This window comes from Arvicola amphibius, chromosome 6 (assembly GCF_903992535.2).
Source record: "Arvicola amphibius chromosome 6, mArvAmp1.2, whole genome shotgun sequence".
Taxonomy (NCBI): domain Eukaryota; kingdom Metazoa; phylum Chordata; class Mammalia; order Rodentia; family Cricetidae; genus Arvicola; species Arvicola amphibius.
Genome location: NC_052052.2, coordinates 46046334 through 46190512, shown reverse-complemented (window position 1 = coordinate 46190512; position 144179 = coordinate 46046334). Strand labels below are relative to the sequence as shown.

The 144179-nt window shown below is 44.8% G+C and overlaps 2 protein-coding genes across 4 annotated transcripts; both read left to right on the top strand.

Moving 5' to 3' along the window:
• The first annotated feature begins 28071 nt into the window (after positions 1–28071).
• Dnajc6 (DnaJ heat shock protein family (Hsp40) member C6) lies at positions 28072–125199 on the top strand. The gene is made up of 19 exons (XM_038334728.1): positions 28072–28258; positions 79358–79508; positions 80534–80583; positions 80678–80826; positions 90718–90840; positions 94991–95124; positions 96916–97110; positions 98193–98310; positions 99768–99847; positions 100822–101015; positions 101124–101204; positions 103599–104030; positions 108739–108873; positions 111363–111431; positions 113713–113832; positions 117648–117911; positions 119955–120097; positions 123839–124015; positions 125098–125199. The coding sequence occupies exons 1-19, from the start codon at positions 28072–28074 to the stop codon at positions 125197–125199; spliced, it is 2904 nt and encodes a 967-aa protein (XP_038190656.1).
• A 6634-nt stretch (positions 125200–131833) lies between these two features.
• On the top strand, positions 131834–143951 carry Leprot. 3 transcript variants are annotated; one of them, XM_038335148.1, is made up of 5 exons: positions 131834–131953; positions 136760–136835; positions 140417–140603; positions 142189–142350; positions 143556–143951. In XM_038335148.1, the coding sequence occupies exons 1-4, from the start codon at positions 131938–131940 to the stop codon at positions 142303–142305; spliced, it is 396 nt and encodes a 131-aa protein (XP_038191076.1). In that variant the 5' UTR covers positions 131834–131937; the 3' UTR covers positions 142306–142350; positions 143556–143951. The 3 variants fall into 3 exon arrangements, with proteins under 3 accessions (XP_038191076.1, XP_038191075.1, XP_038191074.1); XM_038335147.1 differs by having other exon boundaries at positions 143507–143951; XM_038335146.1 differs by having other exon boundaries at positions 142189–143951.
• The last annotated feature ends 228 nt before the right edge of the window (positions 143952–144179 follow it).

Genomic DNA, 144179 nt, shown 5'->3' with positions numbered 1-144179 from the left:
GAACTCAGCTTTCTGGCATCCAGGAAGCCTCTTCTGTGGTTTCCAAACTGTTTCCTAACTCTGCTTCCTGCCTTAGGTGTCTTCCCTTGGAACCTGAGTCCCAGGGTCCATTACAAGCCCTCCACCTTCCTATTTCCTGAGGAAAGTCACAAAGCCAAGTTCTTGCCAAGACTTGAGCACCCTGTACACCCCTCTCTGCTACCTCGCTGTCTCCCGTTCATTTCTGGGAGGTCCTGCTCCAAATGTGCCTCCCCCAACATCAAGCCCTCTTCTTTCAGGTGCCCGCTCCATCCATGAGCAAGGTCAAGACCATTCAACGTGAAGCACCTCAGTGTCTTTACACCACAGCCTTCCACAGCTTCCATCTTGTCCCACACCCTTCTCTTTTGTGGAAGGGCCAAATGATTATATGGGTGTTGGGGCCACTGGACTAGCAGAATTCTCAGTTACTGAGAATGGGGATAATTTTGGTTTGCTCCTTTGATCATTTATAGTATCCATCACTTCTTAGGACTAAAAAGCCCATGGACTGCCTCATCTTGCTTGATAAATGCAAGGCACCACAAGAGAAATGACTGGAAGTATGTGTGGTTTTCGTGTAACTCCTTTGAGGATGTATTAATTTAAAAATGTTACAGAGTAGGTTAGCACTTTGAAACAAAGTTGATGCTTGCTCCGGGTTTACATTCTGAGTTCTCAGCCTATTGGGATGGTTACCCATCTGTGTGAGCTTGGGTGCATTTAGAATCCCTGTGGAGACACACCACAGGTACGTCTGTGAGGGCATTTCAAGAAAGGTATAAGGCCACAAGTAACACAAGCAGTTCTGTCCTATAGATGGGGTCCCAGACTGAATAAAAAAGAGAGAACAAGTTGAGCATAAATGTTCATTCTCCTTCTGCTTGGTGACTGTGAATTCGACATGACGGCTGCCCCAAGCTCCTGCCACCATGCTTTCCATGCCTAATGGACTATATTCCCAACCTATGAAGCAAGATAAACCTTTCTCCCTTACATTGCTTTGGTCAGATATTTTGTCACATTAATGAGAACAGAAACTAATACATATGTGATTTCACATTTAAACCTAGTGGTAATCCCCAGAGGTGTGTTGGTTTAAACACATTAGTAATAACCTCAGAGTACCCAAAGTGTGTCTATGTTCCATTCCAGAAAAGAAATGAAAAAATTTCCCCTTGAATAATTCAACCAAGAGTGAGCCCATATTTGAATTCTCTACTCATTGCTCCTTGTGTTGTCCATCAACTCCTGCCTCTTGTTTGAGGTCTGGATCTATGCCTGCCTGAATGCTGTCTTGTCTCTCCCCTGTGTCTGTGTCTATCTGTGTCTGTGTCTGTATCTGTGTGTCTGTGTCTGTCTTTGTATCTGTGTGTTTGTGTCTGTCTGTGTCTGTATCTGTGTGTCTGTGTCTGTCTTTGTATCTGTGTGTCTGTGGTCTTTGTATCTGTGTGTTTGTGTCTGTGTCTGTATTTGTGTGTCTGTGTCTGTCTTTGTATCTGTGTGTTTGTGTCTGTCTATGTCTGTGTCTGTATCTGTGTGTCTGTGGTCTTTGTATCTCTGTGTTTGTGTCTGTCTATGTCTGTGTGCCTGTGTCTGTCTCTAACAAAGATTTTTCTTTGTGTTTGCTAAGCAGCACAGCAATAGTCACATGGGAGAGGGAATGAGGGATACTTTACAGAATTCTTCAGCAGAGTTTTACAGAGGATGAAACCTTTCTGACTCCAACCACCCCAAACTGCCCCTGGCTGTATTGCAAACACCATCGCACAGATGTATCAACCTGCATCCGTGTCTCTTCCAATATTTATGGTGGATATTGGCTTTATAAGGATGTTTTCAATCTATTTGCTGTTTTCAGTGTTTATTATCATAACACACATACACACACACACACACGCACACACACATGCATGCACACATTACCCATGGGTCAGAATGTGGAAGAGTATATAATTTAAGATTAAAGCTATGCATTAGCTTAGGTTGTAAAAGTTGATTACTTGCCCCAAGGCAAGTAAGGTTGGCTGTCACATTGAAAAGCAGGTTAAACAAACAGGCAGAATACACACCAGGATAGCAATCTTAAGTCATAAGTGACCTCAAGGTGTATTATTAACTGTGGCTGTGAGGTCCAGTAAAATTTCCAGCCTCTTAGAATGTAAGAGATAGTTTTATAACAATGTTTTGCCACATAGAAGTAGGTATTAGTATATCTATTCTGTCGACGGAGGCATTGAAGATTAGCACTGAGACCTAACCTGCCCAAAGTCAGACAGGTCGTAGGTAGGTCATACCAACTGTCCCCCAAAGGCTCATGCCTTGAAGACTTGGTCCCCAGCAGATGGTGTTATTGCAGATGGTGGAAGCATTAGGAGGGGAAGCCTAGTGGAAGAGAGGTGGTCATTGGAAGTATGCTCCTAAAGGGAGTTTGGGAGCCCTGGCTCATCTTTTCTTTCTGTTTCCAAGTTGGTACAACATAACAACTTTGCTTGACCAATGCCCTTCACCATGACTGCACTGCAGGCCCCAAAGCAATAGAGCGACTGCACAAGGATGGAAACTTCTGAACCTGTGGGCCCCAAATCAGCTTTTTCTCTTCTCTTTTCCTTTCCTTTCATTTCCTTTCCTTTCCTTTCCTTTCCTTTCCTTTCCTTTCCTTTCCTTCTTTTCTTTCTTTTCTTTTCCTTCCCCCTCCCCACCCTTTCTCTCTCCTTCTCTCTGCTCAATCTTTCTTTCTTTCTTTCTTTCTTTCTTTCTTTCTTTCTTTCTTTCTTCCTTCCTTTCTTCCTTCCTTCCTTCCTTCCTTTCCCCCAGATCTCACCATTTCTTAAGTAGACTTCCAGCCAACCTTAACTCACTCCTCACACAGAGCAGTGTTTTTCAGCCTTCTTAATGCTGCTACCCTTTAATACAGTTCTTCATGGTGTGGTGACCCCCAACCATAAAATTATTTTTGTGGCTACTTCATAACTGTAATTTTTCTACTATTATGTATCATATAATATAATTATCTGTAGTTTTTCATGGTCTTGGGTAACCCCTGTGAAAGTGTTGTTCAACGCCCCCAAAGGGGTCATGACCCACAGGTTAACCACTGACAGCAAGGCACTGTGCTGTCAAATTCTGAGTCTTTAGAGGATTCCAGGCCAGGAATTAGCTTCCTTTAGTCTGGTTTTCTCCTCTAAAACTTATTGCTGGTTACCTTTGCAGATACAGTAGAAGGAAAGGCAGAACCAAGAGGTTCATTTCCAGAGTGAGATTCTGTCTTAGTCAGGGTACCGTTGCTGCGATGAAACACCGTGACCAAAAGCAGTTTGGGGAGGAGAGGGTTTATTTGGCTTACATATCCTGGATCACAGTCCAGAGAGGGAAACCAAGGCAGGAACCCAAACTGGGTTGGAACCTGGAGGCCGGAGCGGATGCAGAAACCATCGGGAAGTGCTGTTTACCCACATGGCTTGCTAAGCCTGTTTTCTTCTAGAACCCAGGAACACCAGCACAGGGGCAGCTCCACCCATAATTGGCTGGGCCTTCTTCCCCTGTGGGTCACTAATTAAGAAAATACCCTGCAGACTTGTCTGCTTAGAGCCCAATCTTCTGGAGGCATCTTCTAAACTGAGGCGCCCTCCTCCGAGATGACTATAGCTTGTGTCGAGTTGGCGAAAAAGTAGCCCTCACAGATCCATGCCTCCTGACAGCATCTGGAGACAGTACAGGTGGCAGGCACCAGTGAATAGGAGCACCATGGAAATGGGCCCAGCCAGAGTCTTCCTGGGAGGTGAACTGCCAAACTTTGGTTTTGGAAACTTTTTTTTATAATGATTTTTGAGTGTGTTGATGCCAAAGGAAAATTGGCTTTTTAAGCTAACTTTATAATTCAGCGTTGAAAAGTACATATACCTTCTAAGCACGCAGAAGATGAATTGTTTTATTCTTATGTAACTTGACTCTAAGCCAAGTGACAATGAGACCCCTTTGAGTCCTCACTGTCTCCCACATGCACAGCCTAACTCCAGATCTGGGGGATCCCACTGTAAATTAGTGCCATGGTTTTGAGTGTTGTGTGGAGGCAATGATCCAGTGTGTCATTTGCTCTGGTTTCTTTCACTCAGCTCTGCTTGTGAAATCTGTCAGCAGTGTGTGGAACACCCATTCTCATTCCCACACAGCTCTCTGGGAAGTGAACACACGACTGCAGTATTTGGACAAGTGCTCTGGTGATGTGCTACTTTGATCTGCTCTGAGAACTGCTTGGGAACATACAGACATGTATCGTTGGTCCCGCCCATGGATGCATCTCTGTGGGTTAAATACTTAAGAGTGTAATTGCTATTCATAGAGTATGTTAGCTTTTGTCACTGTGAGGAACAACTCGAAGGAAAATGTATTTATTTTGGCTCATGGTTTCAGAGGTTTTATTCTGTGTTCTTGGATCTATGGGAAGAAGCAAACACCATGGCAACAGGAGCCAGTGGCAGAGGTGCCCACCTTCTGTGAGACAGGGAATAGCGGGAGAGAGAGAATGCCTGGTCTTCTCTCTTTGCCTATTTTATTTTCTTTAGTTATTTTTGAGACAGAGTCTTATGTAGCCCAGGCTGGCTTTTGATTTCCTATACAGCCAAAGTAATATTCCACTTTTGATCCTTATGCCTCCACCTCTTGGGGGTTGGACTTATAGGCTATACCACCATGCCTGGATCTATACACTGATGGGCATCAAACTCAGGGCATTCTACATGTGATGAAAGAACTGTACCATTTTATGCATATCCCTGGCTCTTATATTTCCTTTCTGTTCTGTTAAGATCCCTAACCTATGGGATGGTTGCTGCCCACATTTCAGGACATTTTCTCCCCTTTGTTGATACTCTCTGGAAACACCTTTGCAGACACACACAGACGTACCCTTTATTATTCTAGGCATTCTTCAACCCAGTGAAGGTAATAATCAAGAGTAACTATTAAACTTGTGGGATGACTCAGTTGGTAAAAGAACTCCCCAGCATGTCTGGTGACTTGATCCCTCAAGGTGACAAATGAAGAATGACTCTTGAAAGTTGTCCTTTGCTCTCCACATGCATACTCTAACATGTGGAGCATGTGTACACACATACAAACACAAAATAAATAAAAGTAATGATTATTTATAAAACCAACCTGTTACTCCTAGAAAACTCAGCAGGTGGTGCAAGCCTGGCCGTCTGAGTTTGATGCTGGAACCCACATAGAGGTAGAAGGAAAGAACCAACTCTATAAATTTGTTCTTTGACTTGAACTTGTGCCTTGTGCCATTTATGTCCACACATCCATCATGCATACACACACACACACACACACACACACACACACATTAAACCACAACATTTTATCCTTGGCCCCCAAAAGCTCCTGTCTATTTCATAATGCAAAGTGCATTCAGTCCATCTCCAAGAATTCCCATAGTAACATCTGCAACATTGTTCCAAAGTTCCAATCCGAAGTTTCCCAAGACTCAAGACAAACTCTTAGCAATGAGAACCATCTAAAATGGAAAAGGAAATCACATACTTTCAATATCCAGTGGCACAGGATACACATTCCATCCCTAACGGGGTAGATAGTGGTACAAAAAGAAGGGATGGGGCCAAAGCAAGACCCAAACGCATCAGGGCCAACATAAACCCTGCAGCACCTTCTGGTATTTGGTGCCTGAGCGCACCATGTGGTAACGTAAGCTCTCAGTGGCTTAGGGAGCATCATCCCTATAACCTTGCTGGCCAGAGCCCACATGGTTTCTTTCTTGTGTTACCTCTGCTTGCTGCCTGAGCTTTTCCTCGGGAGGTATTCCAAGTTCCTGGCATCGGCATTGCTAACCTCTTGTGTTCACCATTGTGCCCTTGCCTTTCTGTGCCCCCAGTTTCACACATTGCCCCTACCCCCACCCAGGGGCTGCCTACAGTGGTCTTGATGCTCTCGCACATTACTTGGCCTCCTAGGTCTTCCTTTGAAGTCTATGAGGAAGTACTCATAATCCTGTCATTTTTATATTGTGCATGCCTGCAAATGTGGCATCAGGCGGCAGATGCCAAGTTGTGCTGCAGCTTGAGGTCCGTGGGCCTGGACTGCAGAGCCGTAGAGTCCCGAGGAAACGATTTCTAGGTGGGCTTGTGTGAGCTGCGTGACTCAGAGGTGCTCTGTACTCGGAAGTATTTCACATTCTCGAGTCTGCCACGAGTGAGTTCTAGCTAGTTCTTGGAAGCATACAAAGACACATTTTCTCTGATGCAACTGACCTGACTTCTTTTAAACAACCCTAGTTCCTTTAGAAACCAAACCTTTCCTGGCTCTGATTTGCACTGGCATTTATGACCAGATTGTGAATTCTCCCAGGTCCTTCCTACTCTGCACTTTGCTTCCTCGTCTCACTGTACACTTGGCTAGAAGAAACCAGCAATAATCATGCCACAGACTAAATTCTGGATTGCCTTGAAATTTCTTCACTCAGATCGGTTAGTCTATCACCTTTATACCTAGCCTTCTGGCAAGACACAGATCCTGGATAAAATGTGATCCAAGTTCTTTGCCAAAATGGGAATAGGAATGGCTTTTAGCCCAATTCCCAATAGAGTCCTTATTCTCATCTGAGACTACGTGAAAATAATCTCTATCGCTGTATCAGTTACTTTCATGTTGCAATAAAAATTTCATGATCAAAAACAAATTAAAGAAGCTTATTTTGCCTTACAGTTCTAGAGGAAGAGTCCATAATGGTGAGGGAGGCATGGTGACAGGCAGCCAGAGCTGAGAGATCCGATCACAACCAGACAGGAAGCAGAGAGAGTGAGCAGGAAGTGGAATAAGCCCATCCATCCTCAAAGTCTGGCCCTAGAGACATGCTTTCTCCATCATGGCTATATGTCCCAAAAGTTCCATATTGTTCCCAAATAGCACCACTAACTAGGGACCAGCTGTTTAAATGCACGAGCCTATGGGTGGCGTTTCTCATGAAAACGACAGCAATTATCCACACTTCTGTTGTTATTCTGGTCCTTTCCACTCCCCACCTTAACTGCTCGATAAGCTCTGATTGTGACAGCCAAGACTTTCTTTAGCGCACTTCTAATTTTTTCCAAATTTCTTTTCTAAACTAGTGTCAAAGTATAGAACTACTCAGTCCGGTGTAGTCACAGAAACCAGCCACTTCTAAGGGAACACTTTTGTGTCTTATTCTTTTTTGTTACTGTTGCTGTGACCAAATACTCGAGAGAGTGCATTGAAAGCAGGCATTATTTGTTTTGGTTCACAGTTTCTGAGGTTTTACCCCATATTCTTAGGCTCCATGGATTTGGGGCCCTGTGATGTGGCAGTAACCGATGGCAACGGCAGCACATGGCAGAGATTGCTCAACTCGGGGCACACATTAAGTAGAGATAGGGATACAGGCAGAGAGATAATAGATGGATAGATAGATAGATGATAGATAGATAGATAGATAATAGATGATAGATAGATGGATAGATAACAGATAGATGATAAGTAATACCTGCATTATCTGGATTTTTTTCCTTTGTTTTTAATTCTATGCAGCCCATGGTGTGATCCCACCCCCATTCAGGGTAGGTCATCCTTTCTGGAAATATTCCCACCGACACACCAGAGGTGTGATTTTTCTGGTCTTGTAAACCGTTTTCAGTGCAGTCATGTTGGCAAAGAGGACTCTCCATCAAAGAGGGCAAAACTTTTTCAGTACCCAGGGCCATTTGTTTTCTTACTCCTTTCTCACTGTGTGTTCTTGGTACTCTGGTTGAAAGTCAGGAGGGTCTGACTGTACAGGTTTATGTCTGGGCTCTCCAGTCTGTCCTGTTGGTCTTCCTGTCAGTTTCATGTGGTTTGTCACTGTAGCTCTGTGGTGTGTTTTGAAATGAAGTAGTGTGACGCCTCTGACTTTGTTCCGTTTGCTTACAATTGCTTTGTCTATTTGGAGGTCTTTCGTGATTTCACATGAATTTTAGGATTATTTCATATGACCCAGAAGTGAAGCACCTTGTTAAAAATGTATTGGCCACTTGGATATAGTCTTTTGTAAAAGATCTGATTTAATAACTTTTATCAATGTTTTTCCTTCAAGATAAGGTTTCTCTGTGTAACAGTCCTGGCTGGCCTGGAACTCGCTCTGTAGACCAGGTTGGCCTTGAGCTCAAAGATCTGCCTGCCTCTGGAATGCTGGGATTAAAGGCATGTGCCACCATGGTCTGTGTCTGCCAAATTTCTTATCAGGCTTTCTTTGTTCTTATTGACTTACAGATTTAAAAAATTAATTAATTATTAGTGTATGTGCATGATATGTGTGTATGGGCCATGTATGCTATATCATATGTGTAGGGGTAAGAGCCCGGCTTAGAGGAATTGGTTTTCTCCTTCCACTGTGGGGTTCAGGGATTGAGCTCAGGTTGCTAAACTCTACTGTTAAGGGATTTTACCTGCTAGGCCATCTCACCAGCCCTGACTTGTAGATTTTATATATATATATATATATATATATATATATATATATATAAAATCATTCTTTGGATAAAGGTATTGTGAATATTTCTTTACAATATGATTTGTTTTTTTTTCTTTTTTCTTTTTTTGGTTTTTCGAGACAGGGTTTCTCTGCAGCTTTTTTAGAGCCTGTCCTGGAACTAGCTCTTGTAGACCAGGCTGGCCTCGAACTCACAGAGTACAATATGATTTGTACTTATATTTTTATTCTCTTAAGGATTTTTTTTCCATCTTAAGGATTTTTTTCCAAACAGATTTTCACCTGGGCTAGGCTAAATTTGTGATCCTCCTGCCTCAGCCTCATGAATATTAGATTATAGGAATGTACAATGATATCCAGCTTCTTAATGATGCCTTTTGTGGAAGAACAAAAGCAATTTTCTGTGGGCCAGGGTTTCTGGGGATTGGACCTAAGGTCTCGTGCCTGCTGTGTATGTATGGGCTCTACTGCCCAGCAACCTCAGGTTCATAAGTCTTGAATGCTGTCGGCTAATTTTGCACTTTGATTCCTGCTTTCTGAATTCTGTTTGACAAATTCTATTTTCCTCAATGTCCTAAAGATATTATTTTATACTTTCTTCTTAAAGCTTTGTTTTAGAATATGTTGATTTTTAATTTTTTTTTGGTTGTTTTTTCGAGACAGGGTTCCTCAGTGCAGCCTTGGTTCTCCTGGAACTTGTGCTGTAGACCAGGCTGGCCTCCAACTCGATTTTTAAAATTTTTAGTGAATTTGATCTGCTGAAAATAAACACTTAGGAAGACTTGAATAATGACTTTGCTACACATGCATGGAAAGTGGTTTTGGTGCCAGTGACTGAACCCAGGAACTCACATGTGCTAAACAAATGCGTTGCCATTTAGATACATCTCTATGTCCTTTTATTACTTTTTAAATTTACAGATATGTGATATATATATATATATATATGCACAGTGTGCCATTTTGAGATATATGTTTACATTTATTTGTTTATTTACATATTTATACTATATTAAAAATACACATCTACACACATGTGTGTTTGTGCTGTGGACAGTCAGATCTAGCTAACTAACAGGTGAATGCCTCACATGGTTATTACTTTGTGACAAGAGCACAAACTGACTGTTTCTATAGTTTTCAAGCATATAGCATAATAAGCCGCCATTGACTATGGTGATGGTGTCATTTGGTTGGACTTCTTCAACTTATCCCTACAGTTGTGCCCCTTTGACTAACGCTTCTCCATCCCCTTCACCCCACACCATGCCCGTCCACGGTGGTTACCATTTGGCTCTCTGTTTGCATCAGCTGTTTAAATGCCAGCTTGTGAGGTCATGTGACATTTGTATTTCTTTTTTTTTTTTTTTTTTTTTTTTTTTTTTTTTTTTTTTTTTTTTGGTTTTTCAAGACAGGGTTTCTCTGCAGCTTTTTTTTAGAGCCTGTCCTGGACCTAGCTCTTGTAGACCAGGCTGGCCTCGAACTCACAGAGATCCGCCTGCCTCTGCCTCCCGAGTGCTGGGATTAAAGGCGTGCGCCACCACCGCCCGGCTGACATTTGTATTTCTATGCCTGGCTTGGCTCACTTAGCATCACCCAGGTTCATCAGTGTTGTCCCAAACTGTGGGCTTTCCTCCTTCCACAGCTAAGTCGTATTCTGTTGTGTATGCATACCGCATTTTCTTCAAGTTTTATAATGACGGATACTTCATTCGATTCAGTGTCTTAGCTATTGTAATTGATCCTTCTGTAAGTATGGGCGCGACAGTATTTATTCGACATTGATCCCATTTCTTTTGAGTACATACCACCAAGTCACCTGTTTTCTGGGTCATGCCGTTGTTGTAATTTTAATATCAAGGAACTTCTAAAAGTTTTCCACAATAGCTGTATTAACTTTTATTCCCACCCACAGGGTGGTGTGTGTGTGGTGTGTGTGTGTGTGTGTGTGTCCTTTCTTTACACTCGTGTCAACAAGTACCCTTTGTGTTGTTTTGGTAGACACTATCCTCAGGGTGAGGTGAGCCCACTGTGGATTTGATTTGGCCTACCCTGGTGATGAGCGATATTGAGCACCTTTTCATATATCTGTTGGTCATTTGTATGTCTTCTTTTGGGAAATGTCTCATTTTTAATTGGCCATTTGTTTTCTTACTCCTCCCTCACTGTGTGTTCTTGGTACTCTGGTTGAAAGTCAGGAGGGTCTGACTGTACAGGTTTATGTCTGGGCTCTCCAGTCTGTCCTGTTGGTCTTCCTGTCAGTTTCGTGTGGTTTGTCACTGTAGCTCTGCGGTGTGTTTTGAAATGAAATAGTGTGACGCCTCTGACTTTGTTCCGTTTGCTTATAATTGCTTTGTCTATTTGGAGGTCTTTCGTGATTTCACATGAATTTTAGGATTGGATTATTTTTCTCTTTTTTATGGTTAATGTTACTGGGTTTTTTTTTTTTGATAGTGATTACACTGAGCTTGTGGTTTGCTTTGATTGGTGGACACTTTAACAGCATTAAAGCACAGGATTTATTTCCATTTATTTGTGTCTTCTCCAATTTCCTTTCAGTGTAAAGATCTTTCATCTCTGAGATGGTGTCAACTTGGCTGGAGTGAGGATTGCCCGGAGATCTGGTAAAGAAAGCTCTCTTGTGGGGGTATGTCTGTGTCCCGAGGAGCCTGGCATTTGACTCACTGACTGAGCACGGGAGCTCTGCCCTCAATGTAGGCAGGTGCCATCCGTTCAGCCAAGGGCAAGCAGACAATACAGAATGACTGGAGGATTTTAGGTCTTTGCCTCTTGGATCCGGGGTGTACAACTCTTCCTTCCTGGGCATCAACACTCCAAGTTTTGACTTCAGGACTTAACGCCAGAAGCCTACTGCCCTCAGGACCTTGGTCTCCCATTGAGAGCGGTACCGTTGCTTCCCTTGTTCTGAGGCCTTAGGGCTTGGACTGAGCCACAGCGCAGTCTTCACAAGGTATTTAATAACGTCATCAAGTGGATAATTTTCAGTCACTTGACTTGTTCAGGATGGGAAAGGAACTGTGAACAAATTAAGAATAATGCGTAGCGATGGTGCTGTATATAATATGACGAAAGCTTGCTAGGTAGAAGAGAAGGAGAAGAAGGGATCTGAGACGCACTGAGTGCCCACTAAAGGGCGGTTGCTCTGCTGAGTAATGTAAACATTTTTAAGAGCGTTTTTTTGGGAGAAGGTGTAAGTTTAATCAGCTTTGGGTGATCTAACTAACACAGCTACTGGGTTGTGCAGTTAGGATTTGAACTCAGATCTCTATTGTTTCTTCCCCCACTCCCCTCCGCTTCTTTTCCAGCCACTTCCCTTCTCTTTCTCTGCATTTTCCAGCTATATTTTCATTCCTTCCGTGGATTCCTCAAGTTCGTTCTTACTTTCTATGAAACAGAATGTGTCTTTTCTTTCTCTCTTTGAGACAGGATCTCACTATGTAGTCTTGGCTGGCCTGCAGCTCACTATATAGTCTAGGCAGGCACAGATCCCGGACTCACAGATCCTGCCGCCTCTGCCGTCTGAGTGCTGGGATTAAAAGTGCGAGCCACCCATCCTTACCGAGTCCTAGGGAGGCAGCGTTCAGCCCACGTTTTCGCCCTAAGTATTACACTTTTTATCGCCTTGATCCTGAAGCATGTTCATGTGTCTGTCACTCAGGTTTTGCTGTATAAAGAACCATCTGAACGGGGTGGCTCGAGACAGCATACGCGTAGTTCACACTTCTACTGGCAGGAATTAAGTGCATCAGCTCGGCGGTGTTGAGTTGGGCCACACTCAGCCATTCTCATGCCTGGGGCATCAGCAGAGATGCTGGGATCAGCTTCTCCAAGGGGCTGCCACCTTACAGCTGGCTAGCCTGGGCTCATGCTTCTGGAGGAGAAGAGGAGCCAAGGAAGCCGATGGGAGTCCATGGAGCTCTGGGGTTCAGACACAGAGGCAGTCCAGTACACTTTCAGTGTTTTAGCTCAAGCCGCTGAAACAAAGTATCCCAGACTGGGCGGCACAAACAATGGTGTCTATTTCTGGTAGTTTTAAGCGTCTGGAGGCCAAGGTCAAGACGCTGACTGACTTAATACCTGGTATGGACCCTCTTGTGGCTTGAAGGAAGCTACCTTCTCTTTCTGTCCTCACGTGCAAAGCTCTAATCTCTTTGCTCTTTTACAGTTACTAACTCTTTCACAAGGCTCCTGCCCTCATGACCTCGCCATTATAAAATAATACTTTAAAAATGGACTGATTTTTAATTATAATTTTATACACACTTAGAATGTATTCTGACTATTCTCTCTCCACATCCTCTTATCTCCTTCCCATTCCCGTCCACTCTGCCTCCTCCCTTGCAGTTCCCTTCCTGAATATTTGACTTTTGGTTTTATCTTGGCATCTGCTTAGAGGTCATCTATTTGACCATTGGATCAACAGTATCCACTGGAACTTGGTGGGGCTATCAGTGGGCACAAAATTGAAGGAAATGGTTCCCGCTCCTCCTGAACCTTACTAGTTAGCAAGCAGTACAGTAGTGGGTGGTTGAGGCCCCTGAGTCCTCCTGCATCCCTGCCTGATGGCTAACAGGGTGATTCTGCTGGTTCAATGCAGGCAACGGCAGCTGCTCTGAGTGCATGACTGCAGTGGTTAATTTAAAGCTCCTCTTCCTATCTTCTGGCTCTTACACCACACCGCCCCCCCCACCTCCCCGCTGCATTTTCCCTTAAGCATTAGGTGGGATGGTATAAATGTCTTGCTTGGGCTAAGCTTTCCTCCTACGTGACCTCATCTTAACCCAAGGACTTCCTGTAGGTCCCATCTTTAATATATACATATTAAAGGGTTAGGGCTTTAACCTGAGCACTTCGAGAGGTCCCATGACTGAGGCAAGGCAAACCCCATTTCTGTGACTGTACTGTGTGCGTTCCTACTGCAGCATGCATCACTTTCGAGCTCTCAAAGTGCATGGGTATGTCTTGCCATCAGTTAGCAAGCAATCAGTTCTAGAGCAGAATTCCATTCTGTCCTTGCCTGCTTGTGGACAGCATCGGTTCTTAAATGCTAAGGGCTCAGTTGCACAGAACTATTTAGGCATCAGTTGGGAGTCCAGGCATCAGGACTTCTTACCAGCTGACTACAAGCAGCTCCCTAAAGCTCCCCCGTTTGTCTTAGTTTTCAGGGCACTTGTTGGCCTAGCTTCATTTTAGATAATGTTCTGAGCAGGACTGGGGCAGCTCCAACTCCAGCCACAGAAGAGTGCTTTTGATTGCTTAAAGAAAATGTGGGATTCTCTCTATCCTAGCTCTGGGATCGTAAGGATTCCCTGGGGAAGGGCTGTCCACACAGAAACTTGAAGAATAGGCTGGACTTGGGCAGGTGGGAGATCTAGGGATGTCAAATATCTGGACTTAAGGACCGAGGTAGAGATACTTGCGAGGTGACTTAGGGTAAAGGCACTTGGCTGCCAAGTTTGCCGACTTGGGTTCGATGGTAGTTTTCTACCTTGGGCCCACATGGTAGAAGGAAAAAAACAACTTCCTTAAGTTTTATGTACTCTGACCTCCACATGCATGCTGTGGCACACACACACACACACACACACACAAACACACACACACACACAAGCAATAAAATGTAATAACAATAATAAAAGATGGCGGCAAGGGGAAGCAAGAAGTCCGAGTTCAGAGGGGGAAGCCGCAGGTCCTGGAGTGTAAGGTGTGCCCTGTGTTAAATACCTAGAATAGTGGTTCTCAGTCTTCCTAACGCTGTGACCCTTTATCAGTTCCTCATGGTGCGGTGACCCCAACCATAAAATTATTCTCATTGCTGATTCTTAACTGTAATTTTGATACTGTTATGAATCATAATATGACTATCAGTGTTTTCCAGTGGTCTTAGGTGACCCCTGTGAAAGGGTCATTGGGCCCCCAAAGGGGTTACAGTCCCATAGGCTGAAAACTGCTGATCTAGATAGAGGGCTGAGTCCTTGTCTTTTTTTTTCCCCTGTGATGGAACCATCACACTGTGGCAAAGAGACACCAAGGCCAGGCAACTTATAAAAGAAAACAATTTTATCGGGGTTTGCTTACAGTTTCAGAGGATTAGCCCATGATCGCCATGGCAGGGAGCCTGGTGTCAGGCAGTCAGGAATGGTACTGGAGAAGTTGCTAAGAGGTTATATCCTGATTTGTAGTCAGTAGGCACAGAGAGAGAGAGAGAGAGAGAGAGAGAGAGAGAGAGAGAGAGAGAGAGGGAGAGAGAGAGGTTTGAGCCTGATGTGGACTTTTGAAACTTCAAAGCCCAACCCCAGCGACTCACCTCCTCCAACAAGGCCACACCTCCTAATCCTTCCTAAACAGGTCTACCAACTGGGGACTAAGCATTCAAATATATGAGCCTATAGGGGCCATTATCATTCAAATCACCACAGGGCAGAAAGGGTTTATTTCATTTTGGGGAAGTGTTGCTTACTGGCTTGTTCCCCCTGGCTTGCTCAGCTTGTTTCCTTATACCATGGAGGACCACCACCCAGAGGTAGCAGCCTCCACAGTGAGCTAGGCCCTCCCACATCAATCCCTAATCAAGAAAATGCCCTGTGGACTTGTTCACAGGTCATTCATATGGAGGTATTTTCTCAATGAAGATTCCTTCTTTTCAAATGACCCTAGCTTGTGTCAAGTTGACACAGAAACCAGCCAGCACAGTATTATAATTGGATTTGCATTTTAGATGTGAACCAATTTGTTCACTCTTCTGACTCATTTCTCTTATCTCTAGATTGAAAGGGATCTCCTGCCCTCGGCAGCTCCTTCCTCCTTTAGCATTCTGCACAAGTCTCTGGCTGTAGAAACCTTAAACTCATGCTAGCTTCCAGATCTCCTGGGCAGTAAGGCCCAAGATTCTAACCAGGGCGGGAATGGGCGCATGTGGTGTGGGGATGGGGATGGACAGGGACAAGAAGCTGAATGGATGCTGTATCTTTCTAACTAGAAGTTAGCCAATGGGAAGGTGGCAGGTGTCTCCGTGAGTCACCGGACAAGGAGCCGGTGGGTAGCTTTAGCCTCTTGAGAAGCAGGTGGAGTACATTGAGCTCCACTTCTGGGTTAGGTGTAAAGTACTTCATGCTGAAGTATTTAATGATAAATAATATGAAGCTTAAAATGTACTTTAAATTATTGGGGAGGGGTGGAGTGGGGCTACAGCTTAGTGGCCTAGCGTGCATGAGGCTGGAGATTGAGTCCCAGCCTTGCAAGCAGAAGACAAAGTATGAATGAATGTGATGGATAAAGTTGGGTTACACAGATGAGCGAAGATTATGTCTTGGTACTGGCAGTGTTGAGTTGTGGGTACAAAGGAATCAGCTACATAACTTAATCAACCTTTATGTGTGCTTGATAACTTCTATAATAAAATGTGAAAAATAAAATAGTAAAATAGAAATGCGTCCCTCTCAATCACCTAAATTTCTCATTTATTTATCTATTTTTTTTTGTACAAATAGAGAATGAATCAGACTTTGACTTGGCCAGATAAAACCGTCTTTGAACTATTCTGCTGTAAACAGCAGCAAACTATTTTAAGTTATGTTACCCACTTGCACGGCTTCAGGTGTTCTAGGCTACATTGAAATTATATAGGTAGATCAAAGAAATACAAGTCTGTACAAAGGAAGGGCACCGCCTAGGGAAGTCGCAGGTGACATGAACCAGGCCTGCAGTTCTGTGCTGAAGGAGTCTTTGGGTAACACGTGAATCGCTGGCCTTGGAGTCAGGTGCAGTAGACACAGCTGCGTACTTGCTGAAGTGCAGCAGATAAGGCCACAGCCAGGCACCAACTATGGTGTCCTTTCTTTATGTCCTTGATGTCACACAATTTGAATAGCTGCTTTATTACTTAGATGAAACGATTTTATGAGCGAGCTAACAGAGTCTTAAGTTATAAAACTTGTCTCTGGCCATATGGATTTGAAGTTCCCAGAAACTGTTGTGGTGAACGAAGCCTTGAGAGCCAGAGGTTTGGTGGAACATTACATCCCTCTGGGGACTAGAACGGCTGCATGTAGCAGGACGAAGCAAACAAGTGGTTCACTGCCGGGTGATTTTTTTCTTTCTTTTCTTTAATTAATCTGGAGATAATTATCACATGGCTGCCATGGATTTCTGGGGCTCAGGGTCCTTATGTCTTTTGTTTTGCAAAGCCTTTTATCTTGAAACCCACCTCATGGTTTAAGACGCCTGTGGAAGCTTCAGTGTCCAACCAGAAGGAAAAGCAAAAGATTGGAAGCAGGATGTTATGCCTGCATTGGTTTTTAACGACCAGTGCCAGAAACTCCTCACATGGCTTCTTTCTATATTACAGAGGCTACAACTTAGCTCTGTGCGTGCATCTAGCAGATTGTAGAGAGCTACATGAGGCAGGTCCAAATGTAGAGAGGCAAATGAAACGTATGTTTTCTATACTGGATGGTTGGCTAGACTCCCAGTGAGTGGGTTCTGTTAACCCTGAATATGGAATATGGAGAGGAATATAGGTGTATACCTACAATAACTGTTTAGCCCAAACAGCTCGATTTACAAGTCTTGTCTCTTTGAATGAAGTTATTGTTCTCAGACCTTTCAAAAGTTGAACAAGGAAAAACGCGAACAGCCCCAAGAATTCAGTTTAATGGTCTTCCCTCTGTGCCATCACCACACAGTAGCTGCCAGATGCTACAAGTGCTTTGGGCCCCAGCACTTTGTTAGGTGCCTCGGGGTTTTGGGGGGTAAGCTTCAGATTGTAAGGGTCTCAAACATAAAAGCCATACATAATGGGGCAGGGCAAATAGGAACATTCAAATGTAGTCCCATGCTGGCTTGCACCTGATTCGTGGGAACTCTGCCCAAAAAGAAAAAGTTTATCTGTTTCTCCCTGCTGGAGAGCAGCTGAGCACAGGGCTAGCCTGAGGTAGTCTATCAGCACCTGTCGATTTGGGTAGCTGAGGTCTCTCTGCTTGAAAGAGGACATGAAACCAGTTAGCGCTTTCACGAGTTACTCTTCTCTCTAACTGGATGCGCTCACTTATTCCCCACACTAGGTTATACGAAGAAAAGCACATGCAACTGCCTTCAAAGAATCTCATCCTCATAACCGAACGCACAGCAGTGGACAAAAGCGATGAATTGTGGGATGAACCCAGAGTTGCAGAAAACACCCGGTACAGGGTTTCAGGCTGCTAACTTCACTGAATCTAGAATTGAATGCGTTTCTTTCTATGCCTCAGCTTCTTCCGCGTCTTCACCACGTTCTAGTATCTACTGAAGATAGGTGTAGGCATAGCCTCCAACCTGCGCTGGCAAGCTGCGCTCATCGTCTGGGACTCTTTCAGGATTGCTTCCTGCTTTTTAATGGCATCATTTTCTCTATGGCTAGCTCTTGTGTTTCAATTACTCTTTTGCATACAACAACTTTCTTAGATCACTGGTTTTTACCACGTGGTTCTGAAGCTCGATCCCCGTGGATTACTACTGCAGTGGCAACACAGACATATTGTCATGCCACGAACATTTTCTCGGAAAGTCGAAGACATGCCAAATATTCAGGCCAGCCAGTGATATAGTGTCATAGCCACATGTTGGGGTGACAACTATCGGGGTCCAGCCTCGATAGGTTCATATGTTCCAGGGTAGGGGTGCGTGGATTAGAAAGGTTAGGCAAGGAGAACAGAGATATGAAAGAAATACAGAGACACAGGATAGTACCGGGAGGGCAGCCCAGCGAATCCTGAATCCTGAATCCTGAATCCACCTGTGTTTTATTTTCCATATACCTTATATACCCTAATCCAAAAAAGCGGGGGTGGGGGTAAGAAGGCAAAAGACTACTTTAACATGACCCAAAGGATAAATAGAACAATTACTTGCTTCAGTACCTGAGACATCAAGCCACTATTTCCAGAATAGCATTCTGGTATTTTAGGCAGGACAACACCTTAGACCAAATATCCTTTAAGTAGCCCCTCCCTGGGTCAAACCTCCTGTCTTATCCTTGAAGGAGCAGGAATAGGCTTGAATTCTGTGACCTTTGGTCAACGTGGGGTGGATTCACCTGTATGGGAACAACACCCTAGGTCAGACTTCTTGTCAATGACTTTGAAAGAGCAGGAGCAGGCTTAAGTTCTCTGACCTTCAGTCAAGTTGGAGCGGACCCACTTCTGTGGGCCCCCGCAATATAAAGCATGACCCTGTCAAAAACAAAACACAAAACAAAACCCAAACCAAAACAAAAGTAAATACTAGGAAGAGACGTTGGTAACTATGTCTTAAATAAGTGAGCCCATTAAGGAAATACAGGGTGGATTGTTCTGCAGGCTAAAGACAATCCCCAAATAATGGTTTGCCTTTTCATCCACTTAACATGTAGCAGGCACCATGCAGGGCCTGGTAAAATGTGATTGTCTATATGTAACTGTCAGAGTTGCATAAAATACTTGCTAATTGACAGTATCAGGCTAATACATAGTTAAGAATGTTATGAAAATTCTAAAGCATTTTAACATATAAACATGTATGAAATCTTGAAGCATCTTAAAACCGACGGGCCATATTTGCATCCGTAGCATGCTTTCCTTCTGGATGCTGGAACTTAACATGGGACCTTAGATTTGATAAAATACAACGTGTGGAAGGCTTCCTCTTAAATATGTGCTTTCATGCGTCTTTAAAAGTCTTTGAAGTGGCCGGGCGGTGGTGGCGCACGCCTTTAATCCCAGCACTCGGGAGGCAGAGGCAGGCGGATCTCTGTGAGTTCGAGACCAGCCTGGTCTACAAGAGCTAGTTCCAGGACAGGCTCCAAAGCCACAGAGAAACCCTGTCTCGAAAAACCAAAAAATAAAAAAAAATAAAAGTCTTTGAAGTTAAGTTTGTTTGTCTGTGCCTGTAGGGTAGGGGTGTGTGAGGTCAGAGAGTGACTCAAATGGGAGTCTGTTCTTTCCTTCTTCCATGTGGGTTCTGAGAATGGAACTCAGGTCGTCAGGCTTGGTGGCAGTGTTTACAATGCCTGATTTCTTGCATCTGAGTGCTTGTCTCATCCTGTGAGGGGAACAGGAGTGTGGCCGCGAGTCCATGCCAGGTCATAGGAAACTTGTATATATGCATGTTTGGACAGCCCTCAAGCACAGGTTCCTTCAAGTCAATGGCTTTTCTCCATGTCTCTTTAATCTCTGTGGTTTCAAACTTGTCCCCATCTTCCTGCATCTGTGTCCTATGTGCTGGAGAAACAGGCATGCACCACCAAGCCTATCTCAAGCTTTACTTTTTATTTATTTTATTTTATTTTTTTAAATATTTATTTATTATGTATACTACATTCTGTCTCCATATATGCCTGCAGGCCAGAAGAGGGCACCAGATCTCATTACAGATGGTTGTGAGCCACCATGTGGTTGCTGGGAATTGAACTCAGGACCTTTGGAAGAGCAGCCAGTGCTCTTAACCTCTGAGCCATCTCTCCAGCCCTACTTTTTAATTTTAAAGATTTATTTATCTGAAATAAAGTCGCCTAGCCCAGCTTTGACTTTTCTATCCTGTCCCAGTGTTTTAAGTGCTGGCATTCTGAGTGTGGGCCACCAAACCCCATTTAGGAGTTACTTTACAAAAAAAAAATCTTTATTTTAAGTAGTTTTAATTTACAATGGCCAAGAGAGTATGGGGTGGGCTAGGAGTTTGCTTTTGATGAGAATAAAAGCATTTCCCTTCTAGTCATCTCCTTCCCCATTTGGGTTTTTGAGAGAGTTCCTCTTTGTAGCCCAGACTGTCCTGGACCTGGCTTTGTAGAACACACCGGCCTCCAACTCAGATTTGCCTGCCTCTGTCTCTACAGCGCTGGGATCAAAGGCATGCACCACCACCATGTGGTTCTTCTAACGAGTTTTGAATTGAACTAAAGGGTAAACAAGCATCAGTTTTCAGGTGTATGAGCCAAAGCATTCTTTGAACCAGTTGTTTATAAAGCAAGCGTGCAGATGGGGAAGCCGTATCAATCAGAACATTTCAGGCTTCACTGAGCAGAGGCGGCCACATGGGCAGGAAAGCCAGGGCAATTCCTTTTTCACTGGTCACCCTGAGAAAGGAACATCAGATAAGTGTGGTGACTCCACTGGCTTGAAGTATCACACTTAGAGTGGAGTTGCCACTGTAGCCTTGTGCAGTGGCCAAATGTGACCAGAAAATTTGACATTTGAGTCTTGATATCTGTGTGAACTTAGGTGAGAGATATAGGTACTCCAAGTTTGCTTAAAAGTGAGCTGGCATTTGCAGGGTTGTCTGGTGTGTGAGAGTTGAGCAAGGAAGGGAACCTAAAAATGGGAAATAACTAATGAGTTGCCTTTATTCACACTAGATCTTGAAGGGAGCATAGGTTTCAGGATGAGTTTTCTTGGGAAAAAATACCCTACTTGAAAAATTGATCTTGTCTTCCAGGATACCCAGCACTTGGCTAGGCACCAAAACCAGACATCTTTACTCCCAAGTAATGTTGGGGGAGGTTGCTTGTTCATTTCCAGCTTGCTCAGCCCCCAGAAATAATCACACAGAAACTATTTTATTTGCCATACTGTTTGGCCAATAGCTTAAGCATATTTCTGGCTAACTCTTACATCTTAATTTAACCCATCTCCATTAATCTGGGCATCACCACAAGGTCATGGCCTACCAGCAAAGTTTCAGCATGTGTCTCTGGCGGGGCTACGTGGCTTCTCCTTGACTCCGCCTCCTTTCTCACAGCATTCAGTTTAGTTTTCCCCGCCTAGCTCTACTCTACACTATCAGGCCAAGCTAGTTTCTTTATTAACCCATGGTATTCATAGCATACAGAGGGGAATCCCACATCAAAGTAATGTTATGTAGGGATTTTCTTGGATTAGTGATGCTTTGGTGCCCTCACGGTTTTCCAGCACTCTGACTGCTTGCTCTTGTGTGTTGTCATATGTAACTCTTGGCAGCTGCTCTGAGTCACACCTGTGATTCTTTGCTGGAGCCTTGATCTTCTGGGACATAGCAAATGGGAACACTTGAATGATTGGAGTCCCCCCTCTGGGCGTTGCTTGGAGGAGAAGAAGGAAATGTCAAGTCAAGTTTTGAGAAGATAGGAAATTGGAGCACAAGTGTCCCCTGAAAATCTGAACCTTCGGTTTTACTGCCAGGGGGAGAATGAGTCGGGTCCACCTTGATGTCAAAGAACAGAGAGAAAAGATTCCCAGCCTGGTCCCTTTTCTTCTTGGCTGTGGTTCGCTCAAAGATGTAGATTTTGTCATTGGTTTTGGTCCTTCAGGTAAGATTTTGATACTACAGGTTTTAGGTCCAAATGCCAGTGAGGGCTGGCAGGAACTAGGACAGTAGGCTGGGAATGGTGGTGAGATGTGGCACTCAAACTAGATCCTGGGAGCCTTCTGAGAAGCCACATAAACTGCAGGGTTTTCTTTTCTAAAGTCCAGACAAACCAAATGCGTCTAGGGTACAGCTAGGACCTGCCCAGCTCGGTGCTTCAGTTGTGTATATTCACAGGTCAGATCCCATAAGGAGACAGCCTGAATATGACTCTGAGCTGTGTTGCCACGAAGTTTTAGTGCTGTTCATTGATTTACATTGGTCGCAGCAGAAAACCAAGGGTCCCGGAACGCGGCCCTCATTTACCCTCTATTTTCTAAGAATTCTTTGCTATCCAGTTGTTCAGAAGAACCCAGATGTCACAGTGTCACCATTGTCAGAGTAGGAACACTGGCACTGCTCAGCAGTAGAGGTTGTGGTCATCAGAGGGACAGGCAGACATTTGCCATTAGAGCCTATGGTGAGGAGTACATCTGTATCATTACTGAGTGCACACACACACACACACACACACACACACACACTACACATACCACCTTAAACAGTATTTTAAGAAACATCATCACTTCCCACATTCCAAGAACTAATTTTTTAAAACTGATTTCCTCTTGGTGAAAATAATAACCACGAACAACTGTTTACTTTACAATTCACTACTAGGCCACAATATGAATAGTTTAAAAAAAATTAAAGATATCATTGGACTCGGGCCAAGGATACAGCTCAGTGGTTAAAATACTTACCTGAATTTGTATCTCCAAAACCCACACAAAATGCCCAGTGGGAAAGGCAGCTCCCTTGTGATCCCTGCCTCCGTGGCAGAGTAAGAGGATCCCCAGAACAACGCGGCTAGCAAAACTAGCTGCATTTGTGAGCTCTGGGTTTGGTTGAGGGATCCTGCATCAACAAATAGCATGGAAGAGTGAGCTGGGCTGATTCCTGATATCAGCCTTGTATCTCTGCATGTACACCCCACACATTTGTACCCACGTGTATGCAAAAACACGCACGAGCACACCACACACACAGATGCAGAAAGGAAGGTGATGGTACAGTATTTTTGCTTGGTCAGTAATTGGTTAATTTAGTAAGCATTTTCCTGCTATTTTTTTTATTAGTTTGTTTGTTTCAGTGGTATTGGAGATTGAACCCAGGGCCTTATGCATTTATTAACTGTTTGGGTGCTCTCTGACTGTCGTGGAACACAAGGAAAATATGGACTTTCCTTCATAAATACTTCAAATATAATTGGAAAAAGAGGCATGCAGGCATGAAAAAACCCAAGGCCGAAAATCACTTTGCATTGTACAAAATGCTTTTTATATTATCATCTATCATAATAATAACAAATCTCTGAGGCACGGCAGGTTTTAGCTTAATCTTAAAGATAGGAAATTATTTGCGTCTTTGAAAAAGTGATTTAATGAGACATAAAATGCAGTAATAGTTGGAAATAATAGCTATAAGTCATAATATTATAGTAGTAGTAGAAATAATAGGTAATGATAATAGTATTTGTTAAGCATTTCTATGTGGAAATAATTTATTTAGGGGCTGGAGAAATGACTCATTGGATAAGGGAGCTTGCTGGTCTTCTAGGGGACCCGAGTTCTGTTTTCAGCTTCATACTGGGAAGCTCAAACACTATAACTCCAGCACCAAGGAACCTGTGGTTCTCTTCTGACCTCTGCACTCACATGGCATCTACACATATACCCACATTAAAAAAAATCTTTTAAAATCTATTTAACTCTCGCTTCAACCTAGTTATAATGGTAGTGTGTTTCTTTTCCATGGGAAAAGTAAGACGGATTAAGTGATTTGGCTAGAGCCTGGGTACCTCGAACTCATTGCTTCACCACCATTGTTCCCAGAAGTGAAAGGGTGTTATGGCCATAGCTTACTGTTGCTTGGTAACTTTACTGTCAAATGTGGGTGATTTTGCTGAGAAGAGAGCATTGGTTGGGGGTATGGAGGAAGAGAGAGGAGCATCTCTCAGTATGGACACTCGTCATGAGTTAGTAAGATCAACTGAAGAGTCACCCAAAGAGGGCAGCCAGTCCTTCGCATCTGTCCCCTATGTGCACCCTATATAAGATATTTTTTTTTTTTTTGGTTTTTCGAGACAGGGTTTCTCTGTAGCTTTGAAGCCTATCCTGGAACTAGCTCTTGTAGACCAGGCTGGTCTCGAACTCACAGAGATCCACCTGCCTCTGCCTCCCGAGTGTTGGGATTAAAGGCGTGCGCCACCACCGCCCGGCTTATATATTTTATTCTTGAGATAAAATAGGTTATGGAGCAAGCTGTTGTTTTTTATTAAATCTTTCTTTCTTTCTTTCTTTCTTTCTTTCTTTCTTTCTTTCTTTCTTTCTTTCTTTTATATCAAGGTATGTTATCACTGTGTAGCCCTAGTTGGCTTGAAACTCACTATGTAGACCAGGCTGGCCTTACACTAACAGAGATCCACTTGCCTCTGCCTCCCAAATGTTGGGATTAAAGGTGTGTGAGTGTGTGCCACCACGCTTAGCAATTGTCTGTCTGTCTGTCTATCTATCTATCATCTATCTATCTATCTATCTATCTATCTATCTATCTATCTATCTATATCAAGGTATGCTATTGCTGTGTAGCCCTAGTTGACTTGAAACTCACTATGTAGACCAGGCTGGCCTTACACTAACAGAGATCCACTTGCCTCTGCCTCCCAAATGTTGGGATTAAAGGTGTGTGCCACCACACTTGGCAATTGTATATCCATCCATCATCTATCCATCTATCTATCTATCTATCTATCTATCTATCTATCTATCTATCTATCTATCTCATGTGTGTGGTGTTTGTATAGGCCAGAAGTGGGCAGCATCTGATCCCCTGGAATTGGAGTTATAGACTGTTGCTTTCTTCCCAACAAGGATGCTGGGGACCAAACTCCAGTGCTCTGAAAGAGTACCAAGTTCCCTTGAGCATTAAGCTATATCTCTAGCCTCTATACATCAGCCTTGATCTTGGGAACCAGCAGAATAGGTGCGCATGTTCACCTTGGCTTTCATCAGTACTACCTCCCTCTATGAAGTTCAGGTTCTCATCGTTATTGTGTGTGTGTGTGTGTACGCACATGTGCATGTGTGCATGTGCGTGCGTGATTTCCGCTATGTTTTCTTAGGTGTGATCCACCCAATTTTTTGTTTTTGTTTAGACAGAGTCTCTCATTGGCATGGAGTCTCAGGGTTCCTCCTTTTTTCCACTTCTCTGGTTCTGGGGTTATAAATTTGAGTCACCACATCTGAATGCCTAACTCCCTCCCCACCCCACTCTGGAGCTAGGTCTCAAATGTAGGTGGTCACACTCAGGAGGAAGCCCTTTATCAGTGGAACCATCTCTCCACCCACCCGCCCCTCACCACGTTCTCACTAGCAGCACAGGTAACTTTCCAGCCAGTACTTCTGGGGAAAAGAATACTTAGCTTTCCTTTCAGCTGTGCTCATGGGAGGAACTCGGATCGCAAAAGCACAGGAGAGAACCATTCGTGAAGACAGAACTGCGTATGACAACAGGAAATGTTTGTGTGTTTAGTATAGATACGCTTGGTTTAGAAATGCTAGATGCTATTTAACTATTTCTTCAGCTACGTCATGCCAGTTGTATCCTTCACACTTGGTAGCGCAGAGAAGAAAGATGTCCATGGGGGAAGAAGTGAGCTCTTTAGGAATCTGTTAGGGTTAAGCTGGTGCCTATTCCAAGTTAGTCTCCAACGTTTAGACTTCAGGCTGTTGTCAATTAATCTAGATAGTGTGGTCCTACTGTGTTCATTGTGTCCCAGTTTTGTAAAAATATTAATAGTTATTCTGATTGATTTAGTCTGTGTTAATTACAAAGCTAAAAAAATAGCATGATATGGCTCAGAGTGTAGCTCAGTGGTGTATCCTTTGCTTACCATATTTGAGATTCTGGGTTCCATTCCAGAAAAGAACAAAAAAAAAGATACTGTCTAGCCCATTCATGTCTTTCTTTAAAATTTCAAACTTGGGAGATAGATACCCAAAAATACAAAGGCATATGTCTCAGTTTTCTTTCACCAGTGTGTTTGCGATTCTGAAGCGTGGCAAAAATAACCCAAAGTGCTCCTTTTGAAAATAATAGTTTTCACTCTCAGAAACGGCCGTCTCTGAGTTCCCTAAATTTAGTGACTATAAAGCCAGCATCTGCTAACACACAGGATGGACACGAGATTTCTCCACTCCCTGTGGATCAGTAATGAATGGAGAAAGTGCAGGGAGAGATTATTAAATGCCACTGAGAACTATGTTGTCACTAGAGTTTAAAAGTTATTGCTTCAGTGAAGTAACCAAAATAGCTCAAGCTTACAGACTCGCAAGTTTGAAAGTAAAGCATTTGTGTTGAAACCCATTTTTCAGCTTCTCCTGCCACCATTCAAAGTTGTTATAAGCAAGCATTAGCTATGGATACAGTTTCTGGTCACACTCCACCTCAACAGAAGGGACACACTGGACAGGGAGTGGAGAAAAAAAAATGAAGAGATCTAGCATTCAGCTTCCTGGACCTTCCCTGACTTCTCTACCCACAGAATATGTTGCTGTGTATCTTTAAACAAGAGTTGCCTGTCAAGCCAGTTAATTTGTAGTGTTTGGGCCTATGAGAAGTGGGCATGTCCAGGGACTTCAGGTATAAGAGGGTCTGGATGGAAGACTCTGAGTTGCTGTTGTTTGATTTTTTTTTGTGTACAGACGTGATCAAAATAGTAACAGCAAGAGAAACCTATGGAAACCAAGAAACGAGTCAAGCTGGCTTTGTGCCCATGCCACCACACACCGCATACACATGCACTTTTTTTTTTCTTGTATCACAGGAAACTGTCAGAGTGATTTTTAAAAGGATTTCATTTCACTTTATCCAAGTACCAGGAGAGAAAAATAATACTCTTAAGTCAACATTTTTATCTAGACTTTCACCTGAGCTGAGGCGGGAGTCCTCTGAAATACTATCAGGTGAAAACAAACAGTGGGAGATTGTATCTTGAGACTGAACAGAGTTCCTACCTAGATCGTGGAGATTCGAAACTCCCATGGTGCTGGGGGCCTCTTGAAGAATACAAAAATCACAAGTGGACATTTATATAGCCTTGCAGAGCCTTCCTCAAGAAGAGGGCCTTGGCCCTCCACCTTAATTAACTTTGTGTCAGATCCCTGATGACAATGCCATCCCTCCTCCCCCCCCCCCCACAACTATGAAAAAATATAAGGGGCGAGGCTTCGAGATGGAAAGGAAATCTGGTATAGTTTCCTTCCCAGAATCCCTCAAGTCAGCTGAGTCTTTTCTCTCCCTCCGTTCCAAGTTAAAGAGTAACAGACCTAGAAGTGCCCATGACTTAACACCCCCTTCCCGACTATCCCCTCAACAATAGTTGCTGGACGGATCTGGCCCTAGTTTCTTGCCCCATTCACAGCTAGCTCTCTCATGTCCTCCGCTCCTCCCGTGCCAGGAACGTGCAGAGAGGTCGCTCTGCTCTGAGTACACACATGGTCTGCCATCAACACGATTCTTTCCCCCGTCCTATTGGAGTTACCAGTCAGTCTACCAGGTTGATCACCATCCAGGCGGTTTTCCCTTGCCGAATCCTCCAACAAAGACAAGCTGAGTTACATGAAATGGGCGTGCCTGGCTCTCTCCAACAGTGCCCAGTCTCCAAGGCTCACCAGGCCTGAGACACCTTCCCCCCCCCCCTTTATTTTTCTGAAGCAAGCGCGCGCGCTGACACACCCCTCCCTCCGCGTTGTCGCGGTCCCCTCCCCATCCAGCCCCGCCCCGTTTTCCGCTTTCAGCCTCCCTCCCTTCGACTCTCCCCTCCTTTACTAGCTTCTGTTTATTCCCTCCCCCTCCAGCCACTCCGGGAGCTGCCCCGCCGCTGCCTGGCTACACCTACACTTCCTCGGGCGCTGTCCAGCCTACGGGTGGCCCAGCCGGCTACGCACGCTGTGCCCGGGGCGGCGGCTGCAGAGCCCTTCCCGGTGGCCGCTCCCTCCTTCCCCTCCTTTCGCGTCATGTCGGGCACTTGATTATTATTATTATTTTTGCATCCCACTCTGTCCCGCCTTCCCCTCCCCCTTCCTTTCCCAGGTTGATTTTTTTTTTCTTCCCCCTCTTCTCCGGACTTGCCCATGAGCCTCCTCGGGAGCTACCGGAAAAAGACCAGCAGCGATGGTTATGAATCTTTGCAGCTGGTGGACAGTCACGGGGACTCGAGTACGCGGGGCGCGGCGGCTGGCACGCAGAGGGTGACCGCGGGTGCGGCGCGCAGTCCCTCCCGGCATCCTCCACACCGCGCCAGCACCACGGACAGCTCAGGTAGCAGCGCCGGTGGCGCAGTCCTTCGGCCCCGCCTGGGTCTCTGGCCCAGGCTGGGAGAGGCTGGGTTGTAGGCCACGCCATCTAATACCACAGGGTGTAACGTCTCTAATTTCTTTGGTCCAGGGAGCTAAGAAACGTTAGATCCGTCTGGAGGCTCGGTGACATTAGCGAGCACCTCTTAATCTCCCTAGGCTGCTGAATACACCGGCTGGGGGCGGGGAGACCAGGGGAGGGGAGGGAGCCAGCGGAGGGTTGCTCCGCGGGGCAGGCAAGCAGACTGCTTTCTCCGCCCAGCTGCAGGGGCCGAGGTGAAGGAGAGGAGCCTGCCTGGTGCTTTCGCAGCTTGCAGACCACGTTTATTTCAGCTGTTCTCTGGATGCTGCTGTTATTTCCAATTATGTAAAGCTCTGCTACCTCTAAACGATCTGCTAGGGTTAATGGCTTCTTTCGCCCACGGAAGGCTTTACCTGGGGTCAAGAGTCCTGTTAAACAACACAGCTCTTATGCTTTGAAAATGCAATGTGTTTGCTCTGTTTGTTGGTTTTGATCTTATCCTCTGGCACGCTAATAGTTCCTAAGGCTTCTCAGACAGGGGGAAAGGAAAGGCTTCTAAACTTTGTTATATGTGTTTGCAAGTCTCAGAAAGTATTGTGATGAGTTAGAGACCCTTTAGACACGATGAGAGTTAGCCATGTGTGTATCAAAACATTCATTCAGGAATCCCTGCTGGCCGAAGACTTGTGGAAGAGCTGTTTGTTTATTTTTCCAGGGTGGGAACCACAGGGGGCTGGATCTCTGTGACTTTAGTACTGGGCATCTGAGGCTGGTGGGAGCCACGCTGGGATGAAACCAAGTTGGATTCTATTTCTTCACTTTCCAAAGAATTGCTTGTGGATTTTAATTGTGCAGTGTCTCTCCGTGGGCTGTCATCTCCCATTTCCCTCGTCCTGAAAGTGACATGAAATGCTCTCCACACACAGATGGTCAGCCATGCTGGAGGAAAGGGAGTTGACTATAAGCTTTGGTTTAAACTGAAGAGGTTGTTGTGGGAGGTCCTCTCAGACTTACACATGGCCGTCATTGTTCCTAGGGGACAGCCGGTTTCCCAGTTTGGGGAGTGAGGCTGTGTTTGGTGATTGGAGCTGCGCTTTTCTACATGGAAGCTATTCATCTTTTGACTGGACGCGGCCCTCCATCAACTCATTAACAGATTCTTGCACTCAGACCCATAGTCATTCTGGGAAATAATTGAAACGAGCACATTTCCAAACGAGTGCGGAGAAGCCTCACTTCAGGGACAGGAAAAACGAGTTCATGGGTTTTCGTTCTCTTTGTTTTCATAACAAGCATTGTAGGAGTGGGATTTTGCTTTTTAAAGTACATTACATTATAGGGGAAGCCACAGACTTTTTATAGAAAAATATATATTTCCTGGGTCCAGTGGTATCCAAACACAAGCTTAAACTTTGTGGGAGAATTCAGTTGAGAATGCAGTCTGTTGGGCCTCTGGTGGGGTGTCATTTTAGGTTCAGCCATTCTAACACAGAAGGCCTAGTTAGGTCCTGGACCCTTGAGGACTGGCGTTTTCTCCCCCATTAAGTCAGGTTTTTCAGTAGGTGGTAAGAACAATGAATTGCCTTGTTAAAGTGTGGAGGTGGGAAGGGAGGTACAGCCATCTCTAAAGTGCTGTTGCCAGGAGTTGATTCTTCAACTTCATCAAACTAGTGCTGTTTCAAGAGCCCCATCCTTCCTTGCAGCTCCCTGCCCCCAGGCCATCCCTGTCTGTTTTCCCTCCTGCATCTGCTTAGGGGAATGCTGTGGCTCTGCTGCAGCAGGCTGGTACAACTGATGACTTGATGCATATTTTCAATTGGGAACATAGTTTAGGGCGATAATGTTTGGTTTGGATGAGGGATTAGATTCTGAGAACTGTATTGGTTTCCTCGTGCAACCGTTTGTCTTGCCTAATTAGAGTCTTTCTTCTGGGAGATTCAAAGTATGGCCTGTGCTGTGTAAACATATCCACTTGTTAGGATATTTAATTAAACTCATAGATCATTTCTAATGTGATAGTCATCTGCCCATTTATCCAGCTGGCTGTGTATGATGTGGTGGGCTGGATAGGGGGTTCATGGGGCTTTGTTTGAGCAGGAATGGTTTTGAATTGGAAAATATGTGTCCATCGCTGTAGGAAATGGGAAACTTAAGTGCCCTACACATGCGTGACAGTTTAGATAGAGCTCTTGGACTTATCTCAGTCTCTAGAATGCTATGAAATAGAAAGGTAGCAGCCTGCACCTGCGTGCTCTGAGACTGGGGGACGGAGCCTCAGGACCCTTGTTACCAGTTGGAAACCCTAGGTTTTAAGCTCATTCCTCACTTGCAAAAGGAGCTTTAGCAGAGGCTCAAAGCAATGTGAGGCTGAAGTTGTAAATTTCCCTTACTCTGCTGTCTCTGTCCCCCCCCCCCCATTTTGGCCTGAGGAGGAGGATCATGTTGTTAAGAGACTTGTCTAGTGAAAAGGAGTGATAGCCAGACTCCAGTCTTCTTTTTTCTGTCCTGCAGTTATTGCATTTATTTAATTTTTTGTGTGTGAATGAATATGTGTGTGTATGTGTATGTGTGTGCATGCATGTGTGCGCGCATGTTTGTGTATGTGTGCGTGCACGTGTGTGCGCATGTGTGTGTGTGGTGTCCATGTGCTCCATATGTGGATGTCAGAAGACAGCTCTCAAGAGTCAATTCTTTCCTTCTACCGTGTGGATCCCAGGGATCAAACTCAGGTCCTGAGACTTTGTAGCAAGCATCTTTACCTCCTGCCCCGTCTCGCTGGTCCTGTTTAGTTTGGAGATAGGACCTCCACATATAGCCATGGCTGGTCTAGAAGTCACGATGTAGACCAGGCTGACCTTGGACTTGCAGTGATCTTCTGGCCTCGGCCTCAGTGTTGAGCTTCCAAGCGTGTGGCATCACACCTGCTCAGTCTTCCGTCCTCATGGGCTGAGTTTTCCTTCCTTGAACTAAAATGACTTTACGTGTAGGCACTGTGTCCGCTGATTGTTGAAATCAAACCATCTTATCAAAGTAGGTTTTTCGTTGGATTTCAAAGGAAAGAGGGACAGCTGTTCCGAGGATGGTAATAACTTTCTAACGGAACAGTTTTCGGAGTGTTGAGTCCAGAGCCGTTTCCTAGTCAGATGTGTCTTACAGAGCTCTCTGCTTTGGCTGGTGGGTGGGGGCTTTCACCTCATTCAGATTATTGCCTAGAAAGGGCTGATATTCAAGAGTCATCCCGTCATGTCCGAAGAACTGGAGCTATCCCAGCACACTTCTTATTTCTCTTGTGTATAGTCTGCCTTCCAGGGAGGGTAGAACTCATGAAGCACACAAAAGTTCAGACTCCTTAGATCTAAGGCTAACTTGCCAAGTTTATACGGACAGGCATTTGAAATCTGGGCCATCCTAATGAAACTGAAAGGAACAAGGATAATAAGTTTTATGACTTGAATATGAAATGTTTCTCACAGACTCATGTGTTTGACACTTGTGTGGGAGCGTGGGGGACAACTTCAGGAGGTACAGCCTGTCTGGGGGAAGTGGGTCACCAATGTTCCTTTCATGTTTCTGCCTTTGGTGTCTCACCTGGGCCAGCCGTCTCCCCCTCTCTGCTTCCTGATTGCCATTGGGGAAGGAGCTCTTCTCTACCACACCCTCCCTGCCAGGACAGGCTGAAACCTCTGAGCTCATGAGCCCAGATGAACTTTTTGTCCTTTGAAGTAGTTTCTATCAGACCTTTCGTCACGGTGACACAGAATGATTGCCCCAGGAAGAATGATAAAATCATTTTTAAATTGAGTATGAGAATGTGTTTGGAAATAAGAGCCATCTTTGGTAAATACGATGTTAAGAGTGTTTAGATGTATTATTCACATTTTGAACTGAGTTTTAGTGGCATGAGACGTTGATTTGGGTAACTTTATGCTTCACAAAAATAAATGTACATGGAACAGTCCTTTTCTGTTGAATTCCATTTAGGGATTTTATAATTTGGAGGCAAATTTCACCTCTGTAACTTATTTAATTTGTGGCTAAGTACACACTAGTTATAAGGTAGGTAATGACCAAAATACATTCAGATTTCTAATGCTGAGGACGGCAGACCTCGTGAACTTGGAAGGAGAATCCTAGGGACTAGACTGTGGGTGTGAGGGCGATCTGACTGTGACATCTTCCACCCAATTGATCGCTGTGGTTGATTGGTCCCATCTGACTGGCTAGACGGGCGCCCACATCCTCCTTCACCTCTCCAATGTACATCCTTCTCCAAGTGACATGCTCAGTCAAAGAGGATGGCTCTCCCTGATAGAGGAGGACCTGTCTTCCGTCAGGGTCAAGGATGTGTAAGTAAGAGCATGCTTCTGGTGGAACCCCCAAACAGGTTCTCAAGGAACTAGACTTTCTGACCATAGCCCTGTAGCCCCAGTGGAAAGCTCTCACTCGCCCTTCAGAGGCAGTGTCAAAAGAGTCCTTTCTGTGTTGGGGCAAAAGTAACCTTTCTGTTATTTAGCTCCAAACACATTCAATCCTTCTTTAACATGGCGACTCTGGACAGTTTGAGAGCAGAGACTTCTCTCGGCCCGGTCTCTTCTGGACCAAACTACTTTCTTCACCTTTATATTTTCCATTTGATTTCTGGTAATTTTCATGTTATTATTCTAGGATTGGAGAATAATTCACAGTTCTGATCTTCCACAACTGGGTTTTTTCCATCAATTTTTATTATAAAAGGTTCTGGTGTTCTTGGTCAAACAAAGAAAGAATACAGAGAGGAAGAAAATGAAATGGAAAATAGCCTTTCCTCTCTGATGCTTTCAGCTCTTATCTCAGAGATAACCCCTATGGAATGTTTCTGGAGGTGTATAGTAAGATAGCTCAGTGGGTGAGAGTTCTTGCCACACAAGCCTGATTGATGAGCTGAGTTTAATCCCCAGGGCCCATGAATAAAGACCAGATTTGGTAGCTCACATCTGTAAACACAGCATCTGGGATGCAGGCCAGGTAGCCTGGAGTATGCAATATGGCAGAATCAAGGTGGAAAGAGAGAACCAATTTCTCAAGGTTGTCTTATGACCTCTACATACATGCTATGGCACATGCATTCCTATACACACACACACACACACACACACACACACACACACACACACACACACACAGTTAAAATTAAAGGTTTCTGAAGGGACATTCAACATATAATGTATGTTTGCATGAAAACATATATTATGCACCCATTTATTCATAATATTAAAATTGTAATAAATGCAGTTTCACATTATATTCCAGTTATATATGTGTTTTACACTCTTTAATAAATGCTTAAATAATAAAATGGATATGATCCCTGGAAGCATCATGCTAAAGACTGTCCATGTGGTATTTCTTAATCTTCATAAGAATTATGTAAGGGAGAAAAGACAACAAACGCTGCCAAGAATGTGGAGAGAGAGGAAGCCTGTATGACCACCTGGCAGGGATGTAAACTGGAGTCGTTCCTATGGACATCAGTGTGGAGGTTCCTCTAAAACCTAACAGCAAACCACCACGTGACCCAGATATGCCACTCCTAGGTGTAGACTATAGTCAGCCGGTCACAGAGATGTTTGCACAGCCATGTCATTGCTGCACTCGTCTTGTGTGGCTGTGCATGGATGGGTGCACAAGTGTACATGTGTGCATGTTTATGTTGTGGCCACAGAACAACCTTGGATGTCATTCCTCCGATGTCTTCCACCTTTTGCAGCAAGGTCTCTCACTGCCCTGGGTCTTGACTAAGTTCCAGGGAACTATCTGGGGGCGGTAAGGGAACTAGTAAGACAGGAAGAGGAGTCTTGGGGGCAGGACGGTGGTGAGGGAAATAAGTAAAGGTATAATAAGTAGGTATGAAAAGGGCACAGTGAAATTTATTTCTGTGTTTGCTGATCAAACAACTAATAAGAACCTAGTCAAATTCCAGGACAGTGAGTGACATTAGCCACCTTGCCATTGCATGTGCCGCTCTGCCCAGCTTTTTTTAAAAAGGGTTTTTGGGGATTTGAATTCAAGTCCTTATGCTTGTAAAGCAAGCACTTTACTATATACATATATATATGTATATATGTTTTATATATTTATCTATGTATATATCTATGTTATATATCGATAACACATATCACACACAAATATATGCAAAATATAACATTTAGTTGTAAAGAAGAACAAAGTTGTCAATTTTACAGGGAGATTTTATTACCGTTTAATGGATGGAACTGAAGATGATTTTGTTAAGCAAAAAAGAATCCGATCCCGGCAAATCTTGCATGTTTTTCTTCTATAACCGCAGGACGTGGAAGGACAAGGTGGACTATGATGGGAAGGAGGGCGTCAGGAATGCCTGATGGGGTAAATAAGAACATGATAGCTACCACATCTGGGGAGCCAGTGGGGGAACTGTGTGGGGCAGGGGAACTAGCAAGACGGGGCGCTGGCGCAGGGGATAAGAACAAAGTGTAGGATGCACATATGGAAACGTCACAGAGAAAGCCATTTCTGTGTGTGCTGACAAAACAGCTAGTGAGAAAAAAAACTGCTGCCAGGCGGCGGTGGCGCACGCCTTTAATCCCAGCACTCGGGAGGCAGAGGCAGGCGGATCTCTGTGAGTTCGAGGCCAGCCTGGTCTACAAGAGCTAGTTCCAGGAGAGGCTCTAAAAAAGCTGCAGAGAAACCCTGTCTTGAAAAACCAAAACCACAACAACAACAACAACAGAATACAACAGTTACCTCCTTTTCCTGCATTTGAAGTAACGAGGTGCAGAGAGGTTAAACTACTTGTCTCTGGCTACACGGGCTTCACTTATTCTCTTAGAGAGCAGAACCCTGGAGAGGGAGGCCCTTCAAATTGCAAAGGAAGGCTTGCGGAGGATTCTCTTTGTCTGCCTCTTTCTCTGAGGCAGGGTGGAATGCAAGCGGCTGAAGGAACCGGAGTGAATGTAGCTGTTTCTCTTTCTGAGTCTCCTCCAACGTGACAGACAGGTCGTCGTTATTTATATATAACATAAAGAATTCTTAAAATGCAGCAGCAAGGGTGTCAGAGCCGGAGCACTGTGGAATAAGGCTGATTAAGCTTTGAGACGGTGCTTTGGGAACAGTGTAATTGGTGCGGGTTCCTAAAATTTATGGAATAACATCTTGCCAAGGAAAATGGATCCCTAGTGCTCCTAGGATGAAGGCCAGGATCTTCTGAATTGGACTCCAGCAGCTCGGTGTGAGGCCTCTGAACACCGGCCCAGCGACAGTTGCTGTTGTTCCAGACCAGAGGATGCCTCCCTCCTCTTCTGTGCTTTTGCAAACATTTTCCCCCTCAGCTTGGAGCATCTTAGTCCAGAGCCACCTGGATGCTCCTTTCCTGACACCACTGCTACTCATTGGCTGCTCCTTGTTCCGGAGCTGCCTGTGGTGGTAATGGTCGCTGCTCCTCATCAGCCTGGATCTTGTCTTACTGAGCTGGGGTACGCTGCCTGTTGGGCTGTAGATTAAAGTTCCGAGCGCGGCTTAGTCTTAGCCACCTTTGTGTTCTTTTTTACTGCTTGGTATTTATTAGCAGCCTGACAAATACTTGTTGAATAAAAGAAAGCATGAACAGATTCTGAATTTTTAAAAAAGGGCATTTATAATGGAAAGTGCCCAGCCAAACCTAAAAATAAGTATATGGCTAGATTTGATCAGAAATGAGGCCAGGCTTAAATGAAACTGTGGCAGAAAGCTCAATCAATTCAATAATGAACATTTTTTTTTTATGTGCAAGTGTTCCAGAGAGGGAAGGTAGCTAAGATGCACCCTGACTCTCAAGAGCCTCTTAACGCAGAAAGGGAAGTAAATAGTTTATCTGAATATAGTTGATATATTATTGTATTTTAATAAATAAAACTTGCCTGAAGATCGAGGGCAGAGCAGCCATACTAGTCAGCCATACAGGCCAGGGTGTGGTGGCACACATCTTTAATCCAGAATTTGGGAGGCAGAGTCAGATGGATCTCTGTTAGTTCAAGGCCACTCTGGGCTACACAGGATTGAATCTGACAGAAAGAGAAACAGAGTTCACATAAAGGTGATCCGAGCACTAGGGGATCCTTTAATCCCAGCACCAGAGAGATGGACGCAGGAGTGATATGGCTGGACCGAGAGAGGAACATAAGGGGGAAGAGACAGGAACTCGGTGCAGTGTGGGGTGTAGCGTCTTTAGGATTCATGGAGAAAGGATCTCACCCATTTGAGCTCTGAGGTAAAGGTAAGAGCCAGTGGCTGGCTGCTTTGCCGTTTCTGATATTCAGGTTGAACCCCAATATCTGTCTCTGTTTTTTTATTATTATTATTTTTTGCTACATCTGAAGACTGTTTTCTTGGTCAAAAAATTACAAATTGCAGCCTATTGCTTGACTTATCCTAAAGGTGGCATTTTGTTTTTTTTTTTTTTTTTTTTTTTTTTTTTTTTTTTTTTTTTTTTTTTTTTTTGAGACAGGATTTCTCTGTAGCTTTGGAGGCTGTCCTGGTACTCGCTCTGTAGACCAGGCTGGACTCACAGAGATCCACCTGTCTCTGTCTCCCCAGACCTGGGATTAAAGGCATGTGTCACCACCACCTGGCAAGTGACTTTCTTTTTAACAGAAAAATAGCAACTCAAAATACCCTCCCTCTCTCCCACCCTCTCTCCATCCCCTGTTCCTACTTCTTCCCTCCCTGCCTGCCCCCTCCCTTTTAACTTTCTTTCATAACTAGAGGACTTTTATCCACAGATTGGAATATGTCTTAGCCATTAGCACAGACTTTACGTCTTGGCCATTTTCATGTTTCCTGTTAGAAGTTCTGCATATCCTGTTGGCCATCAAAGTGAGATGCGACTTACTGTTTTACAGTCGGCATCACCTCTACAGCTGCTCTTCCTTCCTTCCTTCCTTCCTTCCTTCCTTCCTTCTTTTCTTTTTCTTGAGAAAAACTGTGACTTTGAAGTAAATGAAAGAATCCTGGAGATAAGATCATGTCTTTCTTTGCTGCGAGATTTTTAAGTTACGTAGAAACTGAATGCCCATTATTCTCTATGAAACCCCTCTTTCTGAGTCTTCCTGGAGAGTTTTCTGGGGAAACTCTGTCTCTGTGGAGTACAAACTTCTAAGGAATTAGGTGTCAAGGGATCTGGCACATTCGCCTGCCTCTAATTGCTCTTTATCACAGGCCGTAATCTAGATATAATTTTAAAAAGCATGAGCGATAGAAACCGAATGAAAATTCAACCGTTATGTAGTGTTAACCATACGAAGGCCACTGCCAAGGACACAACCAGACTGCTTATGGCCAGGGCAGAGTAGGGTTGCACATGCAGAGGCTGACTGTTGGTGCTTCACAGGGTAGAGCATCTGGGAGCTGACAGAAGTGCTTGGCGCAGATGGCGCCGCCTCCTGACTTTACATAAGAATTGGGAGGGGAATATGTGGTAGAGTCATAGACTTGCCTGAGAAATGCCAAAAAAAAAGATGCACTGTTTAATACAGGGGCTAGCCAGGGCCGCAGATGAAGGTGACAGCTGAAGCAGACATCAATGAGTGAAGAAGGCAAGGAACACCCAGACCAGAAGCTACCCTGTCTCCTGCCGCCAGGCCAGCTGGAATTGCTGCCTTCCCTGAGCCCTCACACTCCCCGTCAATCTGGTCACCAGTATCTGTTCTCCTGAGCTATGACTCTAGCTCCTGCCTCTTTTTCCTAGGCCAGCTGGCACTGCCCTGACTTGGGAGTTCAGCCCTCATCTAACCTGCCCCTTGACAGGTCTCTCACCTTCCAGTGCACCTCTGCTCACCCTACCAACTGAGAATGCCTGGGCCTGGGACTCATAGGCAGAGATGCCGGAGTTGAATTTTGTGGCACTGGCTGAAGCCGGGCAGGTGCAGGGTGGCTGGCTGGCCCTTGTTTGTTCTCACTAGGTGAGCACGGGGCTCTGCTTCCTTGCCTGGTGATGGAGTCACAGCAAGAAGGTCAAACACCAGAAAAACATGGAAGATGGTAATTGGGGAATAAGGATTCTTGGTATCCGTGGAAACAGACCCTGGCCCTCGAGATTGTCAAGGACTGCCTGTGCCAATCAGTATTTGGCTACTGAAGCTTTGTAGCAAAATCTTAGTCGGGCAGTTGTTCTTATTTCTCTTTCCTTGAATTCTTCTTTCTGTCTCTTCATATTCTACAGTACTCCACTCTTCGTTTTTTCCTTCCTCCTTCTCCATCCTCCCCTATCTTTGGCTTCTTCATCCCTCTCCCCTGCATCTCTACTCCTCTTCTGCTTCCTTCTCTCCTCCCCTCCTCTTCTATCTGTGTCTCCTCCCTTCTTCTGAGTGAGTCAGCATGTTTTGGGACTTACTGCATGGGATGGTATATGGATGGATGCAGTCATGGTGTGTGAGTGTGACACACACACACACACACAGAGAGAGAGAGAGAGAGAGAGAGAGAGAGAGAGAGAGAGAGAGAGAGAGAGAGAGAAAGAGAGAGAGAGAGAGAGAGAGAGAGAGAGAGAGAGAGAGAGAGAGAGAGAGAGAGAGACTTAGCTCCCAGCCTGCTGCTCATGGCCTGATATGTATGAACGTGAGCATTTCTTTCCAATTTGGGGAACTGCATCTAGCCTCCCTACCGTTTCCCTTGCTTCCATTAGTAAAATGTTCCACACTACGACCTGGGGAAGAACAATTTCATAAGTGTCCCAGAGGCTGGTGTGTTAAGCAGAGGAAGGGAAAAAATGTACTTACTCATTCCAAGAAGGCACAAAAGCACAGCTGCCCACTTTCCCTTCCTTTCCCTTTCCTCATCTCTGCAAGAAAACAAACCTTTGTCTTCCCTTCCCTCATGGCCGAGGCCTGGATTTTCTGGATTTACTGGATTTTCAAGTCTCTTAAAGTTCAGATTTGTGGATGCCATGAGTACGTGTGTGTGTGTGTGTGTGTGTGTGTGTGTGTGTGTGTGTGTTAGTGGTGTTTACACAGGGAGGGATACACCAGTGTGTTCTGAGTCAGAAACTCCGAATTTAAGTTCCGGCTTTGCCGTTTACAAGCAATCCCCTTGGGCTCTCATACTGACCCATGTGCCACTGGCGAGGTGAATGTGCGAATGTAAAATGTGCTCACGAGCTCATTTTATGGCGAGTGCTTCCTCATTTGCCCATCCCTAGGAATCCCCTGGCTTCCCATTTACCATGGAGAAGCTAAAGATGCAGAAGAGGCTGAGACAGATAGGACTGTGGCTTTACAGGCCTCCCTGGGGCTGGGTATATGGTGGGCTCAGGAAGAACTCAGTTTGGGGAGGAGGGAAGGTCCATTCTGAGGAGACAAATAAGCTTTGGATAAAGAGACCGGCGGGAAGAACAATAGCAGGAAGAGGGGACTCAGTGGCTGCCCTGTGCTTCATGTGTGCAATTGAGAGATGCATTGTTAGGCTGCGGAGTTAGTGGCTGCCCCATGCTTCATGTGTGCAATTGAGAGATGGATTGTTAGGCTGCGGAGTTAGTGGCTGCCCCATGCTTCATGTGTGCAATTGAGAGATGCATTTAGGGAGATTCCTGACTGTGAATATCGTAGTGTGCTTACCCAAGCTAAGATGGTCATGAGGTGTGTGATTTTTTGAGGCTACTGTCGTAGATCTGGCTTGTTGCTACCCAGAGCTCTAGTACGTGGCTCATGACTGTACTATATGACAGCGAATGCGTGATCTGGAGGACAGCACAGCTTTCAGGGAGGAGCATGTGGCAGGGTAGCTGACACTCGGTGAGCTAGGACGAGATACCAATACACGAGGCTCTGGGTGTGTTGGCTGATTGACTAAAACACTTGTGGGTTTGCAGACAGCCAGTAGCTTATACAAGTTCACATTTAGAAGTTGGACTTAAAAAGAAATAATAATTTAAAAAAAGTTGGACTGAGGTAATGTTTTTGAGTCAGGGTCTCGCTGTGTAGCTTAGGCTAGCGTCACGATCCTTCTGCCTTGCTCCCTTGAGTGCTGGGATTGGAGATATGCTCTGTAACAACAGCCTTTAGGGTTCGAATTGTTTAGTTTGGCTTATAAAGAAATGGGATTGTGGCATCTTCATCCATACATGTCATTATCCTTTGCCTTTATTTTATCTCCACCCATTGTTCTCCTTAGGCACAGATATAAACTTTAAGGCTGGCTTGTTCTAGGGCAGTATCATATTTACTACATAACTGAGAGGGTGATAGAGGGAGGTCCGACCCAGTTCCCGCCCCCACCGTGTGTGTAGCCACCCCCATTAGCAGGATCTCTGCTCTCATCGGCACCAGGTTTGTGCGCTGTCGTGTTTGACTCTTACCGTGGGGAAGTGGACGGAGTGGTGTGGGCATAATGTAAGAGGAGGAAGCCCGGGTCCTAGGACATAATGAGCTGTGGCAGAGGTCTGCCAAGGAGAGTCAAGATCCCGGGCACCCTGCAGCTATGATGTATCAGCTAGAGGCGTAGAAAATGGAGTTCTAACTGCCAGGGAAATTGGTAGGTTGTCCAGAAAGTATAGCTGAATAGTCACTGTATTTCCTGGTCTTGAAACGGAGCCACCAAACCCCCCAAGCACGACAGGAGCCTGGCTTTGTCTCTGAATGTGCCAGGAGACTGCTGTCTCCATTATGCCTGTCACAGGCACGCAGAGGCTGGGGACTTCACACACTGTCTTGTTCTGTGAGCACTTGTAAAAGACATGCGCTCTGTTTGATGTTTGGCTTTGTTTTTACACCATACGCCGGTGCACAGGAACCAAGCCTCTTGGCACACAGAGCCCTCCCACAACCCCCAACAAGCCTGGTTTGCTTTATTGTATGACACATGCATGTTCATGAAAGGGAAATTTAAAACAATCCAGAAAATTATGTGAAAGTGGAAATAAAAACCTATTTTCTTTCTCCCCAGCTCTGCTCCCAATATTACTAGTTTCTGCATTCAATTAGAAAATTTTCATTTACAAACACATGTAGATTCCCTCACGTCTATGTATGTGCATAAGTACATTCACTCGTGTGTGTCCTGGAATCTGTATGTGTTGCTATAAAAATTCATATTTTGCGTCATATAATGTTGTGGGAAATTTTCCACATTAGGACCTAAGGATATGCCCTGCTTTTTCTAGTAACTTCTCTGATCTCTATGGGTGAGCAGCAAGTATCTTTGCACAGAAATACTTTAAAAATGTTTTAAATTTATATACAATATATATATGTATTTATGTAGTATGACATTTGAATACTAATATGCATACAATTGATAATAGGATCCGTGGAGCTGACATATCTCTTGCCTCTGCATACTGTACCTGTGGCAATTCTTGAAAATGGAATTGCAAACCAGAAAAACACAGGCTTTCTATATTGCTGAGAACCCAGTGCCAACTCTAAAGAGGATGCTTGCCTTCCCACATCCCTCTCAGAGTTGAGTATCCCCAGACTTCTTAATTTCCACCAGTCTGTGGTGAGTCATAATGGTTAGCTTCAAACTCTCATCCGATGTTGGTACTTCCAGGAAATATTTTTGTTGTTCATGATTGCTAGTTACTGTGTTAGTAAGTCACACATGAGTGGATAGATGTACACGCATATGTGACATGAGGGAATCTGTGTGCATCTGTGTGGATTTTCACAAGTTTGCGTAGTCACCGAAGAGAGCTTAGAAAATGCGGACAAGCACGGTTGTGCTTTCCATGGTGACTGTGGCTGGCGTTTGTCCTGTGCTTTGGGGATTAATTTTTACATCTGAGTTGCTCCTTCCTACTCCATAAAGGAGATAATACCGCTGTTTGGATTGCCAGAAAGTTCGGGTGAAAAAAAAGACCCAGTGAATTCCTTGCCCTGTGCAAGACACTGGTAAATGCTAACTGAGCAAGAGGTGGAAGCGAACTTCCGCAGGGTGGAGAATATTTTGCTCTTCCATGGGTTTCCAGGGCTGCTTTACTCTCAAGGACCCGAGTCTTTTCTTTGTTATGGTCATCCTGGGGTTAGTTGTGAGCTTTGGGGAATTTTACAAACACCCTGGGTTGCTATATATTTGCAGCATACTTACCCTTGCCTGAAGAAGTCAATAGGTAGTCAAGGTAGACTTAGGCATTCAACCAGTAGTAATGCTTGCTATGTCATGGGTTGTTCAGCATAGAGTAGCTCAGGGGAAAATTTGAAGGTAGAAGTCAGAAACTTTCCAGAAGAAAGGGAAATTAGCCAAATGTGATAGTTCATGCCTTTAATCCCAGCATTTGGGAGGCAAAGGCCAGCCTGGTCTACAGAGTGAGTTCCAGAACAGCCAGAGCTATTACACAGGGAAATCCTGTCTTGAAAAAAAAAAAAAAACCAGTAACAACAACAAAAAAGGAAATTAGCATCTATTTTAAGTATGACTGGATATTACTCCCCTCTCCTTTTATTGCTGGGTACACCTGTAACCTAGCATGTGAGTGACCTGTAAGGACACATTTAAACCACCTTGGATTATATACTGAGCTTTTTGGGGAAGGGGGTTGCTATTTTTGCTCCCTCTGCCTGGGACAGTTGGAAATAGCTGAAAACACTTTTGGTCATTATAATAGTGGGGGCACTGTAGCCAGCACCTGCTAGCGGGAAGACTGGGATTTAGTAAACATTCTCTGGTAACTGATGAAGCTCCTCATAGAAGAGAGTCTGTTCAAACCGCCGACTCTGTCTGGAAACCCCCAGAAGAGAAAAGGGGTGATTATGAATTGAAGGTAAGGACCCTGGTGAAGGGTGTCCTTGGATGTGTCAAGTTGATGGGACCACCCCCCCCCATTAAAACTCACTCACAAAGAATTTCTTTGGGGCTTCAAGATGGCCTCTTGCTTTGTAGAGAGCTGATGTAGAAAAAGATTTAAGTCCTGTTGGCTTGGGCTCTCACTTGGAGGCAGCTTTGATTCTGGAGCTTCAAGCTCATGGCTTCTATGAGACCCAGGATGGACTCCCCCTCACAAATTCCACTTACAAATTCATTCTTTTAGAAAACGTAAGTATAAAAGCCCAAATGCTATGCAGTGATTAAACAAAAACAAACAAACAAACAAAAAACAAAGCAAAACCCAAACTGTCTGCCCCAAAGGGGCTTAAGAGTTCATAGGTGGCCGGGCGGTGGTGGCGCACGCCTTTAATCCCAGCACTTGGGAGGCAGAGGCAGGCGGATCTCTGTGAGTTCAAGACCAGCCTGGTCTACAAGAGCTAGTTCCAGGACAGGCTCCAAAGCCACAGAGAAACCCTGTCTCGAAAAACCAAAAAAAAAAAAAGAGTTCATAGGTGGATCCGTGTTCTCTGGAGTCAGGGCCTTTTGGTTAGTCTGTTTAGATCTGAGGGCAGAATGTAGCCCCTTAGTCATGCTAAACAAGGGGTCACCACTGAGGCATAGCCTCAGGTATACTTGCTTTTATGATAAAAAATAAATATATACAATTCCAGATTTCATATATCTATCTCTTTCTACCTACTTATTTATGCACCATCCGCGCATCCATCCATCTATCTATCTATCTATCTATCTATCTATCTATCTATCTATCTATCGTCTATCTATCTATCTATCTATCTATCTATCTATCTATCTATCTATCTCTCTATTGCATTGCTCTTGCTGCTCTGAGGTCTCATGAATTGTCTAGGGTCTTCAAATTTGATTGATTGCTAACCGATTCTTTTTCTCAGTGAAGCATTGCCCAGCCTTTGCATGTAAACAGTCTATGAAAATTGAGTGACTTTGGTTAACAAAATAGCCCCACAGGGCTAGACACTGCTCTTAGGGCATGGGCCTACTCTCCTCAACAGTATTTCAGGGTTTGGTTGGATCCAGTTCAACCACCACCCTTTTCAGGCCCACTGCCTTTGAAGCCAGGTCCTGTGCAGGAGAAAGGGAAAGTGACCTCTAGTGTAAGAATGCCAGGGTAGTGCTTGTTTTTCTTAAGCCAGCATGGACTGTGTACTGTGTCCCCGTCTCTGTTTATGTTTTTCATCCGTCGTTGCTTCTATAAGATCTAGGTCATGTAAGGTAGTGGATTTGTTTGAGTGGATTAGAGTGGGGAGCTGAGTCTGAGATGAAAAGGCAAGTCCAAGAATAGCCAGGGAGCAGTCGTTACGCACAGACACGGTGCTCTCGGAGGAACGTGACAGTCAGAGCCCATTCTGGCTAGGCTCTTACTGGGGTCAGTTGGAATACTGAGTGAGAATACTTCTGATAAAGTTGGAAAGGATGTTTTAAGAGGAAGGGATAGAATGGTAAGACAGAAGAAAAAAAGCCACAGAGTCTTTTCCATGTCTTAGGAAATCATTTTTCGGTGCAAGTAACAAGTGTTTGAGCCGTCTTAATGCTAAACCAAAGGAGGGGAGTTGTAATGAAATCCCAGAGGCGGAGAGAGCATGGAGCCTGGCGTCAGATGGATCTGATGGCCGGAGCAAAGAGCCTGCTGGCATGCCTCATGGCTCCTGTCTTCCCTCGCCTCACGTTTGCCACGTCCTCTGTTCTTTCTGTGGACTTTCTTTTCTTCTTTGTATATGTGGCTGCCCCAATGATCCTCATTTGTATGTTGCAGCCAGTCCTTCCTGATCACCTGTCTGTCCCAGGAGAAAGGGATCTGATGGGCTTTTGGGCAGTATTTGTATATTTATTACCCAGTAGCTGTAGCTGGAGTAGCAGGGGTATAGAACATCTCTTGGGCATCAGCGGTTGTCAGAGCACTCGTCAAAAGTGAAAATAGGACAAAAACTGACCCTCAAGTTGTTCCTTTGGAAAAAAAATGGTTGAGACAGATGCTTGTGTAGGTATGACTAAGAATGAGATGAATAATACGGGCAAGAAGTAATGCAGGGGTTGATGGAGGTGTCCCGAAGACAGCACGAGCATTCCCTTTGAAGTGCAGGCAGGAGATCCTAGTGGGAGAAGTAGATGGGGAGAATGGAAACTGGGAAGAACGCTGAGTGTTGAGGGACAGTGGCATTTGCACATGCCGGGCATTCGTGTACTCCTTTAGATGACAGGCACTTACTGAAGGCCTAGTAATGCATTCTATGTTTATAGATGAAACAGGATTGAAATAGTTAAATCACTTCTCCAATTTAGAAAGTGGGAATAGAAACCCTGTTTATCTGGCTCCAAAGTCTTAAACAGTTTTTCCTACTGTTTCCTTCATTTCTGTCTTCCTTGTTTGGTTTCACAAAGTCAACTAGAGCCCCAAGTAAGGTCGGCGCTCAGGCTTGAATCTGCTCTCCCAACAATGAGAACAGACACGCAATTTCTGTGACTACAGAATTATTTGTGTTTGGGCGCATGCTTGTTTTAGGGGAAACATTTGGTCAGACACTAAGCTGTGTTCTTACTCTTGTATCAAGGTTGGATTTGTTATCATTCATTCCGGTTATGTTGGGAAGCAGCTCTATGTAATTTGTTGCAGAATTATTTACAATAGGAACATCTTAGAGTAGTCTAACATTTCTACAAAAGGAAAGTGATTTGGAAAATTAAGATATGCTTATCGAGTCTTATTAAATAGTCATTACGATAATTACTTAAGGAAGTTGTAACTAATAAAATCTCCAAATATAATAAAGAAGAAACAAACTTTATATATTAAATTCAACCACACACCCATAAGTCATTGTAAAAAAATATCATTGTAAAAGTATATCTCCAATTTTGAAAAATGACGAAAGTAGTTCAAAATATTCCAAAAAGCATATTTGGGTTTTACCAGTAAGTGAAACTTTGTGTATGTGTCTTGCTTATTTCAACAGTGAAATTACATTTTATAGGACAAAATTGTAGGCAGTTGTGTTTTGGTATAGTTAGTTGTGTGCCTGAAGTTTTAATTGAACTGCTTATCCATTCACTTACAATTCCACAGAACAGTACAGAGACCCCTGTAAGCGCTGCCTCTTTCTCCCAGCTGTGCTAGTTTACAGATCTGCAATATGATTCCATATTAGGACATTGACACTGATTTGCTTGACACCAGATTCTCCTGGTTTTACTTGATTTGAGTGTACGTTAAGTCCTATGTTAAATCTCATCCGGGGATTCCAAAGCCTGCCACCACGATCAATATTAAACACTTTCCAAACCACAAGAAACCTTGGCTTGCTCTTTTCTAACCACATCCACACCCCCTACATTCTCTCTTCTATTATTTTTCATCCTCAATACTGATGCATCAGACACTTTATTTTAGCTGTTCATCTGAAGCCAAAAATTTCTAGAACCTTAGAGTAGGGAAAGGATTTGAAATCTCGTTGGTCACTTAGGATGGGAAAGTCTTAAAGTGGGAAGAACCCACCATTACCCAGAAACACACCAGCCTGAGTTTTGTACCCACACCTCCCCTGGAAGCCCTTCTCTGGTCCTCCCAGTCTAGGTCAGGAGCCCTGCTTATCCTCCCTATCTTCCTTATTGCGGTGCATCTTTCATTTAGAGATGGCTAATAGATAAAACACTAGACTGGGGATGGCTCCGTGGATAAAGTTCTTGAGGACTTCAGTTTAGCATCGCCGAACTCACAAGACTGTCTCAAACAAGGTGGAGGGTGAGGACCACAACCAAGTTTGTCCTCTTCCCACGGACACCATGGCCCTTGTGGCTCTTGCCCATCCATCCTTTCCACATGTGCCTGAAGCTGCTAGCTCTTCCTCTCCTTCCTAATGTGAGTAGTTTTTGATCTTCCTCGGTCTGTCTGTCTGTCTGTCTGTCTGTCTGTCTGTCTGTTTGTCTGTCTATCTGTCTGTCTCTGTCTCACTCTGTGTCTCACAGTGGGGATTGAACCTAGGGCCTCAAGCTTGCTAGGCAAACCTATTATCCCTGAACGACATCTCTCATCCTTTCTGCCTACTCCTTTACCAAGGCATGTTTCTCGTAGACTCTGACTTATTCTGGCTACAATTACTGACTTAGTCCAGAAATTCCAGCTCTGTACCTGCTCATACATCCAGCAGCATGCATGAATCTTATCTTTTGAGTCAATCACGTTTCTCCATTAGCAAAGGTAGTAAGACCATGATGAGTGCTTCGAGTAACCATGAGCCCTTCACTGTGCTGTGCGCTGGACATGTGTCATCTTTTTACTTCACGTTTTACTTTATTATCCCTAGTTTTAAAATGAGGAAATTCAGACTGGGGGTGGGGGAGGCGAGCCCTTGTTCAGGATCACGGAGCCAGGAAATTGACAGATCCAAGTTCAGGAATGCCATTCCCTAGTCACTACCCTGCCTTGTCTGCAGAAAGGAGCTGGTTCCCTGGAAATGTCTTAATTCCACTGAACTTTTAATATTCAACACTGGCTCAAGGGGCCCGAACCCACACTCAGCTCCTGACCCAGCCTGATTTTAGAAGGTGTTTAGTGGAAATCCACCCTACACACACTCAGTGTGGTATCCAGGCCAGTTGTTCAAGTCTTTGCTAAAACCAATTTCTCTGTGTTTATCTATCCTTCCTAGTATACCTAAAAGGGATTCCACCCCTCTTGCTTGTTTTACCTATTTATCTCAGATGAGGAAATTTGAGTGCAGAGAGGAGCCCTGTTCAACTTACCACCCCTGGGTGACTTGCAACCTTATCACGCCGTCCCAGCTTACCTCCAGTCCTCCTCTGCGACATGGTTTCTTTTGACCTTTTGTCATCCTAGTCATTCTGTCGTTACTTTCCAGCCTTTGGAACTGACCTCAATTGTCCAAATTTGGGCTGGTGGCCCGAAGTCCTATTGAACATCTGCACATATTACCAGCTCCTACTGCGAGCCAAGGCAGTGTCGTAACTGTCACCCACGCTTTGCCCTTTTCCACATTGTCCACTGTGTTGGCCATGCTGTAGGTATGACGGCATGTAGCAAAAGCCATCAGGATTGTAGCTGGAACAAAAGTAAGTTTGTTTCTTGCTTATGCAAATGTCTGGTCTGAATAGCTGCTCTACCAGCTATGGAGCAGGAAGGGTCCCAGATTCCTGTCTTGCCACTTTTTGACCCAGAAATTGTTACTTTTCTTATCTTTATCTAGGATGGGCAGCCAACGTATTTGTTATCCAGCCAGTGTGAGGACATAGGGGAGGGTACACCTCCTCTCACATAGAAACAGGTTGCAAATTGAAAGTCTACATTTCATTGGCTAAAACTTAATCACCATGGCCACAGCAAGCCAAAGGGAAGCCTGGGAAATGTAGTCCTTTATTGTAGGAAGGCACCTGACAAGAATGGATGTGGGTTGGTAGAGATGTCTCCTCTATGTCCTTTTTCTATCAGTTCTGGGAACACATGCCCTGGTTGATTGATAGAGGAACCCAATTTCAGTCTTACAGAGTTCTAGTAAAAGTACAAAGCAGGGCCTTCCAGAAACTTTCAGAATTCTACAAAAGATAAGAACTCAGAATAATTTGTGAGGGGGTTGCTGTGTTAAGAACACCTGTAATTTATTTAGGGCTTACTATTTATTTGCTGGGGTTTGTTTAATACTTAAGATGCATCATGTTAGGGGGGATCCTAAAGGGTAGTTGCCATTTTTAACCCTGAATTTACAGACCAAATTTCCCTGAGAGATGAAGTAACTTCCCAAGTTCACTGATCAGGGACATGAAGAAACTGCTCCGTATTTATTAAAGAAACCTGAAGTCCCTACTCACTTACTTTGATGCCAGATAACTCAGAATTGCTCCTCAACACTTCAAAAAGCCTTCTGTGTACCCACAATAATTAGATCCGTTCAATTATAACGTGAACAGGAGGTGTTGTTTAAATAGTTCATGAGCCCAAGTTGAAAGGTCATATCTCGTGTCCTGTTTGCGGGGTGTGAGTTTAGATCAAATGAAATAAGACCGGGTTGGCAAACGGTATATTATCCCTCTGTTCTACCTTGTGTACACTGTTCCTTGGGCTATTTCTTTGTAAAAATGTTTAAAATTATATTTTATTTATGTGGGTGATGTGTGTGTGTGTGTGTGTGTGTGTGTATGTGCGCACGCGCATGCCATGATATGTGGAGGTCAGAGGACAACTCTTTGGAGCTGGTTCTCTCCTCTAATCATGTGAGTTCTGGGAGTGGAACTCGGGTGGCCAGGCTTGGTGATCTGGGTAATCTTTACTCACTGAACCACCTTGACAGACTGAGATACTTCTTTTCGTGCACGTGAGGAAACTGGGGAGCAGGCATGTCATAGTTACATGACTCTAGTTAGGATCTGGCCACAAACGGTGTGATGCCATGTTGGAAGTCTTACTTTGATGCATTTATCTAATTATTCTTTAGCAATAAAAAATTAGGAGTCAGATATCGGAGTAAGAACCTGAATGAATGGTCAGAGAAGCAGCGGAGAAGCAACCAGTAACTTCCTATCTCTTCCGTGCCTCCATCTAAAAGGGCTAAGATCTTCTCTAAGCCCTGCCTTACTACTTCCTGTCTCTCTATCTGTCCTCAGTCTTCCAAAACCACTATAGTTAATTTTGGTCAGCTAGTGGGTAGCTCCACCCTCTGATTCAAAGCGAACTTTATTGTCAGAATGTGATCAGAATACCACACAGCATTCCTTTGCTTGATGCCTCACGTCCATAACGTCAGTGGGGATGGCCTTGTGAGCATGCCTCTCAGCGTGTCCTGGGACCAGGTATCAGATCTGTACTGGCCTTGCTGCGCTGGTTAGAGATCATAGACTCTGATTGTTCATGGACTTTTTTAGACTTTTATTTGATGACAGCTTTGCTTTTTAAATTTCGCGTTCTTTTCTTTACCTGCATGGTTGATGGGTTATGCATCCAAAATCAAGAATGGGGACACTCTATGAAGAAAATACTTCTCTATAGTAAACTGGATTTTCCAACCCAAATCAGGATTAGGTAGTCTCCAGGAGGGACAGTGGGAACCTAGATATTTCAGAGTAACAAAAGTCTGGGGTAACTAGTGTGTGTGTGTGTGTGTGTGTGTGTGTGTGAAGTGCTACCCTTTGGGAGTGGTGGCATTTACAGGGGATCGGCTGCTGGAGGTCAGGAAGGATTTGATCGCACAAAAAGTAAGAAAGAGGACCCTTAAAGGAATAGCAAACACAGATTCCTAGGAGATGGGAAAGAGACAAGTAATTTACTATGCATTTGAGACTTGGATCATAGAGCTCATCTGTGGCAGAGCAAGAGGTAAAGCACATTGCCGACTGTGCCGTCCATTTCCAAGCGTCGGCGGATGTTTAGGGCCTCGATGTAACTGGGAGTAAATGCTATCACACTTGTCCAGATCATCCCACTTTGGGCGTATTGGAAGAATTCCCATCAGCTGTCTTGATGAAGGGCTGGTCTCTTTCACTTAATTACATTCACCTTGGATATGACCGACTCAACATTGTTCCTTCAGGACTTCTTTAGGGACCATGAGGGTCTCTGATTATAAGAAAGCTGTGGTGTTTTAACTATTGGTGATGTTTTATAAAAATATTTGGATTCTTATTTCCACTTAAAAGCCATTTAAAGAGTTATTAGGTTGGAAATTAAAGGATCACATCTAGAATTTATAGAAAACCCCGAGTGTGCTGTTGATAAAGGAGCTGAGCTGTTTTGAAAACAATGGCAGATTCTTTCACTTTCAATGCTGCAGCCTCCCAGATGTGCCTGGCTGGCTGTTGGCCACCAATAACTAGCAGATTGGGACATTGTTTCAGTTTGGGCACTCGGGTTTTTAATCTAATGTTAATTCAGCTGTTCACATTAAGGATTTTTTAACAAATCAACAGGCTCTTTAAAAACAAGCAAAAAGAACACAAGCCTAAAATTAATGGTAGGAATTTGAAAGTACATTCTGGACTTGCTCCGTGCCAGGGGATCAGCAGAGAGCCTTTTGATGTGTTTCCCAGCACAATGAAAACACCAGCTGGGTAGGATGAACAGACTCTCAGGTAGAATGCTGAAGCCCGGGAGAGCGTTGCCTCCTGATTGCATTACTGTTTGGCAGTGACCACAATAAAAACACTACCCATGCCCTGATTTTGGTTTATAAAATGATGGACATCATTCCCCGCCAACTTTCTAGTTGGTTCGTGAGCAGTCTATGACTGTATTCATTTGATGGGTAGAGAGGCCAGGTTCCCTAGGGCTAAGTGACCTACCCAAGGTCATAGCAGAGTGGGATACTGAATCAGTGGTCCTATCCAGACGCCACTGTGCAGGTGGCTGGTACTACTGAGAAACAGCTGTTTAACATCTGCCGAGGCATCATAGTCATCATTAGAGTAATGGCTTAGGGTGATTTTCTCCACTGGTATTATTTTAAACATTCAAGGAAAAAAAAACTACAAAGTTTGTTCCACCCTCACCCTTTCCAGAATGTCCCACAAACCAGAACAACTTGGGATTATTTGATATTTTCCCGCAGGCTTTAATCTTCAATGTTATCTCGTGCTAGAGTATATCATGTTAAAGGCAGAGCCTAGAAAATCATTATGGATTGTTTGCTATGACCTTTTCAAATGAGAAGCATCCTTATGAAAAGAAATAACCAAAAGCATTATACAAATTACCAACTCATCCCATCAAGATAATTTTGAATTTCTCAGACAACATAATTGGGGAAAATGGGGCAATGTTGTTTGTTACTAGGGTACGCAACTGTCACGTCTTTGTAAGAGCACAATAGCAAAGCCATGTCAAAAGAAAAGGAAATTTCCAAGGCAATATTGTACTCACAAAATATTTAAGACAAACATGAAGACTGAAAATAGTAGATATAACCACATTTAACAGTGGAACCAGAACACAGACTGAAAATCCTTTAGGCTTGACAGCCTTTGGCAGGGTCAAGGAGCATTGAGTTCTTTCGTGCCCCTTCCTGGCAGAGCACGGAATGTGAGCCATGCTTCCTCGGAACTGCTGTTGCAGAGGATGCTGCAAATGCTCCTGTCACCGTGGAGAGCACCTGAGCAAGTGAAAGGTTCTAGAGCAGCGGTTCTCAATCTTCCTAACGCTGCAACAGTTTTAATACAGTTCCTCACGTTGTGGTGACTCCAACCATAACATTATTTCAATCCTACTTCATAGCTGTCATTTTGCTACTGTTATTAATCATAGTGTACATGTCCAATATTAGGATATCTGATATGCGACCTTGTGAAAGAATCGTTCGACCCCTCAAAGGGGTTGTGACCCCACAGTTGAGAACTGCTGTTCTTGAAAGGGAGAGCATGGGGACATCTCTGCATGGTTTCCTGGGGTTAAAGCAAAGGTCTGAAGGATGATAGGCTCTTGGAATTTTCTGGGAAGTGATTGGTGGAGGGGTACAGAGCAGGCCGCAGAGGCCGGTTAGCTGGCCAATCAGAGGCTCGGGATGGAAATGGCTGGAACTAAGGTTCTAATTGGGAGTGGGTGTGTATGGAATGGCACTGAAGTACTGGGTGTTTGGGTCTGTAGACATAGAGAGGGTTTAGAATGAGGTATTTATTAGTAGTAGGTGTAAAGAAAGGGCAGTGGCCTGGGCTGAGGTTCTAGTTAGTAGTGAGTGTGTAGCATACAAAAAAAAAGATGAGTTGGGTTTTAAATTTGGACAATGTAACTCTTGGGTCTCCTTATATCCTCCTTTTCTTGTCCTATAGCCTTATTGCTGTAGGATCACTGTCCTTGCAGGAATTAATTTAAAATGTATCAGCATATATGAACTATATGAAATAGACTCCATTAGGGTTTTCAAATATGTATATAACGTGCTTTAATCACATTCACACCCCCCTAGTCCCTTCCCTCTCCCCAGTTCCTGCTGGTCCCCTTCTACCCACTCTTTTTTCCGTTGCCAAGATTTCTCCTTTTATTTTTTTCCCTGCTGCTGGCTTTCTTGGACCACCAGCCCCCAAACCACGACCCAGAGACTTATTACTAATTATGAATGCTTGGTCTTAGCTTAGGTTTGTTTCTAGCTAGTTTTTTTCAAACTTAAATTAACTCATTTCTATGAATCTATGTGTTGCCCTGATGTTTTTCCCCCTCATCTATGTACTGTCCAGTCTGCTTTTCCGCTTTCTGTCTGTCTGTCTGTACACCTGCTGGCTGGCCCCTGGCTGGCTTCCCTTTTCTCTCTGCTCACCAGCCCTGCCTATCCCTCCTCTGTTGGACATTCAGCATTTTTATTGGACCAATCAGGTGCCCTAGGCAGGCAAAGAAACAGCAACATACTTCCACATAGTTAAACAAATGCAGCATAAACAAAAACAACACACTGTTACATACTTAAATGCAGCATAAACAAATGCAACACATCTTTGCATAAACAAATGCAGCAGAAACAGATGCAACACGTCTTTACGTCCTTACGTAGTTAAACAATTATTCTGCAACACGAACAAATGCAATACATCTTTACATAGTTTAAACAAATATTCTATTCTTCAACATCCCTGCCTCTCTCTTTCTCTCTCTCCTTCCTTCCCCTTTCCCTCCCTTCCAGGAGCATGGGTGAGGGGTATCTTTCAGGAGCACCTTATTAGCCACACAACTGAAGAAAATGTCTCTTCCTTGCCTAACTACCATTAACTGTATTATAGCCTCCGAGAGTGATGAGTCTGCATGACTCCCTCTCGCTCTGTGACTGTGTTGATAGGCCTGATCTTGTGTAGATTTTGTACCAATATCAGAGCTGCTGAGGTTTGAGGAATGCAGTGGCCATATCTTGCCCTGAAGAAAGCATTTCTCTGCAGCTCTTCCAACTCTTGCATTCTTTCCGTCTCCTCTTCATGATGCTATCTGAGCCGTGGGAGGGCTATACAGATTCATCTTAGGGACCAGCTTTCAACAATCAGTTATTCTCAGCCCTTTGATCCATCGAGTCTCTGCAGTAACTGCTGTCCACTGCAAAAACAAACCTCTGACCAAAGCTGGCAAGAACACCATGGATGTAAACAAAAATTTATAAGACCGTTTGACAGGCTCATTGTGTCTAGCAGACAAAGCAGCAGTAGCGGGTTCTCCCTCAGGTCTATGACTTCCCCAGCCAGAGGTTTTTTGACTGTGCTTACTGTACCAGATGTGTTTTCCTTCCTTTGGGGGCAGTTCTCACATCCAATCGGAAAGCATTTGGTTTCCCCCATAATACTCTTGCTATTATTGCACCAGCAGGCCTTCTGACCTAGCTGATTGACAAAGCAACTTGTGGGATCAACAAGGAAGAAGGTTGGTAAAACTTTTCCTCCAGTACCCTGTGTAGCAGCTTCTGGTGCTACGAAGACCAGTCAGCAGACAGGAAGCTTCTAGCCCAGTTTCTGCTGGATCTTTTTCTATGTTGTGCAACCAGTGTGCGGTGTCTTTAGCAATAATCTTAGCAGCCTACTTGGCAGCCACCAGCAGTGGCAATAGCTTGCTTTGTTGTGGGAGCTCCAGGAGCTGCTCTGCCCCATAGATCACAGGGAGGTGGCTCACTGCTACCCAAGAGCAAGTCTTTAGTTCTGAAACGGACTCTTTCCTAAGCATCTCTCCCACCATTGCCCTCACCTATGGCGTGTCTGTGGGAGATAAGATGATCACTATAGAAAGACCCATGCCACTGTGGGTGGCATTGTCCCCTAGGCAGGGGTAGGGATCCTGAACTGTGAGGTTGGAGAAATGATGCCGTGCAGTGAGCAGGCAGCAAGCAAGCATGGTTGCGTTCCTTTCTCTCTGCTCCCGACGGTGAATGTGAGCAGCACCTGCTGCCGCCTGTGACTTCCAGCAACAATGGGCACATGGTTGTGAGCTAAAATAAACCATGTCTCCCCGAAAGCTGTCCTTTGTTGGGGTAGTTTATCACAGCAACAGAAACAAAACTAGAAAAGACGGAATACTTCCATAAGGAGAATTTCCTCCTTATCAGATATTTGGAGCAATTTATTTAGCAAAGACAGGAGAAAGGCTTGATTTTTTTTCTCTTTACATTTTCAAAAATTAAAAACAGATTCCTTTGTCTTTTCTGATGGTGACTGAGAGTTTCTTTATCTTACGATTATTATGAGCCCATATTTTAATGGCAGTTAATACTTCATTGATACTCAAAAATACTCACCGTTGGCCAGTCAGAGCCCCTTCTGCTGGCTCTGAATTCCTTTGCAATGTTCCGGATTAACCATGTTTTCAAAGAGCCATCATTCCTTTTAGAGGGAGGTGGTGTTTTGTGTTCACAGTCTCCGTGGAGGGGTGCTCACTGCTCCTGGGCAGCAGTGTCTAGGTCTTCTTAGTGGACAGTACAACAGATAACTTTTTTAAAAGATAGAATGCCTCCTGGATCCTAATGACACAGCTCTCTTGTATGCCCTGTATCTCAAATATTTTTTAATTTATTTATTTTTATTCTATGTGCGTTGGTATTTTGCCACGGGTGTTGGGTCCCTTGGAACTGAAGTCACAGACAGCTGTGGCTGCCATGTGGGTGCTGGAAATTGAACTCAGGTCCTCTGGAAGAGCATTCAGTGCTCTTCACTACTGAGTCATTTCTCCAGCCCCCCGTCTTAATTATAGCTACAAAACTACTTATATTTTTATTCAGTAGTACACAGTCATAGAATATAGTAGCAGCTCAACTCAAGCTAGTTTAAGATGCTTCTTACTCTCTGGGAGGATCAGTGGATTTCACTTTAGCCGATTATTTAATCAAGTCATCTGAGATCATTTCTCTGCATGAGAAATGTTATATCATCCACTATGCACTTACTGAGTTCATTTGTTTCCTGTCTCTTTTACTTTGGGGTAGCTATTTTAAAACTTACATTTATAATGATGCAGAATGATTATATATCTCCAGATGTCTATTGTATAGCAATTGTATTAAAAAAAAAAAGAAACCTGACTTATAGCTTCATCTCCCTACCCTGGTCCCTGTCTTATGAGTGACTAATTTTAGTTAGAGTCTGTCTTTTTACTATGTGAACCTGTCAGTCTCCATCTCCTCTGCTTTCTTTAGACATGGAGACTTCTGTATAGAGTTGGATTGTGGCTAGAGCATTAGGGTCACACAGGCAGTATTTTCTGAAATGTTGGATACCAGACACGAGAATAAGATCAAGGTTGATACCTAGCTGTACATACTGGTTGAGAGAATGGAACAACCTGGTCCGCCTCTTCATCCTGACGTTTCCACTCGTCTGTCCTTGTCCTCCGTGCCCTCTGCTGAGCTCCTCTGATACGCTGTGCACAGCACTGTCCTCCCTACATGGCATTGTGCACCTTTTTTGTTTATGCTTCTCAGTTGCTAGATTACGCCAAGCTTGAAGGTGGCAGCCATGCATCCTGCAGCCATGCATCCTTCTTCTGTGTTTCCTACCGAAGGCCTCCCACACTGGAGGGGTTCAGTGACACAAACGAATAGTAGACAAATACAGCAGCAAGTTCCTTTTCTTTGCTTTGTATGTGTGTGTGCGCGCACATGCGTGCAGGTGCATGTGTACATGGATGTAGAGGCCAATGGTGACCCTGGGGTGTCATTCTTCAGGAAACATCATCTTGTTTTTTGAGGCAGAGTCTGTCTCAGCTAAGGTTTCTATTGCTGCGAAGGGACACCATGGCCGCCACAACTCTTACAGAGGAAAACTTCTCATTGTGGCTGGCTTACAGTTCAGAGGTCCATTGTCATCTTTGTGGGCAGCATCACAGCACACAGGCAGGCGCGATGCTGGAGAGGTACTCATGATTTCTGCATCTGAATCAGCAGGCAGCAGAAAGAGAGTGAGGTGCACTGAGCCTGGCTTGAACTCTGAAACCTCCAAGTCTTCCCCTGGTGACAACTTCACCAACAAGACCGCCTCTTCCAATGGGGTCACTCCCGATGGGCCTTTCAAGCCACCACAGGGTCTCTCATTAGCTTGTCCCTTTTCAGCAGGCCAGCCTCCTGTTTCTACCTCTCCAGAACTGTATTGTAGGACTGTGCCAGCACACGAGTCTTTTTCATACGGGCTCCAGGGATGGAGCTCAAGTCCTCATGATGCATAACGATTACATCACCCACTGAGCTCCCTTCCCAGCCCAACACTGGTTTCATTGACATGTGCTCATCTCAGATCCTCAGAATGGCCCATGAGGTAGGTAGTTAGTGTCATCCCATCTTTCAGGCCCTGGGATGAGCCCAAGGTTTATGCAGTTTATCTAAAGAAGCAGCTAACTGAAATGAGAAACAGAGACAGGCTCCCATCCCTAACTCAGAAGCAATCTCCAACTGATAACCACTTGCAAATGAAAATTTAGTGTCCTCCAAGGGAGCCTCAGCAAGGGTGGGCAGCACAGCCAGCAGTAGACGGCCAAGAGAAAACAGACTCAACGGTGTCTTTAGAGGCTCCCTGTATCATAATGTCACGTCACGGCTTTTCATTAAAAATTTATTTTTATTGTATATATTACATTAAATATATATTTTATATATACTATTCTTTCTTTTTAGCCTACAGGTCCTTTGCATGTATATTATACTTTCAGTTTGGTGTTCTTATGGGATTCCTGAGTGTAAGAGCTAGTGGTTCTTTGTTTCTCGTGCCTTCTTTTGGGCTCTTTTCCTTCTGTTTGTTTTGTCCAATTCCAGTGTGCATTCCTAGAAGCCTGTTTGTTTTCTTCTGAGAGAAAGGGGGGTCTGGATGGGAGAGGAGGTGGTAAGGAACTGGGAGGAGCAGAGAGAGGAGAGACTGAGAAGAAAAAAAAAACATTTTCAAAAAAGTGACGGGGAGGGGAAGAAACAGCTAGCAAGGTGCTGAACTGACGTTCAGGCACACGCTGCCTGATGCCAAGGCTGCTCAGCCCTGACTGCTTCCCAGATGCTCCCTTTCAAGGGGCTGGGTGGGGCAGTGCACACGTGCCTGTCCAACCACCGCACACACACCTTGCACCGTGTTCATCTTACCACTCTTCCAGGAGTTACAGGCCAGATGTCCATGGTTAAAGGTTACAAGCAGGGCCCTTGGGCAGAGGTCAGTCAGCAGGCAGTTAGCTGAGGTCAACGCCAAGTGCAGAGAAAGGACAGAAGGCATTTGCAGCTGGCCAATCCGTTATCTAATAGTCGTCGCCAGGGCTCCCAGAGCAGAGAGAACAACAATCCACCATGGAGCCATGAATGTTCTTGTTCCATAGACAATGCTGCCATTCGTGGTGATTCCAGCTAAGCCCCCACACACTTTGGTGATATTCTTACCCGTGCTTGCTGTGTAGTTGATTAAGTCACAACTTCCTTGGGCTACACAGTCTGAGAATCACAGAGTGACTAGGCCTCAAGGGGACATGGTAAGCAGATAATTCAATTCCCTTTTCCATCCAAGAAGTCATTTACTTCAGATATTCTGGCATTTGGTGTTCAGATCTATGCATTACCATCATGGGTCAGACCCCAGAGTCTGGACTCGGGCTTGGGAATGGCGGACATCGAATGGGAAGTGTTGGAAGGAAGGTTATGGCTGCACGGTTGTGCTGACCCTGGGCTACTTGGTGAGGCAGGCCTTCTATCAGAACAGCGACGCTGGCTGTTGGGTGACGGGAGAGATGGATGCCTCCAGCACGCAGCCATTTCCACGATGTGATTCACCGTGTGCAGTCTTCTTTGCAGCCATCCATAGATAGCTGATGGCTATAGAAAGCCTGTTCATGTCTCTCTCTGCCAAACAGAATGATAGCCAAAGGGCTTTAGAGCTGGGCAGACCTGGGTCTCTTCTGACCTTGTATTTCTTAGTTGTGCGACGTATTATCTAATTATTTAACCTTACAAAACCTAAATTTCCTCCTCATATATCAGATGCGAGAAGAGCTGCCTCAGCGGGGTGTTGTAAGGATTAAATGTGAGTTAACACACCTGGCTGACTGAAAGTGTATGGTAATTCCCCTGTAGCTCTCCCTTGCTCCCACTGGACCGGCACTGAGGGCTGGCTCTTCTTGGTATGATAAGATAACAGAGTTGAGACTGTGCAATCATGCTTCCCTGGTCAGCAGCAGCAGCAGACATTGTTCTAATTCAGAAACGCGCGCGCGCGCGCGCGCACACACACACACACACACACACACACATTTTATTTAGAAACAGAATTTCACTATGTAGGGAAACTTTGAACTAACCCTGTAGCCTCAACTGAACCCTTTTTGCCTCAGCCTCTTGAATGCTGGAATCACAGTGCACCTCCCTGCTCCCTCCGCCCCCCATGTTTAGCTGGAACTCTGGCTGCTTGGATATAGCGACCATCTGGAGTCAGGTGTGATCCTCGATCCTGACAACTTGCAGGCCTCTTAGCTTAGGCAGGCTCGACAAGGCCCTGAACTTCACACTTGTAAATTAGGACTGGCATAACCTCTGTCCCCAGGCCTTTGAAAGGATGGAGGAAGATGCTGGGCAAGCAGCTTCCTGTCCTACCTGAAACGTAGCAGGAGCCCAGGCGAGGTTAGCTTCCCCAGGGCCGCCATGCTTGACTGTGTATAGTTATATTCATACAGAGGCTTGGTCCGGGCATTGAGTGGAACTGATCCTGAATGTAAGGGCTGAGTCACCCTTTCCCAGTGTGCACAAAAGTTCTGTAGAAATCTCTCTTTCTCCTGTTGAAGGACTCCAAGCCTTACAAAGCGCTTGGCAACCCACGGTCACTGCTCTTTGCAGAGGACATTCTGTGCAAAATGGAAAAGCACAGGCTTTCAAACCGTGCCTGCTGTCCACCTTGTACCCAGACCCCTGTTGTGGTCATCAGTGTCGGCCTTTGAAACCTCAGAGCCTGTGAATCCTGGCCACTTCATCTGGGATCTAAGGGACACAGAGGGAGACCAGATTCCTCTAATGACTGAGGAATTTTTTCAGTCACAACCACCTTCCTTTGAGGTGACGTTGACCTTGGGTTTCCTGGTGAGAATGTGCTTTTCTGCCTCAAAGAAATGCGACAGTGAGCAATTTCCAGAGCCTGCTTGTGGGGTGAGCGAGTCGTGTGTTGCGGCTTGCTCTCTGGGTCCTCGCTCTTACCATCCTGAGCTCTGTTGCCACACTGGCATCGTGCATGCTTGCGTCTGGTGAACACAAGACTGAAAATGAATAGATGCAGACCCTAAAGACAATGTGGTGTGTGTGTGTGTGTGTGTGTGTGTGTGTGTGTGTATGTGCGAGCGTGTGCTGCATGCATATACGTGGGGTTAGCCTACACAGCTCAAGGAGATTCTTTAGGAAAAGCTTCCTGCCCTGCTCTCTATCCCTTTGTGAACCCGAAGAAGGGGGTATGATTAGACCCTCACCCCCACTGTCTTCTTCTATTAAAGGTCTAGCTGGTGGTTTTCGTTAATTTGTGTCTTCCTTTCCAGCCGCCGCTGCTCAACAGCTACCCTCTGCTGGGTGCCTGGTCTTGGAAATATTCTTCGATCACTCTCAGGGCAGACATCAGGGCTTCTCCCCTTGCTGGCAGACCACTCGGGTTGCCTGTGTCCCTTTGTGTTTCAGGCCATTAACAAATGCACAGGGCATCAGTGATGGTATGAGAAGAACACGGGTTTTAGAGACAGACATGGGGAAGAGGTATGGCTGTGGGACCTGGGTTTCTGTTTGATGTCCTGCTTGCTAGAGACTGCATATTTGTGCTCCCTGACTCAAAAGTTGTATGTTGAAATTGGTAGGCTATGGTGATGGGACATTTGGAAGGTGATTGGATCATGACAACAAAGCTGTGGAATTTGTTTCTTGGGGCCAAAGATGGCTCAGGGATTAAGAGCACTGGCCGCTTTCCCCAGATCCTGGGTTCAATTACCTGCATCTATATAATGACCCATAGACATCTGTAAGTCCAGCTCTACAGGGTCAGATTCCTTCCTATGCCCTTTGAGGGCTTGGCATACACCCACACACATAAAATCAAACAAATGAAAAACAAAACAAAAATAAAAAACTTTTTATTTTTTTATTTTTATTTTTTTTTTTATTTTTTTTTTTTTTGGTTTTTTTCGAGACAGGGTTTCTCTGTAGCTTTGGAGCCTGTCCTGGAACTAGCTCTTGTAGACCAGGCTGGTCTCGAACTCACAGAGATCCGCCTGCCTCTGCCTCCCGAGTGCTGGGATTAAAGGCGTGCGCCACCACCGCCCGGCTTTTATTTTTATTTTTTAAGAAAGAGGCTCTAGAGGGCTCATTCATTATGTGAGGACATGGGAAAGGGGAAAGACCTTCACTTCCACAATATGCTCTCACTTGATCCTCAACTTCCCAGCCCCAAAACTGAGAGGAATATAAATCTATTGTCTGTAAGCCGCCTAGTTTATGGCATTTTGTTATAGCAGCTCAAATAGACCAAGACAGGTCCTCAGTTTGCTGCTCTATAAAAGGGAATGATAAAATGTTACTTGGCAATATAACAGATGATGGATTTAGGTCTGTGGCCACATTCCCAGGTCTGAGAATGTGGGGGATAAGCAATAGCCAATATTGTTAGCACACAGTTACCCTTCAGCATGACTGCGGTTGGTTTGAAAATGAATTGGGAGCTGGAGAGATGGCTCAGAGGTTAAGAGCACTGGCTGCTCTTCCAGAGGTCCTGAGTTCAATTCCCAGCTACCACATAGTGGCTCACAACCATCTAGAATGAGATCTGGTGCCCTCTTCTGGCCTGCAGGCATACATGCAGGCAGAACACTATATACAATAAGTATATTTTTTAAAAAAAAGAAAGAAAAGAAATTGAAGATGGTTCAGGTTGATAAAAAAAATACCTGCCATGCAAACACAGGGACCTGAGTTGAGATCCCCAGAGCCTATATAAAAGCCAGGCATAGTGTCAACACCTGTAACCCCAGTTCTGCAAGATGTAGAGACAGGAGATCCCTAGAGCTCACTGGTCAGCCAGCCTAGCCAATCAACAAGCTTCATGTTCAGTGAGGGATCCTGTTTCAAAAAGACCAAGGCTGGTGAGATGGCTCAGCAGATAAGGGGTGTGGACAAGCCTGGTGACTTGTTAGGTCTTCCTGCATGGTGGAAGGAGAGAACCGATTCTTCCAAGTTGTCCGCTAACCTTGTCACATAGGCTGTAACAAACACATGCCTGCCTCGCATAAACAGACAACCAAACAAATAAATATGTGAAATAAAAATTAACAGCAGTGGAGAATGATTGGGAAAGACACCCAATGTCACATGTACAGGTGCGATGTATTCCCACACATGCCTGTTCCCATACAGATATGTACATTTACCACAGACCCATATACACTCACAAGAGAGAAAGAGGGGGGGGGGGAGAGAAAGAAAGTTAGAAAGAAAGAGAAGGAAGGAAAGAAGGAAGAAAGTTAGAAATTTAGAAAGAAAGAAAGAGAAGGAAAGAAAGAAAATTAGAAAGAAATAAAGAAGGAAGGAAGGAAAGTGAATTGGAGCCTTTGGTTTCTTGACAGGTTCAGTTCAGTTTCACATCCTGTACACTGCTCATTCTGGGATGCGTTGTGCTGAATGCTTTATTTACATCAGGTCTCACCTGCCCTTCTTGCCCATTCTCCAGTTTGTCCTAAAGCCTTCAATCCTGTCATCTCCACACCTTTCCCAATGGTGCCAAGCCCTGTCTCGCCTGAAGGTCAGTTTGTCCTTGTAGCTTCTGGGGCCTGAGAACCTGTACATTTCCCAGTTTCAGTGCTCATGCTTCTAATACATGTCCAGTGTGCCCAATTCTGAGAAGAAACAGTGACGTCTGGGCTTCAGTATATGCTGTGGCCATGTGCCGCATCCCTAGAGACTCTCCAGCCTTCCTCCTCTTTCCTCACTTCTCTGTGTTGGCATGTGTGTCTTTGACTTAAAGCCAGACACAAGCTCACAGGCAGACGACAGGAAGCAGAAGAGACACATTGGCATCAAATCAAATGTCAACCAGAGACAGATGAAGCCTTGAACTCAGGGTGGTGCTGGGTGGGACTGATTTCTCTATTCTGTTGGTGGCATCACTTTGTGTAGCCAATCAGGGTGCAGCTTGTAGCAAAAAAGGGGGGGGCCACATACCTCTTTCCCCCATTTAAAAAAAGTGAAGATGGGGTGATAATGGCCACTTCTTACTGAGCTCTCTCTCTCTCTCTCTCTGTGTGTGTGTGTGTGTGTGTTTTATTCTTTTAATGCCTGTTATCTTAAACAAAGGTCCAGAGAGGTTACATCACATGGTTGAGTATATAGAAAGCAGAGTGGTCCAAGTGATGGTGGTGGCCCCTTCAAAGCGTGACTTCAGACTGATCCGTTGCTTTGTCTGGGTAACTAGCATGCCCGGGAAGTAATCAATTACCTGTCTCCCTCTGCAGAGCTCAGTTCTTGGCTTAGCTGTCATTGGCACATGTCAGTTATCTTGATAGAGGTGAAGAAACAGGTTTCAGAAAATTTAATCCAGATGGCAACGCTATGCCTGGAATTCAATTACGGCGATGATTTCCAATTAATAGACCTTCATGTCAAGATTGAGGTCACGTCGTTAATCTTGCTTTTATTTTAGGATTTCCACTGTCATGATCTACAGCGAGGCTCAGCCAGCCTTGTCAGGGTTATTCGAGCATAATTAAACAAGGAAGAGAGCCAGTTGAGCTGGCTGACAGGAAGAGCAGGGAAAGCGACGCCATTCTTGATTGGTAGTGGGGCTGACAGGATGAGGAGCACAGGAGGATTCTTCCTTCAGACCATTTCTGGAGCGTGTGGCTCCTCTACTTAAATCCACACAGTGTAAAACCTCCCTTCCCCTCCCCCTCTCTATAACTCTCTTTCTCTTTCTCCCCTTTTCCCTTCCTCTCTCCCTCTCTCTCATTCTTTCTCTCTCTTTCTTTTATTCAACACAGGATCTCGCTTTCGATTCCTCAATGTCCCCAGCATCTCCAGTGCTCCCCTAGATGCCACGTATTCCCAAGCCTGCTGGCCTAGGCCCTCTCAGTCCTCCCTATCCTTGCAGCAAATGTCTTTGCTCTTTTCCTGGTTCTCAGGGAGCTGTCATTGGAGCTGAGAGTCTTTTGGGAAAAGTGGCCCCACAGAATGTAATTTCTGCATGGGAGGGGCCCGGAGAGGATGTAGGAACCACCTTCTGTGATCCAGCAGGTGAGGGTGTGTCGTTGGCTGCCGGGAGGAGTTTAGACCTGGCTGTCTAAGTACAGAAGCCCACCAGCCTGCTCACTGACTGAATTTGCTCAGCGAATGGCGTGTCCGTATAGAGGAGAAGAGGTTACACTTATTAGTTACTATCTCCCTAAACTGCACCCATGCCAAAAGTTGGGCCAAGATAATGGTGGTTTTCTCTGCTATTGAGACCTGTGACCTGGAACAGTAGCCGGTTATCTTAAATGTTTTTAGTTACATTTACTTATGTGTGTGGATGCATAGGTCATGGAGCGCATGACAGGACAATTCGAAGCAGTCAGTTCTTACCTTCTATCCCGTGGGTTTCCAGGAGGGGACTCTGTCGGCAGGCTTGGTGGCCGGTGCCTTTACCTGCTCTGTGGCCAGTTCTGTTCGTAGTTAAGTAGCAGATTTTCTTTCAAGTGCTTGCTGTGGGGTTTTTCCGTCCCGAGATTCATCTTCTGACATCTCACCTTCCGTGTTTAGTCAGCATGTGGGTGTGTGCTTCTGCGACTCTCTGAGCCCACTTGAACATTTTTATGCATTGTACAAGTTACCACAGACTATTACTGGGTTCTACTTCCATATTTATCTGAGCGTTAGATGAAAAAAAAACCTTCCTTGAAATTTCCTTCAGATGCCTTGCGGTGGGATTCTGGCTTTTGAAATGTACAGTAAAGGATGTGCGGATGTGCTGTCCCTGCGGAAATTCCCTCACCGGAACCGTAGCCACCTGCCCTATGAACAGCTCTTTGGAAATCTGCTGGTCCCTATATTTTTGCCATTGGCACGTGAGTGTGAGGACTGAGCTCTGTAAGCAGTTCCACAGCGCGTTTGGTAAAACATTCACACTCGTTGGGTTGACTTCCAAGTCTTCTGGAACCAAAGGGTTCACCCTCCCGGGTTAGGTCACCCTCTCTAGCATGCCCTTTTCATCCTCTTGGTCCCTGAGGAAATAGCAGGGGGTGCTGGTGGATAGCCAAGCATAAGGTTTGCCGTCTTGGAACCACCCCCTGCTTCCGCATCTGTTCAGGAGGGACCAGAGCACCCCACTCTTCAGTGTTGACTGAGCTTGGCGGGGTCCCTGGTGTGACGGCTCTGACATGAGAGCTCTCACCTTGATGCCCTGTTCTCTCGACCTTGGCTTGTTTCCTGGGCTCAGCCCCCACACAGATTGCCATTCAGGTATCCTCTGTTAGATAAAGCTCTCTTCTCTAGTCCTTTCTATAGTAACATTGAGAGCATCTGGCGAGCAGAACATCCTGGAGTAAGCTAATGATTAGGATGAAGCCCAGTGAGAGACATTAGAGGAAAAGAGCTAATGATTGTGTGTATTTGTGTATGGTGCGTTTGTGGAGGTCAGAGGACAACCTTCAGGTGTCAGCCCCCACCTTCCCTCTCCTTTTGAGACAGGGTATCTTTTCGTGTTCTTGCCTTTTGCTTGCGCTGGGACTAGTTTGCCCATGAGTTCTGGGAACTCTCCTGCCTCCACCTCCCATTTTGCTGTAGGTTACTAATGCACCCATCTTTATGTCACTTCTGGGGTCCTAGCTCAAGTTCTCACGCTGGTGTGGTGAGCACTTTACCCCCGAGACGTCACCCCAGCTTGGCATCTTTTCTTTTGTTAGATAGGTCTCACAAGGTGGACCAGGTTGGCTTCAGACTCTCAATCTTCTTGTCGCGATCTCCCAGAATGTCCAACGAACAGGCATACACTATCATGCCTGAGTACTAATAACTTTCGATGCTAAATTTCATTGTTAAGTAGGACAATTGGCAGGTTCAAGACAGTGTACTATGACTTCTATGTGTGTACCTATAGGATCCTGAAATATTTGTCTGCGTTTGTATATAAAAACCCAGGACTGAGAATGAAAGGATATATTGTTTATAAAATACCAACAGCTTTTTTTCCCCAAAACCCTGGAGTTTAGCCAGGCATGGTGGCATAAGCCTTTAATCCCAGCAATCTGAAGTCAGAGGCAGGAGGATCTCTCTGAATTCTAGGCCAGCTGGTCTACATAGTGAGATCCTGCTTCAAGAAGCAAAGCAAAACGAACACAAAAACCAACTCAAAACCAACCCTGAAGCTTCCATCTCTGCCTTGTACCTCCTTTCTTTTCTTCCCCTTGACTCCATGGTCACATGTGCACACACACACACGTGTATGTGCATGCCTGTACTAGCACAGGTGGAGGTTTGCTTAGCCAGTTACACTCCCATCTCCCAAATACCAGAATTCTTTGCTGTGCACGTCCACAATCCCTGCTCTGAGCTCAGTGGAGTACGACTGACTATACCTGACAGTTCACTCTGCCTTGCCTCAAGCCCTGGGCCTCGGTTCCTAGTTTTTGCACAGTGCATTCTTGACAGAAAATGGCCAGGCAGAGAGTTATGGGACAAAGAATGGCATTTTGTGTTGATTAATGTGCTTGTTTAACTTGCCAGTCTAGGCTCCAGTTAAGGGTATGGCAACGGGACATGACCTGCAGAAGTAAAATCATTTTCAGTGGCTTGTTCTGCCTGTGACCACGTAGGGCAGCGTGACCCCCTTATTATGCTATCAGCGAGCCTGGGCTGACCCCAGGAAATATGTGTTGTTTTGAACTTTGGAAATGTGTAAAACTTATGCCCTAGGACAGGCAAGCACTTGGTAAGGTGGTTTCTTCTTTTTCTTTGCTGTATTTTGTAAACGCCAGGTAGGGTTATGTAGTTGGTTCTTACGGTTTGAACATGTGAAGATTTATTAAAACCTACAACTAGAATTACCATGTGACCCGATATACCACTCTTGGTCTCTAAGTCAGTGTGTTACTGTATAAGATACCTACATAGTTGTGTTGAGGGTCACACTGTTGAGAATAGCCAGGAGATGGAATCAGTCCATCATTAGGAGACTGGATAAAGATAATGTGGTATATCTACACAATGAAATCTTATTCAGCCATAAAGAAAAATGGGATCATGGTATCAGCAGGAAAATGGATAGAAATGGAAATCATAATAATCAACAAAATAAGCCAGACTCTGGAAGACAAATAGGATATGTAGAGCCTAGCTTTAAAACTACATTAATCTATAAAATTCTTGGTTGATAGCTTTCTGTCAAAAATCTCATTCTATCTTTTTAAACTTCAGTTGTGTCTGATTAAAAGTTGATTCACGTCACTTTGTATGTGTCTTTTCACCTTTTTAATATTGTGGATCATTTGAGGGGAGGAATGGCTAGTAATGGTTTCTTAATTAGTTTTCCTTACCTATTTTAAGATAAAAAAAATTTCTGGTCCTCTCATCAGACGTTAGTATCCCATACGCATACTGAGTTCTGTGTACTGGGTCCTCTAAGCCCTTTGTGATATATAGGAACATGAAGCTGGCTGGCTGTTATCGCGGACCTGGAGCTGGTGGCGATGTCATTCTAAGGCAAGTCAGTCTGCTCTGAGTCCTGAGACGGAGTTGCAAACTAATGTGGGGAGATGGCATGTGGGGCATGAGAGACCAAGACCCTCTTCAAAGAAGGCAGGATGGGAGGAAGGTGGATAATAACCGAAGCCTTAGACTCCGCCAATCCTTTGTTCAATTTTATTTTGTCATCGTTTCTTTCTCTTTTTCTTAACTTTCTTTTCATTTGTTCTTTGTGTCTTTTACATCACGTGTCTTTATCCCATTCATTTCCTGTCCCTTTGTCTCCACTCTCTGCCCCTTCAACTGTGCCCCCCCCCAAAAAAAAATAAAATTTAAGAGAAAAAAAGAAAAGAAAACAAAAAGGAAAGGAAAAAATCTTGTTTCGGAAGCTTTCGTGTGACACAGTGAGTCATGCAGTAAACTTGTTTTATCTGTGTATCTTTACTTGTAAGTGTTCTTGGTCTGGTTTGAGGCCTCTAGTTTCTGCTACCCTATCGATGCTGGACCCTCTTTGGAACTCCTCTTGGATATCCTGCTGTTGCCCTGTGTCATGGAAGTCCTGTAGCTTTGGGTCTGCAGAACCAACAGATCATAGATGGGGTGGTGGATGTTGGGGTGGGCCAACTCATAACCCTGGTTGTGTGTCTGGGTAGCTGCAGGGCTATTATCCTACCAGCTTTTCTTCATCCTTACCACCAAGGTGAGCTCTCCAGCATTGCCTGACTAATTCGCCCCTTGCCACAATGAGCAAGAGGTGGGGCCATGTCACCTGCTTTCACGCCCTCAGGGTCAGCTCTCTCACACGTGGACCATCGTGGCCAGCTCTACTGTGTTACCCAGATGAGGTGCAGGGCCGTTGTCATCATTTCTAAACCTAAGCAAAGCCAGCTTTCCCTAGTGGGATGCTCTTTTCTTTCTGTTGTGGTAATGTGGGGAAGAAAGGGTTTATTTTAGCTTTCAAGTTACAGTCCATCTGTGTGAGAGCCGGGGCAGGAACTCAAGGACAGAACCTGGAGGCAGAGTCCGTGGAAGAGGCTGGTTTGCTCCAGGTTCACATTCAGTGGCCCAGGCCCACATTCCGGGAAATGCTGAGCTAATTCTATATCAATTATCACTCAGGACAAGGCCACAGAATTGCCCTCAGGCTACTCCAATGAAGGCAATCCCTCAGCTGAGGTTCCCTCTTCCCAGGTGTGTCAAGGGACAACTGAAGCTGCCTGTGACAGATGCCCCCTACCCCCTGCAGAGCTTGAGGGTTTAATTTTGTGGAGACTACCTAACTGAGTGTCTAGATTAAAACACTTGCTTACTGGGAAGCCTTTCTGTCATGATGATGATGCCGTCAAAGGTTTCCAGAGCTGGTAGGAACTTTGGGAATCATGTAATTCATCCCCATACTTTTATATTCTTAAATATATAATCTCCCCATGGCCGTGTAGATTGGGGAAAGAGAGAGCCAGCTGAGGACACAGACCTGTAATCCAGAGCAGTTTTAGACAGCAACCTGACAACTGAGAGCAGAAATAATGTATCTGTGGATATTACGGTGTCTGTAGTGATATATTTAACAGTTGATTCAACATATGCATTATAAAGTATAGCCCCTTTCAGTCTGTAAAAAAAACAAAAAATAAACACATATACATTATAACTACTTGTCAGGTGATGTAACACGAATTGTTTACCACTAACTTCCAATATTTTCCTGTTGAATTTTGGAAAATTTCAAGACTGATCTGCTTGTCAGCTGAATTATCTCTGTTTTGAGACTGCGGTTGAATAAACAGAACAGAAGCAGATCCTTGTAGCAAGTCTCTCATTGAACTGATTTCCAGCCCAAGGCAGGCTGGCCTAGGCTGGCTTACTGGAACCATCATGTACTTGTCTACACACGCTTTCCACGCAGCCTGAACCCACAAAACTTGAATCAGCACTCTGGGCCCTTGCCGCCCTGGGCTCAATGCACCACAAGCTCTGCTTCTGTCCTCTGGGTCTGTCAGGGCTGCTGTCGAGCAATGTGATGTAACAGCTCACACTATGGGCCATATAGCCCAGAAATCCCTTAGTATTAAACCGTAGTGACATTAAATCCGTGTGTGCCTTAATAATAGTTCTGCCAATAGCTTGTCATAGTTGGCCACATCCAGAGCTGTACAAGATGGAAACCAGAGCCTCGGAGATACTGAGAGTTCTGCATCCCCACAGTGAAACCTTTACACACGACCATCTAGAAGCTCTGGAAAGGGATTCCTCGCTTACTCTGTCCCTCTCCAGTCTGGCTGGGCCAGCTACGAATCAGAACAATGTGGTCCTTTGAGATACAGGCTGCATCGGTCACGGCTTTCTCTACAGCCCATGCTCACTGTCACTTACTAAATGTTCCCAATCTGCCAGGCGTATGCTAAGAGCGTGGCGGACCTTTAGTTCTCTCGGTCCTCCCACAGCTGCGCGCATTCTGTGGGCGCTTCCCTCCTGTGGACCAGGAGACTGGTGAACAGCTGCTGTAGGCTGAGGGCCCTTCTCGCAGCAGACGCAGGAGCTGAAGCCATTCTGACTAATAAGCAGCCTGCATTTGAATACCACCAGCTTTGTTTGGCCCCTGCCTTCTTGTTGGGCATAGAGCGCTGACTACTTTTTGCTTAATTTTATTTATTTTTTTGAGTGTGTTTAAACTTTTATCTCGTGCACTTGGATACCAGCGCTCGCTGGGGTGTGTTGTGGGCCATCCCTGGAATCATCGACTATATGAGCTGAATTTCCAAGGCTGCAAATGAAAGCTCCTGCTCATTTAAAAAAAGGCCTTATTACCTAAAAAAAAGCATCTTCATATACAGTCTCCTTTGATCCTGTTGATACCATGAGGCACGCAGGAAAGCTTTTGTTCCTAATTGGCTCCATTCCAAGCAGAGAAGGTGTCACAGAGGAATATAAGGATATGCTCAAGCTTATGTAGGTTTTAAGTAGGAAACCCAACTCTCATGTCTAAGGCATCTTTCCCCAGAGTCCATCTTCTCTCCTTGAACATTCCCTGGAGTGGGCTGAATGGGGGAAAGATGATTCTGGAAGCCAAGGCAGTGGGCTCTTTAATAAGGAAGCTAGTTATTATGCCTGCATGATCTATTTGTTTAATTAATGGGAAATCAAGGGCTGAAAATCGGTTACCTTGGGATAAGGAAGCCTTTTGTGGCAATGACATCACTTTCTTTGCCCCTGGCCAAGTTCTGGGCAAAGGCATGTCTTGTTCTTGGGGCAGGAGCTGGCAGTGCATGCCAAGGCCTTTTGAGGCCTAGGGTTTCACTCCTACACCCATCAACTTGGTAGATGCCAGGCAACGAGTGACACTTAAGAAACGTGGTGACACTTAAGAAACAAACGGACACAAAGGAAGATGCCCTTTGGTGGAGAAGAATGTGAACATGACCTGTTAGCAAAGTTGGTTTTATCAGACTTACCCTAAGCTGGCTGGCCCCGAATGGTAGCAGTTATCAGGACCAGGGATAGAGGCTTTCTGGAAAGAAGAGAGGCAGAAGACTCTGTGGAGGTGTCTTTGTGTAGGCATAGAGGGCCCACCGAGGAAGGCTGATGGCCCTTGATGCTGTGACAAACATGGCTGCTCCTCCAAGGCCATCAAGAAGCTTTTGTGTTGGAACTGTCATGTGCAGAAGAGAGAGGGCGCCACAGCCGTTCAGCAATCACGTACTGGATGGTAGTAGTGAGCACCTGGCTGTTGTCTTTATTTTATGTGTTTTTAACTGTGAAGCTGTGAGGTGTAGGAAATCTAGAAAATGCAGTCATATTAAAAAAAAACGAAAAGAATCACTTATGATTTTATAATTATTGTCATTGCTATAGCTCATTTGAAAATGTAGTGGATAAAAGCCTGGACTCTGGAACAATCTGACTGGCTCCACACCCCAGCATCTACAGTGGTAGCTTGAGTGAGTTCCTGGTGGGCCTGTGAATCTTCATCTTCCCACATAAATGGGAAGAGCAGTGGAATTGTCTTTGAAGATCAAACAGCACTGCACACTAGGCATTTGGATCAGTGTCTGGTACATAAGAGGCATCCCATAAGCTTGGGTTAGTGTAGTTATTCTTTTATATGAATCATAGTTTCTGAGCTAACTGTAGTGGTGTATGCCTATAATCTCAGCACTGGAGAGGTGGAACCTTCAGGAAGGAGTTCAAGGTCATCTTCAGCTATACACAGAGCCCAAGGACTCTGTTACAGAGCCCAAGGACTTCCTGGATTATATGACATCCTGTCTCAAAAACACCAAAATATATAACACTTCTGAATTCTTTCTCTACTTGCTAAGTTTTTCTCTTATAAGTATGCACATACAATGTTTATATTTTCATTTTCATTTTGTCCTTAGTCATAAGTATCTATAAGTCTCTATATTTGTCTACAGTTTACTTGTTAGTTATGTGTGTATAAATATATACGTGTATGTGTGAGCTAATTATAATTGCTACACAATATTGTTGGGAATACTCAACCAATTCCTTTGCCATTAAAAATACATCCTTTGGGACTGGAGAAATGTATCAGCAATTACGGTCATTGACTGTTCTTCCAGGGGACCTGGGTTTGAGTCCCAGTACCCACATGATGGCTCACAACCATCTGTAACTACAGTTCCGGGGATCTAATGTCCTCTGTTGACCACTTATGGCCCTGGGTATGCACATGACACCCCGTGGTGAATTGAATGAGAATTGTCTCTGTAGGTTTTCTTTTTATTATTATTATTTTTTTAATTCACTGAGTCTTTGCGAGATACAGTACTGAATGGGAGGGAGAGTGTGCCTTCTTAGAGTCTTAAAGTCACTGCTTGCAGTCCAGGGTGCCCTTGACAGATGCACTGTGCGAGCCATGGGAGGATGTGTGGGATGACAGCGGGGCTGTGATGCCCTTGTCCGTATTTTCCCTCTCTTTCCTCAGCGCTTTTCAGTGTCTCGACTCAGGTATCACAGGTAGATAAATAAGATGCCTATTAAGAGCAGCCTCACCTGTCCTTGCTGCCTTTCTCACACAGTGAGGCACTTAGGCCCACCTGGGCACCTTCCCGATGACTTGTGAATTGCCTCCAGTCCTCCTTGAAAAGGGGATGTCGACAAGGGAGCAGACAGTTAGCGGTTCAGTGGGGGAGAGAGATGCGCTCGCGGCAGTCAGCAGCGTTAGGAGAACTAGTCGGGCAACCCGCGCGCGGCGCTGGTCTCATAACGGGAGGGCTAGTATGCTCTTCGAAATGCTAATAATGCCCAAGAAAACTCATTTGTGACATTTTTTTGGGAATTACACGGGACTGGTTAGTGGAGAGGCTAGGTGCGGTTCTGATATTTGCCTTCTGGGGGTTAGGTTCTAAAATGACAAAATGCCAGAAGAGTCTGCTTGGAGCCTGAAGCACAGACAGAGACTTTTCTCATTCTATGGTGCTCTCACACACTTTCAGTCCTGACCTTGACACCCTGTTAGATCCTCAGATCCCCCAAGAACCCTGGTCAGCACTGTTCCTACAGGTAGCCTTTAAGGTGGACAATCTAGTGCGGTTCGGTGCAGAGGTTGGGAAACCTTCCTTAAAGGGCCAGCTGGTAAATGCTTAGGCTCTGGGGCCATCAGGTGTCACAGCTCTTCAGCTCTGCCCTAGCAGCACAGAAGCAGCCACACACCAGACATAAACACAAAAGTCTCGTTCTGCTTTTGCTTCCTGTGCATTCCAGGCAAGTGATACACCACTGAGCTACCTCTGCTGCCCTGTGTTCCAATAACATTTTATTTACTTCGAGACATTGGAAGTCAGCCTTTATGTAATTAGCATGTAGTATGAACTCAAGTGTCTTTTGATATTAGGAAAGTCATTGAAATCTCACTGAGTATATAAAAACAGACACGTGACTGGATTTGGCGCACAGGCCAGAATTCAATCCCGCCATAGTATGGCTATTGCTCTGTAAGATTTTGAAACTCTTTCCCTTTCTTTCCACTAGCTGAGGCAAGAATACCTTTTGCAGAATCTTTACTTTTGACACCTAGTGTAGCTCACCAAGAAAAGCTGGCACACCCACCCAAATGAGCCATTAGGGCGAAATCACACCATGCCCCCCTTCTCCTTTTGTGTCATGGGTGTTATAAATGGCTCTGGAGAGTCACCCTGGCTCCTGCAGCATTTTTAATGAGCAGAGCGAGGGTAAGTTTTAGATGATCAAAGGCAGTCACATCTTTTAATAGGCCTGTGCCTCCGTGTTCTACTCCAGCATGAAGCTGAGAGTCAGCAAGATGTCTAGATAATCAACTTGATGTTCCTGCTGAGCCATGGTATATCAGGAGGGTTTAGGCATTTTGGAGCCTAAATGGGGGAGGGGCATTTTATGCTTCTCTAGTCTCAAAATATTTAACATGAAAACAGGATACCACTTTTTATACACGCATGTTCTTAAAGGGAGATGATCTGCCCTCTTTCACAGGTACAGTGGTTTGCATGAGATGATCCCCCTAGGTCTCAGATTGTTCAATAGTTGACCTTCAGTGGTTGACTGTTGGTGAAAGACCAGGAGGCGTGGCCTCGCCGGAGGAAGTATGTCACTGTGGGCAGGCTTTGAGGTGTCCAACCACTCTTGCTGTTTGTAGTTAGCTCTCCCTATTTCCTATTTTCAGTTTGAGGTATAAGCTCTCAGATGCTTCTCCAGCCCACATACCTGCTGCTTGCTGCCCTGATGTCTCACCATGGTGGAGTCTTACCCTTTGGAACTATAAACCCAGATAAACCGGTCCTTCTCTGAGTTGCCTTGGTCATCGTGGGTTTTATCACAGCAATAGAAAATGAACGAACACGATAGGAAGCAGAACACAAGAGAGCCTTCCTAGGCTTGTAGCACTAATCCTCACTGTTAGACCAGGTTCCAGTATTTCGCTCCAGCTGTAGGGCAGAGGGGTCACCAGCGCTCAGGCTGCCTACACAATGCTTCAGTTTGGTTGGTGTCTTAGTTTGGGTTTTTATTGCTGGGGAAGACATCCTGACCACAGCAAGTATTATAAATTAAAACCTTTAAGTGAGGGGGCTCGCTTACAGTTTCAGAAGGTCAGTCCATTATCATCACGGCAGGGAGCACGGTGGCATGCAGGCAGATGTGGTGATGGAGCTGAGAGTCCTACATCTTGACTCAGAGGCAACAGGAAGTTGACTGACAGTTACATTGAGGGAAGCTCAAGCCAAAGAGACCTCAACAAGGCCACACCTCCTAATAGTGCCATCGTCACTGACCTGCCAGGTGAAATGCACACAGTAGGAGGGTGAGAAGATCAAGGAACAGTTAGTGGGGCTGGATGCAAGGCAGAGTTGCTAAAATTCCTTCTCAGGGGGACATAAGCAACACCCATTCTCCCCTCCTCAGACCCCAGTAACAAACTGAAGCCTGATTGCTCCAAAGTTCACTGCAGAGAACCAAGGAGTTTATTGAGCTTCCTTACAGTGTGTAGGTGAGGGTTGTGAGTATTTGTCTCCTAGCAGGCACACCTGGAAAGCCTTTACTCAACAGGGACGAGGGCTCCTCTCTGGTTGTATAGATGGATCCTCTTCCCCTAGTCTTCCCTGCTTCTATACTCTCTTCCATACCCCAGGCAAAGGTGCTGTAACAGGTAGGAGGCTGAGTACTTAGATGAGGGTGTCTTCCTAGACCTTCCAAGAGAGAATCTAAACAATTCATAAACTCAGCTGGGATAATCCTTTGGGATTAGGAGAAACTGAACTCCCCAAAATGATTATTTGATTATTTCTTGTCTGGAGGAGAGTCTCTCTCTCTCTCTCTCTCTCTCTCTCTCTCTCTCTCTCTCTCACACACACACACACACACACACACACACACAGAAGGACCATCTTAACCACAGCTGGCAGAATCATAGATTGGTGTGGACTTGGGGCATAGTGTGATGTGGCTGGTTCTCATTTAGACTTTAGAACTGCACACATGGGTGTGAACGGCTGGCTCTTCTAGTTAACCGAGGCTGTCAATGAGCTGCCTTCTTCTTGGAGACTCCAGCTCTCCTAGTGTAAACATCCGTGTAATAGGCCGGCCTCGGGTTGCCTATAATCCTATCATGTGAAAAACTGAGGCAGGATGATTGCTGTGAATTCCGGGTCTGCCTTGGATTGAGACCCTGCCTCACTGCCTCTTAGCAGGAATAATAAAGTTTTCAACTGTGAGGGACTATACCATGAAGGTTCAGTGCTGATGGGAAAGCCTGGTGTACAAGGAGCTGTTGGCAGGCCTGCTGCTTGTCCTGCCCAGCTCCTGCACTGCTAGCTTAGCCCTGGAAATAATAACACAGAAACTGTATTCATTTAAACACTACTTGGCCCATTAGCTTCAGCCTCTTATTGGCTAACTCTCACATCTTGCTTTAACCCATATTTAGTAATCTGTGTAGCACCATGAGGTGGTGGCTTACTGGGAAGATTCTAGTCTACATTCATCTCGGGTCAGAGAAGCATGGTGACTTCCTGAGGCATCTGCCTCACTGCCTTCTTCCCAGCATTCTGTTCTGTTTATTCTGCCAACCTAATTTTCTGTCCTATCAAAGGGCCAAGGAAGTCTCTTTATTAACCAATGAAAGTAACACATAGACAGATGACCCTCGTACATCAGCCCGGGAAGTGGAGGACACGGTTGTCATTCGTTCACGTGTCCATTTCCGTATTCCCCAGCATGCCCTGTTCTCTGCGATTTCTGATAGAGCTCCACTTGGAAACAGATGCTTAATGATGCCTCGGGCATCCTCAGCTTTCGTGATCAAGAATGGAAAGTGGCAGGAGACACGGATTTATAGACACATGCCAGTAGCATATAGGAGTATAGTAGGTACTTGAAGTTAAAAACAGAAACTTTCTGAATGGAAAGTGGCAGGAGACACGGATTTATAGACATATGCCAGTAGCATATAGGAGTATAGTAGGTACTTGAAGTTAAAAACAAAAACTTTCTGACTAGAAAACACAAAGAAAATGACCTCGTTTTATCAGAGTTCAGTACAAATAATAAAATAAAATCATCTTCCTTGCATTGGCAGAGGCTGGGTTCCAAGTCCCTAGAGGATTCCTGGATCTCTAGATAGTCCTAAACTCTACGATGGCAAGGAATTCCACTAAGCACCCCGTGGTACAGGTGGTACCTCAAAAAAGAAGTACTTGACCCAGACATCAGTAGCACTGACAGGAGCTAGTCACGGGGGGGTACAATTTCCTGTAGTCACGAGGGAAGAGACACTGAAATGTCTGATAAGTCACAGTAGTGGCCACTGTGCAGTTCTCAGCCATGACAGAAGGATCTGTTACTGTGAGGAATGGTATATAATGGGCCTCTAGCAGTCAGGTCCACTGAAGGCCAGAGCAGGCTCTGGATGAACCAACTTAAGATGCATGCTTTTTTTTCCTTCCTGTGGTCTCTCTGTGTCAATCCCAAACAATAGAATATAATACAGGCTATATAGATACTTTAAAATTTTCAACTTTTCCAAACCAAGTATGATGGTGAACACATGTAACCCAGCTTTAGGAGGTTAAGGTGGGGAGTAGTCTGCTCTATATGACAACACTTTGTTTCAAAAAATGAAATGAAATAAAATAAAATAAAATAAAATATAATTTTAGTATGTATATGGAAGTTTCTGTTCCACCTGGTCCCACAGCTGTTCAGTTCCAAAGAAACACAAAGGGGCTTATATCAACTATAAGCTGGTTGACCTATTGCTCAGGCTTATTACTAACTAGCTCTTACAACTTAAATTAATGCATAATTCTTATCTATGTTTAGTCACATGGCTTGGTTACCTTTTCTCAGTAAGGCATTCTCCTCTTGCTTCCTCTGCATCTGGGTGGTGACTGACTCTATCTCTCCTCTTCCCAGAATTCTCCTAGTCTGGTTGTCATGCCTGTATTTCTTGCCTGGCTACTGGCCAATCAGCATTTTATTAAACCAACATGAGTGACAAGTCTTTACAGGGGGCAAGAGCATTGTCCCACAACATTATTATTCACATTAAAAAGAGATGGGCAAAATTAGATATTTAGTTAAATATTTTTAAAATGGAATTATTTCCAAATGTAATCACTGTAAAAATATGGAGGTGCTTTATTATTTTTTGTCCCAAGTTTTTAGAATTTTTTTTCTCATTTTTTTATTAAAAATTTTCATCTCCTCCCCTCCTCCTCCCCCTTCCCTCCCCTCCCTTCCACCCATACCCCCACTCTCTCCCTCTCCAGGCCAAAGAGCCATCAGGGTTCCCTTCACTATGTTAAGTCCAAGGTCCTCCCAACTCCCCCTAAGTCCAGGAGGGTGAGCAACCAAACTGACAAGGCTCAAAGTGAGCCTGTCCATGCTGTAGAGTTCAAGCTCATCGCCGTTGTCCTTGGTTTCTCAGTCCTCCTCCACCGTCAGCCACATTCAGAGAGTCCGGTTTGGTCCCCTGTTCCATCAGTCCCATTCCAACTGGACTTGGTGGTCTCCTGTTAGATCTGTCCCACCGTCTCAATGGGTGAATGCACCCCTCACAGTCCTGACTTCCTTGCTCATGATCTCCCTCCCTTTGCTCCTCATCAGGACCTTGGGAGCTCAGTCCGGTGCTCCTATGTAGGGCTCTGTCATTTTCTCCATCCAACGCCAGGTGAAGGTTCTATGGTGATATGCAAGATATTCATGAGTATGGCAATAGGATCTGGACATTTCTGGCACCCTCTCCTCAGCTGCCCAAGGAACTAGCTGGAGGCGTCTTCCTGGACACCTGGGATCCCCCCATCCCACCCCACCCCCAAGTTCCCATTTTTTGTCCGGCAATCTTGTCTACTTCCAATATCCAGGAGGATAACTATATGTTTTTCTTTGGTTTCACCTTCTTATTTAGCTTCTCTAGGATTTTTTATGAATTATAGGCTCGATGTCCTTTATTTATGGCTAGAAACCAATTATGAGTGAATACATCCCATGTTCATCTTTTTGGGTCTGGGTTACCTCACTCAGGATGGTGTTTTCTATTTCCATCCATTTGCATGCAAAATTCAAGATGTCATTGTTTTTTACCGCCGAGTAATACTCTAGTATGTATATATTCCACACTTTCTTCATCCATTCTTCCACTGAAGGGCATCTAGGTTTTTTCCAGGTTCTGGCTATTACAAATAATGCTGCTATAAACATAGTTGAACAAATGCTTTTGTAATATGATTGGGCATCTCTTGGGCAAATTCCCAACAGTGGGATTGCTGGGTCCTGGGGTAGGTTGATCCCAAATTTCCTGAGAAACCTCCACACTGCTTTCCAAAGCAGTTGCTGTGTATTCTTATAGAGCAACTCAGCCTGGCCAGTTGTCTTTCAAGTGCTCAATTGGTACCTATGGATAGCAGCCATGGTATTGGGCAGTGCAATGCTGGAGGTCCCTTTTCCTAAGACTCCATGTACAACAACTTGGCTTTTATTCTCTGGGGCCCAGCAGCATTACTAAAACTCGGAAATTTGGAGAGGAGTACATAATTGCTGGGACAGTCCCAGCCTCTTAGAGACGATGCATGTATTATAGGATGAGGAGAGGCTGGGGTTCAGTATTGTCTTAAGCTAATCTTCTGCTTCTCCTTCTCAGGTGCCTCCTCTCCAGACATGGAGCCCAGCTATGGCGGAGGCCTCTTTGACATGGTAAAAGGTGGTGCCGGGAGGCTCTTCAGTAATCTGAAGGACAACTTGAAGGACACCCTCAAAGACACATCCTCTCGAGTCATCCAGTCTGTTAGCAGGTGAGGCTGGTGGCACCAGGGCGCCCCAAGGGATCTGGCTGTGTGCCAACTGCTTACTGGACTCACATAGTGTCAACTCAGTGACATAATTGCCAACGCTGACCAACAGGGAAATGGCACTGGAACCATAATGCTAAGTCCCTTTGAGGCTACAAGCACAGTCTCTGGGTCTCAGCTCATTGGTATGCTGGCATGGGATGGTCACCATCTTTAGCTTTACAAATGTTGGGGGTTCTAATACAATATCTGTGTTTATAAACGATAAACAACAACTTGGTGTAAGGCAAGGTAATGAATTCTCTGATAGGATTTGTCTTTGAGTGGCTTGGGGATTAGATCAGGTCCTACACAGGCAGTCTGTGGATGGGAACTGAAGCAGAACTAGTAGCCTGCTGGTCCCTCAACATTTAGTTAGCAGAGGAAGTTAATTTCTCTTCCCCATATGAAAATTCTTATATAAATAATATAGTAGTTTTTTATATTCTTAATAATTAAAAATTTATTCACTTATTTTTGGTTACAATATGCAGTTTTGATTCGGAAATCAAATGCCAAATCCAATATATTGATTGGCATGTTCATCTTGTTTCAAAGGCAAACTTTCCTGTTTCTTCTGTTGTTTATCTAAGATGTTGGTAGAAGAGAAGGGGACTTTTGTTTTTTCTCAGCTTCTTCTTTCTCTCCCCTTAGCAGTTCACAATTGGGAAACGGAGTTCCGGGGGGGGGGGGGGTCAGACACTTTGGGACTGTGGGCTTTAGGGAAGACAGAGCAGTTTTATTCTAAGATTGACATGGTGCATCAAGGAGCACGTGTAGGGTGGCAGCAAACACAGGTGGGTGGTGCAGACAGGGGATGTGGGCTGCCTTCTCTCAACGATGCCTCCTTGGTAGAGGGGAGAGATTGCAGAGTTAAAAATATGCCCACCGGACGCAAGTGCTCCAGTTCATGATGTTTAAATGGAGAGAGAAATCGTCGTGTTAGATTGCTCTAATGAGTGCCCCCTCATTTATTTTTTTACTTTTAGCTACACAAAGGGAGACCTAGACTTCACTTACGTCACCTCCAGAATTATTGGTAAGTGTCTCATGTTTATCAGCTGCTCTTCGGTGCTGTTCCACCTGACAGCAGATCGTTTGAACCTGTTCTCTCTGTGTGTGACCTCTCCTAGTGATGTCCTTTCCTCTGGACAGCGTTGACATAGGATTTCGGAATCAGGTGGATGACATCCGGAGCTTTTTGGATTCCAGACATCTTGACCATTACACAGTATACAACCTGTCACCCAAGTCATACCGAACTGCCAAGTTTCACAGTCGGGTAAGGAATTTTCGCCCTGGGGAAGGGTTCTTGAGGACACTGTAGCGTCACTATTTGTATGGTTGGGGGTCTTGGACTTGCTGAGATCCTGTTGTTTCTGTCTCTCACATTCTGGTATATATATATATATATATATATATATATATATATATATATATATATGCTTGCCCTTCCACATCTCACCTTGGTAATACAATTTCAAACATAATGTTTGAACAACATTTATAAAGTATTTACATGGCATGCAGAAGTTTACATGTGATGCCACATGCAGCAGAATAAAAAGACCCAAGATGAGGGGTCTTTCCCCAAACCACGAGCTAGCAAGTGGCTTTCTGCTTCTGGTTTTGATCATCAGCCTGGGCTTCCAGCTGACACTGGAAACGCTAGATTATCTTTTCAATTTTAATTAGCTTTTTAAAAAAAGATTTTTGAAAAAGGTAAAGAAATATTCTTAGTTTCTGACTAGGCAGGGCATGGTGGGACCCTGCTTAGGTTTAAACCTGATATCATGCCTGATACTTTTGGCTTCTGATACTTTTGGAGTTCTTGATTGACTTATTGAAATAAGGCTTTACTGCTCTCTGTCTGTCTGTCTATTTGCCTGCCTGCCTGCCTGTTTCTCTTATCTTCAAATATTCGTGGCTTATCCTTTAGATATGGTTAGTTCTATAACTTCATCTGGAGCTGTTAAAAATAGGAGTGACTTTTTTTGCATGGACATTTAGGAAGTAGAAGTTTAGGACTGGTGAGATGGCTCAGTGGGTAAAGATGCTTGTTAGCTGCCAAACTTGATGACCTCAACTCAATACCTGGGGCCCACAGAAGAAGGGGACTGACTTTCACATGTTGTCCTCTGAATTCTACACATGTGCCAAGGCATAGATGTGGGCACATACATACACAAAATAAATGAGTAAATGTTAAAAAAAAAAAGTGAACTTTGATTTCGGGTATGCAAAGCAATGGACCCTCACTTTTATGCTAGACCATGTTTTTGCTTAAGGCTCTGGTCGCTCTTAACAATCCCCGGGTTTAGTTTCCACACCCATCCGACACACACAAACTTGGCTCCATGGGCTTCTCCCAAATCCCCTCCTGCCCTAACAATCGACAAGACAGGAAAGTTTTGCTAAGGATCTTTTCGACTTGATCTTAGAACACTCCTGAAATTCAGTGTGCATGAGAACCTCTCAGAGGGCTTCTGCTTCAGGCAGATGGGGGTGGGGCAAGGAGTCTGCGTTTCTAACTACTTCTGGGACTCTTCTCCTACCCTTGCTGTCCTGGGCACTTCTCTTACCTTTGCTGCAGGGATCCCTCTTTGAGAAGCCCTCACAAGCCTATTTTGAAGCTGGTATGACCTGTAGTCTGAGCACTCTGGAGGCAGAGGCAGGAGGAGAACAAATTCATGGTTAACCTGGGCTACACATCAGGTTCAAGGATAGCCTGGGATCAATAAATAGCAAGACCTTATCTCAGACAGTCAGACAGACAGGCATGCAGGCAGGCAGAAACAGACAGATAAACAAATAAAAACCATTTTGAAGTGGTTGGATTGAAATTGCCACTCTGTGATAAGAGTTTTGCACGCAATTCTTTAAAATCTATCACAATAAACTAACCTTTCAATTTTTATTTCCTCTATTATATAATTCTAAGAAAGTGAACTTCAAACATTGATGGACCCTGATGTTCTAATGGAACACAACCGTCTCTTTTGTTTATTGAGGCAGGTTCTTGCTACATAGCCCAGACTGGTCTGGAATTTTCATTCTTCCTTCTTTAGCTCTCGGGTGCTAGGATTGCAAGTATACAGCAATACGCTTAAAATATTTGAGGCTGAGTTTTTTTTTCTTTCTCATTTGGAGACTAAGTGAATGCCATTATTTTCACAACTGAAGGACAATGGAATATCCTGAACAGTATTTCATAGAAATTTCATTTGCTTTTGATATATTTGTGACAGCCTCGGTTTTCTATTGAAAGAAGTAAATTTGTAAGACTGGCACAGAAGCATTTATATATGTGAAGATATGCTTGAGTATCTTTTTTTAAAAGCCCCCCCTCTTCACTCTGGTTGTGTGTGTGTGTGTGTGTGTGTGCAGGAACACATGGAAACCAGAGGCTAACATCAGGGCATCTTCTCTAATTGATTCTCCTTCTTAGTTCTTGCGACATGGTCTTTCACTGGGCCCAGAGCTTGCTGTCTCAGCTAGACTGGCTGGCTAGTGAGCCCTTGAGACCTGCCATGCCCTCTCTTCAGTGCTTTGGTTATAGATGTTCTCATTCTTGCATGACAAACACTCTCCCTGCTGAGCCCTATAAAGTTATTTATAAAGAAAGGCACCTAATAGTGTAGCTCAAGCTCTTGCTACTGGTCTTAATTGGCAAAAGGGAGCAGGGATTACATACTGAACATCTACCTTGGGTTGCTTTCACGTGCCCTAAGAGAGCAGGACCTTGTTTATTTAATTTGAACTACAGAACAGCGCCCAGCATGGCTAATAAATGTTTCCCAAAATAACAGATGTGCCAAGAATTCTTAAACATTGGAGCTATAATAGAAATATTTGGTTCTTGCTGTCAAAGCACTTAAGCCTGGTTGAAAAGAGAATGCAGGGCGTTCTAAAGGTGAATGTGAATAACTGTGGAGCCTGTGGAGATGCTCGGTGCTGGGGGGCAGGCGTGCAGCCGGCCCCACCCAGAGCTGGATGCACAGCGGACGGGACGTGGAAGAAGTGCTGTCGTTTCTCTTCTAAGCAGGGGTAGAGTGGGTCTTTGAAGGCTTGTCATGAGGGCGTTGCGCTTCGTCATGCACTGCCCTTCATTACTAGAGTCTGTGTGCCAGTCAGGGATGCACAAATGATGTACACACACATACACACTCACACACACACACTCTCTCACACACACTCACAATGCACTCACACGTAGTACTTTTGCATGGACTATACCTTCTCCCTAAAAGCCGCCTGAGCTACAGGTCCCCCACCCTTTCCTTTGCTGGTCTTTCTTCACTAAGGGGAGAGGTCACACACCCCAGGCTTTTACACTTTGTTCCCACACCGTGGATGGCACAGCATCTACAAACCTTCCCGAGAGTCCCAGCAGAGTTGGTCAGAAGGGAACTGGACCTGCTGGCCTGCGTCTCTCAATCCTTAGTTACAGGAAGATGGTCCCCAAGTCTACATTTTCCCCTCAGCCCTTCCTTTTTGGTTCATCTCTTTCCAAAGCCATTGCTCATCTCTCCCAGCACTGACTCTATGAGTTGATTGGCAGCTCATTGTCACATGCTTAGATAATCTGACATCGTAGTTCCTATCCTCCAGGCAGTGAGGACTAGAGCCATGCTCTCCTGTTTCCAGTTTAGTGAAGGGCTAGGTCTGCCCCTTAATCTCATTTTAATAAACGTAGGTATATTTTTCCATAAAGGATCATTGGAAATGGCATGCTGCAGGACTGATGTTACTCACAGACTCTATGACTCTAGCTCTGCCTGTGTGAAGCCTGAGCTCCGTCACATCCCCTTTGATTACGTGGTTAAGTTTTGGGGTAGAGGTCACGGTGGTGGAGAAAGGAATTTTGTCGTCTCAAGTTAGTAAAGGAGCTTACTCAAAACTAATATTGGCAAATAAACGTATATTGAAATCAAGGCACGAGAATGCCCATTCAGGATTGCCAAGTAGGTACAATCTTTTTATTATTATTTATAGAAAGTATCTACCCTTGGGGATTAAAAGTATCAATGCTGTTGATGACATTTGAGGAAGCATAAAATGAATTGGTTAAGCCAAATACTCTTCTTTAAAATTATTTATTTTGTTACATTTATTCATACACCTGTGTGGGTTTTTATATACCATGTGCATAGGTGCCTTTAGAAGCCAAAAGATGGCATCGGATCCCCTGGAACTGGAGTTCCAAATGGCTGTGAGCTGCTCAAAGTATATGCTGGGAACAAAACCAGAGTCACTTGGAAGAGCAGTATATGCTGTTATGTTGAGCCAATTCTAGCCCTGAGACAAATATTCTTAACCTGAATGACAAACACTAATAGATACGTTATATCTTTAGATCAGTTGGTGGGCTGTAGAGAGCTTTAACCAGGTGCTTGTACTTTAAAAACATTACTGGAAAATGTATTTAGCAGTGATGCCATTTTAACCACTTGAAGTATGTAATCCAGTTTCACTAATTGCACTCAGTGATGTTGTATAACTATCACCACTATCTAGATCTAAACCCTTTTTATTATCCCCATTGTTAACATTGTACCCATCCCTCCTCTCTCCCTTTTCCCCCTCTCTCCCTCTCCCTATCCTTCTCCCTCTCTCTTCCCTTCCTTCCCTCTCGTTCCCCTCCCTCCCACTCTCTTTCAGTGTGTGTGTGTGTGTGTGTGTGTGTGTGTGTGTGTGTGTGTGTGTCTGGGTTTCTGCGCAGGTTTGTAGCTAGGCCCTTTAATATCAAGAATCTTTGCACCACTCATTTCTTGACAATACTGCTGGAAAAACTAGAAATCTGGACGAATAGAGGTCAGGTCTAACCTTGCCCAGTGTTCTGAAGTTCTGAGAATGCCGTTCGGTGCTGCCCAGGCCCACCCTTCTCTGTCCACCTACGAAGGACAGTACCGGGTTAGTGGTTAGTAATAGTTATTAGTAGTTAGTAGTTAGACGGTCCTGTTGTTAGTAGTGTAGAAACCAGTGTAGTAGACGGTCCTGTTGGTAGTGTAGAAACCAGTCACCAAACGGAAACCAGTTGATTCTTTTATGTTCTTTGTTAATGTGTGGTTATTTCCAAATCCTGTAGGATTTATTTTTTGCCTTTAAAAACAGTTCAGTGTTTGGAAGGTGTGTTAACGACTTGGATTTTTACAGGGCCCTTGACTGCAAGTCAGGGTGTTCCCTCCTTCCTTCTAGAGTCCACTGAAGACGTCCCTGTCACGAAGAGAGCTTACCACTTTCTCTCTTTGGCTCCATACTTTAGTGTCTGAACAGGAAATGGGAAGGTGGAGACAGATCTCTGGACTGGGGGCCAGAGGCTCACAAAGTGCAGTCACACAACCTTCCATGAACTGAATGTGTCCCCGTAGGGAAAGGACAGCTACCGCCTCACAAATGCATTATGAAGCTACTGCTAATAACGATAGGCAGGGCGTCACAGTGGAATTGATTATATTTATTGGGATGAAATCCTATATTATACACAAATTATAAGCTTAAAAATTACCTTAGGCTCATGTCTCAGTTGTTCATTTTACTGAACAAGACCTTCCACGGCTTCTTGGACTCAGTTCTTTTATGTGTAAAATGATTACAATAGCCAAGTGTTGTGGTGCTTGCCTTTAATCCTAGCATTTGGGTGGCGGAGTCAAGTAGATCTCTGTGAGCTCGAGGCCAGCCTGTCCAGTTCCAGAGATAGTTCCAGGACAGCCAGGGCTACAGAGAGAAACCCTGTCTCAAAACCGTCCCCTGTAAAAAGGTAATTATGACAATAACAGCACCCATCTCTCAAGTACCCTCCTGTAGTGGGTATTTGCTCTGCCCATCACCTTGGGCTGTCTGGTCCGAGAGAGGCAAGGAGGTGCTTCTTGTCTGCAGACATGACCTCTTAAAAGGGAAGGAAGGGACAGTCGTTCACTCTCTCCTGTGGTGGTCAGAGATGGGACAGCTGGTTCCATTCACCCCTGAGCAAAACGAAAGACCATGGTGACTGTTTACCTTGTGTACCCGTGAGTGTATCCCGATAAATCCTTGATACCCCTTTAAATGGGCGCTCATGCTTTTGCCTGTACCCACCTTCCTTCCTCCCTCCTTCCATCCACCCATTTCCTCCTCCTTCCTCTTCCTCTCTTTATAGTGCTGGGGATCAAACCTAGGGCCTCATGTGTGGAAATCATACATTCTACCAACCGAACACCATCCCTAACCTGCACAGTCTTTTACCATGTGCTTACTGTAAGAAATAAATTTGATGAGGAGTGCCTGGCCTGGAGTAAGTACCCCATAAGTGGTGGCCGAGATTGACACTGGCAATAGTAGAATTTCACCATTGGTGACTGAAATACTCCTGTCTTCCATAAATGATGAACTAATCAGAAAACACCAGATAGGGCAAGCCAGTCTGTCACTCCACTTCACTGTTGACTCTTGTGCTTAGCGCACCATTTAGCTCAAGATGGGTGTCACCTAGCTCCAGCCCTTCAGCTGCCTTGGCCTCTGCTTCTCATATCACGGTGGGCCTGTAACTGACATGGTACTCTCTGATGCTCAGTGACCCCAGGAGTGTTCAGGGAGGCTGAAGACGGTGTAATGAAATGTTGTGCAGTCTAGGATCAGACTTATTGCATTGAGTGTGACCTAGAGAATCACAGAAAAACTGGCACTGATCAAATTCCTAATTTGGAGGGGAGGTGTTTCTGTCTTAATGTTTTTCCTCCTTTAGACAGAGAACACGTTTCTTTAAAAAATTGTAATTATGTGTTTGCCTAGTGCTATGTAATTATATATCAAGTAAAGATATAATTACGGAGCACATTAAATTAATATTATTTGCTTGATTGATTTAATGATTCTAGAGCTGTTGGCCTATTGTGCTAAGAACAGTTTAGCCAGCTTTTAGCTGAGCTTCATTTCAGGTATTGACATGTGATGTGTGGGTGGTTAGTGTACAGTTTTTAAAACTTTAAAAATACTGCCTCGGGGAAAAGAAATCTTGTATTTTCACTCTGTTGTAGTCTAAAAAAAAAATTCCAACAAATTTGATCCACCTGTTCATTCTCAAGATATTCATGTAGAGGCTGGAGAGGTGGCTCAGTGTTTAAGAGCCTTTGCTGGCTTTGTGAGTTCATCTTTCAGCACCCATGTGGGACAGCTCACAACCTCTTCCAGCCCCAGCTCCAGGGGATCTTACGCCCTCTTCTGGCCCCTGTGTGTACCCACACATGTGTACACATAATAAAAACGAAAATGGGATAAATCCTTTAAAAAATGATATTAGACAAATTCTATTACAAAAAAAGAGAACTTATTCCTTTAGTTTTTATTCATCCATCCCCACAGCAGCAACCCACCTGAGACACAGACATCCGGCAGTGAGGTGACCAAGAGGAGAAGCCATGCTTTCTCTTTTCACGGAACTCAGAAGCTAGGGAGGGAGACAGTCAGTTCAAGGGTCAATACAGCTGACAATAAACTTTCCCTAATCCCCACAACGATCCTCAAATACCGACTTAGACCCAACAAACACCCATGAGAATGAAAGCCTGAGACGGCCAACGCAGGTGGTCAAGGGTAACTACGACAAGAAAACCCATCCTGAATCTGCAGCTATGCTGCTCTCCTAATAAAATCTGGAATAGATGAAAACAGGCCGGGATACGGACACAAGCATGACTGTTGTAGCTGTGAGGGTCAGAGACAAGGGGACACTGAACTTGGGCTTTGACTGGGGTAATAAAGTTTTCCAAAGATGAGAAACACCACAGACAGGAAACAGCATTGGCAGAGCTGTATTTTGTAATCCCCCTGACAACAAAATTTATTCTTCTAATTTTTTAACTGTTTCATTCAGTAAGTCATTTCTATTCTGTGAGAAGTCATCAGCTGGGAGCCCTTGGGAAGTAAACAGTAGGACAGATAGCTCTGACCCGTGTTGGTTAGAAGGGGTTAGCCATTGTGGAGTTTAAACTGACAGGCCTGAGCTGGCATCTCCTGGACCTTAGAATAGTTATGTGAAGTGTTTCACACACTTGGTTTAACACGCCACATCTGTTATTGCCAAGGGTGTAGAAAAATGGGTAACCTGGAAGCTCCTCTTCACCCACGGTCATTGTATAGCAAAAGGGCTTCAGATCAACAAAAAAGAGGGGGCTGCCTGGGCAGACCAGAAAGGGAACTCCCACCTTTGTTTCATGAGGTCAGCACGCACAGATAATTTCTCATTTATATTTTTATTGGCATTATCTGGTGAAAGGGCCAGCCAGTGAGATTTCTCTCACCTCCCTTCCCAGTGTCAAGCATAGGGAGCTGGAAGTGTCTGAGTTTTTTTAGGCCAGTATTTTCTATGCCACGTTGCATGCCTTGTTGATTCCATCCCTCTGTCTGGCCACTCAAGCCACATGCACGGGTGTCCCCCTTGTCACCTCTCTTAAGTGCACTCCTGTGCACAGCCGCTGCAGCCCCATGAGCATTTACTGAGACTGTCTCCTGAGTTGCTGATGTGTGTTTGTACCCCGCTGCCACTGAGCTAAGCCACCACCACCCCTTCCTTCAACTTCCCACTTCTTACTGACCCCTGAATGATTCCTTTGCCTCCTTCTGTTGGAAAATGCAGATCCCAGAGTAAGTCTTTTCAAATAGCCTTCTCTCCCTCCTCCTCCTCCTCCTCCTCCTCCTCCTCCTCCTCCTCCTCCTCCTCCTCCTCCTCCTCCTCCTCCTCCTCCTCCTGGTGTGAATGTAGGGGTGTGTGCATGGATGGGTGCGGTCTGAGGCTGAGACGCTGGGTGTCTACCTAGATCACTGTCCACTTTATTTCTTGGCGGAGACTTTCTTGATAGACCTGAAGCTCACAGCTAGCTGGCCCAGGGGATCCTTGGGCTCTGCCTCCAGATTGAGTGCTGCAATCCCTGAGCAGGGGTTTTGTGGGCTCTGGGGATAAGATCCAGTTCTGGTCTTCATTCTCGCCTGCAAACCCTTTATCAACCGAGCCACCCCCTAATGCTCTTCTTTAGGCCTCCTGTGGTCTGCCCTTCACCTACACTCCAACCTCGCAGGCTCAGTGTTTTCAGTCTGATCCCAGAGCTTTGCACTGGCAATGGTTTGGTCAGATAATAATGATTGCTGACCTTTATTGATCAACTTGTGTGTGTCAGCTACAGACTGAGCCCTGGCAGTTGATTCTCCCATAATACCTACAGCTGTGGAAGTACGTCCCATCCCCCACATTGTATGAGGACAGAAAGGGTTAAAGATGTAAAGTTTCCCCAAGTCTAAACTTCTTAATATTAGACTAGTAAATGTGCAGTCAGTCTGTGCACGTGCCCTGCACAGTGAGGCAGTTGGTCGTCGAGCCAGTGCTGCCAAAGCTAATGGATAATACTCAAAAGACCCGAGTCAGTTTTCTCATCATCAAAGTTGCCATCTAATCAATGCATGTCTTCTTTGATTGTCCTCCAGATCAGGCCAAGCAGCATCAAGGCAGGACTCTAACACATCCAATATGTATGTTAAATGAAGATAGGACATATTTCCCCTGTGGGGAACACTAAGACACATAAGCCACCCTGGCTCACTCTGCAGGACTTTACATGTTATGAGGAGAGCTTAAATGACCATGGAGACCACAGGATCTAAGAGCAACATCTAGAAGAAGGATACTAGAAACTGAACTCTGTGCCACCTAAGGCAATTAAAAAAAATCAGAGTGCTAGCATAAATTGCCTAGTTGACTTAAAATGTATTTCTAAATGTGTTTTAATATCTTTAGTGAAAGAGTTATTTAATTAAAACAAAACAAAAAACTATTGTATTAAGTCAGCTTAGCCCTCCTGTAATCCTATTACTCAGAAGGCTGAGGCAGGAGGATGATGAATTCAAGGTCAGCTGGGCTATGTACTTGAGACCCCGTATTATAAAAATGACTGTGTGATGCTTCTCTTTCTGCATTTAGATCCTTTTCCAACTCTGTCTGCAAATCGAAAGATGCCACAATGTGACTTCTAGTGGTATAACCCATGACTATGGAGATCTGAACAAATCATTGCATTAAGCCTGTCATTCTGCATTTACACCCTGTCTCATATATGGAGAAAGGACGGGATGCCGCTCCCAGATGCTGTGTGTGATGTGTGTTTATGGAGACGGGAAAATTCATTTCCTTCCTCCATTTCTTCAGGTCTCAGAATGCAGCTGGCCCATCAGGCAGGCCCCAAGTCTACACAACTTGTTTGCTGTGTGTCGGAATATGTACAACTGGCTACTGCAGAATCCCAAAAATGTCTGCGTTGTCCACTGCTTGGTGAGTATTCTTTGGTCCTTTGCTGGTGAGGCTTTGGTGAAATATGGGCAGCTGTATCCAGAAGGGTGACCTCTGAGCTCAACAGCCTTTACCGAGCCTCGGTTTAGAGGTAGAGCAATGCCAGGCAGGTAAAAAATGAGGGGAGGGAAGAAATGATGTATTACTTTGAAAAATCTATTTGCTTTTTTTTAAATTGATCTTTATTGAGCTCTACATTTTTCTCTGCTCCCTTCCCTGACTCTTCCCTCCCCACTTCAACCCTCCCCCAAGGTCTCCATACTCCCAATTTACTCAGGAGATCTTGTCTTTTTCTACTTCCCATGTAGATTAGATCTATGTAAGTCTTTCTTAGTGTCCTCATTGTTGTCTAAGTTTTGGGATTGTGGTTTGTAGGCTGGTTTTCTTTGCTTTATGTTTAAAAAGCCCCTATGAGTGAATGCATGTGATAATTGTCTTTCTGTGTCTGGGTTACCTCACTCAAAATAATGGAAAACCTATTTTCTTACTTGTGGCCTTTTCCCTAGCCCCTAAAGGTAAAACAATTGAGGGAAGAATCTATTATTCTTGATGGTGCTTTTTTTTTTTTTTTTTTTTTTTGAGATGAATTCCTACTGAATAGTCCAGACAGGTCCTGAATTTGTGGCAATCCTCCCGCCTCTCAGTTTCCCAAATGATGGGATTACCGATGTTTGCCACAGAACCTGACTTTATTCTTGGCTTGATGTTTGAGAGAGGGAGGGGGAGGTCTGAGCTCACAGCGTACATAATGCAGGGGTTCTAAACTGTGCTGAGTATCTTAAAAGAGGTGGGAAAAGAGTTGTGGATACATGGGTTAAAAAAATGCACTGAGCTTTGTATGGATACGATGGTTATAAAAAGTTTCAATTTTCTCAACAAGTTGTGTTAAGATAAAAATAAGAGAAATTGACATTTATGCCCTTGTGAGTAGTTTCACAGACCAGCTGCATTTCCAAATAATTCTCAAAGGGATTGTTGGCTTGGGTTTCCTCCAGCCCCTTTCCCCAGCCCTTCCTCTCTTAACAGTTTCTTAAAACTCAACTCCCTGCAAAACCTTTCTAATTCTTGGGTGTTTTTCACAGCACAGGCATTCCCTGAATGTAATGTCTGTGCAGCTAAAGATCACCTGTGGCATTTAACACATAGCATCACCCCAGGCCGTCCCCTGCCCGCTTCCCACTGGTCTGCCCTCTCGTGGGAAGAAACTTTCTCTGAACTTTGCCACAGAAGATCTGAGCAAGTGGCTGTGCCTATGAACACAGGGAGCCTGGGCATAAGCGCTGGAAATAGTCTATTCCTCCTGCAAACATCAATCGGTTTGTAGTGATGCTGTTTGTTGTTTTGTTTTGCTGAGGCTACTGGATGACTTTCACCTCTGTGGGAGCCAGCTGGCTGAAAAAGAGAAGCCAGTTGAAGAACCTTTTTGTATTTCTGTTTCAACTTCCCAGTCCTTGGCAAGCGATACAAAACGCTCGGTGTCTGTAAGCATTTAATGTCTGAGGCCGCAGGGCTTAGCTTTTAGAGCCACGATGGATCACTCAAAGAACAGGTTGCTTTTAGGGCCTAGGCAGTCTTAAGTGCATTGGGGATTTTCACTTACATTTTTTTCTAAAAGTTGAAGAGAGGCTAGAGGTTCCCCAGCTCTCATAATGCAATCACAATGAGTTAAAAATCCAAGACTTTGTGGATTCATCTGGGGATTTTGTTGCCATGGTCATTACAGTGACCACAAAAAAGGAACCTGACATGCAGTTTGAGATGTTACAATGGTGAGCATACTTTTCATGAACTGTTGGTCACCCTAAGCCACCCTTGTGTAGTCCCTGGCTTCCTGTAACCATGCGCAAGTTCAAGAAAACCATGAAAGAGGGCGGGAGAAGTGTCTCAACGATTAAGAGTGCTTGCTCTTCTTACAGAGGACCCAAGTTCAGTTCCCAGAACCCATGTCTGTGACTCACATTTGTAGAAGGAAGCGGCAGGGCTGCATCCCGCCACCCGGCTAGCTTTACCCAAAATAATTATACGGAAACTGTATTCTTTTAAATACTGCCTGGCCCATAGTTTCAGCCTCTTATTGGCTAATTCTCACATCTTCCTTTAACCCATATTTAGTAATCTGTGTAGCACCACGAGGTGTGGCTTACCAGGAGAGATCTTAACCTGCGTCCATCTCGGAGAGGAGAAGCATGGAGACTCACTATGGCGACTGCCTGAAGCATCTCCCCACTCCTGCTACCCAGCATTCTGTTCTGTCTACTCCGCCTACCTAATTTTCTGTCTCTTAAAGGGCCAAGGCAGTTTTCTTTATTAATTAGCCAATGAAAGTAACATAGACAGATAACTCTCCTCCATCACACATTTGCTTGTAACTATAGCTCTGGTGATCCAACGCCCTCTTCTGATCTTAGGTACCAGGCATTCATGCGGTGCACAAACATATATTCAGACAAAGCAACCATGCACATAAAAAAATAGAAAAAAATGACATGAAATGGGGCTGGACACATGGCTCAGCGGATATCTTCTCTAAGGTGGAGTTGGGTGCAGCTTCAGGCTCTAATCATCCTACCCGTGTGGTCATGGTGAAGCCCCATGAGTGTCAGGGGCCTATGATGAGTACCTGAAGGAGGTGCAGGCCGGCTTCCACCCTTGCCTCTGGCACCTGCTTCAGAAGCCGCTGACTTGTTATGGGTAACTATAGTGTTCAGAACTCCTGACTTCCCCAAGGCATAGGTTCTTCTCTGGGCAGTATCAGCAGCTGTTCTTGGAGGCAGAGCCATCATCTTTTCCATCAGTGCCATTTCTGGCTGAGCTTAAATGAAGACAGTTTGACCAGAGCTCATTCTCTGCCTTGCTGTCTGGGCACACCAAAGACTGATGTGTTAGGTACGTGCAGAGATGTGCATTCCAAACGTTAACGTCTTTTAGGATGGAATTCCAAAGGAAGAAGAATGGCAGGGATTCAGCTGGCTTTAATCTGGATCCAGAGGGCTGATGGACTGGAAAGGCATGTCAGATATGTGAAGGACTGCCTGAGCAAAAGGAGTGGGTTTCTCCCTTCATGAAGGGAAGCATAGAAAAAGTTGTAGAAGTTGTAGAGAAAAATCGGGTGTGGTGGCCCACACCATTAAGTGCTAGCACTTGGTGGGCAGAGGCAAGCGGATCTCTGAGTTGAGGCTAACCTCTTCTGTTTACCAGTGAGCTCCAGTAAGGGCTACCTGATGAGGCTGCCTGATAACAAACAAACAAACAAACAAACAAACAAAAATATGGAGGAGCAGACTTTAACTCAGCACCCATAATAGGGAAGTTTGTAAACTGGTGTGAGCCACTACAAGTAGAAGCAATTTCCCTTTTGCTTGTTCTAGGAGAGAACAAGCTTTCTTCCATCAGCTGGGTTGCAGGATGTTGTCACAAGGCAATCATAGATGGGGTGACTTAAGTGGTAGAGATTTTGTTTCTCACGGAGAATATGGAGGTTGTAAGCCGAGCTCAGGCTGTTTGCTGGCCTAGCAGATCTGCTTCCTTCCAAGGGGGCACGCACATAGGTGTCCTCTCCCAGGAAGGCAGAGGACAGAGAAAGAAAGAATCCATAAGGGCCTGTTGCTCATGACCTAACTATAACAGAACCCCAGCCTCCAGTTTCAGTGCCCTTACATTAAGAATTAACATTTCAATACATGAATTTCAGGAGGAGATAGTCAGTTTATAACACATTGATTTGTACAATGAATGAAGTTTTTTGTATTAAGGAACATACAGTATGAGTGGGGTACATACATAGTACCTTCCAAAGGTGGCATCTAACTTGAGGCTCTTTACTTCTACTTTTTTACTTACTATACATTACAATTCCTCTAGTCCAGAGTTGGTCTAGGTCTCAGAAAGTATGTGCAAGTGGAGTTTATTTTGCTAAGCTTCTTGGTGAACATTGAGTCAGTTTTATCCTGAGAAAAGTCATTTCTTGCTGCTGTATGATTTCACAGCAGGGCCAGATTTTTGGTCTTGAAATGAACAATTCTGAAGTGAAAGGCACCGATAGTTCGGAGGTGCCTCTGTTTTCTCTCTTCTCTGCAAGTGGGCTTTTCCCGAATTTGATGTTTCTGACGAGTTTGTGGGTCTTCTTTGACAGGATGGACGGGCCGCGTCATCAATTCTGGTTGGTGCTATGTTCATTTTCTGCAATCTCTACTCTACTCCTGGCCCCGCTGTTCGATTGCTCTATGCAAAACGACCAGGAATTGGACTGTCTCCGTCCCATAGGAGGTACAGAGATGGAGGTGCAGGGTGTGGTTTAAGTGGTACCTGGTACTGCGGGAGGCTGGCCTCATGGGAGCTCTCAAATTTTTCCTAATTGATCTGCTGTTACCCCAAACTACAATGACAGTTAAGATGGGTGAGAATGTTGAGTTTTCATGCAGGTTCATGAATCCTCATTTGAAAGTCTGTGATTTTTGAAACTGAAAGGGAACTTTTAAAATGCCAATGTTTACTGAATGAGAAAAGGAAATAAAAAAGGGAAGATCGTGACTGTTTCTTGGTAGGGTGGAGGAGAGAGTTTATTGTAGATAAAAAGGAAGAGCCCAGCCAGAGGCAGGGACATCTGGGAGAATCCAGAGTGGACATGGCCAGATTGAGCTGGGCTATGTGGGGAGAAGGGGAGGAGTATGGAAAAGGGAGAGAGAGGAACTGGGAGCAGCAGTCAAGAGGGCAAAGGTACAAAACGGGGGAGGGGGTAACCAAAATGTCTGGTGCCCCTGGGCTGGAGGGTTCAGGGGGTAGAGGGTGGGGTATGCCAGCTATATTTTGTAACAGGTAGGGACTGAGGGATCCTGGGAGGACCTGGTGGCCAGGTCTGCTTGGATATGTTACATAGGCACCTCAGCCGTTTGTCCTAGGATTTGAGACTTAACATTCTGCTTTGCTCCTTTAAGAGGAGAGGAAGCATGAGTGAGAATGACAAGAAGGCTGTGCTAAGCACCAATCTAAAAATACCCACTGGACATAGCTCGAGCGTTCTCTCCAGTCCCAGCTCCCAGCGCCTTCTGGTTTGTGCTTTAGGTCTTCATTGAGATACACTGGTGATCACTGCATGAAAATGCAACAATACAGAGAGAGTATGTGCTTTAGAGCTTGATTTTTCTCATGACTGAGATGTGGGGAATGTTTATTGATTTTTTTTTTTTTTTTTTGGTTTTTCGAGACAGGGTTTCCCTGTAGTTTCTAGAGCCTGTCCTGGAACTAGCTCTAGTAGACCAGGCTGGTCTCAAACTCACAGAGATCCGCCTGCCTCTGCCTCCCGAGTGCTGGGATTAAAGGCGTGCGCCACCACCGCCCGGCTTGAGATGTGGGGAATGTAATAGATAGATCTAGGTCAGAATAGATAATGTGCAAATGACTTTAAAGAAATCCCTTCTTTAGATAGCTGATTTATTGCCTTCCCTAGAGTTGGAACTAGTTTCTCTGTTCTTACCTAAATTTTATCTTCTCACTTCTTTGGATAAAATTCCTGATAATAAATTCTAAAGCTTATCTAAATATGCCTTTTGATGACATGCTTAATCTGCTAGATATAACAGAAATATATGTCCAAATATTGGGCTAGTGTAACACTGCCACAAGCTTTAGACTGAGCAAACACCCTTCTATCAGTTCAGCATGTCAATGGAAGCAAGCTTTTTCTCATTTTAATAAAGACCTATTTATCTTTGTGTTATGTATATAGGTGTTTTGCCTACATTTATATATGTACTACACATACATGCTTGGTGCCTGTGAGACCAGAAGAGGGTGGCAGATCCTCTTGGACCTGACATTACAGAGTGGGTGAGCAACTGTATAGGTGCTGGGAACCAAACCAGTAAGTGAGTGCTCTTAACCACTGAGCCTTGGCTCCAGCTCTGATCCACAAACTTTCCTAATTGTCTGCATTCCCCTTTGGTGGCTAATGTGAAGGAATTGAGCAGAGGACTTTTCTACTGTAATTTAATTTACAAAGACAGACGTCACAGCAGAATTGTTACGATGGGCTCAGAGAACGGTGGTCTTCTGTTTCAGGTACTTGGGCTACATGTGCGACCTTCTTGCAGACAAGCCCTACCGCCCTCACTTCAAGCCACTCACGATCAAGGCAATCACTGTCAGCCCAATTCCCTTCTTCAATAAGCAGAGAAATGGGTGTCGCCCCTACTGTGACGTACTGATCGGAGAAACTAAAATATACTCCACGTGCACGGATTTTGAACGGATGAAGTAAGTCACAGTTGCTGTCGCTTCTTGTATGCTGAATCCATGTACGTGAGATTCTTCCTGCTCATTGCTGGGACACGTAATTTCTTTTCTAAAGCCCAATGTATAGTAATCAAAGATAAGCACAATTGAATCCAAGGATTTTTTTTTTCCTTTATACACGGTGGTATTGAGTTTCTGAAGGACGGTGCTTGGGGTGTCCAGATGATAGGGGCGGGTGGGCATAGAGGACCTGGACATTTAAAAAGGAGACTCAGTGATTTGGGTAGATGATTGTCCTGGTTACTTTTAAATTGATGTGCTAAGACACCATGACCAAGGCAACTTATAGAAAAGAGTTTATTTGGGGGCTTATGGTTTCAGATGGTGAGTTCATCATGCAGGGGGATGGGGGGCAGTCAGGCAAGGCAGGCAGGCAGGCCTCACATTTTGACACAACGATCAGGAGGCAGGCATAGCCAACTGAGACTAGAGTGGGTGTTTGAATCCTCAAACCCACCCCTAGTTACGCACCTCCTCCAATACAGTCACACCTCATCCTTCCCAAACTGTTCCACCAACTGGGGACCAGCTATTCAAATATGGCCAATGGGGGCCATTCTCATTCAAACCACCATAATGATGTACTCAAAGTATGATCTACAAGAAGAAGAGGCACCAGTGGAAGGTCCTTGGGGTTTAGGAGACTAGGGAGTGACTGGTAACACAACACAGACTTAGTTGGCAATAGGTTAACTTAGGAGTCAGAATTCTAGGCTCTGGGAGAGTATAACATTTCTCTCTCTATTCTGACTTTGGTTGGACTTTACTGTGTAAGGCATGGTGAGTTGAGGAAAACAAGATCTGTGCAGGAGTCCAGATGAGATGGAGAGGGCAGGCCTACTTTGGGTCAGTGCTCTACCAGCTCAGAAACAGTCTGTATCCAGTCCACACTGGCTGCATTCCTACCTTTGTACAAGACAGGAAGTAATTCCTTGGTCCAAGCCTGAGCAAACAGGTCCCTTAAAACCACAAAGGCACATTCCTATGTCTGTGATAGTACCAGCCTGGACACTTTCATGGTCTCTTCTGATCTCCGTTTAAAGAGAATACCGCGTCCAAGATGGGAAAATCTTCATGCCCCTGAACATCACAGTCCAAGGCGATGTGATTGTTTCCATGTACCACCTGCGGTCAACCATCGGGAGCCGGCTTCAGGCTAAGGTGAGCGTTCAGGGGGACTCAGACTATGAGCCCACTTGAATTTGTAATGGCAGTACTACTGGGTCATTTCTCTGGCATTTTGGGCTTGAGTGCCTTGTGAGTTTAGAGTGAGAAGGACCCTTAACACCTGCTGATGTCTTCTTGATGTCTTCTTCATCACTGCGGGAGGGAATGGAGACCAAGGCAGGTCGTGACTTATACACAATCATGGGGAGACAGCCCCAGAACCTCAACAAAGCACATTCCTGAGAACCCAAGTCTTTCTTTTAGGGGATCACTATGAAGCGAGAGAGTTCAGTTAAACATGTGTATAGTTAGGACTTTTTCCCCGAGAGTTGGCTCGGTAGGTAAACAGTGTGGCCACCAAGCCTGGTGACCTGAGTTCGGGTCTCAGAATGCCTCCCCCAAGAGCAGTGATTTTTTTAGTGTGTTCAAAAGATATTGCTACTGTTAGAATTCTCTTACTTAAGAATGTTTTCTTCACCCCTAAAAGAAACCTTGGCCCACTAGCAGTCACCACCCATCCCTCCTTTCCCGCTTGCCTTCTGACCACTGTGAACCCTTTTTTTTCTGTTTCTGAAGACTTTCTTATTTGGGAACATTTCATATAAATGGAATCATACAATATGTGGTCTATTGAGCCTGACTTTTCTCACCAGTGTAATATCTTGGAGGTTTATTTGTGTTTTAGCATATATCAATATTTTATTCCTTTATATAGTTAAGTAATGTTCCACTGAATGGAAATACCACATTTATTGATTATCCATGTTTAGATTATTTCTACTCTGATTATTAGGAAAGATGTTGCAAGTACATATGTGTGTGTGTGTATTTTTTTCTCTGTTGCTTTGGAGCCTGTCCTGGAGCTAGCTCTTGTAGACCAGGCTGGCCTCGAACTCACAGAGATCCGCCTGTCTCTGCCTCCCGAGTGCTGGGATTAAAGGTGTGCGCCACCACTGCCCGGCACAAGTAACTATATCTTAATCAAATATTTGCTAAGATCACATATTACATCCATTGCCTAGGTGTTTTAGATTAACAAGAGTAATACTGTATTTTTAGCTTTTCAAAACTGATCTGAGGAGGGGGCAGGTCAAGCATGTGTGAACATCCACTCTGCTGTATCACTGGGGCACTGCTGTTGGGACAGTTTGCTTTAGCCAGTGGTGGCCAAGCAGAGTGTGGAGGTGGGCCTTGAAGGATGTTTGTCAGGTTGGAGAAGGACACCCTGGGAAGGCAGAATATACGAGAACATGGGACCTTGGTGGGTAAGGAATTCGCTTACTCTCCTGGAGAAGAGAAACTAGAAATGAAGCTGGGAGTTCATTTAATATTCATAGTCCACAAAGCATCCGATAAAGAAACAATGGAAGGTGCTGGCTCCCCAAACCTGGTCTTTGGTATAGACTCCCTTTTCTCCTACTGATCATGCTTCTTGCACATGTTTTCTTTAGGTGACCAACACACAGATATTCCAGCTCCAGTTTCATTCTGGATTTATACCACTGGACACGACAGTTTTAAAGTTCACCAAGTAAGTGCCCTGTGGACCCGAGGTCTTCACCAGCAGAGCCGGGAAACCCTGAGTGTCTGTAGCAGCATGCCGCCACCTCCAAAGTCCCACACTGTGGACTGCTGAGCACAGACAGGCTGCAAGCATTTGAAAGCTTTCCGTTGGGTGTAGTTGATCTTAAGAAGTTCATGGGGGTGGGGCGCAAGGGAGATGACTCAGTGGTTAAGAACACTGGCGGCTTTTCCAGAGGTCCTGAGTTCAATTCCCAGCAAGCACATGGTAGCTCACAACCATTTATAGTGGGATCTGATGCCCTCTTCTGGCATAAAGACATACATGCAGATTCAGCACTCATATACATAAAGTGAATAAATATTTTTTTAAAGAAGTGCATATGGATCACAGAGTTAATTAAAAAGACTTAAAGATTTCTATCCTTTGTGTTTGTGGATGCTTATGCCCAACAGGAATGGCAGTTTAATTTATAGAATAGCATAGACAGTGGTCCCTTATAAGGGATGTCTGGCTAGAGCACTGTGAAAGAGGTTCTGGGGAACCCAGCTGCACCAAATATTGACCTGTGGTTGCTATAACATAATGTGGCTACGGATCTCAGGGTATGACTGAATCTGGGGTGGCGGGGGTTGCCAGAGTCAGGAGACAGGGAGTAAAGAAGGATTCAAGGGTCCAGGCTGAGAAGGTGGCTTTGGGTCCATCTCATTATTTTGATGACCCGTGCGTGCCGGCCAGATGTCTCAACCCTGCTTCTCACAGTGCTTTCACTCTTGTGCTTGGTAGCAGCCAAACGATTTGGGCAAGTGTTAGTCTGTTTTCTCTGGAGAGGAAACCAAGACATAGCAGAGTAAAGGAACACCTGGTTAGTGGCTGAGTCTACCTAGAAGTGAGTTTCAGGCTGGACTCGTCAGCGTGGGCCAAGCCTCGTGCTGAGCATCCTGCTGATCGCACTGCGCATGCTGTGTTTTTCTTTCCATTAGACCCGAGTTGGATGCATGTGATGTACCAGAAAAATATCCTCAGCTGTTCCAAGTGACACTGGATATAGAAGTGCAGTCCCAAGACAAAGTGATCGACTTGACTCCCCCATGGGAGCACTACTGCTCAAAAGATGTGAACCCCAGCATCCTCTTTTCCTCTCAGCAGGAGCATCAGGACACTCTGGTCTTAGGAGGTATGAGTCACGGCTGGTTTGGGTTTTCCAGATGAAGCCTCTGGGTTGCTTACTATGTTACTTTGTTCCCTATGTTAGGGTGACACCATGTGGCCTTTTGTCTTGCAGGTCAGGCTACAGCAGATTTCCCTCCAGATAATCCCAGAAATTTCGGGCAAGGTGGCTTCTTTGCCTCCCTCTGTTGGCAAGGTATGGTAAAGCCTCTAAGTTAGGATGATTGGTTGATTATGTGACTAAGTTGTCTAGTGGTTTTATTAAGACACTTCTTGGAGCAATCTTAATTTCTCCCTTATTTCAGACCTTTCTCTTCATTTATTTTTCAAATCAGGCAACTTGCCTGCTTTCACGTCCAGGAGTGTTCAGACGAACCAGAAAGCCAGTGTAGGCTAAATTCTACCTTCTGGGTTTGCACAGTGTTTCCAAGGCACATTTCCCAAGATTGATGAAGTGTGACGTGTTCTAAGATCTCTCCTTAGGCAGTTGACAACTCAGAAAGACTAACAAAGAATTACCTACCTTCAGGCAAATATTCTAAAGATATAAAGTTGAGTGCTGTCTCAAGCACCATACGTCTAGCAAGGCAGGATGGGTCTTGCCCTGGCATGGTGAAGGCAGTCACCTGGCCTTTATCTCTCTGCTAGTTGCTTTAGCAATCATTAACCCAGACAGGGATCTCCCACTGGGCTGTTTTTTCCCACAGCTGGAGGCATTTCCAGCTCCCTTCACAACCTAGCACTTTACATTACTATCTTGAGGAGACAGCCGTAGGCATTCTAGTTATGGACACTGGCCATTCTTGCTTTGCAGTTTGCAGAGGTTTTAGCTACAAAGCGTGGTACAGAACCAAACGGTCAAGACTATGTGTGAAAGGGGTGGGGATTCAGCTTCAGTGGTAGCCTAGGCAACGTTTTCTTGATTGACCTTCCTCTGATGTGTGAACGTAGCACAGTATTCCTACATCCTGTAGACGTTTTCAGTGTTAGTTAAAACATATTCATCTGGGTCCTTTGGGTTAAAGGTTTGCTTATGGAATTTCCTTTTGAACAATGCAACGAGAGCTTCTCAGACTTGGAAGCCCAGCTGAACCTGACTTGCAGATGGATTGTTAGCCCCTTCTTGGTCCGTATCTTGCATCTTTCTCCCAGTAACCACTTCTAATAAAACATTACTCTCACCTTCCCATTGCCATGTTAATATGTAGAAATAATTTCTGCATGCGTCAGGAGAGATGACTTAGTGGTTAAGAACACCTGATATTTCTGCAGAGGACCCTCTGTAACTCCAATTGCAGGAGATCTGATGTCCTCTTATTGCCTCTGGAGGCACACACATGATACATGGACATATAGACAGGCACTCACACGTAAAATATTTTTTAAAAAGAATCTCTGGCTGGGCGGTGGTGGCGCACGCCTTTAATCCCAGCACTCGGGAGGCAGAGGCAGGCGGATCTCTGTGAGTTCGAGACCAGCCTGGTCTACAAGAGCTAGTAGTTCCAGGACAGGCTCCAAAGCCACAGAGAAACCCTGTCTCGAAAAACAAAACAAAACAAAACAAAACAAAAAGAATCTCTGTTTTTAGCACAGGTACACTCTCTTATCTGCTTGGGGTTTTTACGTTTTACAAAGGTATGTTAAACATATTATTTAACATTGCCGGTGGCATCTCAGATGACAACCTGCAATCAAACATGAACATTTCCGCAGTGGGACATAAAAGTAAATAGTAACTTGTGTGAGGCAGCAGAAGCTTGCAGGTAACTTCATTTACCCATTCTGAGCATGCTTTTCCGCTGAGCTCGCTCCACCAAACTTAGATCAACCTAGCCCTTCCCACAGATGTGCATGTTTCAGAGTTGGGGTTCACAAGTGTGAACCAGCCCCACATTCAGATTGTGGGTCTGGTGTGCAATAACAAAGTGCTATCTATGGAAGATGGTCTCCAGCAGGGCCTGGAAAAGCACATAGAGGCCTTCCATTTCTCCCCAGCAGAAGCGCCTTTCCTAAGCCGGTTTTGTGGGGAAATATCTCCTTGCAGGATGGTGGGAGGACCTTGAGGCCGAGCCCTTGAATTTGCTTCTGCTTCAGGTCGTGTAGAGAAACAGAAGGCAGTGAGAGGTGGCCGCAAGGGACTAGATGTTACTAGCATTTTCTGCAGCACCCACGTAGTGTCTGGAAATCCACTTGCTATTGATCTGAGTTCTTTTTGTTATCATCCAATGTAATTATTATAGCAGCCTGTGCAGTGTATAGTATTTATTATCCCCGTTTTGCTGAGGAGGAAACAAAGACACGGAGAGGTAAAGTTACTTGCTCAGTGTTACACAGCCAGTGAGGGGTGGAGCTGAATTCCATCCTAGGCCAGCCGGATCCAGAGTTTTCCCTCTTAGTCCTTATGTTATATTGCCTTCCAGATGATGAACAAACAGCTGAGAATGAACTGAAATTAAACAGTTATTGCATTGGGAGGGGTTTGAAAGCATTGTTTGCTCAGAGCTGGTCCATCTTCTCTTTCTGGAACAATGTGCAAACCTCGCCTGCGGTCGGTCATCCAATCATTTATCTGCACATTGGCCTTTCTTAGATCAGAAATCAGAAAAGTCGTTCTGCGAGGAGGACCACGCTGCCCTGGTGAATCAGGAAAGTGAGCAGTCGGATGATGAACTCCTGACCCTCTCGAGCCCCCACGGCAACGCCAATGGTGACAAGCCTCATGGAGCCAAGAAGCCCAGCAAGGAGCAGGAGCCAGCAGCCCCTCCTCCCCCGGAAGAGGTGGACCTCCTGGGCCTGGAAGGGTCCGACGTGAGCAGGAACTTCTCCCCGCTGGCAGCGCCTCCCAGCAATTCGGAACTGCTGAGTGACCTGTTTGGGGGTGGAGGTGCCACGGGTCCTGCCCAGGCAGGGCAGGCTGGGGTAGAAGATGTCTTTCATGCTAGTGGACCCGCATCAGCGCAATCCACACCACGCCGCGCCGCCACCTCCGCCTCTGCGTCGCCAACCCTAAGAGTGGGAGAAGGTAATTTCCCCATATTTCTCTGTTATCCCAGACTTCGGTAATAACTTTTGGGCCAAGCACGTAGAACTCAAATGTTTTAGTAAGCTGAACTTTTCTGGTTTCTTTGAAAGTTCCTTGGGAGAGCATAAGGAAAATGCAAAAATTGTCCATTTTGGTAGAAAGGTGTAGGGATATCTTTGTACCCCATACTCATTTTTTATTTAAATTTTTTATTTTTTGAGAACTTCATACATGAGCACTGTATTTGCCTCATTTCCCCCTTTTCCCCTCCCTCTTCCATCTCCTCCCACACCCCCTCTCAAAATCATAATTTCTCCTTTCTTAATTATTATTGCTACATCAGTATCAACCTACTGAATCCTTTAAGTGTTGCTTGTATATGCTTAGGACTGACGTACTGAAATTGGCTAACCTCTCAGGGAGCTCATCCCTGGGGGGAAAATAGTCTCCCTAGCTCCAACAGCCAGTGATTTTCTGTAGTTCTCTGCCTGCCTAGGGGTGGAGCCTTGTAAAATTTCCTCTGCTTGTGGTACGCGTCCCCCGGTGCTGTCCCTGCGCAGGTCTTGTTTAGCCAGCCGTATTGTTGAGATGTCGCTGGTGCGGCTTTCCTGTAACATCCAGAAGACACTGTCTCGCAGCAGGCATCCCGATCCTCTGGCTTAACTCCATCCTCTTAATTTCCTTATCTCCGGACTTGAGCCTTGAGTCTCCTTTAGTGATTTCTGCTTGGGGATGGAGATGTTACCTACTACAGCAGCTGATAGTTGTGGGATACTTGCTGCTTGCCAGATATAGGATACATGATTAAACATGACTCCGTTCTTATAAAAATCTGTAGACAGATGCTATCATTGTCTCTACTTCGTAGTTGAGGAAATAGAAGCGTCCAGTTTAATTAGCAGCATTTGTTCAAACAGCTGGGAATTGATGGGGCTGGGGTCCCAGCTTGACCTGTGGATGCGGAGCTCAACCTCAGTCCTCCAGTAACACTTTTTGGAATTCTAGTTTTCTGGGTATACCCTGGCTGTCCTGAGAAGTGTTTGGGTACGTCAGGATATGCTTGAGGGGCTCAGGCTAGCAGCATGGCTGGGGAGGGAAGTGTGGGTGGTCTTTGTAAGGAGTCTGAGCCACACATACTCAGTTTCACCTGACATGCCACCAGACTTCCTTTTCCGGGTCAGTCACAGCATGAGGATGTAGCTGGGTACCAGAGATTCATTATGACTTCAGAATAACCAGATCACACCAGCTCTCCCATGCCTGTCACGGCTAAGATGATGCTGCATTAGGAAAGGTAAAGAGATGCTGAGTCGTAACCACCTAGGCTTGGGGAATGCTATTCTTCACCTTTTCTGGGTTCTGGGCTGGTCTTGGCTTGTGAAGTTCTGCTGGATGCCTCTTTTGTGAGAAGGGGAACGGATTACAGAGCTCAGGGGCAGAGCTCCCAGTGGTGGTGGCTGGATGGGAACCTGGAAGCCGGCATCCTTCATCCTGGCTCTTCTGTGCTCTGCTTTCTTCCATCCCGTTCCGGTTTATCAGAATGAATAAAAGGTCCATCAGGGAAACAAAATCCCAAGATAGAAATCAGCAGTGTTCTATGGCCAAGTTTTAAGACAAGCTATCTGAAGGAATTTGATAATCTAACCCTTCATAGTCCCATGCTGCTGAGTGTATTCATGTCAGAGCTAGAAGGCACCATCAACATTAGTTAATTCTGTCTGTAAAAATCATAGAAATGCTATCTGAGCATACCCGGCTAGTAATGGCAGACCTAGATGTAAGGCTCAAGTATTCTTTCCCTCCAAAAAGAAACAGAACGCCAAGTCTAGAATTAATGGCTGCATTTGAATCACAGAACTAACATTTAACTATCTGGGTAGCCTGTTCAAAATTTAATTTGAGCTGGGTGGTGGTGGCACACACATTTAATCCCAGCACGCGGGAGGCAGAAGCAGGCTGATTTCTGTGAATTCAAGGCCAGCCTGGTCTACAAAATGAGTTCCAGGACAGCTAGGCTGTCAAACAGAGAAACCCTGTCTTGAAACATTGCCTGCCACAAAAAAAAATTAATTTGACCAGGTGTGGTGGCATATGCCTTTACCACAGCATTTAGGAGGCAGAGGCAGTTTCGGGCCAGCCTGGGCTACATAGGGAGTTCCAAGCCAGACAGGACTACATAGTAAGACCCTGTCTCAAAACAAAACAGCGAAAACCCTCTCTTACTTTGCTTAGTTGGGGACAACACCTGTGGGCGTAAAGGTAAAGACTAACTCTTGAGTTTTCAGCTGTGGTATCCACCTTCCATCTTTGGCTCTGAGAATTTCTAGAACAAGGTGATAGCGAAAGTGCCCCTGCAATCCTAGAAGTCTTTCCTATCTTCTGCACTGGTTAGCGTCAACTAGAATCAGGTGGGCTGACCCATTGTCCTCTTCCGTTCACCCTGCTAACCCCAGTGTTCTTGTGTCAGAGAGGATGAGGTCTCGTGACACTAAGTAGGGCAAGGGGTGTGCGTCTTGGGCTCCACTGCCCGAAACGGTGCAGGTACTGCCACAAGAAGCTGATCTGCTGCCCCACAGTGTTGGGAGCGCATTATGCCAGTGACATCATAACTGTGAACTTGTGAGCCACATGCCCCACTATGTCGTGACAGTGGGAAGTGTTTGTTCGCTGGTTTGGTCCTCAGGCTCTATTTCTAGAACGGGTCAGCCCCTCTCCATGAAGCAGGCTGTTATCGGCTTGGCGCCTACCGATTTGGAAGTGACATCTCACTTTAGGCAGCTCAAGGAGGTTTTGGTCCTTGCTCAACAGTGGGAAATCAGAGGGCAGTTGTCTCCATGCAGCTCAGGGTTTGGCAGGCATCCTGTTCATCTCATGACTAGCGCTTGTGGGGATTACCTGGAGCCGGAAGATTTGAGTAGTGTTTCCTGGACTTGAACAAGGGCAAGTTTCTGATCCTCAGTTTCACAAGGGTTGAGTGAAGGTGACAGGGAGAAACCGAGTCCCTTCCCCCAACAAGCTCTTCTCCGTAACACAGTAGAGCCCTAGGAAGCTTCACTATTGCCGGCAGCCAGGGCCTTCAACATTCCCAGTTTCCACCCAGCTTTCTCTAGCTCCTAGCAGGCTGTTGAGTCAGGGTTTTAGAAATGCTTGTATCCTGTGGACTCAAGAGACTGCAGCTTCACTCGCTGCTCTCATTTTATTCTGTTTTTAGCTTTCAAGTGAGCTGAAGGTCACTTAGGAACAAAGTTAAAGAAAGACCTATTTAGTGGGGTTGGCCTTTTCTTTTGGCATGGCTCTTACAAAACTCGGGCTGAGCCGGGTGATGGTGGCGCAAGCCTTTAATCCCAGCACTCGGGAGGCAGAGGCAGGCGGATTTCTGTGAGTTCGAGACCAGCCTGGTCTACAAGAGCTAGTTCCAGGACAGGCTCCAAAGCCACAGAGAAACCCTGTCTCGAAAAAAAAAATAAAAAAAAAAAAAACCAAAACTCGGGCTGAGCTTGAACTCACTGTGTAATCCAAGATGACCTTGAACTTCTGATCCTCCCACTTCCACCTTCTAAATGCTGGGATTACAGGCGCGTACCACCTTGCCTAGTCTTATGTGGTTCTGGGGATCAAAGCCAAGGCTTCATGTATGGCAGGCAAGCACTCTGCCAATTGAGCTGTAACTAGTCCAGTCAGTGGGGTTTCTGCTATTTGTCTTTATAGCCGTGCCCCCTGCCTGTTTTCTCCCATTAATTCCTTTTACATGAACACTCATTCGTCACCGGACCCCTGTAGCCTGTACCTCATTTGGGCAGTTCATGGATTCACCTGTGTTGATCTTGTCTTCCAGCCAGCCTGTAGCTATGATTTGCTTTGCTGCTCTTATGTTGTCAAAATCTGTCTTGAGGAGATGACTAATTGAGCAGAACAGAACCTGTGTCTGAATTCCCAGAACCCACATAAGAGCTGGACATGTTGTATGAACATCTGTAATCCCAGCACTTCTGCAAGGGGATGGGAAGTAAAGGAAGAAAACCCCAGAAGCTCCAGGCGGGCTAGCCTGATGTATGCAGCAGGAAAACAAGACAGTCTCAAGCAAGGCAGAGGATGAGGACAGATACCTGCACTCTGTGGTGTCTTGTACATGCACACACACACACACACACACACACACAATATACACCAAACACACTCTCTCTCTCTCTCTCTCTCTCACACACACACACACACACATGATATACACCATATACACAGACAATACATCCCCACATACACCATATAACCCCACAGGATACACATCCTACACACACACACACACACACACACACACACACACGCTAATATACATCACACACTCCTAACCCCCTAGTCACATACACACGCACACATACACACACACACACATACACACACACACATATACACACACGCACGTGTACACACAGGATTTATAAAAGTTACTTGGATCCTCATTTAAAGTTACGACTTTTCTAATAAATAAGTCCAGACTCTTACATCTACATGGGTGGGATGATTCCTGTCATGTTGTGATCCACTGTTAGTTCTGGAGGAAGTTCTAAGTCTAGGAAGGGGTGAGAGAGGTCAGGAGGCAAGCTTCAGCCTGGTCTTTCAAGTGTTTGACAAGGCAGCAGCGGCAGCCCTGCGATAGCTATACAGCAATGAACTGGCAGGATAAAGCAATGCATTTTCCTGTGTTTTCTAGGTACCACCTTTGACCCTTTTGGAGCCCCTGCTAAGCTACCAGGTCAGGATTTGCTGGGCTCCTTTCTGAACACATCCAATGCTTCTAGCGACCCCTTTCTGCAGCCCACAAGAAGTCCTTCCCCTACAGTGCATGGTAGGAAAGTGTTTTCTATGGCACTTAATGGAATAATGGAGTGGTTTTTCATGAGTCAATGCAGAGTACTGAGATGTAAATGCATCTGTGTGTGTGTGTGCATGTGTGTGCACGTGTGTGTATGTGTGTGTGTGTAAAGCCTTTAGAAATTGACAATTTATTAACATATTTAAAAACTCTTACCGGAAAGAGACTCATTTAACATTTAACTTGGTGTCACTATGGTCCTGAAAGCACTGGGCTGTGGATTTCTGCTTATTTTTACTCTAGAGCTGCACACCCAGAAGCAGAGGGCATCACTGATTATAACATATGTTATTTCTTTGTGTACCAGTAAAAAAGAAAAAAATGCTCCCACTTTAAATCATTTGGAAGCTATGTCCTAGTTACAGAGATCTTTGAAATGGGAAAAAGTCGGCTTCTTAAGTTAGTAAAATATGATGTTAGCATTCCATGAAGCCATCAGTTGTCAGAGCCGAGTTTGGGACATGCCACACGGATATATGGGGGCACATCTGTCTAATGTGACAGCTCCTAGCTGTGCGCGGCTACAGAGCACTCGAGACATGGTTACTCCGACTTGAAATGTGCTCCACGCATAAAGCAAATGCAAATTCCAAAGTTTACTGCGCAATCAAAGAATACAAGCAATCTTAATATTTTTATTAGCAGTTGATCATTAGCATATCATCTGGGTTATCTGCTCAATAGCTTAACATTGTATTTTGCTGATTTAAGAATCCTGTTTTTCCACAGTTTAAATTCAGGGGTGATGATTAATGTTATCACTGTCTTCTCTTTTGCATGTAATCCAGGCCACCTATGAGTTCATAATGGCTCCTATTTCATCCAACATAAGAGCCAGCATTGTGTGCCCTGGTCATGGCCTGTGTGTACCCCATGAGGATGTACCATCCTCATGCCTGGGACCTCATTTCCCAGTTTTCCTCTGTACTATGTTCATTCTAGCCCTTTGGGGCTCTCTCTGTCTCTGTCTCTCTCTCTCTCTCTGTCTCTGTCTCTCTCTGCCTCATTTTTATCCTGATGGATCCAAGACAAACATAAAATGTTAAGAAAACCAGACAGCAAATGTTGACAAAGCTGTCTGCTTTTGACCTCTTCTCATGGGTTACTATGGAGCCAGAGCAGGGAAAAGCAGAAAGGAAAGAGCCATCGTCACTGATAACGGTGTGTGCTTTTTAGTTAATTACCTGATAGGAAGGTACGTGAGCTGCTGACGGTGTGGTAAGCACAAGAGATGACTGTGAAGCCTGGAATGCCGACCCTGGTGCCTTGGGTCCTTTGTTTGTGTGTGTGATTGTGTAGTGGGAGGTGTGTGTGTCTGTCTGTGTGTCTGTGTATGTAGTGTGGTGTATGTGTAGTATGTATGCATGTGTGTGTGAGTGTGGTGTGTGTGTGTGTGTCTGTGTATGTAGTGTGATGTATGTAATGTATGTGTGTGTAATGTGGTGTGTGTGTGTGTCTGTAGTGTGGTGTGATGTGTGGTGTGTGTGTAGTGTATGTGTGTGTCTGTATGTAGTGCGGTGTGTGTGTAGTATGTATGCATGTGTGTGTGTGGTGTGTGTGTGTCTGTGTATGTAGTGTGATGTGTGTGTAGTGTATGTGTGTGTGTAATGTGGTGTGTGTGTCTGTCTGTAGTGTGGTGTGGTGTGGTGTGTGTGTCTGTCTGTAGTGTGGTGTGGTATGTGTGTGTGTGTGTGTGTGTTCTCAGTCCCACTTATAATGCTAGTTTAGTGACTGAAGTCTACCTGCCGATGTTTATGGCCAAGTTGTAGGGAGGACCCTTTCCTGCCACAGCACATTTTATCTGAGCTCTGCTCAGAACTTCTTGGAGGTCAGAATGATCTCTCTTGAAGCTCTGATGGGTTTCTTTTTGAGTGACAGTAGACATGTATCTGCCACCAGCATAGTGGGAGATACATAGTGTTTGCCCAATTAGTGTTCAGAATGGCTCCTCCTTCTCAATCCATGCCACAGCCGAGGAGAAACCAAGTTCCCAGTTCTGAGTGGCTCCTACTTGGGTGCCCTTGTCAATGCTAAGCTAAGCTGGACCGAGTTTATGGATATTTTCCCTCTTTCTGCGTGGCCCAGAATGTTAAGTATATTAGTGGGGTGCACAAAGATGAATAAGACAGTTCTTGCATTCAAGGAACTCAGCATTAAATGAGGACAGACATGTGCACAATTATAATTCCAAGTGGGTGGATGTGGAGGTAACAGAAAGGTGAGCCAAAGAACGAACTGAGAAAACCTATGGTTTCTACCCAGCTCTCATGAGCATGTGCAGATGAAAGCAGAACCTATTCCTGTTGCAGAGTGGGGTAAAGCCTGGGAGGAGGAATGGATCCATTAGACATTGAGAAGCCATGTGAAGCCATGCAGGCTGGAGAAGACAGCTTTGTCCTGTGCAAACTCAGACCCGTGGGCTCCCAGCCGTCCATTCTCATTCATCTTCTCTCTGTTTGCAGCGTCGAGCACACCTGCTGTGAACATCCAGCCAGATGTTGCTGGAGGTTGGGACTGGCATACCAAACCAGGTAAGGGCCAGCAGGTTATTTTTCATATACAAGTGACCAGTAGCAAATACATGGTCCTTCACCCAAGATGAGGTGGATACTTGGAATATTATAGTCCACCGTGTAGTTGATTATTCCTAATCATCTATATTCTAGCCAGCACCTTTTCTAATGCACTTGATGACATGATATATTATATAAATTATGTATTATATTTTTATAAATAGATATTATATATACTACATATAGTTATATATTTAATTTGTAAAATTCAACCACAATAAGTCTTGTAAATAAATAATTTACAATGTATAATATATATATAGTATCTAATGGTTTAACTTTACACGATCATCTACTTTATATCTGTATCTGTGGTTTAACTTTACAAGATCATCTACTTTATATCTGTCTCAACAATATAATTAGATGAATCTGAATTAGTCCTACCACTTAGAATCTTCTGTTTTTTTCTTCAAAATCTTAGTTTTTGATAAATGTCAATCCTGACAGGTCTAAGGTAATATCTCATTGTTCCATGATTCACATTTCCCCTAATAATCAGTGACGGTGGTGATTTGAATAAGAATGACCTCCATAGGCTTCTCTATTTGAGTAGTTGGTCCCAGTTGGCAGAACTGTTTGAGAAGAGGGTGGTGTGTCACTGGGAGTGGGCTTGAAGTTTCCAAATGTCACCCCATTCCCAGTTAGCTCTCTGTGCTCTCTTGTGGATAGTATGTAAGTGATGGCCACACATCCCCACAGTGATGGCCGTGGACTCTAACCCTCTGAAACTGTGAGCCCCAGTAAGCTGTTTCTTCTCTACGTTGCCTTGGTCCTGGTGTCCTATCACAGCAATAGAAAAGTAACTAAGACAGCAATGTTGAGAATCTTTTTATGCGTTCTGGTCATTTGCAAGTCTTCTTTGGAGAGAAGTCCTTGACTTTTTTTTTAATTTTATTTTTTTATTTATTATGTATACAACATTCTGCCTCCAGGTATGCCCGCATGCCAAAGGAGGGCGCCAGATCTCATTATAGATGGTTGTGAGCCACCATGTGGTTGTTGGGAATTGAACACAGGACCTCTGGAAGAGCAGCCAGTGCTCTTAACCTCTGAGCCATCTCTTCCAGCCCCCTTGACATATGTTTAAATCAAGTTATTTGCCAATTTATAATTAAGTTGATATATATATATATATATATATATATATATATATATATATATATATATCTCCTGGCTCAATCTCCTTATCAGAATAATGGTTGGCAAATATTGTATACTTTACTTTCTTTGTTGACTATTTCTTTGTCACACAGGTTTTTCTAGTTCAATTTGTCTACATTTTGTAGTGAGGAGCTGCGGGCAGGCCTGCTTTTCATCCCTCCCGGATCCCACACGGCTAGCTTTACACCCGAAATAACAACACACAAATTGTATTCTTTTAAACACTGCTTGGCCCATTAGCTTCAGCCTCTTACTGGCTAACTCTCACATTTTGATTAACCCATATTTAGTAATGTGTGTAGCACCACGAGGGGTGGCTTACCGGAAAGATTCTAGCCTACGTCCATCTTGGATCGGAGCTTCATTGCATCTGCCTAACTTCCCTTCTTCCCAGCATTCTGTTCTGTCTACTCCACCTATCTAAATCCTGCCCTATCAAAAAGCCAAGGCAGTTTCTTTATTAACCAATGAGAGTCCTCCAGCAACATTTTGCTTTTATTGCCTGTGACTTTGAATTGTATTTTGATACTGTCTGCTCTTGCAGCAGACCCTGGTTAGATTTCTGGCACCCACATGGTGGCTCATAACTATCTGTAATTCTAGTTCCAGGGGACCTGATTCCCTCTTCTGGTCTCTGTGGTATTACAGACACATGGTGCACAAACATATGTACAGGCAAAACATCCACACACATAATATAAGATACTCATAAAAAAAAATTAAGTTAAAAATCTTACAGTTGGAAGATGGTAAGTAAGATCCCAGGGTGGCTGGAGTAGTTCAGATAAAGCCTGACTCCTGATCTCTGAAGAAAGAGAAAGTCAGGATGGGAGAGGTAACTAAGGGAAATAACATGCATGGCCAGAGAAGCGCAGATGCCTGACCCATGTCCTACCCTCGCTTTGGGTCACCGCTCACCTCATCCAGAGTAACAGCAGCTAGGGACCTCGCACACATTTCCACGCTCCATCCTCATTTGTCTTAGGGTTAGCCAAGCAGGTGCTCTGAAACCCCAACTCTCAGCATCCTGCCTCGGGGAACTAACTCAATTTTAATGGTCTCCATTCCTTTCCAGGGGGTTTTGGAATGGGAAGCAAATCAGCTGCCACCAGCCCAACAGGTTCATCACATGGCACCCCTACCCATCAGAGCAAGCCGCAGACTCTGGATCCCTTCGCTGACCTGGGGACACTAGGTATAAACTTACCAGATTAAGATCTGAGTAATATTTGATGCTAATGTCAACTGTGGGAGGGACAGTGACACAGCGCCACACTGTTCCTATAGCAGTGCGAGACTTCCCTTAACCTTTACGGGACTTTATTTCAGGTAAAACTAGATCCTTGGCCTCAGTGCAAAGCAGAATTGGAGTCTAAGCATCAGTGTTAGGAGAAAGAGAGGCACCGAAGACGAGATTAAGATGTTCTTGAGAGCATGGGTGTGGGCGTCTCAAAGTAGAGCCACATCTGTCTTAACATTAGCCTTATAGACTGTTTGGCTTTCTTTCATATTCTATCTCAAAGAGTTGCTAGAAACTTTTTTGCCTCCTTTTCAATTAATGAGGTTATAGAGTGGCTCAAGAAGTGCCTTAGATGGGATTAGAACTTGATAAAAAACAACACAACAAAAAAAACAGGAGCCACTAGTGTTATGCAAAGGGGTAGGGCATGCACTTTTATTGTAAAGGAGATTTTTCTGGTGAGATTCATAGAAAAGTGAAGGTTTACCACTGGGAAGAGAGAAAGGCTTTGAATAAATATTATGTTAGAATTCTTCATTCTCAGCCCCAAACAAGCCAAATACAAAAGCAGTGGATGGAAATAAATGATTAAGATTGGGGCATAAATTAATGAAAATAGAAGTGAACAAAGTAATACAAGAAATGAATCAATGAAGAGAAGAACTGTTAAATAAGTTGGGTAGACCTTCACCAAACTAAAGAAAGAGAAGACTCATATTGGTAAGATTAGAGATGAAAAGGGAGAGATTATAACGGATATCAGTGAAATTCATAAATTCATTAGGACATACTTTAAAAACATGTATTCCACTAAATTGGAAACCCTAAAAGAAATGGTTGTATTTCTAGATGATTTGACCTAACAAAGTTAAATAAAGATGAAAACAATTCAATCAGCTCTCTAACAAGCAAGGAAATTGAAACAGTAATCCAAAAACAAACAAACAAACAAAAGAATCTGCAACTGAAAAACTCCAGTCCCTGATGTATTCATGGTGGAATTATATCATTATACCATCATATCATTGCAGAGTAAGTAGTACCAACCCTGTGGAATAAAAGGGCCAGCCAAAGAAACCCATCATGATCATGAAACCAGAGCCAGTGAAAGAAACCCACTTTAGCCCTGAAACCAGAACCAAAGAAGCACACCCTGACCCTGAAACCAGAGCCAAAGAAATACTTTGGCTTTGGAACTAAAGCCAGTGATGAAAGTATACCCTGGCCCTGAAACTAGAGCCAAAAGGCGAAAAATGGCCAGTGAAAGAAACATACTTTGGCCCTGAAATTGGAGCCAAATCTGCCCCTCACCAATTGAACATGAAGCCAACCAATCCCTGAGCAGGAAAACCAACTAACCCATGAGCAAGAAATCTAGCCAATCTAGCTTGTCCAAACTCAAAAAGGTTAAAATATGACCAATTCCCTCCCTGAAAATCTTCTCCCTGGAAAAATTCTACCCCTAAGAAGCCCTATGTAAGTCCTGTGCCTGTTCAGTTGGCAACTACCCTTCTCTACCCTGGAAGAGGCAGCCACTCTCCTGGATTCCTCCCTCTCAAATAAATCTCTTGAAAGAGTTTTGGGTGAAACTCTGCCCAGAGCAGATCAGAATCAGTGCTGGGAAACTCTCTTAGCAGAGTGGGACAGAGCTCAGCTGTAGTGACTCTCTTAGAGAGGAGGAGGCTTGTCACATCCTGTGGGGTGACCATCTCCCACAGTAACCCAGCTTTAGGTATAGCCTGACTTCCTGACGAGTCAGGATTCCTTTCTCTCTAGATCTCTAACACCTGCGGGGAGAATCTGACTTCTGATAGTCAGCACGTACCTTTCTCTCCAGAGCTGTAACACCTGCAAACTCTGCTCAGAGCTTTCTGTAAAATTAAAAGAAAGGTGTACACCCAGGAACCAATTTTATCCTGTTACCTAAATCAGATAAAAACACAACAACAAGAGTAAAAGAAAATTATGGGTCAACCTCCCTGATGAAGTTAGATGAAATAAATTCTTAGTAAAATATTTGGAAACTGAATTCACATAAAAACGATCATTCACTGTGATCAATTTAACTTCATTACAGAAATGCAAGGATGGTTCAGCATATGTAAGTCAATAAATATAATGCTTCACATAAATGAACTCAATGACAGAGTCTTGATGCAATCCAACATCCTTTGATGATATAGTGTTTGAAGAGCTAAGAAGGGAGGGAATCATATCTTAACATAGTCTATATGACAAACCTGTAGCCAGTACTAAATAGAGCAAAAACTCAAAGCATTCCTCCTAAGACCAAAAATAAGACAAAGATGTCTGATCTTTCCACTCTTATTCAATATAGTGCTTGAAGTCTCAGCCAGAGAAATAAGACAGAAAAATGAGTTAAAAGGGATATAAATAGGCAAGGAATAAGTCAAACTATTCTTATTTGTTATATTCTATGTATTAGAAACCAAAAAGACTCCACCAAAAAACTCTTAGAGCTGATATATGCTTTCATCAAAATAGCAGGATAAAAAAATGCCATATGAAGTTAATATCCATCCAGTATCCTAATAATATAGATGCCATCTTAGTTAGGGTTCCTGTTCCTGTGAAGAGTCACCATGACTATGACAACTCCTATGAGGAAGACATTTACTAGGGCTCACTTACAGTTTCAGAGGTTCAGTTCATTATCATCATGATGGGGAACATGGCACTGTGCAGACAGATGTGCTTGGAAAATAACCACAAGCCCCACATCTTGTAGGCAACAGGAAGTTGACTGACAATCACACTGAAGGAAATTTGAGCAAAAGAGACCTCAAAACCCGCCCCCACAGTGCCACGTTTCCTCCAGCAAGGCCACACCTCCTAGTAGTGCCACTCCCTTTGGAGTCTTTCAAACCACCACACCTGCTAAGAAAAAAAAATCAAGGGAACAGATCCCACTCACAGTAGCCCTAAAAGCAACAAGAAAATCCCAAAACACCCTCGGAATAAACTCATCAAGGAAGTGAGAGATCTCCACAACGAAAACCTTAAAATACTTGTGAAAGAAACTGAGGGAGACATGAGAAAGATGAAAGGATCTCTCATGCCTATGGTCTAGAAAACTAATCCAAAAATGGCCGCCCTACAAAAAGCAATCTTTAGATTCAGTGCAACCCCAATCAAAAGTCTAATGCCACTCTTCTCAGAAATAGGAAAAAGAATCTTAAAATACATATGGAGACACAGAAGAACACAGATATCCCAAAAAAATCTTGAACAACACTAATACTACTTACTGGGGCTATTGCCATACCTGATTTCATGTTATACTGCAGAGCCATAGTAATAGAAACAGTATGGGATGGACACAGAGCCGGGACTGTGAGTCAGTGAAGTAGAGCAGCAAGAGGTAAGTCTGCGGAGCTACAGCCACAGGGTTTTGTTTTTGTTTGTGGCAAGGATGACAAAGACACATATTGCGGCAAAGACAGCGTTTTGAACAAATGGTGCTTAAGAAAACGGGATATCCACATGTACGAAAGGGAAAATAAATCCTGGTTGCTTTTTGTTCACGTGTAGAAATGAATGAGGCAAGGATACTACCTAAAAGTCCCACTGGGCTAATTAAGGAAATAACAGATATGCAGACACGCCTGCGATTTCTTTACCTTTTAGGGAGGTGAATTCTGTTACCACCCAAAGACGTTTCCACTGAAATCATTGCCAGCAATGCCTCCTGACAGGAGTTTGAAGCCACTGCAAAGAGCCTTACCGCCTCTCTCCCTTTTCCTCCGTAGGTAGCTCTTCCTTTGCCAGCAAACCTACCACACCAACTGGACTAGGCGGAGGGTTTCCACCTCTCAGCTCACCGCAGAAAGCATCCCCCCAGCCGATGGGTGGAGGGTGGCAGCAGCCCGCGGGCTATAATTGGCAGCAGGCGCAGCCTAAGCCGCCATCCGGTATGCCTCACTCCTCCCCGCAGAACCGACCCAATTACAACGTGAGCTTCTCAGCTATGCCTACCGGACAGAGCGAACGTGGGAAAGGATCTTCTAATTTGGGTGAGGATGATGAGATGAAACTGGTGTCGGGTGACCTGCCTGTGCTGTCACACTGCCGGGGATGTCATGTCTGAAGGAGACCACAACCAATCCTGTTGTTTATGAGACTGTCTTAAGAGCTGAAGAGATATCCACACCCCCAGTACTGTGTGTGGAGCGCCTGGGTCTACCATGACCCCATGTAGGTGTCATGTGACTGTGGCTCACTCGCTCTTTCCTTCTCCATGCTGGAGTAGGAAGGAAGGCGTTTGCCATAGGTTTTTGAACCTAGCATAGCACTTGCTGTATTTTAAATCTTTATACATGTTGATTGGGTGGATATATGGAACAGAGAACTATATCGTTTGGAAGAAAGAAAGTGTTCTTAGGAGAAAAGGATTGGAACCTGTTAAAATCACATTAGGTTTTCTTCTTGGGTTGCTATGAGAAAGATGGTTGGCGGATTCCTGAGTTTGAGGGCACCTGTGATGGTGCCGCTGCTTAGGACTGGAAGATATCCTAGACTGAATTAAAAACAAAACATATTTTTAAAGATTTATTGTATCTTATATGTACGGATATTCAATTATGTGTGTGTATGTATGCCAAGTATATGCCTGTTGTCCAAGGAAGTCAGAAAGGGCTTCAGATTCCATGGAACTGGAGTTATAGGTGGTTATGGGCCACATTGTAAGTGCTGGGAATCGAACCCAGGACCTCTGCAATGGCAGCAAATGCACTTTAACTGCTGAGCTGTCTCCCTAGCCCCACTAGATGAGATTCTTGCTGTTGAGGTAAAATAGTATCTATTACAATTGAGTTTGTCAGATAGTGTCAGTGCACTTGGCATCTCAGTTAATTTGATGAGTCCCTTTGAGGAACATGGATAAAGGTGACCGTCTTTCTTCACAGTGGTTAACATGTATTGAGAGCGTACTACACGCAGGGGTATCCCAGGCACTTCCATGTATATCTTCAAAACCAATCCTCTGTTACAGACGCGGAACTGTGAGGTAGATCTCTAAAGTAATTTCTCAGTTTCTTGAAACTTGTGAGAGCCAGGACTTGCCTCCCAGTCCTTTGGCACCGCTGTCATGTCCAGCTGCCCATAACCCCAGTGCTGCTCAGCACTGCTGTGATGGAAATGCATGGGCTGGGAGTGTATGACGTCATGTTTATCCATTAGATAGCAGGGAGATCCTCTGGGCAATTCTGTTGAGCCGCGTGGCATCCCCTTCATTTTTGTTTTGAGTAGATAGAGAATAAGTGTCTCCTAGGAGCATTTAGTTTTGGTGTGCACACAGGTGAATGTGGCTTCTTTAGAATATAGATGGCAGAACATTCCGAACCGGGAACAAAAATACCTTGGGTTGATTATTACCGACCACGTGGGCTGTTGTGGTTTTGTTCAGTTTTGTTTTCAAATGAACACTGAGATAACCAGGCATGCTTTTAGCTCTTTCTCATGACAGCACTGTATTGTTAACACCATCCTCATTCTCTAGATTAAGAAACTGAGGTATAGTTTCTCAATACCTGCAGTGCCCCTTTGGTCATAGCTGGGTTTCAGAGACGTAGCATTGTTTCCAGGAAAGACCGAGAGAGGTTTAGTTCCCAACCCGACTTGCAGGGGAAGGGCACTATGACCCAGAGAACCCATCAGCTGGGTAGAGACAGGGAAGTGATAGCAGGGAGGATTTCCAGGACTTGAATCTATGCTCTTGTCTAATCTCCGGCACCAGTTTGTTGTAATTGTGATAGAATCATGAGTATCTTTGTCTGCAAGGTTACACTGGAGATGAAATAGGCGTTAGTGATCCAGACTCCAGTCCTGTGCTTTCTATGGACTGGAGTCACATGTGTGATTCTGGACAGGCTCGTTTGGTTCCCTAGCCTTCCGTTTTCCTCATTTGCTACACAGAGCCTTTAGTGTTCTGCACGAGGCAGGTGTGAAGAGGATGGAAAAGTATGAAAAGCTACTTTGAAGCCCTGTACGCCCGTGAAGTGAGGGTCTGACCTGTTTAAGAATGAAAGTTGTGATGCTTTCCACACATTGTGTTACAGAAGGGAAACAAAAGGCTGCTGACTTTGAAGACCTGCTTTCTAGTCAAGGGTTCAATGCCCACAAAGACAAGAAGGGGCCTCGGACAATAGCTGAGATGAGAAAGGAGGAAATGGCTAAGGAAATGGATCCTGAGAAATTAAAGGTGAGTTGAGCCCCTCGGTTATCCTGTAGGACAAAGATGTGCGACGAAGTCATGTCTGTCCAATCACCTCTGTATTTGTTGCCTTTATGTTGGTCACTAGGGACTAAATACTTGAAAGATACAACTTGTTTTGCCTCATGGAGATTTCAGTTTATGGTGACAGGAAAGGCCTGGCAGTGGGAGCGTGCAGGGTAGCTGTTCACTTGGAAGTGGACAGGAAGGTCGGAGAGAAGTCCTGCAGCAAGAGGGGAACAGGTAGAACCTTTGAAGGCCCACTCCTAGGGAGCTACTTCTGCTCGCTAAGCCCTCTACAGGTTCCACAGCCTCCCAACGACCATCCACTGGTGAACAGGTGTGTAGTAAGGAGGCCGCGTGTCTGTTTCCTGGCCGCCCAGACTCTCAAAATAATCACACAGAAACTATATTATTTAAATCACTGCTTGGCCAGTTACTTACGTGTATTGCTAGCTAGTTCTTACATCTAGAATTAACCCATCTCCATTATTTTATATTTTACCATGAGGCTCATGGCCTACCAGCAAGGTTTCAGCCTGTCTGACTCTGGCTGCGACTCCAAGGCTTCTCCCTGACTCCGCCTCCTTTCTCCCAGTCTTCTGTTTAGTTTTCCCCACCTAGCTCTGTTCTTTTGCCCTATCACAAGCCAAGACAGTTTATTTATTCATTAGCCAATAAAAGCAGCACATAGACAGAAGGACCTCCCACACCTCAGGTGCTCAAAACAAGAGCCTGGGGAGAACAATTTAATTTAAATCTTAACACCCCTAATGGTCCTGCCTCCTAATGCCGTGCACTACTTTGAGCGCTAAAACTCAACATTGACTCCAGGGTGGGATACCGGCCATATCAACTATGGAAGGCGCTTCCTTCTGGCAGTCACTGTATTACAGTAGGTCTCCGAAGCTGTGGTTTGAAGACAGTCCTGATCTTCAATAGCAGAGTAGCTTTGGGAAGGTCTGTGCATGATGCTTAATTGCTCTAATAAACTCATTTTAGTCTGTGGCTTGGTAATACGGATTTCTTACATTTGCCTACCAGATGAACAATGATATTTGACTTTATATAGTTCAGAAGCCTTTAGATTGTAAACATGGGTCATTAGAGTTTGGCAAGAACAATTCACCATTCGTGTTTTCTGCCACCTTGAGACCTTTCTGTTGTTCTTGGTGGACTAAAACCAGGTTTCAGTTCTCTGGTGACCAAGAGAGGAATATTCCTGTGCTCAGGATTTGCCATTCTGGAGACAATCAGGCATGAGATGTGTATAGACTGAGGAAAGGGAGGCCAGTGACGGCGAGGGCCGTGGCCTCTACCACACCCTCCTCCCATTTTTAAGCTAAAGACGTTCTTAAAACAAAAAAAAAAAAAAAACATCTTTTTTTTTTTTTTTTGAGACAGAGTTTCTCTGTGGCTTTGGAGCCTGTCCTGGAACTAGCTCTTGTAGACCAGGCTGGCCTCAAACTCACAGAGATCCGTCTGCCTCTGCCTCCCGAGTGCTGGGATTAAAGGCGTGCGCCACCACCGCCCGGCCAAAACATCTGTTTTTGATTCTAAAGTTCTGGTGAGAATTGGTTTGAGGGAAAGGAGAATGATTTTTGTTGTTGTTGTTGCACTTTAAAATAGAGGTTTGTCACTCAATGACTCCAAGTTCCTTAACTCGTCGATAAGGGAGTTCTTCACAGGTGAGGCTGTAGTGTGGACAGCTGGATACAGATCAACCTGGAGGCAGAAAGTGGTTCTGAAGATTAATGGGGTGGGGTTATTGATGAGTACATAAAGATCAGTGAGTTATGTTGCAGGACATCTGAGCACACTTTGAACCCCAAGATTGTGTTATTTCCTGGAGAAAGCGTGTTTCTAGTAGTGGTGTCACTCAGCCCTAGCACACACCTTTAATCCGAGATCTTTCTGCTTGAATATCGCAAACAGGATTAAATCAATCAACCATAGGTCAAGCAACCAGTTGGCAAGAAGTAAACATGGGATTATTAAGAAAAAAGCCATAGCGAGTAAGAGGGAGTCAGGAGGACGGACAGAGAGACACACAGGAAGTAGACGGGGTGGGGGGGTACACTCAGTTTGAAGAGTCTTGTTTGAGACAGTGTGGGGAAGGTGGGAGGCGCCTGGACTGCCAGGTGAGGAGGAAGGCCAGGTGAGGAGGAAGGTCACCTGAGTGCTTTCTCTGCTTCTCTGAGCTAGCAGGCACCTGGCTTCCAAAGTCTTCACTGATAAAATCAAAAGATTGAGATTTTGTTAAAAATAACAGTTATCAGAATTATCTCAGTTGGAGAGCTTGAATCATTCACGGCAGGACATTCAAAACGCTGAACATCACACAGTGTCTCTAGGTTGAGCCATCTCCCAGGACAGCTACTCACGTTTTTTTCAGAACAACAGACTGCACTGATTTTGCTTCACATGTCTTGGCAAATTTAAATACCAGTTGTGCATAAAAGGATCCTTCGAGACCTTCTTGAATGCAGTGAAGGACCTGTTGTTTTGCTTGCTTCTCTTGGTGTCTACTTCCATTACCATTGTTCATTAGGCAAACGGAGACAATTTTCTGTAAGAGAAAGGCATATTGCCTGTAAAGCCATGCTTGATTGCTTAGTTGGCATGGGATTTTGATTGCTGAGGAAGGTAGCCATCAGTAACCACAGCTGAACCAGTTGTCCACCAACACCGCCCACTGAAGCTTGGCACGTGTCAAATGCTGATGCCAACTCGTGATTCCTTCTGTTTTAGTTACTCTTCAATTGCTGTGAACAGACACCGTGACCAAGGCAACTTATATAAGAGAGCATGTATTGGGCCTCACAGTTCCAGAGGGCTTTCTAGAATCCATGATCATCGTGGCAGCAAGCCCAACAGCAGGCAGGCATGGCTCTGGACCAGTAGCTGAAAGCTTACTTCTGATCCACAAGTGTGAAATAGGGAATGAAAGAGTTAACTGGGAATGGCATAGGCTCCATTCAAAAAATTAAGACTCACCCTCCCTCAGTGACTGCCTTTTCTGAACAAGGCCATGCTTCCTAATCTTCCCCAGGCATTTCCACCAACTGGGGATCAAGAGCTCGTATATCTGAGATTATGGGAGCCGTTCTCACTCAAACTACCACACCTGCCTTTCAGTTACTTCTTTTATGACACTGTGAAGGTCGTTCGCATAAGTGACTAAAGGGATCACGTAATAAACCTTTCGATGCCTGTGTTTGGTTCCTGGGCTACAGCGATAAGAAAAAGTACCTTTCCGTAAACAACTCCGTGTGACCGCAGGAAAAGGTGGACATATAAGTTCAATAAGGTGTGACAAATATGGCACACTGACCGTAGGGCAGGTGACATTTTCCCCCCTTGTGGCGGGAGTCAAACCCAGGGTACCACTGAGCTACATCCTCGCACAACATTGGCCTGCATGCCAGGAAGGTTTATTTAGTTGGTGAAACAAAGGAGGTCCGGGTGTGACCTCATGAAGTTCATATGTTAGGGATGTATAATTAGCTGTAGGAAGTCAGAGAGAACGGAGTTCAAACCACAGAGGTGTACTCTGAGGTCCATGAATAGGTTTTGAATAACCGTGTCCACTGGAAGGGTGAGGTGGGAGGTGGGGAGCGTTCCAGCTAGAAGTGGGTGCTTGTTCTACAGAAACAGGGTAGATCTTCAGAGTCCTGGTAGACAGGAAGTATCTGACTGTCTTAACCTTTTTGTATTTCCTGCTTGCAGATCCTGGAGTGGATAGAAGGCAAAGAGCGAAACATCCGAGCCCTGCTCTCTACGATGCACACGGTGCTGTGGGCCGGGGAGACCAAGTGGAAGCCCGTGGGCATGGCCGACCTGGTGACCCCAGAGCAAGTGAAGAAAGTGTACAGGAGGGCTGTGCTGGTGGTGCACCCCGACAAGGTGGGTAGGGCCTGCCCTGTCAGAGACTTGTCCCGGTCCTTGTTTCGGGGTTGAGAAGCATGGGGTAAAACAGCATGCTCACCGTTTGCTGATTGATTAAGACATTTCTTGAACAAAACTTACTATGTGGGTCATTTAAATCGGGTCTCTAAACAGATAGTCATACGTCATGAGGTTGGCGGAAAACAATCCCAGCATCCTTTACGAAGAGCAGGGCGAGGCCTTATTCACTACAGAAACGCAGCACTCGCCAGCGACTTAGTTTTGGGGTTTACAGGTGATATTGAGCTACAGGGCCAAAACAAGACCGAGCACTTCAAGTAAAACTGTGGTTCCTGTGGAGGGCAGTATCACATTTAGCCGGAACCACAGGAGACGCTTTAGGGTACATTTGGAAAACAAAATATTGGTGAGGATCGACAAAATTTTTAAAAATGTCAGTGTGCGTTGCCATTGATGCTTGGGGTTTGAATAAATTCCGAACGCATATAAGGGCTCCACAGGGTCAGAACTTCAGCTCCCTCCGGGCCGAATTCACCTCAGACTGAAGCACCCCACCCTGTGGCCGTGTGAACAGTGGCAGATTTGTGACATGAAGTTGTGGCTGTGGTACCTTTGGGAAGGCATGTTTGAGATCGTGTTCAGTTTCCATCTCTCGGCACGCCTTATGACCAAACACAATTATTAGTGGGAAACAACATTAATGCCTGGACTTGAATCAGTCAAAAGAGAAATCGGAGTCCAGAGAAATTGGCAAACTGCCCTATTATGAGTCTCAAAGACCTTAACTTTATAGAAATTGGAAAAGGGGGGCTTGGACATATAGTCAACTAGAGATAGGGCTTTCATTAACAATGAGATGCATTTTTTGCTGCCCAATAAGCTCCCTGTTTTCTCCTTACTGGTAGGTTTCTTTTAGTCTCTGTGAGTCTCCAGGGCAGTGCTTAGTCATGAATTTCATATAGGTAGGCTGTAAAAAGAAATGTCTTAATGGAAGAACATTTTAATTACAATCCACATTCTCAGTGGATTTAATATAAGTTTAATGTTAATCATCTAATTGTGCTTTCTGTTTCCTTTAGGCTACTGGGCAACCCTATGAACAATATGCAAAGATGATTTTCATGGAGCTAAACGATGCCTGGTCTGAATTTGAAAACCAAGGCCAGAAGCCCTTGTATTAATCTGTGAGCTTTTCTATGCTGGCTGCAGCCCTATGTTAATGCTTAGTGTGTATCACAGTTCTGAGATTTTCACAGATGAACCAAAAATTCCAGTAATGTATTTCCAGTCCTAAACTGTTAAGTTCCTCACGAATTAATTTATCATGGTCAGAAATGTGAAAGTTTGGTTTCTTAAAGCCCATAGCACTGAGAGGAACTCTAGCAAGCTGACCTTGCAGAGTTAGGTTGGTCCTGCTTGCCCTCTGGGAAGCCTCCTCAGCATTTTGCCTGGGGAAATGGGGCAGAGGCCACGCAAGGTGAAGGCATGACATCCATCTCATTGTCTGAGATTAAGATTTATGAGTGGACGTTTTGATAGTTGGATTACGTAATGGTTTTAAGGAATTAATTTAGGAATATTTTTGTCTGCGTTTTGTTTTTAAAAGATGTAATGTGAGCAATGGCTTTACACAGACTCCAAGGATATCAGATATCCAAGTATTTTTCAATGGAAATTCACTAGAGCCCTTACCTCCTTTAGAGTGTGTATTTTGCTCTAGAGTTAACAATGACTGGAGTGGCTAAATGGTGGGATATGATCTTGCAGGTCTAGGCATTACCCCTGACTTTCCCTGGATGAGCTGCAAACCCAAGCCCGGGATAGCTAAAGAAACCAGGAGCCTTGAGATGTCAAAGCTCAACTTCCCGGCACAGATGTTGGGCTGCTGGCTCCCTTTCCCTTAAAAAAAATCCGTGGTTGGCTAAAGGAAAACCTCCAACACTCCCACCACCGCCACAACTCCCAACCTGTTCGAAAGCCCCTTCTAATGGCTGCCACCTGGCTTAGTGTTCTTTTTTTTTTTTTGCTTAGTCAAGAAAACCACCTTCATGGGCGACCATTTGTAAGGCGGTTTGGCCCATTCACAGTCGGATGGATCTGGTGTTCTGGGGGTTTGTAAGGAGCTATGGGTAAAGCAGAGAGGACAACCCTGAGTACTAGTAGGGGAAGGGTTCCCTTGGGGAGAGAGCTGCATGTGCCTTCAGATCCAGTCGGATAGCTTGCCAGTTTGGGAGACCAGATTCCCACCCATCCAGTGAATCTGAATCCCCCTCTTCCCTGGATTATATCTGCTGGGTTTGCTGTTGGATGCCTGGGGGGAGGGGCTATGCAAGAATGAAGCTTTCCCAGAGCTACAGCTGGTCATGTTTCAGCCCAGTGTTCAGTGCTTCCCGCTCTGCAGGGTAAGCAGCTCGGACGGCTGGGACTTCACTAGGTCTCCTGGTGAGCACATGTGCAGATCTGTCTATCCATACATGCATATGTATATGTATACTGTGCACATGCATAGTCACAGAGCAGGCGGTCCAAAGACGTTCGTTCTCATCTTAAAAAAAGGTCACACTCACTGTTGTGAAAAGCTTTCCAAAAGTTGTTTTTCAAAGACAATCATTTTGTTTGTTTGTTTCTGTTTTAATATTCTTGTGACAAACGGAACCAGAAAGGCAGCATGTCGGAAATACTTTTGTTCTATATAGATCTCTCTACTCTCTCCTCTTTTTTTTAAATTGTAAAAGTTCTTCTTTTTATTTTACCTTTTACTGATAATGTGAAATTCTCAAAAATATGCTCTCTTATAAATATACAGCTGTAAACTGTTCAAAGTAACCATAACAACCTAGGTGTTATTTATTAACGTATTATACAATGATGTCTTACCCAGTATGTGCTTGTCCTATTTAAGATTGGGATGTGAGACATGTTGCTATGACCCGTTTTGGTTTTGTTTTTTTGAGCTTTCTGTTATTTTTTCCTTCATTCACATTTGTAGATATCGTGTGAACTACAGTATATAATGACAATAATTAAGAGGATATTATGTGGCTGTCATGTACATTTTGAGACAATAGAACTATATTAGCTTTGTATTATGTTTGCATAGCTCATTAATGTTCATGGTTCCAATACCACTAAATGTTATGCAATTAGCAATGAGAAAGAACCCCTCCTTAAGCCTGGGGGTTTCCCACCTCTCTTTCCCAGATGCATTATGAGTCTGGACGCCTGTCTGTCTCAGAACTTTTAACACGTGCAGACCGGTAGGCTCTGCATGCCTTTTAAATACCTGGTTGTGACAGCTTGTTGTTGGTCGGACCCACTGTCTCATCCATATTTATTGTAATATATTTTCGTTTTGTAAATACGTTAAACACAAAATGTCATTGTTCTAAAATATTTGTAATGTATATTAAAAAGGATAAAAAATACTTGTGGAAATATATGTTGTTTTTGTACTTGTGGGGATATAAGGGGCTAGGAACAGGGTTCTCAACCTTCCCAACTTTTTTTTTTTTGGTTTAAGTATTTAGTCAGAATTTTTATTTCTTTTTTTTCATGGTTTATTTTTTTATATTTAAAAATTTCCATCTCCTCTCCTCCTCCTTCCCCTTCCCTCCCCTCCCCTCCACCCATACCCCCCTCCCTCCCTCTCCAGGCCAAGGAGCCATCAGGGTTCCCTACTCTATGTTAAGACCAAGGTCCTCCCAACTCCCCCCCAGGTCCAGGAAGGTGATCAACCAAGCTGAGAAAGCTCCCACAGAGCCCGTCCATGCAGAAGAATCAAAGCCCAGCACCATTGTCCTTGGCTTCTCAGTCAGCCCCCACCGTCGGCCACATTCAGAGTCCGGTTTGGTCGCATGTTCTATCAGTCCCATTCCAACTGGGGTTGGTGATCTCCCGTTAGTTCTGTCCCACCATCTCCATGGGTGAACGCACCCCTCACGGTCCTGACTTTTTTTTCTCATGTTCTCCCTCCTTCTGCTCCTCATCAGGACCTTGGGAGCTCAGTCCATCCGGTGCTCCAATGTGGGGATCAGTCACCTTCCCAACTTTTAATACAGTTCCTCTTGTTGTGGTGACCCCCCAACCATAAAATTATTTTTGTTGCTACTGCATAACTGTAATTTTGCTACCATTATGAATCATTATGCACATGTTTTTGGAGATAAAGGTTTGCCAAAGGGACTGTACCCCATAGGTTGAGAACCGCTGGGCTAGAGAGATGACTCAGTGGTTAGAGGTGCATCTTACTCTTCTCATGCACGGGACCTGACTTGGCTTTTCAGCCCTCCCTGCCTGTACCTCCAGCTGTGGAGGGCTCTCATGCCCTCTTTTGGTCTCCACAGGCACTTTTGCTGATGTGCCCATACCACCTCCCCCATACGCCTGATTAAAAATAAATCTTTTTTAAAAAAATGAAACAAACAAATGAGATAAGGAGTGCAGCGACAAACTTGAGAGACACCGTCTGACCCGATTTGCTTGTAAGCAACAATAAGGGTAAAGAATGAGAAAAGTGCAGAATACATTTCCATCAAAATGTAACCTGACAAGATTCTACAGTTACACTTCCATCTCCCGGTATCATTCATTCCCTGAGACAAAATGATGACAGACAGACAGACAGACAGACACACACACACACACACACACACACACACACACACACACACGCGCGCGCGCGCGCGCACACACACACACACACAGGCCATGCCTAATGATACTGTGTTGCAAAAAGGAATCAACATAGAAATCCCATTCTCATCACCAGACTTATGAATGCATTTTCAGCTGTGTGTGTGTGTGTGTGTGTGTGTGTGTGTGTGTGTGTGTGTTGAGTCATAGAGACTGACCTATAGTTTGGGACTTTACCATAGGACAGAAACATTTGTAGACACGCTGTACCAGAGAACTCGAGCCACTACTGTGTCTGTGCGTCTAGACTCAGAGGCTCAAGTCAATACCAGTGCCACTGGTAAGACCCCACCTGTAAGAAATTGCGAAAGTTGAATTCCAGAGCAAGTTTTCATAGCACAGGTCAGTTCCCATACTGGAAGCACCAGACCAGAAAATGTAGATCAAATCAAGAGGTTTTCATTATCCTAAAAATCAGTTTGTAGCACAGTGCTATGTGTAGGTTTGAAACTAAAAGAATAGCTTTGAATCCTGATTTTTTTCTTGCTTAATATCTGTTCTATTGACAAATACTTTATACTCTCTGAGTCCTGATTTTATCATTTGTAAAATAGATTCTTCACAGCTCCTCTGTGAAAGATTAGGGACCGTGTGTGTAAATTGTTATCACATGAATACTGACCAATAACTATTGCTATTATTTATGACAGATAGATAAGACAGGGTAGCACTGATAGTATTGAAGCACTTCTTCCTGTCTTCTTGGGGTGGGGGTTGGGTGTGATCTGGATGTGGAAAATGGCAGATGCTAGTAGGTTCTGTAGATGGGATAGTTGTGGGCAAGGAAGACAAATCTGTTTATTGATTTCTGTTATTGTTATAGCATGCTTCCGTTTAACTGATGCACTGACCTTAGAGCCTGCTGTAGGCACATATGATAATTTGTGGTGATCTTGTGGGTATGGTCATGTAAGAGTTGAGGTTTGAGAATGGTATTTTCTATGAGATAGGGAGAAGCTATACTATTCATAGTAAACTTACTAATATTTGCTATGTCAGGGCTCAAAAAACGACTACAAACTGAATACCTCGGAAGACAAATTTCTCTGATTTCCCATCTTCCTTTCCTAGGCAGATAATAGAGATTAGAACTCACTTTTACCTAGGCAGGTCATAGAACTCATGCCCTTTCTTTAAAGCCAGACATAAAACTGTAGATGGAAGTTTCTGTCCTGCCTGGTTCCACAACCATTCAGTCCCAAATAAACACACAGCAGATTATATTAATTATAAACTACTTGACCTATTGCTCAGGCTTATTACTAACTAGCTCTTACAGCTTAAATTAACCCATAATTCATTCTTTCTTTCTTTCTTTCTTTCTTTCTCCTCCTCCTCTTTTTTCTCTTTCTTCTTACCATTTTCCAGTATTTTCTTTCCAAGCCTTGGGCATTCACACTACACTGTATCTCTGATGTCAGTTTCTCTCGAATCATGGGATTAGATGTAGGCTGACATAGAAGTCTCTGGCAAACCCCTCTATGTGGCCTTTCAGGGACAAACTGGATGGTTGAGGATGGGAGGAGAATATATCCTAATCATTTAAAGTGGGAAAATATCCTAGCTCCTCACTAAAGTGGCTCAGTGGTTATAATGGAGGAATTAAAAACAGGTTCGACTGAGCAATTTCCTGAGTGCTTTCACAGGTGCCACAATGCCTCCTTGTCACCAGCTGTATTGTCCATGACGCTGGCAGATGCCTGACACTGCAGAGTACCGGATCCTATGTACACTGTTTATCCTATACACACAGTGGCACAATGACTTCACTTGTAATGGTTATATTATGATTAACAGTATAAATTAGAAAGGGTTATATTGTAATATGTTATCCAAATGTGTTTCTCAAAAAATGTGTTTGTGTTTTTGGCTTTCTAACCTTATCTAAGGAGCTGTTCGGCACAGTTCCTATTCTTTATGAACCCCTTTCTGTAGAGGTTTTCGACTAGATGGTTTCTAAAGATGAAGATTCCGATGATGAAGGTTAAGAAAAAAGTGGCTCTGGGGGAATGAAAATTGGCCTTAATTACTTGCAAATCCGCGTTGCAAAATAATAGCTCTTTATTTAAGGATTCAGGAGAACTTCGGACCGAAAGAGTCTGTATGGTACTTGTAGCTACAAATAAACAAGAATGAAGGAGATAGACGGACACACTAGTTTATACAAAATGTTAAAGCATCTAGAATATCCTGAGGCAGCATCTGGATCCGAAGTCACGACTGTGAGGGAGGTTTGGTCCTCAGATTGAGGGGCAGGACTGGGACGTCTCAGGATTTCTAGAATCCCTGGAGTTAGTTAAAATTAAGAGGTTATTCTGATGTAGTGAAAGTGCTAAGGGCGCTGAGACTATGATCCGAGTTCTGAGCCGGGACTTGACGACTACGTGAAGGACGTTTGAATGGCAGGAATTAGGACCAGTAGAGTCTGGGCTCTGAGTGGCGAAGGCGCGAACAATCCAACGGAGGCGGGGTTCTGCAAGACGGAGCAGGATCGGCGCCTTAGGAGCGGGGCTCTGAGAACTGGGGGCGGAGTCGTAGGTCCGGGCGGGGCTCTGAGAACTGGGGGCAGAGTTGTAGGTTCGGGCGGGGCTCTGAGAGCTGGGGGAGGAGTTATAGATCCGCGAAGCGTGGGGAGACGACGCGGGAGGTTCTCCGTGGGCCGGACCACCACAGGAGGTACTGAGTGCCTGTAGGGCAGGATCCGGTCCAACTGGGCGTGAGGTTATGAGTGGCAGAATTCAAACCCAGTAGGAATCAGGTTTTGCATGGTGGGGCGGGCTCTGTCCTCTGGGGGCGGGAATTTGCGATCTGAGGGTGGAGCCTCAAAAATCAGGGGGCGGGACCTATTTGGAGGGGTGGTCTCTAGCCTCGTGGGCGGGGCTACGCGGAATCAGGTTCTGCAATATTGGGCGGGCTCTGTCCTTTCGGGGCGGGAATTTGCGAACTGAGAGTGGAGCCCTAAAATCAGGGGGCGGGACCTATTTGGAGGGGGCGGGCTCTATCCTATGGGCGGGGCTACGCGGCCAGGGGGATGGGAGCCTAAAGCAATAGGAGGCGGGTCCTGTAGGAAGGGGCGGGGCCTGATTGTCTGGGGCGGGGATAATGTCATCAGGGGCGGACCCTGTGGGGCAGGGCGGGCTCGGGATTCGCACGCAAGCCCTCGCAAGTCTGGGTGAGGGAGGCTTTTGGAGGAAGCCGGAAGCAGCGACGGCCTCAGCTCCAGAGACATGGCGGGCGTTAAAGGTACACCGCGACCCCCGCCCGCGGCTGGTGGTTGGGGTCGCTCCGGCTCCCAGCTGTGCGGCGAGCAGCGTGCTCAGCGCACGGGCTCTTGCAGACCCCGGCCTCCCGGGTGCGCTGCAGCGGTGTTTCGGGGACCCTATATACGGTCGCGCCCACTCCCGCCAGACCCCTGGCGGGGTCCTCCTCTGTGGGATGTGCCTTCCCCCGTCGCCTCCTAGGCTTGTCAGTTCCCCGCGGGTCACACCAGGGTCCCACAGCCTGCTCCTCCGCAGTTTCCTGTGGCTTACAGAGGAGCCTTTGTCTCCAGGCTGGGTGTTGGAAACTTGGTCCTGTTGTTCCTTACGATTTTCTAGATGGGCAGAATTAATTCCTGGCGTTTGGCAGTGAAAAGTAACCAGAAATTCTCTATTCGTCGCAGCCTTGGGGCTGTGATTAGGTGGGATTTTAACAAGACTTTCGTACTTTCTTGAGTGTTTTCTTTAACTCGACTGTGAACAGACAGAGGGTGTGCTGTTTTGTGTTTTTGAATGGTGATAAAAGGGCGTGCCCAGATTACCATCCCGATGGACGAAGAGCGATGGGGATCCAAGTGGGGACGTAGTTATTGGAAGGCTTCTTGCTATTTGGGTTTCTGATCATCTGCACGGAGTAGACTAACTCGGCTCTGTGTTGGACTTCCTTTCTTTGAAAAGTGTCCACTAAGACCTTCCCACTTACCAACATGTGCACAGATGAATACAGTGTATACGCATGTGTGAGCTTTGGGTGCACTACGAATGTATCTTTGTGAGAAGCTATCTTAGTAAACGTGGTTTACTTGGGCAGTGTCCACTATATAATATATCCATATGAAGGCAGTGCCGAAAACAGGAAAAATGGTGTCTCACCGCTATAGTGTTTGGTCATGGCCAGAAAGTACAAAACAGTAGGCAGTTTGTGTGTGTGCGTGCGCTAGAGATCAAGTAGTGAAAAGGAACACAGGCTATGGAGTGGACAAGAACTAAGCAAAGTAAAAAATTTTGCAGGTAATTCAACTGTTATTGAAAGATTATATTGGAGACTTAGGATAAAAGATAAGTGAGAATTTTTTACTGAGCTGACAACTGCAGCTAATTATATTGCTGGGTAAGTAAATGAGGTGTGCTCAGAGACAGTTGGGAGCATAGAGATAATATGTTGGGGTGAATCATGTCCCTCTAAAGATATGTTCAAGTTGTAACTCCCTAATGTCAAATAAGGGTGTGTCCTTATTTGCAAACAACAGATGTTCCCAACCCAAGGTAGTACTGCTTTGCATGATGTCCTTCAGATAAGAGAGAAATTTGTATGCGAAGACTCACAGGGAAAGCACCACATGAGGATGGAAGCTGAGGGCTACAAGGTAGTGGTCCTCAACCTTCCTGATGCTGCGACCCTTTAATATAGTTCCCCATGTTGTAATGACCTTCAATCATAAAATTATTTTCGTTGCTACTTCATAAGTGTAATTTTGCTAGTGTTATGAATTTTAATTTAAACATCTGCTTTCTGATGATCTTAGGTGACCCCGTGAAAGGGGTCTTTTGGCTTTCCAAAGGGGTCATGACCCACAGGTTGAGAACTACTGGCACTTTCTGCCATGCCTTAAGACCTGAGTTTGATCCCTGGGACCCACATGGTGAAGGGAGAGAACCAACTCTTACAAGTTGACCTCTGACCTTCACACATGTGCATGCACAATGGCACACTCCCGTAACTCGATAAACCTAAATAAATAATTTTTAAAATTAAAACAAAAGCAATAATAGAAATTGGGGTGGTGTCACTGCAAGCCAAACAGTAGTATGGACTCCAGCGGCGCTGGGCGTTAGTTAGGAAGGAAGCTTGTTCCCTCAGCCTAGAGAAGGAGAATGGCCCGGCCAACACCTTGGCTCCAGGACTAGGAGAATTATCCGTCACCCCGTTTGTGGTACTCCACTGTGAAGCTCCTCCGTGGGGGAAGGTGCTAGAAGAAGGATGTATAGGGCTCCGTAAGGGGTGGGTTGAGACCGGAATATATTCCAACTGGACAGCACAACATATGGCAGAGGTCATGAAAGAGCGCATCTTCTTTTCTTGTCCTCAGGAACTTGGCGGTGATGGGGGAGGGGCTGTGTGAGGATTGACGCTGGAGAAGTTAGGGGTCAGATTGTAGTGAGCCTCTAGTGATAAGACAACTTGCAGCCTGTGACCAGAATGCAAAGGGTGACACGTGGGCACCTGGTCATCTGGGTGGAGGATAATAGGAAGAGGTTCAGCTGGCAGCAGCGGGAGGGCATAGGGGCTGCCCTGACGCAGTAGCAAAGCGTTCAAGAGAAGACGGTAGTGTTGACTGAGGGCTGGAGAGCACAGCTGTGGTTTCAGCCCTCGAAGACTGGTCTTCAGGAGAAGAAGCAGCATGCTTTTGGAAGGGTGGAGATGGGGTAGGCGTGGGAGGTCATTTTACATGTTGGATTTGAGGTCCTTGTTAGCTTTGGCTCTGTGGGCACAGTAGTCCAGATTAGAAGTGGAGTTCTTAGGATCTGCTCTGGACCGGAGCCTTGGATATAGCTGGGCCCTATAACCTTGTTCTGAGAGCTTTGAGTTGAACTTAACTTTTCGGCAGTCAAGTGTAAAATGAAAAGGGGTGGACTTGAGTTGTTGGTTAGCTCCAGCGGAAATGAAGAAACTGGCAAGACGGCGCCGCAGGTAAAGGTGCTTGCTGTGCAAGCTGAGTGATCTCAGTTCAATCCCAGCAACCCATGGGAAGGGGGAAGGAGAGCACTGACTTCACAGGTTGTCTTTACATGTGCTGTGTGGCACATATATTCCCCTCCACATGCACACATCATTCTCACACATGATTTAAAAAGAGAGGGAATAGGCAGAGAATGCAATTCCTGAACACACACGCGCATAATTCCTGAACACGCGTGCGCGCGCGCGCGCGCGCGCACACACACACACACACACACACACACACACACGGGGCTTAAAGGCATTGAGCAGAAATACGGTTGTGCACTTTGAGATGGTTTGGGAACAGAAAGAAGAAGTAGGTCCGTGGTTCACACGCTCTAGGTTCCCGGAAGAGAGAACATTGCATGCGGTCTGTCGCAGAGGGCAAGGCTGCACAGAAAAGGCCAGGCAACGTTTAAACTCACAGGCATTTGTCTATGAACAATACCATATTAATAGAAAAGATAGAAACTAAGATAGAAATCCTTCCTCATCCCCTGATGTCTGTATTCATCCGGGTTTCCTGGAAAGTATAATGGTATCTTTCTATTAAACAGTCTCTCAAAATCTCTTAATAAAAGAAGGCAATAAAAAAATCTTCATTAGTCAGTGACTTATTAGGGATTTTTAAGAAGGATAATTGGATGATTCCGTGTCTTGTGTTTTTGATTTGTTATTTTATCAAATAGCATAGCTAGGTGAGTGGAGACCTGCCATAGCCAGCGTCGCTTGAGTCCCCTTTGTCAAGCAGTGTGTATAGATGACCTAATTTAATTTCCATAAACCCAAATGAAGTAGTGCCACCATTTCCATTTTACAGGTAAGAAACTAGGTGCAGAGAGTTCCAGCGCCTAAGGTCATGCAACCAGCTGGTTGCATAATTGATGTCTGAATGACCCATTTGGTGTCTGAGAGTTAACCTGAGGGCAGTCACATAGAAAAATGGAAAGGTCTGGATGCTCTGATGTGAGTATCCAGTGCTTGTGGGGATTTCTATAATGGCTATTAGCTGGGGATTGTCTCCTCTGAAGCTGTGTTGTGAGCTCCCCATGGGTGGTGACAAGCCTGACTGTCCTCCGCTGGCAAATGTAGAGAGAACCCGTGCGGCAGGTAGGGGCAGGTTGCTGGAATGGCCAGAGACCTTTCACCTTTGGTTTTAAAGGGGTGGACGCAGGCAGTTGTTGTTCTCACTTTGGGCTATTGTACCAAAGCACCCACAAACTGGGTAGTTTAAGTGGCTTAATCCTGAGCATTGGGGGACAGGAAGTCCAAGATCCAGGAGCAGACAGAGTCAAACAGGGAACTGTAGTTTCTTTCTCTTGTGACAAGGATGCTGATCTCATCTAAACGGAGTGACTTTCTAAATGTATGGCTGTGCATGTCTGTTATCCCAGCTCCTGAGCTGTGGAGGCAGGAGGATCTCCAGTCGGAAGCCGGTTTGGACTGCATTGTTTTAAAGAAAGCAAACCCAAAGGCTTCACTGAATTCTTAAAACCATCTCACCAGGAGTTATGATTTCAAATATGTAAATTTAGAAAGTACACAGACCTTCAGTCACATGGTAGTACTCATTGGATAGTCAGATGTAACATCAATTAATGACGTAAGTACATTGCTACATTTCTTAAATTTGCTTAAAAGCTCTCCTTAAATTTCATTTTAAAAATGTCTGTGGGTAACCTCAATGAAAAAAAATGTCTGTGGGTGACACCTGTGGGGTGAGAAAGAGTTGGTTTTCTTCCAGAGTGTGGGTCCTGGAGATTGAACTCAGGCTGTCGGGCTTGGCTGCAGGCGCCTTTATCTCTTGAGCCATCCCTGTCAGCCTCCATGCTTCTTTTGAAGAGATAATGTGTTATTGGGATATATTCAGATACCACAAACTCAGCCTTTTTTAATGTAAAGTTCTATTGACTTTATCATACTCACAAGGTTGTGCTGCCACCACTGCCATCTATTCCCATGACATTTGCCACCTTTTAAACAAAACGCTGTACCTATTAGTGGCTTCTGGACCCATCGCCTGTAATTAACCATGGTAGACCCTTTAACATCTACCTGTGTTTTCCACAGCTCTCGTGGCACTGTCCTTCAGCGGGGCTATTGGACTGACTTTTCTTATGCTGGGATGTGCCTTGGAGGACTATGGGTAAGTTGTTTGGAAAAAGAATTACTCTTTGTGTGTGTGTGTGTGTGTGTGTGTGTGTGTGTGTGGTGTGTGTGTGTGTGTGTGTGTGTGTAGTTATTTGTGGAGGTGTGGAGGTGATATGTCTTCCAGTCTCTACAGGTTTTTTTTTTTTTTGTTTTTTTTTTGTTTTTTTTTTTTTTTTTTTTTTGAGACAGGGTCTCTAAGTGAACCTGGAACTTGCTCATTTGGCTAGACCGGCCAGCAAGCTATGCAGATCCTCCTGTCTCTACACCACCATCCCGCCCCCCCCCCCCTTTGGGGGCTGGGTTTACTGGTGCACACCACTGCATCAGGCTTTTTACATAAATACTAGGGCTTGAACTCTGGTCTTCATGCTTGCAGAGCAAGCACTTTGCATACTGAGCTGTTTCCTCAGCTCTTGAAGAGTCTTTGTTACTGTTCCTAGCAAAGTCTGATCAGTGTGGCCCCTGCTGTAAAGCACAAATTGGTGAAGTCCAGATTAGGAATTCAGCGCCTCAGGCACCAGTGTATTTATGTGGAGAAAAGCTCTTTTTTTTTTTTTTTTTTTTTTTTTTTTTAAAAAAAAGGATGTATTCATTTAATAAACAGTTGTTAAGCTCTGAGCCTGGAGCATAGGGATGTGAGAATGAGTTCTGCCCTCGGGAGCTTGCGGGTGAAGTGTGGGGGTGGGGGAGACAATTGAGGAAACAAGAGTGTAGAGACAGTAGGAGCAGAGGACAGACCTACACAGTTCTCCTGAGTGGGTGAGCAGGAGTTTCTCTGCATCCCAGGCACAGGGAACAGTCAGTAAGTAGCCTTTATCCTACAGCCCACTCAGGGAGGATTAATTCAGCATGTAGAGCCACCTTGAATGGCCCACGGAGGAGGTTAGAGCTGGGAAAGCCTTCCATGAGGCTAGGACTGTGCTAACTGAGACTGTAGTCCAGGAGGAGCCTAAGGGGCCACTACCAGAGCTGGAGCAGTAGAAATGGAAGGGTTGGACTGTGTAGGTGGCAGGAGTCTTTATTCACTGATGTCGGGGCTCAGGCAAGTTCCTGCCAGCTTGAATGAGTGGTGAGTGGCTTGGATGCCTTGACCTAAAAAAATGTGCTTGCTGGGACCAGTTTTTGTGACCTCTGTCTTAGGTTTTCTATTGCTGGGATAAAACACCATGACCAGAAGCATCTTAGGAAGAAAGGGTTTATTTCAGTTTATAGTTGTAGTTCATCAGGAAGGGAAGTCAGGGCGACACTCTAGGCAGGAGCTGAAGCAGAGGTTGCGAGTATGCAGGTTGCTGACTTGCTCCTCGTGGCTTGCTTTCTTATAATCCCCAGGACCACTTGCTCAGGGTGGCACCACAGGGTGGCGCCACACACAGTGGACTGCGCCTTCCTCATCAATCCTAAACCATGAAAATGCCCCACAGGCAAGACTATAGGCCAGTCTCATGGAGGTGTTTTCTCAAGTGGGGTTCTCTCTTCTCAAGTGACTCCAGCTTGTGTCAAGTTGGAAAAAAAAAAAAAAAAAAAAAAAAAAAACAACCTAACCAGGAAAACATTACCGATTCAACTCTACCATGGAGTTAGAATTGATCACACATATTATTTAAACATGATGTAAGCAGAAACATTTGTTCAGAGTTTTCACGGCTATCACTGTATTCTTGTTGAGGGGTAATGTCGTTCCCTTTCCTGCTTGGGAAGCCAAAGCCCAGCATAGTGAAAGCCTTGCTGATTGTACAGTGGTAAATGGGAGATGTGGCACTCTGCTCTGACTCTTGGCCCTGGCACTGCCTGTCATTCCATGACTAATTGAATCCTGGTGTTTGGATTCTCTGTAATGTGGCATGTCTCCGTAGGATGAGAGCAGCACACATCACTGCTGCCACAAAGAGACTCATCTAATGGCTTTGTGACAGTAACTTGGGATTTTCATCTGTATGAGAGGTTGGCACACTGGCCCGTGTAGCTGCTGCCCACTTCTGTGGGTAAGGCCTTGTTGGGACACCGTCACCACTTTTGCTCCCCAGTGGCAGACTGTAGAGGTGACAGAGACCTGCTATTGCCTGGACACTCGTGTTTTCTATTTGGTCTTTTACAGAAAAGGATTTGCTAGTTTGGGGGCTTCCTGTTTAGTGAATCATTTTATGTTCATGCTAAATTCTACATATGAAAAGGTTGCTTCTACACTAGCCATTCCCTTGCCAGAGGCTTACTCTGCAGGGGGCAGTCTCTTAAGATTGTGCCTCAGAAAACTGTCACAGTATTCCTGGGAGAGTGCAGGTGGCACTTAAGTCCCTGCTCTGTGGCTTGCTCCCCTCTCTGTGTTGGTCCTGCTGTTCCTAGCAGCCCCTTACAGCAGTCCTTTCCGGTGACTTCTGGAATATGTTCTAATCACCTCTGTAGTTTCAAATGAGGAGCCTGCGTTCTTGTTTCCATCCCGAGTCTGCCTGCTGAAGGACACTCCCTTCTTGCTTCCTGGTTATCACTCTGACTTCCTACATCTGTGACTTCACCCCAGGGGTGCTTGCTGTGTGGGTGGATCTGTGTGATTACCGGTTGGTGATGGTGTGTGTTATTGTGCCATGTGTTTATGATAATGACTGGCTGGTATGTTGTTCTTTAATGGGTATCTAACCAAAGGCGACAAGGGTAATAGATTATTTTGAAAGTATTTACAGGGAAAACAATTGGAAATTCAGTGGCTCTGGCTATTCTTAACGGGTGGTTTTGCTCCTTTGTGTGGGATTACACTTGTAATCTACTGTAATAGAAGGTAGGGTTGGGTATATCTAGTGAACAAATGTGCATTTTCATTCCTTCATTACCAAAATCTTTTGTTCCCCCCCCCCACCTATTTAACAAGTGGAGATTGATTAAGACAAATAACATCTCTATTCTAATGAACGCAAAGATACCAAGTGGTGCTGTGCAGAAAGCTAGGAAGGGGCCTTGTAGGCAAGGATCACTGGGGTCACCTCCAGGAAGGCATCTCCCAGCTTAGACTGCACTGTGGGTGAGACCAGAGTGTGCTAGGAGCAGGGAGGAGGCTGCGGTGGCTGCACGCTAAGAGAATGAGGGTGGGCTGGTCCAGATGAATAGAAGAAATGGAAAGCAAAGGATATGAAGCCTGGTTTGTCGGATGCTTTTGTGCCTGTATGCCCTCGAAAGATCTTTACAAACTACTGTATGTAAACCACTGGACTGTGTTCTGTAGGGAAAGTGGCGGTGGCTTTTTAAGATCCTGTCCTTGGAGTTGCTGTTCACAGCCAGCTGTTCAGCTCAGTGATAGAGTTCCTTCCGAGCTTGTCCAGAGTCTTGTGCTCAGTCCCCTGTACGGCAAAAAACTATAGATTTGTAATATAACACTCTATAGTTGTTTCTTAACACAATATAAGCTACATATGTATTAGTGAATAAGTAATATTTTTCTATCTCTGTGCCTGGTAGAAATATTTTCATGTTATAATATTCATAGTTGATTAATGTTTTTACTTAGATATATAAAATATTAAAACAACAGTATGCCTATGAGTTAAGAGTAACAGTTCTTGGGTTTCGTCTTGGTTCCACTGATGACAGCGTTTACTGGCCCCTGTTCGTCTTGATTTTCTACGTCATCTCGCCCATCCCCTACTTCATTGCCAAGCGGGTCACATATGACTCCGATGCGACCAGCAGTGCCTGTCGGGAGCTGGCGTATTTCTTCACGACTGGGATTGTTGTTTCTGCTTTTGGATTTCCTGTTATTCTTGCTCGCGTGGCTGTGGTGAGTTCTGTTTTCTATTGTTTTACTCACCAGTCAGGGTTTGTTTCAAAGGCCTGTGTCTGAGACCTCAAGTTTGTTACCATTGCTTCGACTCTCCGTGAAGCCAGCTGTAGTTTGAGTTTATCTCTCCTACTTGAGATTCATCAGTGTCTCGATCAAATTTTCAAAATGCTTTCTTTGTTTCTCTTACTATGTTTAGTCAAATCATGTGATTTCTTGCTTTTTCCACATTAGGTCATTCTTTTCAATCATTCTTAGATTCCTGCCTCTTATACCGCAGGGCGATCCATAGAGACAATAGAAACGCTGCTAAGACAATCAGAAAATGAAGATCATATCAAATTGGAACCAGGAACTTATTCTCAGTACTCTGGGACATACTGAGGAATCTCTAGTGACTGACATCACCACAACCATTGTAGGCTTTTTTTTTTTATTCTTTTGGCATGTAAAACAAACACTGTGGGTATAATTTATTCAGTTCTTGATGGTTTCCATTTCTCCTACTCTTTATTTTTATTCTGCCAACCACATTGGCTATCAAACAGTACAGATATATACAAATCTAGTTTATGCATTCAGCATTAAATACCATTTATGAAATGCCAGGATTAAGAAGTCCATACTGTCGGCTCTCCTAGAACACAACGATGTCCTGATGAGGACGTATGCTAAAGGATGCTACATATAGGGAGGGAAACTGATAATGCTGTAGGAGTACCTGGAAGAGAGAAATGCTAGTCGCTGCTTGATATGGGCCTCTAGAGCCAAATAGGGTTTTGGTTAAAGTAGAGAAGGCTGTCAGAATGGCCCCCAAGTGTGAAAATGCAGCGTGTGGAATAAAGAACAGTGCCATATGATCTAGCCGAGAGGAGGCCCTGAGAGTAAGGCTGGAAATGTCATTGAGGCCGTTGAGCCAGAGCCCCTAATGCTGCCTCAGCCTGAACTTACTCAAGCCACGTGGCCTATGACGCTCTGAACACAAGTTGGCCCTGCTCTTCAGCCAAAGTATTTCTGTTTGCGTTTTCAGCACCGTGCTTGTGTTGGGGGAAGAAACTTTCACTGATGTTTCTGTCTGTTTGAAGCCAAAAGAAAAAAAATGCCCACTAGAGGGTACTCTCGTCCCCAGCTGTGCTTCCATAAACCGACATGCCCAGCTAGAATGCCCCTTTCGTGTGAATGCAGGTCATTGTGTAAAGTGTCCTTGCCTAGGAAAGCAGCAAACACGCGGGACTTTCCAGTTCCCGTTCTCTGTGAAAGAGGCTGAGGCATGCAGAGCATTCGCACCTGATGTTGAAGTTGATCGTCAGTCATCTTGCTTACATGTGTTTTGCTTGAGTCAGTTATTGTCAGCTAAAACCAAGCAAGCAGAGACCTTTCTACAAGGACCATGTTAAGGGTGATACTAGACCTAATTAAAAAGCATCATGGACTCAGTTCACTAATGTCTGAGAAGTTCCCTGTCCTCCACCCATGATGTGACTCAGCCTTGTGTGACGTTTCCGTGGGGGTTTCTGGTGCAGAGAACGAGAGACGTATGAAGAGTCCAATCTGAAGACGACTCACCCTTTCTGTTATATTCCAGATCAAGTGGGGAGCCTGTGGCCTTGTGCTGGCCGGCAACGCTGTCATTTTCCTCACAATTCAAGGCTTTTTCCTCGTCTTCGGAAGAGGCGATGATTTCAGTTGGGAGCAGTGGTAGCACTTTAATCTGATGGAAAGCATCGAGTCTCTTAGCATTTGTACTGTACGTATACGTGTGCACGTTTGGTGTTTTCTTACGGATTTTAATACGCTGAGTTTTTATACCTTTATGTCATGATCATCCTAGGGAAGATGCTGTAAACGGAAGATGAGCTTTATTCATAGCAAACAGATCACTCCATCGACGCCGATTTTTCTTGGGATGTGCTTGGGTAACCAGAGACACGGGGCAGATGTGTTAAAAGCCCAGGTTAACTGGCATTCTCGTATACACTGTAGGCTCATCTCAGAGGCTCACCCACACAGAACATCAACATCTGCCAGAAGCTTGTTGGGGATGAGGGATCTGAAGCCCCCGTTAGACCAGGTGCATTTGATGCGACTCCACCTTGCCATGTGCATGTTGTCCCAGGGGAGTAAGCATATCCAGCTCCCCGTCTTCTCCTTGACACAACCACGTCATCTCTGGGAGTTTCATGCTCATTTGCAAAAAAAAAAAAAAAAATTCTGCCCCTTGTTAAAAACAAGTTCTGACTCTTGGTGTTTCTAAAATGTCTAAACCTATTATATCTGTGATGTTCCTCAAATTTTGGGGGTCCTGGGTAGGGTGTAGTGGCGTGCATGCCTCTAACCCCAGCACTCAGGAGGCAGAAGCAGGCAGGTCTCTGTGAATTTGAGGTCAGCCTGGGCTACAATGTGAATTCCAGGATAGCTAAGGCTACACAGAGAAACCCTGTCTCAAAAAAACTAAACAAACAAAAATAAAAAACAACGAAAAAAATAAAACCAAAACCAAAACCAAGCAACAACAAAAAATTGGGGGAACCTGTTTTTATGAGGGAACAATTAAGTCCTCACATCATTCAAAGGGCAATAACTGTGTGCACAGACTTAAGTTACAAAATAACCCAAAAGCCTCTGCAGGGTGCATGGAGGGAAGCTGTGCTGGAACCCGTTCCTGCTTTAAGTGGAGGAGAGCACAGATAATTCTTTGAAATTTCCTTTTAAATTTTGTGCTTCCCTGTCCCTTTCAGGAGTCTCCTGTCCCCACCCCCTTCACCATTCCCATTTGTGCTTGCTAGCTCTGGCCTCTCCTGGAGGTGTGTGAGAGTCAGGAGCAAGCAGAGGGTGAGGGCTTCTTTGGGTTTATGTTGGTGCACTTTTTGTCCTTTGTGTCGAACTTGATGTCGCCTCCACAGGAAACACGGGGATCCACCTCAAGTTGGTTCTGATAAACTGTTTCTCTAGCCCATCCTTTTTCGTCTGCCACCTATCGGGAGAAGGAAGCGAAAACAGCCACCTCATGAGGATGCCGACAGCGGTCAGCGGTGCTGAATGAAGCATTAGTGTTGGTAGCTGGCGAGTGTCCAGAGCACTGGACCCTTGTGGCTTGTGGTCTGAGGACTCAGCACACCGTCTCCAGGTGATGTGACACTGTGACCAGCAGACAGACAGACAGTGGACAGCGTGCAATGTTACCTTTTGGCCTTGTGCATGATAATTATGTTTTCAATATTTTGCGCACTTAGAGAATTGTTGTCATTTCTAGTATTTACATTAGAAAAATTATTTAGATACTTGATCATTTTAACCAGCATTTTTAATCATGACACTTGCTCTTGTAATAAATTGAACTTTAAACACCGAAGGAGAGTTGAATTTCTTGTCTTTCATCTCTTGGTACCTTGCTTAAAAGATGAGTGAGGATTTCTTGACGTTTTGGAATGGGCACTTTTGAGCAATGATGCTCTTAGAATAGTTGCCGTGATTTCCGCGATGCTGCCTTCAGTGTCCAGTTGGCTGCAGTAACTGCTCTTTCCCTCAGATGGCAGGCAATAGCCGTCAACTTTTCCTTCTTTTTTTCAGAAGGGT

What these genes read in the sequence shown, in the direction of transcription:
- Leprot (XM_038335148.1), top strand. An exon ending in TGTGCCTTGGAGGACTATGG is followed by an intron (nt 136,836 to 140,416) that starts GTAAGTTGTTTG and finishes CACTGATGACAG; the next exon opens with CGTTTACTGGCCCCTGTTCG. An exon ending in TTCTTGCTCGCGTGGCTGTG is followed by an intron (nt 140,604 to 142,188) that starts GTGAGTTCTGTT and finishes GTTATATTCCAG; the next exon opens with ATCAAGTGGGGAGCCTGTGG.
- Dnajc6 (XM_038334728.1), top strand. Translation starts at nt 28,072, where the DNA reads ATGAGCCTCCTCGGGAGCTACCGGAAAAAGACCAGCAGCGATGGTTAT. An exon ending in CAGCACCACGGACAGCTCAG is followed by an intron (nt 28,259 to 79,357) that starts GTAGCAGCGCCG and finishes TCTCCTTCTCAG; the next exon opens with GTGCCTCCTCTCCAGACATG. An exon ending in TCCTTCCCCTACAGTGCATG is followed by an intron (nt 108,874 to 111,362) that starts GTAGGAAAGTGT and finishes CTCTGTTTGCAG; the next exon opens with CGTCGAGCACACCTGCTGTG.